Source organism: Cupressus sempervirens, chromosome 3 (assembly GCF_028749045.1).
Source record: "Cupressus sempervirens isolate cs-2001-9-10 chromosome 3, ASM2874904v1, whole genome shotgun sequence".
NCBI lineage: Eukaryota > Viridiplantae > Streptophyta > Pinopsida > Cupressales > Cupressaceae > Cupressus > Cupressus sempervirens.
Genome location: NC_143120.1, coordinates 446817178 through 446961356, shown reverse-complemented (window position 1 = coordinate 446961356; position 144179 = coordinate 446817178). Strand labels below are relative to the sequence as shown.

Genomic DNA, 144179 nt, shown 5'->3' with positions numbered 1-144179 from the left:
TCACTGTACAAAAAGTTGTGTGATTTTTCGAACTTCACACAAGAGACAGGTTAGAGGATAATGAGCTTGGAGAGAAATTTGAAGATTTCTAGCATGCAATTATCAAGCGATCCAGCTCAAAGTGAGAAGCATTTTTACCAATCGCTTCACACTCAAAGAGAATTACCTACACTACAAGTGAAGAGGCCAATATAAAGGCCAAATTAATGTAGATTTAATCCTCCATAACCCCACATTTGGAGGTCCTCCACAAAGAGCAAGTCTATGTTGAAACTATCTTAAAGAAAGATCCCAATCTTTCTACATTAGATGGACTTGTACATCTTGCTCCAGAGACTTCCATCCAACACAAGTCACTAGACATTGCTTTAGAGAATTGGGATGCAGCTCTGAAAATGATAATGGAGGTAAACAACACATTTTTGGCTAAATATGGTATTACTCCTTAGAACCCTTTGACATAAGTGTCAAAAAGGGGGAGAAATAATAATATGGAAGATATGACTAAGGGGGAGAATACTAAGTATTCTAGTACTTATATTCTTTTATTAATTCTTTTGGAGAATAAAAGGGAAAGAATTGTAGATAGCCAAAAGGGGGGAGATAAGTCATGATGTGTAAATAGTATGGGGGAGAAATAATGTTTTGGGGAAGATATGAATAAAAGAGAAGACAAAAATCAGCACACAGGTACAGATTACAGATACAGGGCAAAGGCAAAGAATATCAAGAACATCAGCACAAGAATTTTGGTTGCAAGAATGAAAATGGCACAATAAGCTCAGAGGGAGTTATAAGAATTTTAAGGTATTTTGAACAAATTTTGGAATTTTGTACATATGTAGAGTAGATTGAATAGGGTACTCATAAGGACAAATGAATAATGTCTAGTTAAGTGTTTTGACACTCATGTCAAAGGGGGAGATTGTTGGTCTTAGAATGGTTTTGACATTTGAGTGTCAACACACTTGACCACTTCTTACATAGAAGTTGAGTACACTATGTATGCCGAGCTATAGTATGTGCCTAGCCAGAATTCCAACAGGTATCGAGTGACTTCAGGTTTCAAGCATTATATAGGTGTTGAGTGATATATTGGTGCTGAGTCACAGTTGATTCCAAGCAAGTTAGAACACTTCATACGCCAAGTGAGCCAGAGTCCTACATGTGCCGAGCAAGACAAAATGTAATAGGTGTCGAGCAAACCAGGATCAAACATGTGCCGAGCACTAGTAGTCCAATATGTGTCGAGTAACACAAAATCAACATATGAGTTTGTACCTTCACAAATTTAGATGTAAACCATTTTTTGAGCTGACATAGAAGGATTTTGAAGGATAATAAGGATAAGAATGAATCTTTTATATTTCCTATGCAATCAACATGCAGCCAATAAGAAAAATGAAGAAGGCATGCAACCAATGAGAAAAGTGCAAGGAATGAGCGAGAATTCAAGATTCAATATGGATCATAGATCCATACCTAACCCTAAGTATACAAAGTCTTTATAAGAAGGCTTAGACCCCACGATTTTAAGTTGTTGAATAGAAATTAAGGAAGTTGCTAAGCAGATAGCAAAATTGTAGAACAGGGCAAAGAACAGGGGCATCAAAGACTTAGTGAATTGAGCAACAATTACATATCCAGTTGTTTAGAACAGTACAAGGGATACAAATAGATATCATATCAAGCTAGGATCACATTAGAATGAGCAGATCAAGTGCCTGAAATCAACAATTGAAGATTGTAAGCAATCAGGTCAAAGATTTCTAATACTCTCTAGCAATTGTATTAGATAGTGAAAATCCTATGTTGATAGGTTAGCTTAATAGCTATTTTGTAGATCCTTTGAAGAGGTGATTGAATCCTTTAACCAAGTCACTATTGACACAGTGTAAAGCCTTTAATAGGGCAGACCACTAGAAGTGGTCAAACAATTATTGCTGCAGTGATTTTGTGGGTATCATCCCCACCCTAGTTTTACCTTCTTATTCCTGGAGGGTTTCTAGGTTACCAAATTTTGGTGTTATGTGTTTACTTTATGTTCATTTAATATGTTTACATGCATGCAGTTTACTTTCAGTTATTTTTTTTAAAAGGATTTGAAAAGGTTAAAAGTGTGGTACTTCTGATTCACCCCCGCTCTCAGAAGTAGTCTTCCCATTTGAATATTCCAACAAATTCAACATGTACAACATACAAGCATTGCAAAACCCTTATCGACAATGGTTTTCACCAGCAATGTGAATACTTACATTTTGTTTTTCTTTCCTTTACACATATTTATATTTCAATTTCAAGGTTGATTCATAAATCTAGGGTTTGACCAAGGAAAACCCTCATCCACTCAAAATAAAAAACAAGTTTTACAATGGGCAAGTGCAAGATAGTTGAATTGCAACCACAAATCTATAAATTACTTGCCAAAACATTTTTAAAAAAATCTAGTCAAATTTTCTACTGTATCCCAGAACATGACAACTTCATAATAAAGTGTCTAGCCACAATAACACTAGTTTGACATCTTCTTGGAGCCCTAGGAAAAATAACATTTTTTAGGTTTTCTATTATGACCATGAATCCATAGTTGGAAGTTCTTTTATAGGTTCAAATATGTGATTTCAAAGAAAAATGACATATTCCTCTACACATTTGAAGGTGAGTACTTTATCATTCATTTCACTTTTTTGTCTAGACCTGTTTTCATATCTTTAATTCACCTTGCATAGAAAAGAATTCCACTAGTTTGTGCTGACTTGGAAAGGAAACTTATCTTATGACAACTCAAATTGAAAATTTTGAAGCTCAAGCATAAAATAAATTTGCGAAGAATGTTGATCATTATCCTAGAGGAGGAGTTGTTTCCTAACACCAACACATGACATATGTTGGGCTCAACTAAAGCAATAAAACTTGGGCACAATATCATCCCCAATATAAGAAGCTAAATCTTCATGACAAAGTAAAGCCTCATATTCAATTCCATTCACCTCAAGGTAAGAAAGAAAATAACATATCTTGGAAACATCTATTTTAATATAGACTTCACTAGCACAACCACTAAGATCACAATAAACATCATGTGAAGAGATAGATTTTCCAAATTGTCTCACTATTTCAATTTCTCTTGGAAAAGTATTGGAACATGTGTTGCAAAAACTAGACTTTTAGTACACCTCTTCTTCCACACTTAAGTTTGATCAATTTCAAATGATCTTGTTGGAGCTTATTGTGCATGAGGAACACAATACCGTTCACACCAAAAAATATTTTTTATGCATGTCCATATGATCATAAATATCACATTCTTCAAGTGTCAAAACTTCCTAATGAATATAATTAGTTTTACATACACTTATTATTTAAAGTACAAACCCTTCCTAATGAATATCATCAGTTGTACATACACTTTTTTTTCATTTTTCACTTTGTGTGCAGTTGTGCTTATGTTATCCTCAGGTAAACCATAAGTACTAATCCAAATCATAGGCAAGCACAAAATAAGGTAAAAGATCAAACAAGAAAATATCATCTTGTTCTCCATTTATATCATTACCATGTACATGCTCTGCACAATTAGGTACTTGGGTTAATTCATATAAAAATTCATTAGCATACACATCTTCTTTGTTGTTTAATTAATGAAACAAACAACATCATATCTCATTCACAATTGGATTCCATCATTGATTTCTTTATTACACTCACCAAAAACATGGCTTGTCCAACTAAAGGTAGATACAAACAATATCATATTCATATGTATTGTTGTCACACATTTTGCTAACACCTTCTTCTACTCACTTTCCAACAAAATCATTACTTTACATTGCACTTCCACTTGATTTTATCACCAAACAAGTGATGTATTCAATATAAAGCTTACAATCACCAAATTTTATTCTTGAGGATAAAGATCTTTCTATTGTTTCCCTTAGGCCATCAATGACATCAAGGAACTTTTATGTTGGTTGCATGTTTACTAAATTTAACTCTTTCCTTATTGTACCAAAAATGAGAGAAACATCACAAGCTCCAAGAGACATGTTAATATACAAATGTAAGTTAGGTGTGCAATTTTTTGGGATCTTAAGAAGAGCATTTGGAAACATATGACTAAAGTACATGTTGGATTCTCCCTCTTACCATTTGATGTTTTCTAATTCTTCAACAAGAGCAGAAGGGTCCAAGTGTAAAACATGCTCCTTTTATAATGTAGTCACAAGTTGATTCCAAAAAACAAAAGAATGCCTTAAAAAAATTTGATACCAACTCCTCACCTTTTCATTCAATAAATTAAAAATATCTCAGCCACATGTATGAATTATGTAAATACATCAACATGTTCACCCCTTTTCCGCTAGTCATATCCATAAAAAATGGGCATCAATAGATAGATTAAACATCTCATCATTTGTCTCTCATAATCAACACAAGAAAGGTCAACGTATTCATAAGTCGGATCAAGAGGTGAAAAAGGTGGTGAATTAACCCATTTTTGTAACAAAAGGTTGCCTCTATGATAGAAAAATCTTGAGTCTTTCTCTATATTGGCTCTCAAGCTCCTCAAGTTGCTATCCTTGACTTATTTTCGAGTACAAATTCCTTTATGTCTAAATATGAAGATGTCTCTTGAGTTGAAAAATATGAACAATAAATTGATTCATCCTCATATTATTCCAATATATGCATCATATCATACTCCCAAGGGTCTGAATTCTATGATACTTTTGAAAGAGTCTCTTTATGATAAATGCAACCATTTCAGCTCATCATGCATGGTTACAACATTTATGTAGAGTAGAATACAAAAGAAAAATAAAATTGTTTCTTTACCAAGAGAGAAACCATGCTTCAGATCTAAAGAAAATAGACTACTTATGATTTGTCATGGACTCTTGATAAGTGCTCATGAAACATGAACAATTCAAAAATTGTACATTCTTTGACAACAAAGTTGCCACTTAAGAACATCGAGGAAACCCTTGAAGTGCATGGTCCTTCAAGGCACAAATTTGATTATAGGTTGCAACCACCCTCAAAGTCTTCAAAATATTTTTAACTTAATACTTTTTGTCAGTTGTTTAGTGCATTATGTTAGTGTAAGTTGACAAGATTCCAACTTCAACACACAAAAAAATGAAAACTATTTAACACCCACAACAAAAAAAATACACTTAAGTTCTCTCTAACAATAAAGGAATTTTGATGGATCTCAAAATGATTGCTCCAAGTTCTAGAACTAAAACTCACTTTTAGGCCAAGGTTGTTATCATCCAAGTGAAATCCACTAATGAAAAAACTATGGATGTTTAAAGGCCAACTCTATGAGTGTGGGTTACCTCTCATACACTTTGGGCTCAATTTGAATTCAGCAAGGTGTTCCTTGAAGTACCTCGACAAGTATTAACATTGCACAAAATATATAATCAACCAACACATGTAACCCAACCTAAATAAATGTATTAGTCCCAAAGACTATCACTAGACCAAAAACAACTTATTGCATGTAACTAATATGGTTGTATAAGCATGACCCACATAATATATAGCTAAATTGATTTTTCACTTGATACATCCCTAGTTATAAAGATAAACATGGATGCTCAGGAAGCACTTACTAGAATAATCATTGATGAGCACATCTTATTTTAAACTATTTGAGATTGATGATAATAGACTTCCACAATCAATGATATTATATCCATGTTTCTAGGTAAGATTGTGTGTGGTAAGATGCTACTAACTCACATACAATCTTACCTAGAAACATGAATATGGTATTTGAGATTGGCCAAGGGAACAAAGAGATTGGTGCCTATCTAATTGGCTATAGAATTGTAAACAAAAATAAAGAAAACCTTGGAGGAAGCATAAACAAAGATATCTTGATGCATATGCCATCAAAGCATAAACACTAGAGAAAGAGTATACTTGGTAATCCAAATTAAATTGCATACATCCATTTGAAATATGTGAAAGGCCATTACAAGCTTGCAATTTTTGGAATGATGTTACATTCATCAATTTTTCATTTTGCATTCATACCAACAAATGTGGCAATGGAGAATCTTTACAACTAAAAAAAAAAATTCTAGAGCAATACAAAAAGTGACAAAGATGATTTCTACACAATATCTATAAATGCATTTTATTTCTTTACATGCTCTAGGAATCCATAGCCATATTACAATTGAAAATAACATGATTTGAAACCCTATATAATATTGTGCACCTACAAAACTTCCAATGACCACCAAGAAGAACCAACCCCATTTTCAAATGAGAAAAACTTATAACATATACAACTAAATGCCCAACTCTATTCAACAACTCTACAACATTTTGAAATCAATGACCAAGGAATATATCACCCCAAAAATGAGTGCTCTAGATTTATAGACATTCACATTTAATTTTGGTAGATGGAAACATAGTGCCAATAGTGAGTGGATGAAGTAAATGGAAGAGAACCAAAATGTTGATGCCAAAAAAATCACACACAATCGAATCTAAAAGTCAAAGAAAGAAATTTTAAGTTTACATTTTATCATTTCTTCAATTTTCTTTATGTTGAGGTTTGCTAAAAAATGGATGAATGGGATTTAATGCAATTAAAAAAATATTTGGACATATAGTTGTGTTTTGATCCTATATTGTGAAAGTAATTATGTTGAGAGGCATTCTATACAATGACAACACAAATGCCCAACACAGAAATATGTCAAAATAGATTCCTTGTCAATAAAAAAGAAAAAGGGAGCAGTTACTAATATTAATTAAATATAAAAAATAACAAAAAAACAAAAAAGTATTCCCAAAAAAATCGTTGGTCGAAATAATAGGATGTCAAATGGAAAAGTATGAAATAATAGGGTCGAAAATAGGGTCCGAAAAATTAAAAAATTAAAAATGAAAATAACTTTACAAAAACTAAAATCAATAAAAAAAATAGTAAAAAATAGTTAAATAATTTTTTTTAAAATAAATTTTAAAAATAAACAATCTACGGAATAAGAAAGATCGCCTACTGTCAATGGCAGTAGTTGTTGTTGATGTCAGTGGTAGTTATTGTCATATGTAATGGGGTGGTGATAGGTGGTCGTTCCAGCACCTTTTATTATATGTTTTTTCTAATAAAAAAATTATTATTAATGTTCACCACATAGTGGTGGCCATTTGAATTATTTTTCAAAAATAATATTTTTAAATTAACTTTTACATATTGAATTTTTAGAAGAGAGTGGAGGGAGTGGAAAATGAAAAGCCTTTTCATGGAAAATGAAGAGTTTTTTCATGGACAATGAAGAGTCTTTTCGTGCGAGATGAAGAGTTGTTTTGTGATTATAAAACACTCTTCTCCCCTTTCATTTTTTCTTTGCATTTGCACAAGAGTAGATATGGAAAGAGAGACTATATTTTGAGAGTAAAAGGATTGATTTTGAGAGGTAGAATAGCAATTTTTAAAGGAAGAAGAGGAAGAATTTTTTGGAGAAGAAGCATTGAAAATTTGAAGATTAAGAAGGGAGATCAAAGAGCAAAGTAAGTTTATTCTAATATTTTTTTTTAAATTTTGGATTTAGTTTTATTTTGCATTTACATTATTATTTGCATTTACATTACTATTTGCATTTAGAATAGTATGTGCATTTAGAATAGTAAATACACTATTTACATTTAGTTGGATGTTATATTTTTTAATTAGATTTATAATATTTTAATAGTTGTGTATTCAAAATTACATTTGCATGTTGCCTGTACATTATTTAGATTTAGTTGCATGTTATATATTTAGATTTCGTTTGTGTATATTATTTTCGTTTAGATTTTGCAATGTATTTTTAAAGATTAATATTAATTTAGTTTTCATAATAGTTCATATGGATGATTTATTTTCTAGTTCTTTTCTTTGAGAGTCATTTTTGAACCAGTTATTATTAATATAAATATCAAGTTTCACCCAAAAAAATTCATATGGATGGCAATGTCGTCATATAAATATTCTTAATAACTTTTTTGAATAAAATGATCTATGGATTTAATGATTTCTATTTTGATTTACAATAGTAGTTTCATTTATAGTAGTATCTTGATTTAGATTAGTATTATTTATTTATATTACTATTTTGATTTGGATTACTATTTTGATATAGATTAGCTTTTAATTTACATTTAGATTAATATTAATATTTAGTTATTAATGTTTGAAAAGTGGATGGCAATACCACCATATTTCAAACATTAGAATGCAAATATTTTGTAGAATATTATATTTTAGATTTAAAAGACTTGAATAATAAATATTACTTTGTTTACATCTATGTAACCATATGCATTTTACTATGATCATTTTAGAAATATTTAACTTTGTATTAAGGATTGAATTATATGTTTATAATAAAATAATCCAATTTTTTTTATTGTCTTAATGGTAAAGGTATAAAACATGAACTTCAACTATGGGACGAAAGTTGAAGTCTGCTCTAATGAGGAAGGTTTCCAAGGAGCATGGTTCCTTAGCACTACTATTGGACATGTGGCCAATGCTCACATGCCTAAGTTTTTCTTTCAATATGATAATTTCATAACTAATGAGTTCACACGAGAACCTCTTGTACTAGAGGATTTTTTTTTGGACGATATTAGACCTAGACCTCTAATTGTTTCTCTTTAACAATACATTCCATTGGATTTGGCGGTAGATGTCTTCAACAATGATTGTTGGTGGTTAGGCATTGTTGTTGACAAATTTAAGTCTCCACTTAGTCGACGATAATTTATGAAGTCTACTTTCCACATATTTAAACTCTTTAACCCTATTCTTGAGCATAGTTGTGTCGATCTCATGAGTGGGTTAACAGAAGGTGGATAGTGATACTGAATATGTTATTGGTTTTTTTCTTTAGTAGAGCTCCACATTTTTGGGGGTATTAGTCTATTGTATTGGAAAATGGGAGTTATCTGATAAAGTGGATTGCCTATTATTTTTGGTATTAGCATTTTGTATTCGAAAACTAGACATCATCTATACATATGTTTTGCAATAAAAGGTCTTTTAGACCATTCTTTTTTAAAATGATGTATCCAATGTTTTCATAAAAGACATAATTTATTTACATAATATAATAATATTTTGTCATTATATATCTTCATGTTTGTATGTTTCTTTAAAAAAATGTGCATTTTCATAATCTTGACATTTGTGGCTGTATCCTATATTAAGTTAGTAAAAGATTTCAAGATAATGCCACCCTTCACCTATGGCCATTATGAGAAAATGAATAGTGGAAAACAACTTTCAAAGAGAAAAGTAGAAGAATGTAGACTAAGACATCTTCAAAATCATTGATGTTTTGCAACTTATTATTAAATAATCTAGATTTATTTGTTCTCCTACATTATGTGATCATCATCACCAACTATTATATTGTTATTCTTATTATGCACATTGATAGTTTATATTCCATAATTAATGACAAATAAAATTGGATATGCTCAATGTAACATGATAACCTTATTATTTGAAATTATATGATTGCTAGTTCCATTTGGTTGAGATTTCATTATAATAATCCTCTAATTTCTAAATTTAATTACGATCATCAATTGGGTCCTCAAATTAAGGTCACTATAACATTAATTCAAATTAGAAGACCACTTGAATTAAAATAAATCATAATAATTGTGCTTTATTACTTTCAACCAATACATTGTGTAGTGCCTACCCCTAGTTTGCAAATTTTTTTAAATTGTCGAATCATTTTAGGCCAGTTTTCATGGTTATGTGATTTGATTTAGTGGTACTTGGTTACATGATTTGGTTGATGTTATTTACATGTTTGGATTATATATTTGATGAGCTACTTTATACTTAGGTATTTGATGTGTTCATGGTTATTCTTTTGATGGTGATGTTTTGCATAGTGATTTTAGTTGTTTTCATGATGACAATTATATGGATGATTTATTTATGGTTACTTACCCCATACTTTCATGTGTATGGTGTACATGCATGTTTTACTTTATATTTGACGTATCTGATGTGGTTGAAGGAGGGAGTCATAGTCATCTGCTAGTCAAGATTTGCATGATGTACCACTCCCCATCATTGCATGTTTAGTTTACACACACACACACACACACACATATAAATGTGTGTGTGTACATGTTCGACTTTTATGCAGGTTGTAGATATTGAGCATTGACTTTCCTAAATTGGCAGGATGAGTGTGTCCTATCATAGTATCTCAATGGTAAAAGAGGGGAGATAGTTCTCAAGTCCAAATCCTAAACCTAAGCCTAATTGTCTTAGAATAAAGGATAAGTACTAGAGTTCTTTACCTTTGTGAATTCATCAAAGTGACATGAATTCGAGATTTTAACCTTTGAGTTTGATTCATACTTTGTCTTTTTAGTCGAGTTTTATCTTATTGAGTTTGTGGGTATGTTGTGATTTTCAAGTATAATTAAATCAACCAAAGAGATTATTAAATGATTTAATTAAATTTAAAAAATTATAAAGAAAAATCAATTTTATTATATTTAATTAATTGAGAAATTAATTAAATGGAAGAAATAAATTTAAAGATTTAATTAAAAGGTCTCAATTTAGTTCAATTATATTAATTTAATTTAATAATAAGTTTAGAAGTTACATTTAAATAATGGAATTTAAATATTATTATTAGTTAAATTAATAAATATATTTTCTAAATATATTTAAATATATTTAAATAAAGTTTATTCTAATTAGAGGCAAAAAACATGCACAAGGAAATTAAATAAATCAAAATAATAAAAGTTTATTTTAAGGAGAGACTGATGCAGGAGCATCTTGCATGGAAAAATTATTGGTGAAAAAAAAAATTGTGGAGGAGAGAGAAAGTGACGAAAATTAGAGGAGAAATAATAAAAAAATAAAAAAGGAGAAAAAAGGAGAAAAGAAAGGAAAAGGGGATTTCTATTTTCGAGGTGCATAGGTGGCATAATAGAAAAAATAAAAAAATAAATGGTTGCCATTCCATTTATCGAGGTGTGTGGGAAGAATTTTAGAAAGTTATGAATATTGTAGAAAGTTGTGGATATTGTAGAAGGTTATGGAAGTTGTAGAAGGTTGTGGAGGAATTCTAGAAGGTTGTGGATAAGTCATGTATTGGGTGGTAAGTGCCTATTTAAGCAAGGCTTATGAGCATTTCTAATTAAGCTCAAGGAGAAGCTTGAGGAGTAGAAGGTCAAGGAGTAGCTTGAGAAGTGGAAGCTCAAGGGGAAGCTTGAGGAGTAGAAGCTCAAGGAGAAGCTCGAGGAGTAGAAGCTCAAGAAGGAGAAGCATTGGAAGGAAAGTTGGAAGGTGTGAAAGAGAAGGAGGGATTGAAGAGTGAGTTTTCCTGAGTCTGTGGACAGAACGCTGAATGTGAGGCATTTTACAGCAGGATTGTGATGGACTTTTGAGTGTGTAGACAAAGTGTTGAATGTGAGGCAGTTTACACTTGGATCTTGGATTAGGTTTGGAGAAGAGCTAGTGACTGCGGTTTAGAAACAAGGAGGAGGTTGCTTGGTGGCTTGCGAGCACAAGTTGAGATCTCAGAGGTTTCTACCAGAGTGTGGATCTGGGCTAGCTTGGGTTTGGATTGGATCTTGAGAGATCTTGTTGCATTCTTTGTCATGAGTTGGTAACAGTGGTGTGGCCCTTTGTCAGTGGTATCAGAGCGTACCTTCATCAGTGGTATCAGAGCATATCTACATTAGTGGTATTAGAGTTGTACTTCATCAGAGACCTTTGCATGTTCGAAAATTGGATACCCTAGGTAGAGTTAAACTATTTATTAATGTTAGGATTAAACCACAGACAGAAATAACAATTACATGCAAATATAATCAATAAAAGAAAATAATAGATCACACAGAAAAGAACACAAGACACCAAGATTTAAGGTGGTTCACCCAATCCCTGGGCTATGTCCACCAAATAGCAAGTCTGATATTATTATGATCCAGTGATTACAACCTGATTACAATCCATAATCCCTTATGGCTCAATACTACCGCAAGAACCAATTTCACATCACCACAATTAAAAAATCCCTAACCCTAAGCCCTAATCAGTCACCACAAACTAACAATCTCCCAGTTGGGGACTGATCAGACTCCACACTAGAAAATAATCTCCCACTTGGAGACTAATCCTGTAGCAATACTGCTGCCACATGAGGCTCTCACTGGATCAAACCACCCTGGACTCTATTGTTCTTGTATTCATGTTTAGTCTAGAAGACCAATTGAAGCTGAAGAGGAGTTCAGCTTCTCCCTTGTTACTGCTTTTGTAAACATATTTGTTGGATTGTCATTTGTATGTATCTTGTCCAACTTTAACTATCCATCCTCCAAAACTGACCGAATGAAATGGTATCGCAACTATATGTGTTTGGTCTTTGAATGCAGAGCTGAATTCTTTGCAAGATGAATGGCACTCTGACTATCTGTAAAAAAATAATTATCCCTCTGAGGTGTCTCAATTCTTCCAAGAAGAATTGAAGCAATATCATCTCCTTGGCTACCTTTATAGCAGCAACATACTCTGCCTCTGTAGTGGATAAATCATTAACCTTCTGTAACTGAGAAACCCAGCTCACGGCTACCCCACCAACAATAAAGACATAACCTGTAGTACGCCGCCTGGTATCAATATCCTCTGCCAAATCTAAGTCAACATAGCCCTGTAAATTAGTAGTAGAGCCCCCAAATTATAAACACTTATTGGATGTTCCTCTCAAATATGTGAGAATCCATTTGACTGCATTCCAATGCTCAATTCCTAGATGACTCATATACCTCCTAACGACTCCCACTGCATGTGCAATATTTGGCCTTGTATATACCATAGCATACATCAAGCTTCCTATAGCTGAAGCATAGGGTACCTTTAACTTCTTCTTCTCCTCATCTTCTTGTGTCTTGGGACACATCTCCTTAGTCGGCTTCAAATGACCAGGTAAAGGTGTGCTAATAGCTTTAGCATTCTCCATAGAGAAACGTTGCAACACCTTCTCAACATAATCAGCCCGAGATAGCATCAATTTCTTATTCTTCCTATCTCTGCAAATCTTCATACCAAGGATTTGTTTTGTTGCCCCCAAATCCTTCATAGCAAATGCATGTGCTAATTGGTGTTTCAACCCCTTAACTTGATCCATGTTAGACCCATTTACAAGCATATCATCAACATATAAACATAAAATAATGTAGCTATCATCATTCAACCTTTTAAAATAAACACAATGATCTGAAAGACATCTACTATATCCATGCTCATGCATAAAACTGTCAAATTTTAGATACCATTGCCAAGGTGCTTGCTTCAAACCATATAAACTTTTCTTCAATCTACACACTAAGTTCTCCTTACCTTTGACCTCAAAACCTTGTGGCTGAGCCATATATATCTCTTCATCCAAATCACCATGAATGAAGGTTGTTTTAAAATCAAGCTACTCTAAATGCAAATCTTCAGTAGCCGCAATACTTAAAACAATACAGATAGAACTCATTTTAACAACAGGAGAGAATATCTCATCAAAATCAATGCCATGTTTCTATGCAAAGCCTTTGACAACAAACTTGGCTTTAAATCTTTTCTTACCTTCATCCTCTTCTTTTAACTTGTAAACCCATTTATTCTATAAAGACCTTTTACCTGCAGGCAACTTGCATAAATCCCAAATTTTATTTTTCAGCAAATAGTCCATTTCATCTTTCATTGCAAACTCCTGCTAAATCTTAGTATCCACTTGCACAGCTTCATCATAACATTCAAGTTCACCAGCATTAGTAAGTAAAATAGAATACAAAGAGAGAGAGAAAATATTTGTGGAGATCTAGTTTGCCTTGTTGATCATCTAACATTCACTGGTGTGTGGCATTTGTTGTTGCGGTTGTTGCACATCACAAGAAATTGTTGGAACATCATCTTTTGGAGCATCATCCAGCACTACACAATCATCTTCTAGACTAAACATGAATACAAGAACAAACAATTAAGAGATTTGAGCTCATTCCTACACACAAATTTTGGGGAGAAATTTTTGAAATTGGAGCAAAAGAATTGTTGAAAGTTTTGGAGGGTTTTGATTTACATGCATTCACTAATTGTCTCAGATTTTAGTTGTTGTTTTGAGGTAGGGTTTGAAAAACCATTGTAGAATTTTATTGAAAGATCAGTCTACTTCGTGTTTTCCTGAGTGCTTGCATAATGCTTATTAATTTATTGTATTAATTTTTGGATTAAAAATTATGTTTTAGATTTTGAAAAGGAAAAGTCATTAATCAATAAAACGTGAATAACAAAAACTGTAGAAAAATTTATAAAATTATTATGAGCGTATTCTTTTGAAACCCTTTCTAATATAGGAAAAAATTGATTATAGAAAATTGGAAGAAAACAACAAATTGAATAGCTAGTGTTTAAACTTTAAATTTGTCATTTGATTATCATGAATTTTCTAAATAAAGATAAATATACTTCTTATATCTAAATTTTTTTTTTTGTAAAATGTATTAGAAAAGAAAAGGATTAATTGAGAGGAAAGCATGTTGTACCTAAACTTATACATGCATGCGAAAAAAAATACTAAATATAGAAAACTAAGTATATTATGGTTGCATGATTTGAGATATCAAAGGCATGCAAAAATACTAATTGCATGTTTATTTTCATTTTATAAAAATATAATTTAAATTTATGAATTATTTATTACTTATAAAAAAAAAAATTTAAAAATAAACAAACAAACTTTTTTTAAGATTAATTTTTAATTTTAGAATTTTTAAAAAAATATTATTAAAATAAATGTTATTTATTTATTTTTAAAATTAAATAAATAAATACTACTTATTTTCTTATAAGAGGGTTTTTAATATTAATTCTCTTTAAAAACTCTTGGGGTATAACTTGTTATATTTATTAATGCAAGTGGAGTTATAAGTTAATAAATATATATTTGTGACATATTTTAAGAAGTGTTATAGCTGAGTTAATTGTATAATCATCTAGTTATAAATATTTAAATACTATGAGAGAAATTATAAATAGTTTAATTATAATTACAATTTCAAGTTTGAGTTATCTCAAGTTGCATTATGAATTAAAGGAAAAATAAATATTAATATTATACTTAAGTAGAAGTCAAACTAATATTTTAGAAATGAAATTGATATTAAGATTTAATCTAATAATATATATTTATGTTATTAATTAAATTATTCGCAATTTAAGATTATTTAAATTAATAAGATGATAATATTGCATGATTGATTACCTTTATCTAATTGTGAAATAATTATGAAATGAAAACTTGAATTTGACACAAATTGATTTTTATGGAATTATATTTTAAAAATTAAAAAAAGACTAAATAACTACACTTGTTTTAAATGTATGCCGAAATGTCATGTTTTATCTTGTGATTGTTTTGGGGGGGGGCAGGGGGGCGAAAGTTAGTAGTTCAGCCAAATAGGATTGTTTACCAGAGGTTTGGGAAGTGACGGTTTTTCAATGTTGCTATGTGATGTTGTTTTGTCATGATTATTTCAATCCCAACCAATGTGCTATACTCATGTGTTTCTGTGATGAGATCGAGTTCTTTTTTATAAGATCATGTATTGTGATTTTCTTGGTGTAACATATGATATTTTTTTATCAGTTATCTATTGGTGCATTCCAATTGCTTGTATAGGACTAAGGTGAATATTGTGATTTTCTTGATGTAACCTAGGAGGTTTCAACCAATTATCTATTGGTGCTTTCCAGTTGCGTGTATAGGACTGAGGTGAATATTTTAATTTTATGAGATATATTTTTTATGAGCTTAGGGTAGGTTATCTATGTGTATGCTAAGAAGTGGCTTGCAATGGAGGTCGAAGCTCTAAAGAGGCTGCCTGGATAACCCATTGTAAGTTGTATTAATAAGTGGTGACATTTTATTAATGGGGTTAAAATGAATTAACAAGAGTTAATGTATTACCTTGCTCATGCCTCGAATGCTAGTGCAAGCTAGGATGAGAGTAAAGAGGATGCTTGGTTGCGACCTTGCCTCGTTAGTATGCCTTGTCTATAAGAAAGGATACTGATACCGTATAGATTCACTAGGGGGCTAGAGTCCAAAGAGATTGCCGGGGTAACCTTAGAGTTGACTGATGTGATGACACTTGCCCACATGCATATTAGGTTTCCTACGTGTCTTTATTGCCTTTAGGATTAGATGTTACTTGTGTACTTGGTACCTTTGAGATAGATTACTATTATGATTCCTTGACCTAGATTCTTGTTATGACTTTTGGATTGTTATTTGTTTGGGACTTGGGATTATCTCCTTATTATGGTGGGAGTGGGTCATTTAGGTTCCATGAGGTCATGTGGTAGTGTTTCTTATATCATTGAGATTCAACAACTGGATGTCAATGTTGGATGTACCTTGTGCAATAGTTCTATTCTTCTTGTCTTGTTATTATGTTCTATGGTCATATTCTGGTATATTGTACTTTGATTATTTGAGATCATATGGGATGTTGTATCTTATCAATGAAATATATTCTTTTAGCATTTCATACCTTGTGACGTGTGCAGAGGATGACTATGCATTGTGGTTATGTCATATGTCATCCTATGTACTTGTATATTCTTTCATGTGATTTTGTACCTATGGTTATTATATGACATGGACTTTATTTACAAGTATCAGATTTAATCTTAATAAAACTTATGTGTGTGATTCAACTTTATGGAACCCTTGAGATATGTTACTATTATTGTATTGCTTATGTATGTATGTGAGTTATTGTTTTCGCTTTATATCTCTTGATTGTTTTATTTTTATTTTTAAAAATGTTCTCAAAAGTATATTTGCATATTCTTCATTGTTTATGAATGATCATTATATTGTCATGTTTCCATACCCAAAATTTTATTGCATGTTTTAATGTAATATGGTTTTTACATTGATTTTATCCACACTTGATTATACTAAGTGACCTATTATGTTTTTCAAAACCATTATTGATTTCAAAGTTATATCCCTCTAATTAAGTATACATTTGTTCTTGTATTTTGTTGGTGTTGATGCTTTCTAAATTGTTTTCCATGAATTGTTTTAGGCATGGAAGCCTTTGATACATAGTCAAGCATCACTGACATAAGCCCACCTACTTTTGTAGGCTCAAATCATTATTCTTAGACAGAGTTTGACAAGTGTGCACAAATAATTAAAGAGTGATGTACAACTATGGTAAAGTTTCTTGAGAATGTTGCTTTATCAATTGATCATGTACAAGAGGTGAAGATAATTGAGATTGAAGATGTTGTCATATTTGTACATAACATATCTACAAAAGTAGACGTGTTTCCATCCAAGATGAAAGAATTCTATGAGGATCATTGTACAAACAAAGGTTGCAATACAATTTTGATCTCTGAAGAATATGTGATGTACTTAAATCATTATGGAGAAGTGTGGTCCATATACAGAATTCACATCTTTCAATTTTCACTTATTACTTGATCTGAATAATTGTACTAGGAGATATAGTCCTCCTTTCATCTATGTGTGAGAATAATAAAATCTGATTTCACTATTCAGTTGAATTTTTTCTCAAGTATACTTGCAAACATTTAAAATGTGTTACCTTGATCTTTGTGTTTGTAATATTAAAGCCTTTATTGACATATATCACCAATATGTTGATCATTAAATTATGTATAAAATTGATGTGCTATTTCTAACTATTAACCTACTCTAAAGCATAATATTCATTTTATACTCATTTTAAGTGTAATTATTACCTCAATAGCATTAAGTAGCCCTTCATTGTACATTATTCCTGCTAAGCATAATTATCATTAACCAATGGTCTATTTATAAATGTAACTAATAAAATCATAATACTACTTAAGGAACATTGTAATCCTTATATTGCTCTATTATGTTAAGAGGCATGTGTAATGAGAACAAGATGTCCTACTAGCTGTAACTCTAAACATAATAATAAGTATAAACCTAACCCTAATATTAACTCTATACCTAACACTAACTCTAACTCTAACCATGGTCCTACTTCTATCCCTAACCTTTCCCATGATCATGAGAATATACTTATTATTATATAGGGCACCTTATATAATAATAAATATAATCTAGAATCTCAACCCTTACTCACTTGCTAACTATAACCCTGATGTTAACCTTAAATACAACCCTAACTCTAATTCTAACCCTTTCTCTACCCCTATATCTAACCCTAACCTTAACCCTGACCCTAACCCTAAACCTACCCTTAACTCTAAGCCTAAATCTAACTCTTTCATAATTATATTGTAACCCTAACCCTAACCCTAACCCTATCTCTAATGCTAACGCTAATCATAACTCTAACCCTAACTCAAACCCTAACACTAACTCCCACCCTAACCCTAAATAAAAATATGCTCCATATAGTGAATTCACATTTTTCAATTTTCACTTATGACTTAATGTGAATAATTGTACCCTAACCCTAACCTTAATCATGACTCTAACTATAACCCTGATGTTAACCCTAAATATAACCCTAACTCTAGTTATAAACCTAAGTCTAACCCTAACCCTAATTCTAATCCTTTCTCTAACTCTAATCCTAACCCTAACCTTAACACTAACCCTAACCTTAACCCTAACTCTAACCCCAACCTTAACCCTAACTCTAACCCCAACCCTAACTGTACCCCTAACTCTAACTCTACCATAATTGTACTCTAACCTTAACCCTAACCCTAACTCTTACCTTAACCTTGCTTCAAACTAACCTTAACCCTAAACTTAACCCTAGCCCTAACTCTAACCTTAACCTTGCTTCAAACCCTAAACCTAACTCTAACCTTAACTTTGACTCAAACCCTAATCCTAACCTTAACCCTATCCCTAACTCTAACCCTAACTCTAACCCTAACCCTAGTACAACTCTAACCATAATCATAACCATAACTCTATCCCTAAAACTCTAACCCTAACTTTAACCATAACCATAACTGTATTCCTAACTTTAACCATAACTCTAACCCTAACCCTAACCCTAAATCTAATCCTAACCCTAATTCTAACCCTAAGGTTAACATTAACTCTAATGATATCTCTATCCCTAACCATGTCTATGTCTGACTATAACATTTTACGTAACAATATCCTTAAAATTAAATAAAATTAAACTTATACAAATTAAACTCCATATATTCAAATTAAAAAAATAAAATGTTGAAGCAACATTTATAGTAACTTTATACAACTATAATTATAAATTTGTTAAGAATTTTATACTAACCTCATCAAAATAAATAAATATTTTTCCTGTTGTGTCATGAATGCACTAGCTCTTGTGGGTGTGGGTGTGTCTGATATAATGTATGTATATATGTATGTACACACACACACACACACACACACACACACACACACACACACACACATACATATACCTATACATATGTGTGTGTGTGTGTGTGTGTGTGTGTGTGTGTGTGTGTGTGTGTGTGTACGCTAAGAGTAATTCTTCTCGAAGCACCTATTTTCATTCAATCCCAAGTTTATTTTTTCTCAACTGGAATTTATGAAAATAGGCGCCTCGAGAACGAATAAATATTTTTCCTATTGTGTCGTGAATGCACTAACTTTTACACACACACACGTGTGTGTGTGTGTGTGTGTGTGTGTGTGTGTGTACATACATACATACATACATACATATATATGCTGAGAGTAATCGTTCTCGAGGCACCTATTTTCATTCAATCCCAAGTTTATTTTTTCTCAACTAGAATTTATGAAAATAGGCACCTCGAGAACGATTACTCTGTGTGTGTGTGCGCGTGCGGACACACATATGCTTAGAGTAATCGTTCTCAAGACGCCTATTTTTGTAAATCCCAACTGAGAAAAAATAACCTTGGGATTAATTCGAGAACAATTACTCTTGGCAATACATACATACATACATACATACATACATACATACATACATACATACATACATACATACATACATACATACATACATACATACATACATACATACATACATACATACATACATACATACATACATACATATATATATATATATATATATATATATATATATATAAGCTAGTTTAACTATGTGATTTAGGGTAAGTTGAAAAGTGAAGCTGACAAAACTTATAGAGATTTTAATTTACTTATTGCATCTTTTTGTCATGTGTTTTTGTAGGGTAAATGTTTTATCTTTCCTAAGGGAAGTGAAAAACATTTGAAAGACAAATACCCTAAAGGGTATAATCTTTTAGGCTTTTGATTGTAACTTCCAAATTCATCAAAGGAGTCTAATGTGATGACAAGATAAAAATACTAATATAGAATTTCAAAAATTTAATGGATTTGAATACCTTTACCATTATAACGAACATCGTAAATAAAAACTTATGCCTAATATCCATGTGTGTATGCCATGGATCCGCCTCTTTATCTCTTTTGATGTTCTTATTTACAATCCTTCAAATTTTCTTTCTCCTATATTTGATTTTCCATTCCCAATAAACTATGTATATCCTTTGACAAAATTTGGCTATCCTCCTTGGCCCATCCTCTAAATTTTTGTTGTTCTTTCTTACATAATCCCATTCTTGATATTATATTCCATTGTTCCTTTTTGTTTTCATCATACAAGATCTCTGAATATTTATGGGGCTAGGAACCCTAACAATAAGAATTAATCTATTCTCTACAAGCTTAAAACAAAATTCTCCCCAAACTATTGCTAACTCTTCTCCCTTCGTCCATTAACTCTGGTTGTCTTGAAATCTATTCCCATTGAGTCTAAATTCCTTCAAAAAAAATAAATTTAAATTTACAAATACATAATTATGTGGATACATTAAATCATAAGATACACTAATGGATAGAGTCACTTGATTTTCAATAATGAATTGGTCACATCGATGACAATGGATTTGATCATAGAAATAGTGTTATAAATATATTAGATGAAGATTTACACACAAAACTACACTTTGACAATGCCACACAGATATTGATATAGATTTAGAATCGTACCAAAATGTAGAACAATGGGAACATATATTATTGAATAGTCTTGTTCATAAATATCGCATGATGTGTGGTCTTCTACTATATGATGGAACTCCTTAGAAAGGCTTCACAGTCCACTAGGTGCAGTCCAACTATATAGAAGTTGGGACTTTTAGAAGAATGAGTATAATGATTGGAGAACAATACATTTGCAAGGACAACATATCATAATAAATAATTCTAGAAATCCTGCCTATATCATAACGACTCTTCTCCATCATACTCTATTAATTCACTTAATACAATTTTATTTTAATAAAAATCTATCTCTAGCAACCTGTAGCTAAATTGTATGAATATCAATTGTTGGAAATGTTAACTTTTGAGGTGGATGATTATGTACATGGATCAAGCTCAACATTTCTCTTAACAAGAAGGCATGTAGAGATTAAACCCACAAAATTGGATATAAATTAACACATATTGGATTTTAAAATTTTGGAACAATTAATATGTTAATTGGTTGAATGGTCAAACAAATTCTTGCAAGCCATTACTCAAAGAACTTGTAATATGTTGAGGAAAATTTGGTCTCCTCATTAAGTAGGTCGGTCATTTGAACCTAGAGATTATAGATCCCTTCCTTTACGATTGACATGTTAGAGATAGTCATATTTGATGATTTTATGTGTTGGGACACTATTAGGGTGGCCATAAAAGAGACTTAACCATCCTAACTTTTATAAACATCAAATACTTATATGTAAGCCTCAATCCTTTAATTGTTGTCCAAATTGGAAGAAGTAAATAATTCCATCAAACTCAAGGAGAACATTCTGAAATTCCTTTGCATAACAAGGGGGGAAATTTTTTTACTTCCCTCCAAAATCCAAGAAACAATTAATTGGAAATACACATACTAAAGGCTCATATGAGGATAGAAGGTGAGGGAAATACTATATTATGTTTTTCATTTATGATAGCTGAACCCTAAGAGGTTGCAAGCTATCTAAACATTAAATACAATCAACATTTCTAACATTATATATCATATCAAATACATTTTAGGAGCAAAGAAGGTGAGAAATCAATACTTCGTTCTAGGAGACAATTAGAAGCTAAAGTGACAACATCATATCCATAGAAGTTCAAGTTTGAGTCGTTCACTAATATGACCACTAGAACTCTTTAATATTTTCTTTTATTCTAATAGTACTTAAGTGCTCAAAATGGATTGCAGCATTGCAGTCTATTTTTTTTCCTCCCCTTTCTAACTAATAGGTTCTTAATATGACCTACTACAAGATTGCATGATCATAAAATTTTGATTTAGTTCTGCTAATAAACATGAATAGGGCAAATACCTAGTAAATTGATAAAGAAAAGTAACCGAGATGTAAGATGATAACTTTTCATGCCAACATTGCAGAAATCGTCCTAACTGTAATTTGAAAAAAAAAATCAAGTCATCCTAAGTTACCCCTAGTGAGCAATGTTGCAGTCCAAGAAAAAGATTTGTATGACATCAAAAAATATATAAAAACTTGTAACTGGGTACCAGTTTTGTGTTTTTGCTCGGATCACTTCAATAGCTCAAAATATATGAGCAGCAGTCTAATGTAAGATAATTAATTAGATTTATTAGTATTATTGAACTCGTGATGAACTGCAACTTTTTTCAAGAGTTTATAGTTACTGATTTGTGTTTGAATTTGTTTTTCCTCATAATTTCATTAATGTACAATCGTGTCAGACAAGATAAAGTCACGGTAGAAGTAATTACAGTGCAACCATATTGGATTTGACGAGGGTTGGATCTAGCGGTTCCTCTCCTACATGCTAATTTTGTGTTCTTTATGTTTTTCATTCCTTGTTTATCTCAGTCCATAGGTTTTGGACTATTTTGTTTTGCAACTCCAAATACCAATCAGATATTTTTTTCATGTACATTTTGTCTATACACTTCAATATTTAGTCCATAAATTAGCTCACATTAATTATAGTTGGACGTTAAAGGTAATTTTTTGCAATAAACTTCCTCTGTTTTATGTGTTTTCATACTTTTTTCTTTCACTCAGTTTTAACTGACTTGGCATATTGGTCTTACACAGTTCCAGATGACTATAGTCGAGGCAGATTCAATTCCTGTATTTAGTCCTAAAATATTAATTGATTAAAGTCTTCCTATTTCAAAAACTAGATAGGCATTTTCCTTGCGCATATGTTCTCATAAAAGAATCCTAAGGCATATACAAAGATCGATTGAGACCATTTCCACAATAACTAGAAGATTGTACCTTACCTTTTCAAGTAGATACTTATTCCCACACTTTGAGTTTAATTTTTTTATGGATTACTAGTATGAAATGAAAAAAATCAACTATTTCAAAAAAACTGATCTTTATTATTCAAACTCTTGTTTGAATTGATATTTTAAAAACATATGACATAAAGTTCTTATCTTTTCAAAAAGCACAGGTAAATATTGTTAGCTGAGATGTTCCGTCTTTCTAAGTAAGCTGTAGGCATACAAGTTACTGAACTGGTATTTTATGCTGGTTAAAACTATAAATAGTTGAACAAGGTGTACAAGCAATAAAATTGCAGTCAAGTTAATCAAAGAGGCAACTTAAAGTGGGGTTTCAAATGCTAATCATCTGTTTCCTTCATTACACTGACAACTGCACATCATTGAACTTACACTGTATTTTGGGATAACATTTACCGTTTTCAACTTATAGCAATTGAATTTGTCAATTGTAGACACACTATCACTTCATATACCATCTCTGGAAGCACAATTTCATTGCATAATAATCTATATTCCTCCAATAGATAGATAGATTTCATTGTTTGAATTCCATTACAGAAAAATCTTTACTTCTCCAGATTTTATCCAGAATTTGAGTTGAGGTAAGTTTGTTCAGAGAGTATTAACTTATGACGTTATGGGGGAATCACATGGGTTATTTAGTCTTCTTCTAATTCTTGTTTTCTCTGCTTTGCAGTTTGGGTAAGAAAGTTTCCTAGTAATCTCTGATCAAAAACCATATCTGGCACCTGTGAAGCAGATTAAATGGTCTTATGTGAGAAAAAATCTTTTAATTTACATTTGTTGACTATAATTAAAAATAAAAAGTGTAGAAATAAAAATAGTAATATGATTCTAAAATTTTCAAATTACCTTGTTTCCAAAAAACATTTTTGAATTATTTGCAATGGCCTCAATAAACTTCAGTTCCAAAAATTCAGGAGTAAGTTTTAGCTTGTTTGCTTCGGCTTCCTTCATGACCCTGAAAGATATTCCATTGCAACTCCACGATTCAAAGATAAATATAATACCTGATGATGAACTCCAGTTTCAATCTATGCAAACAGGGTAAGCCTTTTACATTCAAATGTAAGGTTTAAGCAGCATACCTGTAATAGTTGGAATCTGCAAGAGTTTTTTCACGAGCCAAGTACATTTCATTGTCTATCTCTTGTTGCCTCTTTATGCTCTCTTTCTCCGTTAGCATTTGCTCCATAATAATCATGCTGACCTCTGAATTTTTCTTAGCTTCTGTTACAGCGATTTTCTTTTGTGTCTCAGCCTCCATTTCCGACACCTTTTGCTTCTCCATCACTACCATAACCTTACAATTGTGGCAGACACAGCTGAATTAACAAATTTTTATTGCAATTTTCAACTTGTGACAATAAAGGTAGATTCAATATACTTGACCTACTCGCATAAAATAATCGATATGAGCTCTGAAATCTTACGAAATCAAAAGTGAAGAAAAAAATACTTGCAGTCAAAGATTTCATAGTAAGTTCCAGTGAATTTGTAACCAAGAACTGATGAGACAGGTACGGTGATCATAAATTCATAAACACGGGGATTCAGCGTAACCATTAACAAGGTTAAAATAACATTCGAGTCAGGTCTGGACTCTGAGCAAGCGATAGAAAGCTATGACTAAGAAATGGTGGTGAACAGCTGTTAAACAAATACTATATGTTCATGTCCAGAGACCATTAATTGGTGGTTACACAAAAATGGAAATGTGAGACCTTCAAACCTTACACACAGGTGATATACATGCTATGGAAATTTAATCTACTACTGATTCACACCCCCTGTCAGGAGTAGAGTTGTATTCTTCAAATGGTATGAGACAGAAGCATTTGGAAAAGACAAAAACAATCTAAGTAGGAATTTTCTTTTAATAAAGCATTATTGAAAACTACTTCAGTGTTTTATATTTGGATGTCTGTTACAAGACAATCAAATGAAATGCTAAAAGATAGGCGGAACGTCAAGATTTGTACTAGAGAAGATTTTCAAGCATGTTCAGGTGTTTTATTGAAGTCAGAGATTTGACAGAAGAGTTGGGCTGAGACCTGGTTGTTGTGCAAGTCATACATTCATGACGTAATCTACATCTGCACTTAATTTGTGTAGTCTTCCTATGACCAAATTTTCATACGTGAAAATCATTAAAAAGTAGTAAATTTTAAATGTTTTGGGATGCAACTATTGTTGTTGGACGGCTTCATTTGCTGGATTATGCATTTTGATTTTTAGAATAATACTAGCATTTGCACCTAAAGGAGGTTCAATGGATATGCCGAAAGCAAGATATAGAACTGGCATTCTATTGCTCCTATTTTTGCTTCTTATTTCGAGTCCTTCGCTGTATTTTCTCCTCTTTTCTTTCTCTCTCTTCTTCATCTTCTCCTTTTCCTCCTCGCTTTGCTTCTTGTTTAGTATCTCGCTCTTCATCTTCTCCTCTCTTCCCTCCTCCTCCTCCTTTCACTTCAACTCCCCCTTTTCCTCCTCCATCTTGGTCTTCTCCTCCTCCTTCACAACATTCTCCATCCCTTTCCTATCTTTTTATTTCATTCTCGTCCTCCTCCCTTTTCTTCTTCTTCTCCTCATTTTTCCTTTTTATCTTTCTCATCCTCGCTTTTGTTCTTTTTCTTGTCCTTCTCCTTCTTCTCACCCTTCTAAGTGTTCTTCTTAAGTTGAACAAAAGATATATTATTTCTTTTTGGGTTGTGAAAAGATATATTCGTATCTAATGATAAACAATGTCACTTGAAAAAATCAAAGTCATTCAATCAAAAGATAAGGAGACCAATTGAAATAACTATATTTTATTTTTTACAAATTTTTAATTATTATTTTCATTTTAATTCAATTTTTAATTTATTTTCATATTAACTAAATATAAACAAGAAAATAAAATAAGAAATTTAATTAAAATGTAAAGAACCTTTTAATAAAAAACCAAAGTAAAACATAAAATCAAATGAATATTTTTTCACATTTTATATATTCAAAAATATATAAGAAAATAATAATATAATAAAAAATAAGAATACTAAAAATACATTCTAGTCATTTTCTAGTTATAATGAAATTCTCAGTCCTACAAACACTCTTTAATAAAACCCACACATAGTGCCAATACTTATTTCTTCCCTATATGAATTTGAATGATATCACCTCTTTTACCATATTAAACTAAATTGTAGCCTACATAACGAACCATAAGGCATGGGGATTATTCTTTACGTGCATTATTTTAACACATTATAAACACCCTCAAGAAGATAGAAACGTGTTTCCGTAAGAAAAGCTTTACATGTCATGCCGAAACTTTAAAGCTTTACATGTCAGTAACTGGGTTCTCATTAATTTTTATGCTCCTAATGCTGGGGGGGAGGCGGGGGGACTGCAGGTTTGGGAGGATGTCTCTCTATGTATTGACAACTGTAAGGGGTCTAAAGTCATATGTGCAGGGGATTTTAATACTCCTCTATACCCCTCAAAAAAGCTTGGTGGACTTGAGGACTTCTCAGAGAGTATGCATGATCTGGATGGGTTCCTGAGGAGGAACGATCCTTTTGACATTGATTTACAGGAAGTCCCATTCACCTAGTCCAATAATTGTTTGGGACACAATCTTATCCAAATCAGACTTGATAGAGTGCTCCTATCGGCTGACTGGGATATTCTGCCTTAAACATCTCTTCATGGGTTTCCTAGTACTGTTTCAGACCACTCTATGTTGTTTAACTAGATGAGTAGGCGTCCCAAGCGGATGAAACCCTTCAGATATTAGATCATGTAGCATTCCCATCCTCAATTTAGGGACTATATTGCTCGATGGTGGAATATTAGGGTCCAAGGTACAACTTTGTTTCACATAGCCAAGAAGCTAGAGAATATTAGAAGGGAGGTTGTGGCTTGGAACAAGTCCTCCTTTGGAGACATTTTCAAGAAGACAAAGGAGATAGAAAGTAAATTAGAGGAGATCGAGGAGGGCGTGGCGAAGGGAGACCTATGCCTTGCTACTCATGAGGAGGAACAAATATGGCGAAGGTGTTGGCTCTTGATTTAACAGTGTTTGAATAACCAGATAATTGAGACAGAATGCATCTAAGGGTAGCTAATTCCTATGATGAATGCACTTGAATAGAACTTGGGCCAACTATAAGGCAACCATCCTTCTTCTCTTCAGGCTCTGCAAAACCTAGGCGGGTAGACCTTGGATTCCTACAATATGACCAATGTTAACACGTTCTTGAATCCATACAAAGAAGATGAAACCCTTTGATCTTCTACACTTATGCAATACAATAGGTATGCAGTAGCTAATTACATAACCTAGAGATTCACAAGCTAAGTGGGGGTAGTCTTTTCAGCTCTACAAACATCAAAGGGAAATGGATTTTTTATTATAAATGATTTCAGCATATCCCAGATATGAAACAACAAAAGTATGCGATCTCCCAACTGAGATCAGTGCCCTATCCATTGGGTGTTACTCAAATCAATACATACATCATGATCTTAAAAATCTATCCATTTACTTTGTAAATTAGACATCAGCCTTCATTATGAATCCTCTACTCATCAGAATCTTTCCATGAATTCAACAATTCTGTCAAAATATGCTAAGCATTTACTTGATTCTTTGAATCAACAGCAAAACACACAATGATATACAACTCAAAACAAGTTGCAACTGAGATCTGGGATCTTTGTCCACATACCACAAAAAGTTGCACAACTCAAGGACAAGAGACAAGATTCAGAATGATATATGGTAAATGCTGCTTTGTATTCATTTCTTTGAAACTAAATACATCAAGATGCATAAAATAATTCATGAGTAACATACAATAAACTAGGACTATAACTGCAACTTCATTATTTGGTCAAGGAAATAAATTTGTTGTTTAGGAAAGAGAAAATGTTGAATAATGGTGGAATAACAACTTGAGAACTTTCTCAATGCACTGGAACCAACCCTTTACAGTGAAAAAGAATGAGAAGATATAGAAAGAGAAAGAGGGTCGGATTTGATTTGATCATGCCACTTGTTGTCTTCATTCTTCATCTTCCTTGAAGCCAAAACCTCTCTCCTCTCATTGAAGAATCAGATCTCATCATTTTGTTGCAACAAACTGAGAAAATATCTTCAGAATGATGAAAAACCCTTTGCTGAAAAGAATATCTGATCTGCCTCTAAAATCACTACTAAAAGTCCCACCAAATGTATGCAATGACAAAATGATGGTGGAACTTTCATTTCCACATTTGGCCCATACCCAGATGATGGTTTTTTCAAATGATGCCTCTATCTGCCATGAGAGAGCCACAAACAACCAAGAAGATTTAACAAGGAAAATACCCTGCTATGACAAAACTTGGAATATCTCTTTACCATTTCTACCTGCACTTGATCTAACTGCACAAATGGAAAGTTCATTTCTTCCTCTTTCCAACAGTATATAATAGTGCGAACGTCCATCTGAAGTTGCAAACCATGGATGTATAATACTCTTCAACAAATTAAAATATTTTAATTTATTATAAAGTTAAAACTTTATAATAATATAGACCCATTTTGATGATGCACATTCAACCCTAGTTTGGAATCATTTAATATTTGATTTTCAATTTTCAATTTGCCTTTCCCTCCAACTTTCATGCTTGGTCAATCTTGTTAATTTGGAAGTGACATGTGGTGACCTGTGATTTGCTCCTCAATCTGTGTCATCAGCCACATCATCACTGAGTGGGACCCACATTGCCATGTGTCAAAAGAGCAGGACCTCGAAACCTTGAGGCCTAGCCGCACATTAACCATTGCAAGGTTGCGACCACTAACCGAAAACTACTGGATACCATGGAGAAGTTGTGCACTAACCTTGGTCGTAGCATCGCAACATTTTCTTCTAACTGCATTGTCTGACCAGGGAAGGTGCGCTTGACCGCCTAATGCAACATCACGACCTATATTAGAAACTGCATGTTTAATCTTGCAAAGTCCCAACCATGGAGAAGTAGTGCTCACCAAATTGCATAACATCATGACCCTATTTTCTTAACTGTGGATTTGCCTTGTGATGTCACGTTTTTTCCTGTTACTTGATATGTGTCACTTTTGGATTTGCCCATTTGGTTGCCATGTCACCAATTCATCAACCTCATCAACATCGTCGTTAGTCAAAACTTACTTAACTTGTCAAGCCAGCCCCACCACATGAGGACACCTTGTCATAAAGCACGAGTGCTTTAGACACTTGTTGTGTTTGTGATTCTACATAAAAACAACTAAGGAGTGCACCACACCATCAATGTGGGATAACAAAATTTGTATAGTTATTCAAACCAAGCTGAGCATATCCATTTCAGATTAAAACCTCCACAAATCACAAAGAAAAGGATCCGCTAGGCTCCCAAATTTGATACTAGCGGGTATAACAATTTCCGATGGAATGGATCAAAACCATTTCAACGCTGGTCTTTTGTCAATACGCAAGCTTTTCTTACACATGAACACACCCGACTAATATAATCCATTTCAGAGTGGTGATGGCATCCATTTATAGTCATCTATGAATTGTACATCCCTGCATGCATTCCATACCATTTTGTGTATGAGGGAGACTTCCCACATTCTTTTTGATGAAAGACACTCATTATCTGTAGTTGTACAATCCTCCTAAACAACATCCTCTGGAAAGGAGTTCAATGCATGTTAATTCATTAAAAGCGTTTTAGACAACAGTTTCATAGAAATGGGCCTCGTATTCATTTCAGACCAGCTACAAGATTTATCCATATTCATTCCTGATCAGCAGCTCCTTTATATTTCATCGCCCCTCTGATTTCATTGGCTGGTTGAGTGTGATCACATCTGCATTGTTGACTCCACTCTACAGAAGAAGTCAATACACACGGTGTCACTGAAGGAAAAGATTCTGGCCTCTGAGGGTATAAGAATCCGATGCAATCAAGCCTTCCACAATCCTAGGCTTTGGGTTTGGATTGCACCTCTCCACACACTTTCACGCATCGGACCATTGAAAATAGGGAAAACTAACATCTGGCATTCTACCTTAACAAGATGCATAATGGAAGACATTGAAGCGAATTCATTCGTTTCATTGGTTCTTATGATAAGTATATTGGATAGCGGATAAGAAAAAGAAGACTTATAACTTTGCCACAATCATGATAAGGATGAAATACAAAAATTTCAGTTTGTTGTAGACAACATAGAAATAGCACATGAGGATTATTGATTGGGCTCTTTGTGCTTATTTTAAATCTGGCAAATAGCCTCCATTAATGCCACCTTAGAGATCAACACGAACTTTGAAAAGATGATAGAATGTTGTTGGTTGGAAAGTAATATGTAGAACTTCCTAAGCAGAAAGTGACTAAGTTTTGTAGGACAAGATGTCTACATGTTGCAAAATACCTTTTCCAAGGCTTAAAATAACAATGTTTATTAGTTAAAACAACCAATGATTAAATTTCATATTTTTATCAGAAAACTATATTAAATACTACTTATATATTTTTAACCATAGATGATGTAAAATGGTAAAGATAAAGATGATTTTATTAATGTCTAACAAGTGACCACAAACGGGTTAAAGGGACTGAGAGAGCAACAAAAAGAACCAATGGTAGGAACACCAAACAGTGAACATAAACCAACAAGAAGAAGAAAGGGAAGGAACAAGCAAAACCCTTGACAACTGAAGGGGTGGAAGGAGCAAGACGGTAACCCCACCATGCCAAACACCGTTACGATGCCAAAGAGACCAAGAAAAACCTCCGAACAAAGGAGTGACCCGTAGATGTGGTAGTGGTAGTGGTAGTGGGACGATGGCGACGGTGCCGCTACCTCTAGAGGTGTCCCAAACCGGAAGAGGGAGTGGATCTGAACCTCTATTTGTGTAAATAGGATCTCCAGGGTCTTACAAATCTAGGCCAAAAAGAAAAGTTCAAGTGTCTTTTGGTGTCGTGAACCATCTCTAGGAAGAAAGAAGCAATGAGTTGATTCGATAAAGGGCACAAGGGGCGCGAAAAAGAGTGGTCCTACAAACAAATAGCATCCTAAAGATAAAGAGCCACACATCACTAATTCGTGCACCTGAAGGACATAAGGGAGCAAGAATCTCTGAAGAGACAATAGAACCTATCTTTGATCTGATAATAGATAGGACAATGGAAGATAAAGTGCTCCGTTGACTCCACCTCACTAAGAGTGCAAAGCTGACAAACCCTGTCACCTATCTCCAACAAGTGGTCAGTCTCGACACAGAGTTGATGGGAACAAACTCTAAAAGATCCAACAGGAATCCTGAGGGAGTGTTTCTAGTGACAGGAAGTATACAAAGGGCGGACAATGATACCATCCTAAACCTTAAAAAGTGCTTAGCATAAAAAGTCATCTTCTGTCGAAGCCTCCATGAGGGTTGACCCAAGTGGTGTGAATGTACTATCTATAGATATCATCTCTGACACATTTGTTCAAACCTTGCCTAGTGGGGAGAAAGTGAGAAGGGCATCTAGAGAAGGAAGGTGTTCAATTGAGATCCTGATAGTACTGAAAAGGGAAGCAGCCCCAACAAACCACCCAAGAGATCGATTGGAAGGAGCAGCAAAGAAAGCAAGGGACTCAGATGAATAGTAGGCAAGCTATGCATATGTTAGGCAACCCTTTTCGGAGTCAACAAAGCCACGAAGACAATGGAGGAACCAGACAAGGTCAAAGATGACCTCAAGCATTAGGGGTACGCCCTGAACTTAGCAAGAACAATACTATGAGGTGTGGACCGTCTACATATGATAAACTGCCAAAGGAGGAGTATCTAGACCCACTTGGTAGAGGTCCAATCAAACTCTAGAAGAGAAGTCCCCCAAACCATAGAACCATAAAGAATTGTGGGATGCACAAGCAAGAAGTGTCATCTTAGACAAGATGTTTTGGAAGTGATGTTTGAAGCATTGTCTCTCAAGAAGAGCAAATGGAACCAAACCCTTTGTGGATAGGCGGCTAGATAGTAGGCCTCTAGCTAAAACGTGGACCAGAGAAACTAACTTCTAAGTAAGTATAAGCTAGAACAATCTCAACCTCAGAACCCTGAAAAGTGAAGTCATAAGGTAATTAAAGACCATTACCTAGTCTTATCCGAATTCACAGATAACTGTCTCATGTCACAAAAGGAGGCCAAGCAATCCAATTGTCTCTAAAGGCCCTTAAGGGAGGAGTCCAAACAAACCACATCATCCATGAAGAGCAAGATATGAATCAGTACATGGTGTAGAAGGCAACCATCACTCACAAGAAGGTGACCAAAGAGAAAGTCCTTATGCTCATTACTATATATCCCAAATAGAGTAAGGGATACAGGACACCCCTACTTCACCCAAATAGAGCTACTAGTGAAGCAAGAGAAGCTAGTAGGAGTCCTAAGATGACCAAGCACCAACTCGTAAAGTCTCATGATAGCATTGATAATTATGTTGGAGATGTCGACATCCCGAAGTCTCCAAAAAAGTGCCAATGGGGGACTGTATTAAAGGCTTTGCAGAAGTCAACAAAGCAACAATAGATCTTTAAGGAGCAAGAGCGAGCATCCTCAATGATAGTGCAAAGATTCAAGATGTGGTCCATAGTCTGGTAATCCTATCTAAAACCCACTTGCCCTTTGCTCTAGCCTATCATTGATTGAACTCTCTATGAAGTAGGGTATTAAGGGTCATAGCATACAACATTGGGAAAGTGTGGCCGGTCATAATAGTTTCGTAGTTACTAGGACTTGCGGCAAGGCCCGCCTTATAGATTAGATGGATGATATGATGTGACCAAGAGGAAGTGAACTGCGAACAAACCACGAGATGAGAACCAAGAACTGAAGTACCAAGCTTGAAGAGCTCACCCTGAAAGCCCTCCTCATCAGCATCCCTGCTAGTACTCATGTACACGATGGCCTCCAAAATATCGAACAATTGAAAAGATAGCACATGGAAGAGGGGGTGTGTTGGATGAGAGGTTGGTCGGGAATATTGTACAAAGAGGAGAAATCAGAGAAAAAGGTGCACTACACAAGCTCAGGGGAGTGGAGTAACGGGGAAATAGGGTGTGACAGAAAGACTTGGGGGGCTAAAGGAGGGAAGAGCAGAAGGGAATCTACAATGGGCAACGAAATGGAGCTTCTTCCAGCAAGGAGGAGGCAATAAGAAAACTACAAGGAGGGGAAGAAGGGTGATGGTGGATGAAGGTGAGAGTGAAAAGTATTACACTTTGCATCATACCAATTGTTTATAGGACAATAACGTCTAGGCTTACAGTCGAGTGGGGGGGACCAAGTGAGGGAAGGGTAGCAAGGAAACCTTCCAAATAAAAAAAGACATGCCAGAGAGCAAGGTGGGGCTATACACAAGGAGTGGGAGAAGGTGGGGGATGTCTACCAGAAGGATTTTTGTGAGATGTGAGGAAAAGAGCTCGGGGTCGCCACCCTCAAATTGGAGAAGGGTGTGGGAAGGGGGACAAGAAGAAGGGGCTAGGGGGCGAAGAAACGAGGGAAGGAGGTGAGGGAGGGGGGGATCTGATGCGAGAGGAGAGGCAAAGGAGAGAGTAGTCAGCCAAGAGGAGAGGGGTGATGGAGAACCAAGAGATGAAGGGAATGAAAGGCTGGAAGGATAAGACATAATCAACTACGCTAGCCCCACCACAATGAGGTTTATAGGTTAAAGCATGAGATCTTGAAAAGCTATGGAGCCCATTGCAAATCACAAGAGCAGAGGACTCACAAAGTTGAAGGTGTTTGTCATACTTGGTGAGTGGGCCCGAGGAATCTACAAACGATCTATGAAGGTCGAACACACCAAACTCAATGTCCTCTATGCAAAAATAGTCAATGGCTCTGTCATGACGTGGAATCTGTCCAATTTGTGTATGGGCACTGAAATCCCCGAGAATAAGAATGTTCACATTGATTGAAAATAGAGAGATGTTGTCAAAAACATCAGTGTATGGGTCTCCATCAATGTCATTATGAATGACATAGGAGGAAGCATGGGGGAAGTAACAAACTACAATAAATAGATCCCTAAGATGACACGTAATGTGGCGAACACGAATCCACATGAATCTAGCCCAAGTATCAAAGTGAAGCATCGAAACCTATCTCTAGATGTTATCATGGACTAAGCACCCCAAAATCTAGTCTTAATCAGACACACAAACCACTAAAAACATGGAATGCATGGAAAGGGACGAACTGCGCTCTCGTTGATCTCAGTAAGACAGAATAATTTTGAGGTACCTAATGCATCAAATAGAAGCCCAAGTGAAGGCCAGAAAGAGTCATTTCCATTCAAGCAATTAACAATAAGGTTAGAATTTGTAGAAACTCCACACATCCTTAGGTTATGTAACCATCATTTGGTAGCCTTAGGCTGACTCTTTGACCAGCTGAGTGGGAAAGAGTCCTTGATGACAACCTTTAAGTTATTGATTATAGCCCATTTACCATTTTTCCTAGCATCAGCCACCAAGATCCTAGATTGTTTAAGATTAGCAACTTGCAAGTTGGTCAAATCTTCATCAAGATATAACTTAGAAGGCAATGGGAAAAGCTTACATCTTTCTTTGAGAGCAAAAAGGCCGTCAACAATAGATTTAAATCAAATAATCAAAGCATAACCAACCCCAAACCAAGGTCTAAGACGATCCCTGAAAGAACCATGTATTCACCAAGGAAGGTACCAATAACCGCCATAGGATCATGTGACAATTATGGAAGCTCGCAGACTCTAAGATTGAGTTCTTTCAGTCTCTGTGACCTTTCTTTAGTGATTTTGGACTGTACTAGCACCTCGATACTATTAGGAAGAGGGAAACTATTGTTACTATTGATGCAAACCGATGCTCACGACTGAAGTTTCTTATTAATTTCTACAATGAGGTTATCATGGGTAGATAATGTATGCTTGGCCCTAAGTTAAGAAATATTAGATTCCTTGGCATTGGTTTGTGTAATATTGGTATTGATCAGGTGACATAGTTCAGTGTTTTCAATGACCAGACTAGAAACCGTAGCAGATAGATTAGAAACAAATATTTTCATGGCAGCACTGTCATTTTCAAGCCTCACCAGGCTTTGTGTTGTAAGTTACAAGAGGAGTAGAGCTGGCCTAATCCATTGGAGCGGTACCTAGGTTGCCATCGGTAAGAGAAGACAATGTGAGACTAGCAGCATAGAGCAAAGCAATAACCACAACCACCCGGAGCATAGAACAATAGAAACTAGGAAAACAACCACAAAGAGCAAAAACAACACAGTGATAGTAGGACTAGGAACAACATGATTGTCCAATAGAACCAACACGAACGGGGGCACACAATCCTACAGGATTAGGAAAACCTCATAGTGTGAAAACAAAGGACGTGGGAAGGAGAAGTTGAAGGTCGTTGGCAGGAACACTAGATGGTCACGACAAGCAATGAACACAGACAAGTTCAACGATAGGGAAAGACGAGATGAGGAGCAATGGAATGAGAGAAAACAAGCCAACAAGCAGATGAAAGAGTGACTGACAAAGAGAAGAGCATGACAAGAATAGACAAACAAACGGACAATCATGAGAACAAGAAAAGGAAAAGGCACTAGTAAAGGGAGCTGAACACAAACGAAGATGAGCAAAGAGCACAAGGGGAGAGAGACATGAGGGTAATAGACAACCAAGCTGACAGCTTCATGCTAGCAAGATCGCCATGGACGATGACGGGGAGGTAGCAAACAGCAAAGGAGTTATCGATCGTAGGGTTACAAGTGAGAGTCATTGTGGGAAAATAATCATGAGGCTAAGAAGCATGCAGATTCATTATTAAGGCTAAGCAACATGGAGGCTAAGAAGCATGGTAGAATGGGGAGCTGGTGTAAATTGATTTGGAATAATATGAAAATGGAACAGAAATAGAATGTGGAATGGACACGAGGGTGTACGAGGCATGCTATAAAATGGCATAAAATAGGGTGTAAATGGCTGTCATCAGCTATATTTACAAAAAAGTCAAAGTACCATTTGTCAAACCTATAGACAAGTTTATGTTACAAATAACAAAGGTCAGTAATACTTGCAGAATTATTATTGTAAATTTAATTCAGATTGTGGGGTGTTAATCTTCATTCATGTTGTGAAAAAGATATCATAGATCTATAATCAGTTGGAACCATTGTACTTTGTTGAAATTTTCTTAGAGTGGGTGCTCTAAAAATCTCTATGTTGATGAGTTGGTGCTCATACAAGGGGGTTTGGCGATTCCTTGTGTTGATTCCCTAAACATTGTGACTTTTCAATTGTGAGGCTGGATTAGGAAGGTAGATCCTAGATGCATTTATCACCAAGGTTTTTTCCCATCCTAAGTTTCCATATCAAATTTTGTGCATTCTATCTTCTTGTAGTCACTTTGCTTTCTTGTTGAAGCTATAGTTATTTCAAGGTTTTAGTTAAAATCATAAAAATTCTAATTGCATTCAAGTATTTAAAAGAATTGGAAATTTAGTCTACTACCGATTCACCTCCTCCCTACCCTGCAGTAGTAGAGTTATGTTCTTCACTCTATCTACTACAACAAAGAAACAATTCTTACCTTGAACTAATGGAATATCAATGATAAAATCTATAGAAATACTCTTTCATTTCTTATGCAGTATTGGTAAGGGTTAGCATAGGATTGTTAAAAATTAAATTCTCTATCTTGTTTTGTTTACAAACTAGGCACACTCTTAAATTCTTAAGAATATCATCTTTAAATCACTTCCATGGAAATATTTCCCAAGTTTCTCTATATGGATTGAAATATCTAGAGCGATCCAATAAAGGTGTATCATTGACTACCCGCAAAAAAAGTTCTTACATTTTTTACTTTGGGACAAGATAAACTCTACCCTTATAAAGGATGAGCTTTTTATCTATCATCTTGCAACCTTCCTTCCATGATGTTTTCAGAATGGAATCATTTGCGTATTCTACAAAAATATTAGTTTCCTTATCAACTAAAATATTAGACACCGCCTTAGTGCACTTATCACTTTAACACTCTCTACCTTTGTTGCACATAATTTATTACACATTGGAGGGTGATCCATCTCTAGTGGACATGTGATACTACACCATATGGGTGATAAGTTGACTCCTGATTATCATGTAATGAGACAATCACATTTTTCATTATCTTATTCACTCCTTTGTACTCACACATTTTGGGCTTCCTTAACAAAGAATCTACTACAATGTTCTTAATGTCTTCAAGGTCAACGTTATAGACCTAGAGTTTACTTATCCATGTTTGTTGTCTTTCATTTAAGTCCTTTGAACTAAGAAAGTACTTAAAGCCATTGTGATCGTTTTCACCATGAATTTGCAATGCGTTAGATACTATTTGAAATTTTCCAATGTGTGCATGATGACCAACATCTCTCGTCATAGATTTCTTCGCTAAATATTTTGTAAGCAACTATAACCACAACTTACAAAATGGTAACTTTAGGCAACGGTATAGTGAGATAAATCTCTCCTCTTAGCAGTAGGGGAGGCTCCCTTCTCACTGCAGGTGGCTACAACAAAGATCTAATGGGAATTAACACATGGGTGGTTCATAGGAACAATTCCTCTTCTTTCAGGAATGTTCTTATACTAACAACTATTTGCAATTTAATAAAAGGAATCTACTGCTACGGTAATACCACTGGCTTAAGAGTCTACGTAAGAACAACCTTAAGATAGTAGTTATAACTTAACTTGTGTGATTGATTGCAAGAACCCAAAGTCTTCTACAATAAATCTTCTTGAAACAAAAGGACAAACAACTAACAAAGCTCAAAGCCTTTGCTCAACTTATTCAGATATGAAATAATATACGAAGAAGTAAAGCTCAAAGTCTTTAGATCTTAGTACTTGCAGCCACTATCAAACTATATTAATCTTGTTTATGAAAGCTCAAAGTCTTTCAAGAACAATACCAAATACTGAAATTCGTCACAAAGAAAGAAGTAACAAAGACGAATTAATCAATGCAAAGTAAGAGACAAAGATTAATTCCAAGTATCACAACACAAAGTTTTGGATAAAACTTGTTTCCTTATTTACTTCCACGATTTGCAACAAGAAATACAAAACCTTCAATTCACAAGCTCAACCTTCTCCTATAAAGCAAAAAATGATTATTTACAATGAGCTCTCCTTTATATAGGAATAACAAAGAGAGAAAAGTGGAGGAAAAAGTGGAACAACTTCAACCACCTTGACTTATCTCTAACAAACTACTTTGACTTTATTCAAAGCTACATGCCTAAAGCAATTGCAACTTAACTCCATGAGTTGGTTGTACAAGTGCATGTTATCCTATACTTACAACATAGATGCTCTTTACATGTAGCTTTCCTACTGCTATTCTACTTAAAGCATATGAAAAGTTGGAATATTCACAGAGCCTCAACCATCTTAGCAGATTTCTCCAGTGAGTTATGCACAACTTCAATATCGGGCTCACCGGTGTACTCAGCAACTATTATGATCTTTCGATATGTACTGGCTACCTCTGAATTTTCTTGATAGAAAATTCATTTTTTCTCTATAGTTCATGTAGTGAACACTTCTACCTTGAAAATGTATTCATTATACTAAGATTGAAATCATTCGCTTCAACCTGTAAGCGAATTGCTTTAGTGAACCTTGTAATAATATTCTCTTCTTTCTTGAGTTCTCTATTCTCAATAATAACTCCACATGACAGCTTCTTGTAGAATTCGTTGATCATTTATTCGTGCTCACAAATCTTCATTACTGCTGCCTTCGCGTCTTCGATGATTTGTTGCACAACTTGTTCCTTGTTAATCATCAAATCCTTGTAATCATGATACATCTCAACACATGAGCTGACTTTATAATTACATAAACCATCCAAATCAAACTGCATCATACTCTTCCAAGCACCAATGTCCCCATCGAGCAACTCTAATTGTTGGTTAAGTGACCTTTGAATATCAGTTAATCAAGCAACAACTTCCTTTCCTTTCCTCAACATGTTGTAGATGTCTTGTATGAACTGAAAACCCTATGATTCAATTCTGGTAGCCCAATCATCTGCAACTTGTTTCTTTCTTTAGATCATTTTAGTACAAGTATCTAGAATAGATTCAGTATATGAGGAAGACTTCTTCATTTCTTCAATGATTCCTAGGAGACGTGCATTCTCCTCCTTGAGTTTGCTCTTCTTATCCCAGAGTTCATCATTCTTCCAAGCTAAGAAGTTAACGGCCTTATGTGCATCTTGTTGATAAATCAGCCTGGTTTGTTTACCAAGTTCAACTCTTGTAATTCTATAATCAGTAGGCTGCATGTCTTTAGTAGATTTATTCACAAGTGGTTCAACTACTTCAACATACTTATGTGATTTTCATCAACCACAACTTGAGAAACTCTCTTGACTTTCTTATTCTTTGAAACCCTTCGCCTGATCACTTGCTCGTTAGACTCCTCAATTGGGATTTCTTCTTTCTTTCTCTTCTGAGTGACAGTGCTCAACCGTGGGGGAAGGTTGAAAAAAGATGTATTGGCTGGAGTAAAAGGCACCATAGTTAACTCTGGATTGCCTTGCATGATAGTAGTACTATAGTGGGTGCCTCAGTTTGAATGGCTATAGGAGTAGGAATGTTATGTGTAACTTAGCCATAAATTGCTCAAACTGAGCTGAAGCCGGCTCAAGTAACGTTGTAAACTGACTAGTGGCTGAAGGAATTGACAAGGAATATGTATCAAAAACCCTCTCGTAGTCATATTGATCACCTCCTGTTTCTAATGTAGGTGCAGCTGAGGACACAGGCAATGTTGGAGTTATGGTCACAGGATCCTCAAGAGATGGATGCTTAGTGGAAAATGCATCCATAGCCATACCCAAGGGTGAATTGTGAGATTCATTTGATACTAGTGTAGAATCTAGAAGAGAAGTTGCAGCAAGAACCTCAAGAGGACAAGGAACCAATGGTGATGGCTCATTTGACTTCCTAGTGTCATCATCATTTGAGTCAATTTGGATTGATTGAGTTTCAATCCTTTAAACCTCAAGTACTCTCGAGTCCTTCCCTCCTTTGATAAATACCTTGGGCAAACTCTGAATAGGAGGTTCAAATGTTGATGATGATGTCCCATCTTTACCTTTACCTATAATCTCGGATCTCAACCCAATCGGATCAGCGGGATCAAAAAAGCCTTTCCCAAGCTTTCTCTTGATGCACTTGAGACCCCTTCTTTTCATCCAAGTGTTGGTATTAGCAAGGGGTCCATGATAATCCCATAATCTGAGAACGTCTTCATGCAAGGGATCCATGATAAGTTTTTTGATGCAAAAACAAAAGTTTTGGACAAGGTATGGATAGAGAAAATGAATGAAATGATTAAGAATGGAAATGAACAAATGGGTCAAGCTCAGAATGGCTCAAATATGAGTAAAATAGCCAAAAATAGGTTTTTTGGAGTGAATTGCATGTGCAACCAGCAAGCTTGGAATTAAGTGAACAAAGGAAAAAATGAGTAACACATTGAGCTTAGCACGTTTTAATAAGTGCAAAATGTGACACTCTATCCGGTAAACATTTGGGAGAAACTTCAACCATAGGGCAGCCATATGGAGGTACATAGAATGCATGATGGTGGTGTTTAAACTTGTATTTGCATGTGAGGGAAAAAAATAAATTTGCCTTTCTTTTAAGAATGGGATTTAGCACCCGACTGCATATGCAAGTAAAATGAAACCTTGCACATGCAACTTGAAGAAGAAGACGGAAGATAGAAGGAACAACTTCATGTACATAAAAGAGATGCAAATCTGAAAATGGAAATGATTAAGATTTGCAAGAACAAACAAAGCAAATATATACTAATGCCTCAAGGAAAGTAACAAAGGAATTTTACCTCAACTCCACCAAAAATGAGAAAAAAAGTCTTTATCCAAAGCTTGATCAAATCTGAAATGAATGATTTTGCACCCGACTGCATATGCAAGTAAAATGAAACCTTGCACATGCAACTTGGAGAAGAAGACGGAAGATAGAAGGAACAACTTCATGTACATAAAAGAGATGCAAATCTGAAAATGGAAATGATTAAGATTTGCAAGAACAAACAAAGCAAATATATACTAATGCCTCAAGGAAAGTAACAAAGGAATTTTACCTCAACTCCACCAAGAATGAGAAAGAAAGTCTTTATCCAAAGCTTGATCAAATCTGAAATAAATTAAAGACATTCAAGATTTTAGATTTGTCCAAAGCCAAAGACTTAAATAGATTTTGACATCCAAACGACATGGTTCGAATTTGGACATGTGGAGATGGTTAGAGAAATACAATGCCCAAAAAGTGGATCAAACTTTGACCTAGCAACTCCATATGCAAGAGCATGTAAAAATGGTACCTAGGGCAAGAGATTAACTTGTTAAAATGATGAAAAACACGTTTGAAATGATAATACTTACCCTAGAAAGCTTCTATAAGGGATTCAATGCAAAAACGCCTTTAATGCAAGGTATTTTGGTGAAAATCATGCCCAAAACGAGCTATTTTTTGCAAAATGCATATGTGCAAAGCATATGCAAAAACCTTCAAAAATTGCCACTTTTTCTCTTAGAGGGAAATTGCAGACTTTAAATGCCTTTTAGGGAGGCACTAACATATCACAAACATATGCATTTCTTCTAAAACCGTCGTCTGGAAAGGATGAGGCATTTTAAAGCCAAAACGCATTTCATAGAAGTCATAAGATATTTGAAAATGCATGCATTTCTTTAGAAAATTGCCACTTCTCTCTTGATAAAGAAAAACATTTTTTAGAAGGGCAAAAAATGTAATAATATGCCCAAAAACTTCTCCAAAAGGCGCTGAAGGTTTTAACGCAATTCTTGAGTGCAAATACATGCACCAAAATGCATGTATTAACAAAATAAATTGCCACTTACAGCCTTCAAGGGAAAAACACACTTTTTAATGGACAAACGCATATACAACTAAACATGTTATATCACCCAAAATCAGCACCACAAACTTTCTTAAGTTCATAACGCATTTTTGAAAAGTTTTTGCATGTTTTGATATATGTGTAATCTCTTGGAAAATCACCACCAAGAATGAATAGAGAAGCTAAGTTATTAAAGACAGGGAATTTGGGGCCCTTTTCATGTATTCAAAATCATTGCAAAAGCTACAAAAATCGTCACTTACAATGAACTAACATTTGGACTTTTAAGAACAAGCTTATTTAAAACATGCAATAAGGCCCAAAATTGCCACTTTGCATTAAGTTAGTGGGAACAATGTATTCTTTAATCAACAACATATGCATTTGGGTCCAAAATCGCAATTTTTACTTGATGTGGATGAAGAACTCATTTTACATTTACATTTACAAGTTATTATGACATGCAAACGTATTTCAAAAGCCCAATTAAATGGTGATTTAAAAGTACATATGTATTTGATTATTAAAAATGAACTTCTAAGACATAACATGTGTAATTGTATTTAAAAAGCACACTTTTAATGATGCTGGAACTTTAAAATTTATTGGGAGTAGATTTTCATGAAGTATTTTGCATATGGATGTATGCAATATGAGATAAAAATCCCACTTATATGCACTCAAGTTGTCTCATGTATTTATATTTAATATCTTGTTATAGTATTTATTATTTTAATAAAGTAACATGAAAAATAGTCTAGAAATAGGCTATTTTCATAAAACATAAAAAACTATGGTAAAATCAACTCAAAATGAGTTGAAATTTTAAAATGGACCACGAATTCCACTTTAAATATTAACTATAATTTTATATAGTGCAATTGCCAACAAAAAGCCCACTTTTATGAGGTTTTTAATAAAACTATGCATTTGACTTGAAAAACTCCACTTTTTCCCATATAACTTGAGCTAGACAACTCCAATTTGGCCCTAACTTAGCTCGAATCAAGCGGAATTCCAACAGCTATTCACCTAAAGAAGAAAAAAAGACCAAAAACTATTCACAACATAAAGAAAAATATAGAAAAGACGTAATAGTTCACCAAAAAATGAGTGTTTGCGGTGCGAGAAGGAAAACTCTTATCAAAAAACAATTGGGGATAATCTCGACGGAAAACCTTCAAAAGAACACATAGAAGCCTACATAACGAACAATTTGGAGATAACGAATTTTTTTCATGATGCTTCATCAATGCGTTAAAACAAAGAGGATGTGCCTACAAATCCATGAGAAAATTGCATACGGTTGCTGTCATGTCCCCAATTATTGCCCTTCCTTAGTGACAACATTTCTAGCAAGGTTGGTCTATTATCTGGTTCCCATAGGCTAGCAAAGCATAGAGGGAACCAACCCAGGGGCTTTGAGAGTCATGCATGAGCTTCCCAAGTAGTTTGGAGCAGTAGACAACAGTTTCCTACAATTTAGGAGGGATTCCTAATTTGTAGGGATTGACTAGGAGTGGTCTAGGAGACATTTGGAGACCTCGGCGAACGTTTTGGAGACTTAGAGTGCATCTCCTATTTTTTAGGAGGAACTCCCAGTTCAGTGACAGTTCTCTCAGAGGTGCACACAGTAGGGGAGAGTCATTGGGACTCAATTTTGGTTGATTGGGGCAATCTCCTACTTTTTAGGAGCATCCCTAGATTTTAGGGATGGACTGTCAGTTGACCCATCTTGTTCGGCATCAGTCGCAGACAGGTGACAAGGTCAGATTCATGTTTGATTGGTCATTTTGGGCCTTTTGGGACCATTTGAGAAATATTTTAATATATTTAAATATTTCCTAAGTTGGTGATTAAATAAATTAAAATAAGGTTAATAATATAACCATTTTGGAGTAATAAGGGGATTTTGGCTTCAGTTGATCAGGTACACGTATGTGTTATAGCTCGTTGGAAAGGTCTCGAATTATTATACATTATTTTTACTATTTGTAGACTTTTTGGTGCCTTCAACTATGAAATTTTAATAAAGTAATGTTTTTCCTATAGCATGGACGACTTTAATTGGGAAAATGTTATTTTATTATATTTTATTTAAAGGGCAAAGTGTAATTTCCCTTTAGGGTTCAATTTACAATTGGAAGGGGATATAAGGAGATGGAGACCTAATTTCTTATTATCTTTTGCATATTGAAAAACTTGTTTTTGTGAATTGGCTCTGAGAGAGCAATTCTTCATCTGGGATGCAAACCCCAGGTTCTGGATTGGCTGGGACGTAGCCCTCAGCAGTTATTGGCATTGGATTCTTCAGACAGTGTGCGTTGCTATCAGGGATAGAGTACACCATTCTTTATTGTGGATTCAAGTTGTAGATTTATGGTTTTAGCATTACAGATTGATTCTTTTAGCTGGGACGTGAGTCCTTGTAGTCCTACGACTGCCATTTGCAGCAGTTTGGCATCATTGTTGGATGTAAGCTCCTTGGAACTACATTGATTTATTATTTGGCTTTATAAATCAGAAATCTGCCTGGTACAATTTATAGCAATTCTGATTTGGCTCTATGTTCTTATTTATTTTCAGTCTCCTCTCATGTTTATTGTTCATTATTTATTACTATTGTGAAAACTATCAAAAAACACAAAACAAAACAAAACCTTCTGCAACTTCTGTCTATTCTCAAAGACCATCAAAGAAATCACAGGAAAATATAGTATATTAATTTAAAAACTACAGCAGATCAGCAAGGGCATCTATGAGGGATCTTTCAGTTGCCTCAATTTTATGATGTCAAAATTGAGGATAACAAGATTGAGAAAAAAAATCTACTTCGAGTTTGTAGCTCTCAAATGATAACAAGCCATGGATTGGCAAATCTAGAACCTAGAATTGTTTTAACTATAAAAAATTAAGAGTAATTTTCACTATGGCCAAGATGCTTGGATAACCCGTTTTCAAATCCATGCATGAGCTATCCACTTATTTAATCCATCAAAAGTAGAATGGATCAACTTCCCTAGGGTATGCTGCAAATATTTCTTGTGATCATTTGTTTGGGGTCTTTGTTTGGTTCTAGGTCCATTCCTCATCTTTTTCAATTTAATGAAATTTACGAAAGAAATTCTTGTATGAATCTCGACAAAAAAAGCCCTATACTAAGCATAATAGGCAATTATATCATTTGTCATCAGATTTTGCATTTCCACTCCAAGTGTTTTTCTTCTCTAAATAAGAAAGTAGGTTGGAAAGGTTTAGCAATGGAACCACAAATGTTCCTCTCTTTGTTGTTATTGTTATTATTTGTTGAAGAGATCCCTTACCATTCTGATTTTGAGTAGGCCTAGCGATATTCACATTCTAAATTGTTTGTATCAACTGAACCATCATATTTATTTTATCTGATGCTGCCATTGTATGAGGGAATTAAACTGTGCGTATTTGTCACAGCTCTTTTATCTCTGCCCCCCATCACATACTCTTATGACATTAGAACATGATTGTTTTTTTTCGGACTCTGAGGTTCTGTAGACTGGTCTTCTCTTCTCTCTTATAACATAGATATTCTGTATCACTTATAAGGTGTTCTCTGCATCAAACTATTAGCTTTCCTACGGCCTAGCAATCCTGAATTAGATTTCTTGCAATTTCATAGTGACTAAAAGCATGAAAACCTTAGCACCTTTTGATTACCAAGATACTAACGTGGGCAAAGTGAGAACATACATTATAAAAGATTAGAATAACCATGCAGTAATATGCTTCTTGGCACCCAGCCACACAACTTAATATTGCAAACTATTACAACATCTAGAACTTAACATATATTTCTTCTAGTGGCAAGCCTGCCAAATTAATTACAAGCTATAGCTAAAATGATTGAACTGGTTTTAGCGGCAACAAAGTCCAAGTCTAGTAGAGAACTGCATGGATTAACATTAATAATACTGAAAATTTAATTGATTCACTAGTGTCGTGGTTGCATAGCCTTCCTAAGTTATAAAACTAAAATCCACTACTAATCTTGTATATAATATTTTTTCTATAAGTAAACTACACAAAAATATGAGGCAGTCATTAACCAACTAAAGTTAAACTCCTGTAATTACCAACAGAAACAATATACATAAAACCTCCAATATTCAACTGTTCAACAGATCTAAGTTATAAAATTACAAACACCCAAGATGTAAGACAGCCTTGGAGTGGAAGGAATCAATAAATTGAGTGCAATAGACTTCAGACATGAATAACACCTTACATATGATACAGGAGAATAAAATGCCAATTTGTATAGCCAAAAGATAATAATAGCAGCTAAGTTAGTAGTATTTGGAAGCTGTCATTAGGAATAATATGGTATGACAGCTTCAAGAAATGTAATCAAAATTCAAAATACAAATTTCTTCATTCCCTTTGAATAAGTGTGGCCTCCTTTACAAATAATATATCAAGATCAAACATTAAATTTATATAGCAATTGTTAATTTTTATTTTTAAGAACAATCAATGCTTATGAAAAGGTAATGCCTTCCATATGTTAAAATACAAATAACTAGTGTAATCAATATTTTATGAAGATATGAAAATATAACTTAGACTAGTATGGAATATTGTAAGAGCCCCCCCTCCCCATGTCAAATTTTTCGATTTTTTTTCCAAATAAGCTTTAATAATAAGAGCATAGACTGCTATTATCCTGCTGTTCTTAAAATGATAGATATTGTTCAAAACAATTGACTTTAAATAAAAGTTTCCTAGTTTATGCATCTTAAGACAAACATGTCCATTAGACAACTTGCATAACCTCATGATCATATTCTTTAAATAGCTCAGTACAAGATGAATCGTCAATCTCTGATCCAACAGAAATATAAGTGGACAAGTCTGTAATTAAACAGCGATTGTCTGCTACAAGCATGAAATGCATAAAACCAACCTCATAACCTCATCCTAATCACGCCTAAAAAGACACCAAACAGAAAAAATATCTCCAACTCGATATATCACTTCTAAAATGGGTGGAAGTTGATTCCAACACAGGACTGGAAACTACCAGTAGGACACTGTAACCTTTAGATTTATTGATTCAAAACTAGAACACTTCGGTAGCTATTTCTCTCAAAGACAATCATTCACAACTAACCTTTAACATATAAAATAGTTAATATTAGCAATCCCAACTTGATATACCTTCAGAGTGAAGGATAATATGACTGCTGCAGGACTGAACTGAAACAAAGGGGTTTCTGTTGTGTACAGGACAGTAATTATTCATGAGCAATAAGCCCCAAAACCCAAGACAGCATTTCCCAAACTACCTCAATGGGGGGAACACTCAAATCTTGATCATAATATCATTCTATTGCCTTCAAAATGGTGAAACAAGTCTCAAATATGATCGTCTGTCAATCCCAACCAATGGTGGCAGATGAAAACAGAGGCAATCAGCCCATGGAAATTAACCAACACCTTGAACCCTCAATGGAACAGCTTGAAAAAGGTTGACAGACCCTCCTAAATATTGGACGTTCAGCAATGACCAACTGAATTCTTCAGAAACAAGGTATTTGAGCTATGAATTATCATGTCAATCTTGAAGGGAGCTCTAGAAAGGTGCAACAGCACTCACAAAATTGTTTAAGCTGCAATAATCCTGAAAACCCAACCTTAATTTAGTCAACTAGCTGTCGAGAGGATAACCCAATTTACCTTTTTGTTTTTGACCACTCTAATACTGGTTTCTATAGCAAACATGAAGTTACAACCTCCCTTCGGAAAGGGTACAAACAACTCCAATCCCTGAAAGAAACAACATAAAACATATCAAAAAAAACTTCCAAAATCAGCCAACGAAAACCATTAACTGCAACCCAAACATGAAAATCTTCATAAACCTTAGAATACTAAATTCCAATAGAATCAGTGTGCCTCCAAAGTGAAACACTGAAAACACCTAACCAGCAAAGATAGATTTTTCACCATTGAAACCAAAGGATGTTAAGGATTTTCGTCCTCAATCAATGTTGGAAAAACTTCTCTGTTTATTCCATCAACATCTTGTCATGTGTGCAAAGTGCAAACTTCCATAGCGAAAAAACCGAGACAAAAATCCTTTATATAGAGTTAGAGGGAATTAGGGCAATTTAGATTTCAAATAATTTATTTTCCCTTCATAAAGGCCCTTTAACATTTTCAAAATAACATAAGTCCCATTTTCTTCCTTTTCCCTAAGCGTCCAACTTGGGACATTACTGAATATTAAACTGTTATTTAAAAACTTCAGTGCAAAAACTATTGCAAACCACTTTGCGGAAAGCATTGCCAGGGCATTGAAATTGAAACAAGACATACCAAGAAGCAACAAATGCTGTAGAATGATGTTCGGTCCCAAAATGGGAACTTACTAAAAATAAAATTGTTCTCTAATAAGTGTGGAGAACAACCTAGAAGACCCAAAATGTTACAAAGAGCATCACCGCAAACTTGAAAGCCAATATAATTGCAAACCACCACTGTATGCAGAGAAAAACCTAAACTAAACTCTCCAAGAATGCTAGAACTTTCTCAAAAACCTTGAAAATTGGCCAAGACTCATAATATTATGGGATAAAAATGGGGATTACAGATGAAATTTAATTAAGTGACACAGTCAACAAAAATAGAGTATTAAAAGGTGCATTGGCCAATACAAAATGAGGTCAAAACCAAATATATCTTATTTTGAAATCACCCAACTTGAATTCACACTATAATTTCATAGCAAACAAAAATTTGGAAACCACTAAAATTTGAAACATCACAAATCAACCAAACCAATTGAAATGGGAAATCTTTTGTGACTGCAAAATCTTTTGCAACCTTATAGCTCACTCACGAACCCTAGAAGGAAATACTCACATGAATGGTAGGGTATTTATCCTCAAATCTATTTTCCAAAATTGGATGTTCTCCCTCCTAATTTGCCCTAGAATCACAATTGCAACAAATTAGGGTTAGGGTTACATCTTACCAAAAAAATCTCAATAGTACAATCTCATATTTGGATTCTGTAATGACAACATGAAAGAAACATATGCAATATACATGTACATTATTGTACTTGGGGACATCATTCCCAAGTCCCTAGTTGTACTGCCCGTTAGCCACTAGTCAACCACAAATCGCCGCATGAGGCTCAACCTCCCGAGGGATGATTAGAGGCCTAGCTCCACTATATTTTGATATTTGTACTTGTTTTATATCATGCTACTCTATTTAGTATGTTACTTCTTAATAGTCTTATACATCTTTTCATAACTAGCATTTAAGTACCATATGTATTGTATATTATATATACATCACCTCCTACTACCCCTTGTCATCGTCCCCCCACCATCCTCAAATTTTGGCTCCTTTGTCCCCTCCTCCCGAAAACTTGTACCTCCATTCTAGCTTCCACTCATCCCTGATGATAGTGTAACTATGATGTACATCTAGATATCTAATCATTAGGGTTACGTAAACCATATTAGAAACTTAGCTTAGGAACATTTTGGCATAGAGACATGTTGTGTCCTCACGAAGCCATTTCTACACCAAGCCTAAGACAGACATCTATCGTGTCTCTCTTTCACAGTGTCTTGCACCTATTGTCCCCAACCGTATTGTGCCTCCCTATAGACAATTGCCACCTTGTGGAATCAAACGAAGGTTATAAGGAATGACTTGACTTGGTAAGTGTCCTCTTGTCCTAGGCTGCAATGGTCCTACTAGGATGACCTTCCTCACAAGCCCCTCACAACTCTTTTTGTACACCTTAGGCCCTTTCCCTTTCAAAGTGGTTTTAAGCAATATGCATAACTAGTCTCTATTGTCATCTTGTGAATTCGAGTGGAGGTTGTAAGGGGTTACTTGACTTTGTAAGTGCCTTCTTTGTCCTAGGCCACAAAGGTCCTATACTAGGATGGCCTTCTTATGAACCCCTTATCACCTGTCTCTTGCACCTTAGGTCCTTACGAGATGGATTGCAAACAATCAAGAACATCTTATATTCAACTATGAGCATTCATTTAAGCATCATCTATCATTCATATGCACATTCATAAACCACGATTACTTGTAATAAGGAAGGATGTTGAAGATGGTTGATCTAAGGATAATTTCTTAAATATAAATGTTGATCAATCCCTGTGAATCTACCCTAATCCTTTTGTGGCTCTTCATGCTGATTCCTTAGACAATCCACAATGATTATATTTGCTAATGCAAGACACTATTGAATGTATTGATTGTTGGATGATTTGTTCGTGCCTTATACTTTGATCTACCATTTAATGAGTACCTATTGTTGATTGATTACTAATTATTTATACCTTGATTCACAGAACAAGTACCCTTTCAGTTCTTGGAATGAATTCTCCTTTTTACCTTATTGGTGGAAGGGTTGCCACCTTTCACAAGGATTGAGTCATCACTTTTCATTGTTGCCTTTGAGGATAATATATTATTCCCCAAATTGGTCGCCCTTGGATGTCCTCATCAAATGAAACCTTCTCGCTTTATATCTTCCAATGTGGGGGAGTCACACCTCTTCATCATGTTTTCCTCTCTCCAAGAGACATAACACTTCATAATTACAACCTGTTGAAAGAGTCGCGACTATTCAACGTTTCTAACCTTCGAAAAAATCATACCACGGCATAATTATCCCATTTTAAAAGAGTCACAACCCTTTCAAGAGTCACAACCCTTCATAATTACAACCCTTTGAAAGAGTCACTTCCTTATTTTCTTCACATCCCTTTCTTCTTCAATTAATCATTCTTTAATTCCTACAATCTCATGTTTCTTCCTTCCTCCATATCCCCTTTCAAATGAGCTCTCCTCACTTTTATATCTTTTGTTGAGGGAGTCATACTTCTTCATTATGTATCTCTTGACCTTCCATTAGCTTGATTAAGTTGTAATTCTATTAAATTCTATTTATTACTATTTTATTTATTTATTATTTATTATTAAATCTTAGTTCACAAAGGCAATATTACACAAAAGTGTATTCTTTCTCAAGCAAAAAGGTGAACACGTGTTCAATCTCAAGAAAAACGGGGGTTGGCTTCATTAATTGGTAAACTTCTCCAATTCTCAACTCCTTAAATATGATCTTAAGGGAATATATTATTACTTTTCCGTTTTTCCTCCCAAGCTTCAATTTTCAAAATTTTCTAGAAAGTATTTTAATTAACTTTAGTTCTAGACTATAGTAATACATAAGTTGTCTTTTTATGAATACGACAAAGTTAATTTTGGGACAATTTAAGTTAAAGCTTCTCAATATCCTATGGGAAATTAAATAATAAGCAAAAGTTCTCTCAACGACTTGTGCTTGGAAAGTGTACATGTCAATTTGTCTTATGTTAATGTCATTCATGATTATGCAAGTCTTGTGCACATTCCATACAAATGCTATAACCCTTAACATTCTATAAAGCACTAAAAATTTCAATAAATTCAAGTAGTTGCAGCATACATGAAACCCAATTGTCTTTAATTTGTACAAACATGGTTGTAGAAAAATTATATATCAGTTTGTGTTTTCATTATTTATCTTTATATTATCTCTTATGGAGTTGAAATAAATGAGGATGACAAATCATATAAATAAGTTATCCCTTGCTTTTAGTTGTTAGAACTCTTGATGGCTTTAGAACAAGAACACTAATATCATCTATTTCTTCTGGTATTAGTCAAATATCATTTTACAATTATACCATCTTTTTGTGCATCTAGCTTCCCTGTAGAAAACATAGGAATTGAAGACAATTGAACTATAGTGGATAGTTGGAATAAAAAATATTCTCATCTATGTGATGAACAAAATTCATGTTGTGAAGAAAAAGAAAATGTTTAATTCAAATGAAACTTTAGTAAATATTAAATATATAAAGAAAAGAAAAATGATGCGCTAAAGTGTACCCATCCATTTATTCTATTTAAAATTCGTACTTGTGTACGTTCCTCTTCCATTTTCTCATAATTCCGAGCAATGCTTTCTGGAATTGTGGGTTTTGTGACCCTCACACTAATGATCTCAATGCCAGGGGCATAACGTAGACAATCATCCTGAATTGCTTCTTTCATTTTCTCATCAATCTGCATAGATTGTAATACAAGTGTCACAAATGTTCTACTCCAACATTGAATTCTGATTGAAATGCATGGTATTCATATAAAAGGAGTTTTATGTGGAAGGAATTGTATTCAAAGTTAGAACTTGCCTGGTCAAACAAGTCTGTATAGACTTCCTGTAAAGAATGTGCACTGCAAAATTGATTAATTTCATGATGAATTTTGTCATATATCCAAGTCTTGTCATATTTCAAACCATAATTTCTTACTGTGTCATATACATATTCCTTTCGAAGACGGTTCACTACCTGCATAAATTGGAGTGATTTTTTTAAATGGAGAAATAAAGAAATGGGACTAGTTAATAATGATATGAAATTATTACAAAGGGAGAAAATAAGCCAATCGATGCTAATTGAACACCATTTCCTATGTGTTAAGTAAATAGCTGAAAATTTAATTATAAGAACCCAGATTGGGTACTTGTCTATGATACAAAGTTCTGCGTTGATTTCTGCTATGTTATTGGAATAACTGATCTCGGTCACATGGTAGATGCAAAAACCAAATACAATACATTAAAAATTAGATAATTTTGCACACCTCAATCTTCTCAAAGTATATCATTACTCCACCTTTTGTACCACACGGTATGTTTGTTACCTATCCACCAAAACAAAAGAGACTAATATAAGAAATAAAATTCTCAAATTTGAACTTTCAATATCAAACTAGGCTTCAAAGATAATACTTGAAAGTCCTTCAAGAATCTTAAACAATTCATAAACTCTTTTTATTTCATGCCAACCAAACATTTGTACCAAGTCTTTAAGTTTACCACCCTTTTGGATGACAAGTTGAAGATGTTGGGGATTAGGAGAAATTTTCAAAAAGAAAACAATACAAAATGATAATATTGATGTAAATAATAATATTTGTACAAGCATGTTTAGGTATTCTGCTGTCCAACTTATAATCAGTTAACTCCATTCTAAACACATGTACTGGATTACACTTTCAATGTGTATAAATAACATTTTTGCACCTATCAACTGCCTTAAATGTCTGAATTTCTACAATAGTCTATTATGGACTACAATTCCAATATGAGCCTAACAATTATTAGGATACTATACCAATCGTGAGGATACTAGGGCAACACATGCTTCAACAATAAGATGCCATTTGAGGGGCTGAATTCTTTATTAATATGAATTCATCCTTATTTATTTAGTTTCTGCAAAAACAAATCATGAGATTGGATTCTTCGTCAATTTAATTTGATTTCATTTGTTTGGATTAATTAGTGAGGATCTGATTTCCTACAATATTCTATTAAGGACTATAATTCCATAATGAGCCTAATGATTACAAGGATATTGTACCAATCGTGGGGATACTAACACACCACATGCTTCAAGACTAAGATGCCATTTGAGGGGATATAGACTTGAATCTCCATCATGAAAATGCTATTAATTTTCCATTTGAACGCAACCCCTTTGATCAATTTGATTTTATCTTTATGATCATATTTCATTGCAACTATATGTATTGTATAAAAAATGAGACTATAAGAACAATATAGATTGCTTCTTGCTAATCTAAGAGATCAGCCTAGATCATAAGATGAAAGATGTCCTTTAATTAGATATATTTTCATTTCTTGAACTTGCCCGAAGCTTAAGTGTATAATTATTCAAATTTAAGTCATTTAGGTTCTCAAATAGGAGCCTACTGGAGGCTTAGAGGGTACTTGGGAGCATTTATTGTATGGTTTGCACCTATGCTCCACGGAGTTTCTGAGACGGGGATGTTTTAGGGGACGGGGACGAGTTCCCAGTACGGGACAAGTCAAAGCCAAAATTTGGGGGACGGGACCTTAGGGGACGCGACTAAAAACATAGGGGATTTTTTTATATAGAGGGACAAAATTCAAGTATGCATATCATAACATTGATAAACCATTCACCATAGACATTTTAGAAGATCAATACATGGAAAATTATCAAATGACAAATATTAAGTACCTCCATTATAACATATCACATACATACGTAGTAAAATCAAAATGCCTAAAGTCTCCAAGTATTATGCATGAAATCAGAATAGAATAAAGAGAAGTGCAACTAAAATAGTAAGTAGTAAATAGAAATACTAAATGCAATCTTTCCTCACTGCTGTTGCTGCTAGTGCTCTATGCTTTTTTCCCTCTTAGCAAGTACATCATATCTTAAAATGAGTAAAGAGTTAGTGTTTTAGTGTTTTAATGGACAAATATGGTTTGCGCGTTTTTATTATGTCTTTAAGACAACTACGGACCCGCACAAAAGGTGAAATTTACTATTTTGCCTTTACCCGACTAGCTGGAAAAAAGGGGACGGCTAGAAGTTTCGGGGACTGCTAGGGGACGGCTTTACTGCTGGTCGTCCCCAAGTTTCCTGCCCAAATTTTTTTGTCGTTTCAGGGACGTTTCCGAATTTGGCAAAACGGGGACAGCTTTGGGGATGGCAAAAATCCATCCTTGCGTCCCCGTTTTGTCCCTGGGACAAGTACAAGCCAAAAAGCATAGGGGATGCGTCCCCGTGGAACACTAGTTTGCACCATAGATGCAAAACTTTCCAAGTACTAGCCAAACTCATGAGTACTTGCAAGCCAGTTCACCAAGCGAACCACTCACCTAAAAACTTGCGGCAATTTTCTCAAAAAACTCGTGAGTAAATGAAAAATATAGCACTTTTTCCTTGAAACACTCTAGCAAATTCATATAATTTAGTTTTTCTTTCTTGTAGTTGAAGAAACATGATTTTCTTTGGTGATGATCTTCACTCACTTTTCTCATTTTTTGACCCTCTTTTATCATTGGGTTCTTCTCAAATCTAACACCTTGTGCAGGTTATCATTGCTGCCCCTCAAACCCATTAGGATCTCCACTCCCAAACTGCCACTACTTATTGGGATGGTCAACTGATCTACGACTGACCAAATGCTAAGTTCAAAGTATTAAAAAATAAATGGAAGAAAGAATTATATCAATAAAAACACTCACATGACATAGGTTGCAGAAATGGATACAAGGAAATTGTATTTTAACTCAGACACATTTTGAACTCAGCCTGCATTATCCTTCTTTAGATATACATTTTTTTGAATTTTCTAATAGAAAAGCCCACATTCACACTATAAAGCTATCAGTTTTCGTTTTACATACTCAAACCCCAGCTGTCACTTTTTATTTGATAATTAAGCTTTTGAAAGTGCTAACAAATGAAGCCCTTATCAATGGTGACAAAAAAAAAAAAACATCCTCCTGCTACAGGCTTTCCTAACTAAGTTTAGGAACCTCTGACATTGCCAAAGATGCTGATGGAATAACATGTTTTATATTTAGCAATGCCTCCATTCATTATCATAAGGCATTTATCCTCTTCAAGATCTCAACATTGATCCAATGCTTTTGAAACCCTTTTGGATTTGAAAAATAATACAATGGGTTTCACTTAATAGTGATCTTATTTATTTCTCTCTAGTCTATACGTTACTAGAACTACATGTTAAAAACCTTCTTTGATTAAGTGTTGTATTCAATAAATATTGGACTTTCTTATTCAATTCTCCACTCATTGATGGACTTATTCTATGTGGTTAATTATATGTTAAAGTTAAAACTCCCAATATCAAAAATATAACATGATAATTATTCCTCATAGTCATCAATCCATTTGGCTTTAGTTACTTGCAAAAATTTCCTTATATTATTTAAAGAAATCTTTCTTTTGAGCTATGGGATATTCTTTTGTTGGCAATTTGGCAAGGAGGACACATATGTTAGAAAGTAAAGTCCACCAAGATAACTAAGAGGGGGGGGTGAATCAATTATCCAATCATTAAAACGTTTATTTGCCTTATTAATCCTTAACCATGTGAACAATATAACCAGCAACCATAAGAAGATACACATATACAATAACACCAGATATGTTAACTAGGGAAACCCTTGATTAGAGGGAAAACCCCAGTGAAGTTGGTAGCCACAAAATGATGTACCAATATAAAAGTTCCTTGTAAGAGGATGGCCTCTATTAGGAGCCAATGAAATACATTTAGTACATATTAGTCCCTTTAGGAGACTTTGAATCCTTGTTAGGAGATTTCAACCCTATTAGGAGTTGTGGAAAGCAGATGGACCCAAAGTCCAAACAACTTCAGGAGCAAGACCACCGAACTCATTGTACAACTGATTTGTGTATTATTCCTTGCAAAATAATAGAAATGAATAATCTCAAACTCTTCTATCCACCAATCCTCTTTCAGATCTCAATACCAGATCTTCCAACTCGCATCCAATAATCCCTTGGATCACTCACATGCATTTATCAATTTCCCATATCACTTTTACAATTCGTAATCATACTTCATCCATAAGGAAAATAGCCTTCCTTTATACCACATCCTCAAAATAATTCCTTGAGTCGGCATTGAAGCTTTCTCAATTAATTATAATAGGACCTCATCAAGATAATACAATTCATTACGTCTTTTCGCAAATAGAAAATACTGTCCGCTCAGTCTTTACAACTTCTCACAAGTGTGACCTCTGACCTTGTACACTCACTGACATCATCATCAGGCTGTCTATTGTCACTATCTAACTTCGTTCATCACAATTCTGTCCATGTTAAGAGATACAATTCAAACATCAGAAACCACTCATCGGGTACTTTATCTACACACTATCCTCTGTAATTCTTTAATAACTTTCGCACATCTTTGACTCTCTGTACGCACACTTGCTCACTTCATCGGGACACAATGTAGAACATATCCTGAACTGCGCTCAACCTCATCATCAATACACAGTTTGTACGACCTTGTTCTCTGTTTGCTACTCTGTCAGTATGCACAAAAACAACACTATGTTGACATCAATGACAAACATAGTCATGAATACAACATGTCAATCATGCTAACCATCTCTGCAATGCTTAGAATACTCCCCCAAAGGAATACCATCAGCATTCATGCTAACAATCTCCCCATTTGGCATTGATGGCAACATAGATGAAAACATCTAAGGTCCAAGACTACCAAAGCGAACTTTGTTGTTGTTGTTGTTGCTCTCTTCTTTTCAAATTCTCTTCATCAATCAAATTTGAAACTCACAAGAACATGTTTATGTCTGTGCTTCCTCATTCTTAGGATCGGCATCAGTTGTTCACACTCTAACTCACAGGAACAACTCTCCATTCTTATCTATTTTACATGGATGGAAATCAATTGTTCACACTTCTTTCCCATCAATCACTCTCAATAGTACATCTCCCCCATTGTTACACATCTCCCTCATACTATCAAAAGATATCTTTCATGTACACTTTGTCCCCATTAGAGGATGTTTTTCATATACACTACTCCCCCATTGACATCAACGACAAAGGCTTCATTATGTCAATCGACTGCTCCAAGTTTTCAACCAGCTCAAGTGTCCAAAGACATTGTTCTATACCAACTACCAAGAGTCCTTGATGACTCCATTCATCACAGATACTCCCCCATACAAGAAGCATCAACATTCAGTCCAGATAAATAATAGTGCTCCGTACCACTAGACTGATGCACTCTTTGCATCATCTACTCAAAAGTAGGTAGGGGCATAACCTCAAGCATACCTCGTAGGTAATCAAATGTATCCTTAGGCAAAGGCTTCATATAGATATCTACAATCTGCTCTTTTGTACTAATATTCCAATAGGATTTCTTTCTCTACAAATTTCTGTCTCAAAACATGATACTAAATGGATATATGCATAGTCTTAGAATGCAACATAGGATTCTTAGACATACTTACTGTACTTGTCTTATAACAATGTATGATAACAGGTTATGAAATCTCTATTTGAATGTCCTTCAACATTTGCTTCATCCACATAAGCTGATTACAATTTTTGTTGCTGCTACATACTCTGCTTCTATTGTACTTTGTGAGATACAATCTTGTTTCTTGCTCAGTCAAGAAACCAATCTTCCTCCAAAAAAAAATGTTCCACTACTGGTGCTCTTTCTGTCATCCGTATTGCCTGCCCAATCCGCATCAGTATAGGGACACAAAGTAAAATCATTTGATCTGTCATACCACAAGCCCAAATCAGGTGTACCCTTCAAATATCTGAATATTCTCTTTACTGTTGCATAATGTTCTTCTCTAGGATCTGCTTGAAATCTTGCTACTATACCAACTGCATTTGCCTCTAGTGTGAGTCAGATATTGCAAACCTCCAATCATGGATTTGTACTTCTTTTGCTCAACTATAGGTGTCTCATCTTTGCTAGATAACTTGTGACCAATTATCATAGGTGTACCCACATGCTTACAACTTTCCAAGCCAAATTTTTACAACAAGTCTTTTGAATACTTAGTCTGTGGTAGAAAAATACCATCATCATTCTGCACAATCTGTAGACCTAAGAAATATTTCATCTGACCAATCATACCCATCTCAAATTCATTCTTCATCTCATCAACAAATTTGTCACTTGCTTCATCATTACCTCCAAAGTTTATGTCATCCACAAATATCACGATAACAACAATCCATTCTCAATTTCTTTCAAATACAAATTGTTATCTGTCATACCTTTAGCAAATCCCAACTTTGCCAAATACTTGTCCAATCTCGCATACCAAGTTCTAGGTGCTTTCTTTAGACCATAAAATGCTTTCTTCAATCTACATACTATGTCCTTTTCTTCTATCAAAGGAAATCCTTCAGGCTTCTCTATGTAGACTTCTTCAAGTTCTCCATTCAGAAATGTTGACTTTACATCCATCTGATACACTTTGAACTTCTTACTTGCTGCATAAGCCAAGAACATTCTTAAAGCTTCAATTCTGGCAACAGGGGCAAATGTCTCTTCATAATCTATACCTTTTTGCTATGAATATCCTTTGCATACAAATCTTTCTTTATTTCTCACAACCTCACCTTGTTCATTCATCTTGTTTCTGAAAACCCATTTAGTTCCTATAAAATTCTTGTCTTTAGGTTTAGGAACCAATTCCCATGTCTCATTCTTCACAATCTAATCTAGTTCTTCCTTCATTGCTTGAATCCAATGGTTATCCTTGCATGCCTCATTTGCACTTTTTGGTTCAACTTTAGAAATCAAACACAGGTCTTCATGTATTCTGTTTCTTGTCATAACTCCTTTTTCTTTGCTTCCAATAATCTGATTAGTAGGGTGATTCTTTGTCAAATTCCTGTTAGGTGTAGGCATTACTATTTCAACTCTTACTTCTTCTCAGGTTCAGAACTTGGTTCTTCTTTTGGTTCAACAACTTAAACATTATCCTACAAATCATTGTTAATCTCAAAGAAAACTTCAAAATTTTCTGTAAAAGGTTTAGGATTCTCTTCTTCATTCGAATTATAATCCAACATTCTTTCTTTAACTCCAAACTTTTCATCCACTTTTACATTTACGCACTCAATCTATAACAAGTTTAGGATTATCTTCTTCTTCATTAGAACTATAATCCAACATTCTTTCTTTAACTCCAAACTTTTCATCCACTTTTACATTTACGCACTCAATAATAGTCTTAGTTCTTTGATTAAAACATTCGTAAGCTTTTTTTTTCAATGAATAACCAAGGAACATACCTTCATTGGTTCTTGAATCAAACTTACCAATATCATCATCTCTCTTTATGTAACACTTCCAACAATTCTAAAATACTTTACTGTGGGTGCATGTCCAAACCATAATTCGTAAGGAGTCTTGTTTGTACCTTATCTAATCTACACTCTGTTCATTGTGTATACTATTGTGTTTAGTGCTTCTCTCCAAAATGTCTTGGATACATCATTCTCAAACATCATGGCTCTTGTTGCTTCTGTTACAAACCTATTTCTTCTTTCAGAAATCCCATTTTTCTCAAGGGTCTTAGGTGTTGATAGTTGTCTCTTGAGGCCATTTACTTCACAAACAATGTTAAATTCATTCGAGGTAAACTCTCCACCTTTATCTTATCCTAAACATTTTATCTTTACTCCAGATTCATTCTCAACTCTATTCTTGAACAACTTAAACTTTTCAAATGCCTCAAGCTTTTCTTTAAGAAATGCTATCCACATCATCCTAGTAAAATCATCAACAAAAATCATGAAGTACTTTTCACCGTAGAATCCTCTTGTTCTGGTAGGACCACTCAAATCTCTATGAACAATCTCCAATTTTGTTGTGGTAGTGAACTTCTTCCTAGGAAAGGAAACTTTCTTCTACTTAGCCATAACACCACCTTTGCACACAACATTAGTAGGTTTTACAATTTTAGGTAAATCTCTGACAGCAAATGTACTACTAGCCTTCACAATACTATCAAAATTTATATCACAAATCTTCTATGCCATAACCAATTGTTATCCACCTTTACAACCAAACATGTCATCTCTGTAAGGTTCAATTCAAAAACATTATCTTTGGATCTTGTACCAGTGCTAGTCAACTTACCATCCTTATCCTTGATAATGCATGTCTTCTCTGTGAATTGCAACTGATAACCTTTATCAACCAATTGTCCAACACTCAATAGGTTATGCTTTAATCCGTCAACAAAATAGACATCATCAATGTTAGTCTTTCCATCAAGAGTAATAGATCCTATTCCCTTGATATCACAAGCTACATTGTTACCAACTCTGACAATCCCTCCATCATGACTAGTCATATGATGCAAACAACCACTATCTATAATCCAACCAGATTTCTTTTCAACTTGCGAAACTAGGGCTTTCTCTTCTCTGACTTCTTTTCCAGGATTTTCTTCTTTTATAGCTACAAATCCTAATTCATCATCACTTTCGCTATGAACTGGTATGAACCATTGCACCAAAACCTTGAGGTGCTAGTGAAGGCCGCCCACCAAGATCATAATATCCCACCACGCTCCGCAATCTAGACTCTGGGCTGGATGTGCGCCCATATGGTGGGCCCTCCCTTGGCCGTATGAGCCTCACACGAACACTGCAATGCTGACGTTGCCACCCGCTCTGAGACTCGAACCTAGGTGGAGGCTCTAATACCACAAGGTACGAATCATTGCACCAAAACCCCGAGGTGCTAGTGAAGGCCACCCACCAGGATCATAACATGAACTCTTTCTTTGGAATCATCATCTTCATTTGCATACAAACAATCTCTAGGCCTTTTAAACTTCAAATTCTTCTTATACTTTTTCTCTCTTCTAGGACACTTAGAAGCATAATGACCAAATTCATTACAAGTCCAACATTTAAAGATTCTCTTACCGTTTGGTTCTCTCCTTACGAGTAAGGCAATTCCTTCTTCAATTCTTCTATCCTCTTCAGATCTAGATCTACTGCTGCTAGCATAGTCTCCCCTAGTGCTTGCACTTCTTGATAAAGAAGGGTTAACACGTAATGCACTAAAAGTTGTTTCCACTCTAGGAAAATCTCTAGATTGCTTTAAGCTCACTTCTGTTGCTTCAAATCTTCCAAGTAGAGTCTCTCCAATACACTTCTCAATGCAGGGTATCACTAACTGAATCATCTGTATTGTTTGCTTGAATGTTGGAGTCAAAGTTTTCAAGATCTTCCAAATAATTTAATCTTCAGTTTTAGATCCATTGCAAGACTTAATTCCTGCAAAAATTTCTAATATTCTACCATTATAGCTTCTTACAGATTCATCTTCCATCATTTTAGCATCTTGAAACAAACATATCCAATTCTATAATCTGATTCTTTTAGCATGAACATCAACTTCAAATGTAGCTTCTAAGACTTTCCAAATTCCATGAGATGTCTCTAAGGATTTGACCTGACTGTATTCGTTCTCAGAATGAGCTAACAATAATGTTTCTTTGGCAAGCATATTGCACATAAACAGATCTCTTTTGTCTTCACTGCAATCCTCAAGTTTTCTTTCTTCCACAATCTTCTTTCCATTCTTTGTCATCAGCCAATACCTTGGACCCATACATAGAAAATGTGTCTACATCTTTTCCTTCCAACTGTCATAGTTAACTCCATTGAATTTAGGACTTTCTTTCCTAAAGTGACTTGTCATCGATCTGCTTAAGCTATTAAGATTTTCCTTCAAGGACCTGATGCTCTGATACCAATTGTTAGAAAGTAAAGTCCACCAAGATAACTGAAGGGTTTTCCCTCTTACAATATAACCAGCAACCATAAGAAGATACACATACACAATAACAACAGATATGTTAACTGGGGAAACCCTTGATCAGAGGGAAAACCCTAGTGGGGATGGTACCCACAAAAAGATGTACTAATATAAAAGTTCCTTGTAAGAGGATGGACTCTGTTAGGAGCCAAAGAAATACATTCACTATATATCAGTCCCTGTTAGGAGACTTTGAGTCCCTGTTAGGAAATTCCAACCCTGTTGGGAGTTGTGGAAGGTAGATGGACCCATCGTCCAAACAACTTCAAGGGCAAGACCACCGAACTCACTATCCAACTAATCTCAATATTATTTCTTGCACAATAATAGAAATGAATCATCTCAAACTCCTTTGTCTTCTTGACTGGACCAATCCTCTCTCAAATCTCAATACCAAATCTTCCAACTCGCATCCAATAATCCATTGGATCGCTCACACGCATTTATCAATTTTGCATATCACTCGTAGAATTCGCACTACATACTTCATCCATAAGGAAAATAACCTTCCTTTATACCACATCCTCAATATAATTCCTTGAATCAGCCTTGAGACTCTCTCAATTAATTATAATAGCACCTCATTGAGATAATACAATTCATTACATCTTTTCGCAAATACAAAATATTGTCAGCTCACAGTCTTTACAACTTCTCACACGTGCGACCTCTAACCTTGCACACTCACTGACGTCATCATCAAGTTGTCTACTATCACTATCTAACTTTGCTCATCACAATTCTATCCCTATTAAGAGATACAATTCAAACGTCAAAAATCACTCATCAAGTACTCTTTCTGCACACTACCCTTTGTAATTCTTTAATAACTTTCACATGTCTTCAACTCTGTACGCGCACTTGTCCACTTCATTAGGAAACAATGTAGAACATATCCTCAAGTACACTTAGCCTCATCATCAATACACACTCCGTATGACCTCGTTCTCTGTCTGCTACTCTGTCAGTCTTCACAGAAACAATACTATGTTGACATCAATGACAAATACAGTGATGAAGGCAACATGTCAATCATGCTAACCATCTCTCCAATGCTTAGGATACTCCCCCAAAGGAATACCATCAGCATTCATGCTAACAATATAAGGATGATATAGAGTTGTCATTTATGGAAACATACACCTACTATGAAGAGGGAAAAACTTATTATGGAGTTTTGGATACTTGGACTTGGAAAATTGTCTAAATGAGATTCAACAAAATAGTGATTTTCTTTAGTGCGGTTTATTGGAAGCACTTGAGGCTATGCATGGTTAAGTGAAGCTAGTACAAGATGCATTGAGCACGTGGTTAAATGCACTCAAGAAGATTCTCTTTACGGACAAAGTTATGGACATCTTTCCAAGTACAAGTCATGACAGGCAAAACAGAGCAGATGAGATTAAAGGCATTTTGGTTAAGGGATTGTTTTCGTTTACCAAAACAATGACTTAACAAGGTAGGGATGGCATTTAACCCTCACTTAGCAAAAAATTATTTCAAGTTTTGGGAAACGTGGAAAGTATTGAAGGTCGACTGATTAAGCAGTCTGGTATAAAAGAAGACACTTTTTGTTTGTAATAAGTGTGGCATTGTAATATAATGTTATAATGTTTTGATGCGCACTTTGTATGACCAGTATTGATGCGAAATTGATGATAGTATAGTATAGTATTAATGTATGATCAATTTTGGAGACAAAGCTACAAGGATAGATCAAATATTGAAGATATCAGCACTATGTAAAAGATTTTTGTATCTACACCTTTTGTATACAGATTGTTCTATTGTATATGCATGTTTGCATAGTGGGCTCAGCTTGCATCTTTTGTATTGTAATACCAACTCTCAACAAGGTTGAGGTTTCTAACAAAGCCTAGTCCTCTAACAAGGACAAATACGCTATACGGATGTTATAGACTCCTAACAAGGTCAATATCTTTTACAAGATACTTTTGATTAGTGGATCATTTTGTGGGTACCATCCCCACCAGGGTTTTGCCTTGGCCAGGGTTTCACTAGTTAACAAATAATGTTGTTATGAGTTGTATTGTGTTATGGTTATATTTACTTTTTAGTTTGATCATATATCAAGTTTAGAGATTGTTAATGATATCCATAGTTGGGCAAAAGTTTGTGGAACACTAATTCACCCTCCCCACCCCTCAGAATTCACTATTTCTAACAATTGGTATCAGAGTATAGTTACTCAAAGGAGGCCTAACAACTTGAGTAAGATCTCTATGGATATGGATCAGTTACACGAGAATCTTGAAGAAGCTCTTGACGAACTTGATACAATTACAAAGGAAATAAACAAAACAAAGATCAAACTTAGAGATGCACAAGATTTCATTCAAAAGTTGAAAGAACAGATTGAATCAACTAAATCCAAGAAGAAAGTATCACATGACCAAATCAAGGATAGTGATGCAGTTTCCAATCTTAAGGAGAATGAGATTCTAAAGCATGAACTTGAGATCACCAATCTTAAGATGAGTATGATGGAAGATGAAAAGGAAAGTCAATCAGTTTTCAGATCCGAGAATGCATATCTGAAATCTCAACTTGTTGGGTGGATATTTTGCAACCAACAGTTTTGTGGAAATCCAGTCACAAAATAGGTAGACCAATCACAGCGTGTGAGACAAAGCCTCTCCTACATTAAAGGGAAGGCTCCCCCTTCTCACCGTTCCTTGGATCAATTAAAGATAAGCAAGAAGTTGAGAGATTTGTGATGTTACCAATATTCTTTCCTCTTAACTTTAGGAAAGAATCCACTTACCCACAGAGTGACTAATGGGCAAGATGAAATCTCTAACTAACGTTTTATCTAGTAGCTGGAAATGATGATACCGATAAACCAACACCAACTCAAAGGTTGATTGAAAGCGTATCAGTTTGGCTCTAAGTCTTGTTTGTCTAATTTATAAGAAAAATCACTACCATTGGGCCGCAAAGACTTCTAGAAGTAGATGATATCTATTCTTTAAAAAAAACCTCTACCATTGGGGCGTAAAGACTTCCAAAAATAGGGAAATTCTAACTACTTTTTGTGAATTTGAGATGGTAACACAAGCTATAGTCAAAGCTTCTAGTCTATGTATTAGCACAACCGCTCCCAATCAAAACTTCGACTGCAAATGCTTCTTAACTCACTATGCTCTATTATTGAACACACAATAATAACATAAATCAAAGACAATAGGCACAAATTACAATCAAAGCTTCTAATTTGCTCTATCACAATTGCTTCCAGTCAAAGCTTTGAATCCAATTGCTTATTTTATTGACTTTTCTCCCAAATTCATACTGCACAATCAAAGTTATGCTTGCACAATTTTGGCAAAGCTTTCTTGAATACAACAAAAGATGATTTTACAATGAGAGGAGCACTCCTTATATAGGCAAAGGAGTTGAGAAAAAGACGGAGGAAAAAGTGGGAGCAACTCAACCAACTTTAACCCGATCTAACTAACAAGAGAAATTATTGAATTACATGTCATTACACATGTAAGTCGTATTACATGTAATTACGCATTTTCATGTAATACATCCTCTTCAATTGCAGAAGAAAGACAGAGAGAATTGAAATAATCCTAAGGATTGTTTTGAAGGGCCTTGTACTTGGCAACGTAATCCCGGATGATAACAGGACTAGGAGTTCTTATATTTCATGCCACTGCATTCACCTTGATAATCATGGTGCTACGTCTTTTGATAGCCTCTGACTCTCTTTAATGAATTGTCTGTTGTCATTTGATATCTTGATGTGATCAAGCTTTTGCTCGTTCAAGCTGTCATAAATTCTCCTTTGTAGAGTGGCACATTCTGGAGTCTCCAACACTTTGAAAACCTTCTCGATGGTGTCTAGATGCAAACTCGGAACAACTTTTCGACAAACATCCGCAACTTCATTTTTTTTTTGAAACAAAGTGCTTGGCGCATTCTCACACGAACTCAAGTTCTCGGACAACTATTGGGAAAATGGGGATCAAATGAATTACTACTTCTTGAGAATCAAAAACATGCCTTTTTGACGAGATATCTCTGTTTTTTTGAAGAATTTTTTACATATCTTGAAGAGTGTGTCACAACATGAAGATGATAACATCTTCCAATGCGATTGAGTCCTTCAAAACTTTGGAATTTGAGTTATAATGACGAATCCATGATGGGTGGGTATTCAAAGTATAGATTACATACTTATGGAACATATATGATAGCTGGAAATGAACCGGAAAGCATATGTATTTGGATGGAAAGGGGCCAAAGTCAGACTTGGAAAGATGGATTGCATGTGGGCAATGATGGGCTTTCATGTGTATGGCCAAGAATGCAAGTTAGGATGCATATGAATGTGTGCCAAAGACAACTTTGATATTTAAAGAGTGACCTACTACTAAAGTTGGATACTTCAGATGTAATCGCATGTAAAGTGATTTCCATGCAATCATGACTTGATGCAAACATGTAATTAGGTTCATAGGATGAGATTATATGTAAGTGGGTTTGGAAAATAGGTTTCTATGTAAATGCATATGAAGGATGGAATTACATGTAAATGCAGATGGAAGATGAGATTAGATGTAATTGTGGATGGAGAAAGAGATTACATGCAATCGCATGTGGGGAATGAGATGCAATGTGCCTTGGCATGTAATGGTGAATATGGAATATGTGAAGTGAAACGTGCTCAAGTTCTTGGGAAAGGACTTGCAATTTTTTCCAAATGAAGAAAAATGAAAAAGAAAACAAACACAAAAGAAACATGTACCTTTGGTATTAGACTCAAACATCTCAACAAGTTACTTCAAAATGCAAACTCAAATTTGGAATTTGGGAGAAAACCAAAAGTATGAAAATGAGACTTTTCATCATTTTCGAATAGAAAATGCACTTTTCATGGCATCTATATCAACAAGTGTGCAACATCAAGCTAAAACATGCATCAAAAGAGAAAGATAAGCATGAATGAATTAGCAAAATGGAAAATGTCCACTTACTTGAAGATTAATGTGCGAAGAATGAAGGGGAAGAAGTTCCTACTTCGAAAAATTCTCAAAACAAACTTGGACCTCTTGAACCTTGCAATGGTGAATTCGAAAAGAGCATTCAATATGAAGCATTTTTGGATAGGAATGCCAAAACATGCACTACAATCCCTCAAAACACCCAACGTTTTAAATAAATGCAAGTTCTTGGGACGTTTTTGGTCAAAAACATTTTTCTAATCTGCCCCAAATGAATCATTTTTTGTAAATGAAGGTCAAAACGTGATTCCAATAACAATAATATGGATCAAAGACCCCAAATCAATTCCTCCATGAGCCAAAATGTGATCAGCAACACCATGAAAATGGACATTTTTGGTCAAAAACATGACTACAAATCACCATAAAATGAAGCGACTTTGGTATGAATTCAAACGTCTAGGGCATGATAATGCCAAGAAATGCAAAAACGCCTTTCCTTTTAGGATTTTCAAGCCATATTATGACCAAAACATGTTCTTGGAGGGCATGCACATGGAGTTTTGCCTTCAATCTTCAAAATTGGGTTTCATGAAGACATATGCATGCATTAGAAGACAAATCGCACCTTTTGGGTAAGATTGCATGTTTTAAAAATATGGATAAGAATCTCCCAATTCAAATCGCACCTTTTGGATGCATATGCATATATTAAAATTTGGTCTCACCTTTTGGGGGTCATTGCATGTTTTAATAACACTCAAGTATGCATGTCTCACCCTGTGGTAGTCATTGCATATTTTAAAACACATGTAATGACATGTTTTGTGTTTTAAAATTGTCTTTTCATTCAAAATCCCACCTTTTGGATGCAAATACATATTTTGATGCAAATGTGCTTGTAGACATGTTAGCACAACTTATGTAATGAATTAAACACATGTCAATTTTAATTTTTGAACAAATATTATTCAAATGGGTCATAAATAATATTTACACTATATAAATAAATATATAATATGCAAATATTATTTTAAAAGTAATATGTACTAAGATTTTTTGAATTAAAACTCAAAAATTAAATCAAACTATATAGTTAATATAGTCACTTAAGTGAAAAATTAAAAAGCAACTCAACTTAAAAATATAACATAAAGTGTTCTATAGTTACTTTAAGTGAAAAATTAAAATGATAAAGTAAATCAAAAAGTTAACATAAAGTGAATTTATGTTATATTTTTCAAAAAGTGAATGTCAACTTCAAAATATAACATGATATTTTAATTTGTGCAGTTGCACCTGGAAGCCCACTTTTTGGGCACTAAAATGGTTATATCTTTTGATTGCCAACTCTGATTAAGCCCTAAAATAGATCAAATCAAAGGGAAAACTGAAAGCAATAACTTGAGCAAAACCAAAGGACCAAAAGCCAACAAACACACACTCAAAAACGAGAAAATGGATGTTTAAGGCTTCAAAAATCAATCATAGGCTCAAAAAAAAAAAAATTTGACGAAAGCCTTCAGTAAAAGGATTCATTATATCAATTATAAATGATTGATTGATCAATACTAATAAATTAAATAATGAATTAAACTCAAAGAAATGTGAAACTAAGTTGAAAAGTTTTGTAGTGTTACCTACATTTTGTGGTGACAAAATGCTAGACAACACAACTTACCAAGGTGACATCTGAGCTTGAGACGACAAAGTTACACTATATAGAACTTAAGAAGTACAACACTATTGTTAAAGGAGAACTTACAAAAATAAAGCAACATCTTGAGAAGTTATATTCAAGCATTTAAAAGCTTGATGGGCATATTATGGCACAAACACCTGTTATGACAAGACAGGGATTGGATATGTCGAAGGTGAAACATCTAAAGGATCTGAAGTTACTGAGGAACCAAATCTAGTGAACCAACAACCTGAACAACAAGAAGATCTAAACAAAGAAGTACCTAATCAACCTGAACAACCTGGAGAAATAAGGAAACAATTTAATAGAAGATGCTTTGCATATAATCATTTTGAACACATGAAGAAGGGTTGTACAAGTATACTAAACCTTTTTTTGGTTATTGTTATAATTGCTTTGCTTATTGACAAAAGTCTAATGAATGTAGGCAATCTAAATACAATAATATTAATGAAATGTATGAAAATACCAACCCTACAGCTAGTAGACCATTGGAAGCAACAAATGTCATAAGAAATGGAGTTGTGTTTTAAGTGCAACAATTTTGGACATATTGCTAGGGATTGCAAATTACAAACTAATCAATTTGGACCTAGTTATGGAAACAATGTGATAACTATCAAATTTGCAACAATTTGGGACATACAGCTAGATTTTGTAAAATAAACAACATGAGATCACATAATATGAACTTTAGAAGTAATACAAACAACAATGTAAGAAGGAATCCAAACAAGATGAAAGGAAGAAAGAAAAAGTGAAAGAACAAGTAGAAAACTTCAATGAAACATTTGTTTAAGAAAAGACACCTACAAGGTATGGGTAGAGAAGATGAATGATACACTTGATAAAAGGTTGAAATCAGTAGTAGTAGTTGAGAAACCCTTATCAACTTAAGCAATCAATTCATTGGAGAAATAGGGGATAGTACAACTAGAAATTCATCAAACCTTGCAATGGTAACAAAAAGTTTTGTGCAATTGGGAGAGCCTTGGAAATGATTTTTAGAAGCCTAAATTTTTTGACATATGTTGGAAGGAAAATCACAAAGCCAGAAAAGAAAGTGACACCACCTAAGAAGATGAGAGGGCAGATCATGCCACCATCAGTTGAACCATCAACCAAACCACAGATTCAGCCACAACAACCAGAAAGTGGTGAAGGGCAAAGAAAAAGTTGGAAACCAAAGATTGGTAGAATGAATCAGATGATAATTAAGGATGAAAACCTTACACAGCTGAACAAGTATTATGACTTGTATGATCCCTTGCAGAATAGACAGCTAGAAAATGCAGTCATAAGATATATGATATATTTTAAACAACTCTTTGTAAATATTCATGGAAACATACCAGAGGAGCTATACAATAGATTGAAAAGAAAATAAGAGAGCAAGCAATTAGAAAGCTTTGTGATATTCAAAGTGATGATGAAATAGAAGTAATCTTGAAGAAGATTGAACCACTATTGAGAAATAAGAAGAGATCTATATTGATAATGGGAGGAGAGTATGAGCTAGTAATTAAGGAAACTGAATTGGCAGTTATTCAGGCTATGAAACAGACACCCACTACACCAGCAGCAACAGAAGAAGAAGAAGAAAAAGAGCCTCAAGACAATACGGTAATGGATATTGAGGATGCACCTAATGTGCAAGATGACAACATGATGATAGGGGGAGCTACAATTACCATTGAAACTAGTGAAGATCCCTTTTCTAGCAATATAGAAGACCCCTTGGCAAGTCAGCAAGAGTATGAAGTTGGCAATTGGTCACGGGTAATATAGTGGATTACCCTAGTTTTGATGAAGAAGACAATAAAGCAAGTCAACAAGACTACTGTTTTGTGCGGACAAGAAGCATCTATAGAGCTATCTTTGAGACCTAGTATTGTGAGTGCAGAGTTTGATTATACAGCAAATTGACCAAACATAGTGGATAAAGCCACATCCAGCACTATTCGATTGAAGAAGGTAGAAAGAGAAGAAGAGAAGAAAGAAGAGAAAAAGATGGAGAAAGAGAAAGAAAAGAATGATCTGATGGATACCCAGCCATCACAGCCACTAGAACTAAAAAGGCCAACAATTAAGGAGAGGCAGATAGCAATAGTGCAAACACCAACTAAAGCATCAGATCCATCAGCAAGTACTTCAAGGTCACCTCTTGAAGCACTTATCACAGGATTGCCACAAGATGTTACAAAGATGTCTGAGGGACGAGTGGATATTAATAAACATCTTCAAGTAACAAAATTTTCAATTGGAAAGATAGCAGAAGAATCTGGTAAATGAGTAAGAGTGCATTGAGCACACTAGAGAAAATGACTGAGAAAATGCTGAATACCATTAAGATTCAAATCAATGAGCTTGACATAAAAAGAGAGCAGAAAAGATAATGGAAGATTTTGATAAGAAGTTCTTTACATTAGTTGAGATTACAGCCATAAAGGCCCAAACTACACATGAAGCAAATCTATTCAGCACAGTCTGCAACAATATCACCAATGATCTATCAGTTCTTGATACTTGTATCAAGGAGCTAAGGAGATGCCTGCAAGAAGGAAAGGATTTATATGGAAAATGTGCACTATCATTTGCATACACTCAAGGCATTTAGAAGGAGATAAAGGACAAGGAGGTAGAATTGAGAAGCATTATGGATAAACTAAAAGATCCAAATGCACAGATCACTTACTTGGAATCAAGGATCAGCAATGCTCATGATGAGCTAAAGCTACTTAAATTACAGAAGGAAAGAGCAATGAAGAATTTTTCACTGTTAAGGGAACATCTTACTCTGAAGATTGATCATGTACAGAGGCGGCTCAACAAATGCATGAATATAAGAGTCTTATGGAAGACTAATAGATTTTGATCTCAATGTAGTTGAGTTAGTATCATATGGCTTATGTTCATTGATTAGTATATCTGGGGCAGTAAAGGATATATGGGAGGAGTTCACCAGCTTAAAACAGAATTTTGGAGAGTGCATGGCACTCATTAATAATCAGCAAGCTTGAAGAAGAGGAGGTAACAATTTTTTTGACATGTATATAAGTTTTGACTCACCTTTTTCATTGATGTCAAAGGGGGAGAGTATTGAGGGAAATTGTTGTAAGGAGTTATAAGTAGGATAAAGTATAGTTAAGGAAGAATACAGAATGAATATAAGATGGTATACATTTTGAAAAGGATCCACAGTTTTGCAATTTTCACAAGGCCACAATTTTTAAGTTTTTGTAACTTAGCCAATTTTCCCATATGTTGCCATCAATGCCAAAGGGGGAGATTTTTGGCAATTTGGCTAGGAGGGCATATAAAGATGATATAGAGTTGTCATTTATGGAAAAATACACCTACTATGAAGAGGGAAAAAATTATTATGGAGTTTTGGATACTTGGACTTAGAAAATTATCTAAGTGATATTCAGCAAAACAGTGAACAGTCGAGGTATTTTCTTTAGCATGGTTTACTAGAAGTTCCTAAGGCTATGCACGGTTAAGTGAAGCTAGCACAAGATGCATTAAGCACATGTTAAATGCGCTCAAGAAGATTTGTTGTACGGACAGAGTTGTGGACAGCTTTCCAGGTACAAGTCGTGACAGGCAAAACATAGCAGATGACACAGTAAAGGCATTTTTGGTTGAGGGATTGTTTTGGTTCACCAAAACAATGACTTAACAAGGTAGGGACGGCATCCTAGATGTTAACCCCTTCACTTAGCAAAAAGTTATTTCAAGTTTTGGGAAAAGTGCAAGGTATTGAAGGCTGACTGGTTAAGCTGTTTGGTATAAAAGAAAACACTTTTTATTTGTAATAAGTGTGGCATTGTAATGTAATGTTGTAATGTTTTGATGTGCACTTTGTATGATCACTATTGATGCAAAATTGATGATTATACAATACAATACAAATGTATGATCAGTTTTGGAGACAGAGCTACAACGACAGATCAAATATTGAAGATATCAGCACTGTGTAAAAGGTCTTTGTATCTACACCTTTTGTATACAAAGTGTACTATTGTATATGTATGTTTGGAAGGTCGGCTTAGCTTGCAACTTTGTATTGTAACACCAATTGCTAACAGGTTTGAGGCTTCTAATGTAGCCTAGTCCTCTAACAAGGACAGATGCACTATACGAATGTAATAGACTCCTAACAAGACCAATATCTTTCACAAGATACTTTTGATTAGTGGATCATTTTGTGGGTACCATGCCCACCAGGTTTTCCCTTGGCCAAGGTTTCCCTAGTTAACAAATAACAGTGTTATGAGCTACATTGTGTGATGGTTTTATTTACTTTTCAGTTTGATCATATATGCAAGTTTAAATATTGTTAATGATATCCATAGTTAGGCAAAAGTTTGTGGAACGCTGATTCATCTGACCCGCCCCCTCTTTGTATTCCTTATCTCTAACATCTTCCTCGTGCCTCAACCATTACAGGGAAGTTTTAAATATTAAAGAAGCACATAATATGTTCTCATTTGAATCAGAATGATAAGGTTTTATTTTGTGTTCAGTTATCTAAATCTTTTCCTGAAACCCGGGTCTTCAATTTAAAAGATTAAAAAATTTAATGTCAATTTGTTGGATTGAGAAGACCAAAATCTTGTTTATTTTGAAAAAAAATATGGCCATTTCCCAGAAATTTCTCTGAGTGTGTTATAAGATTCAATCCTTCTACTTAGAAGTTCTTTCTTAGTAGTAGGTGTAAAAAATTATGACTTCGTACATTTAATATGCTAGTTTTATTCCTATGCATTTTGAAGACTATTGTTCTTGTTGGATTTGATAAGGTTTATTTCTATCCTTCTATAAATACGTATTTTTCTTACCGTTTCGACAAAAAAGTCAATTCAGCTAAATATTTGCTAAATTCTGTGCCATATGGAACCTCTATCTCCATCCCCTATCATCTCTTCTGTAGATTCTGGATTTGAAGAGGTGGTTGCCACCTCAACTGTTAAAAATCTGACTTGGATGGTGAAACCATTTTAGAAATGGTTCTCATGCCTCCACTCTAGAACCAACATTTTATAATTTATAATTGAGTTTACCAGTATCTTCAGCCTATTAGATAATCAAGACAATGATGAGGAACCAGAATAATCACAACTGCTCAAGTGTTTAAATGAATTAATTTCCACGACAAAAGCGTTGAGAGGATTATAAGTGCCTATGTAACTATAGTATTATTACACAAAATGACAAAAATGATGTAGACTTCTGCTGAGAAAAATGTCATCATTTATCCATAGCTGTATTGTTTTAGTAATAAATCATTACTAAGGTTCATTATAAAAAAATTAGAATCGATTCTTCTTCATTGAATTTAAAAAAGAAAATCCGAGAAATTAGACAACTAATATTTTTATTGAAGTCTTTTGACAATCTCAGAATGGGATTTTCTTTTTTCAATTCATCCTGAATATTTTTATTGCCCTTAATAATGATAGTTGAGAAAATTATTTTACCTTATCTGTTTGAATGGTCACTTGAATTGGTTCATACCGAGTCAAAGAAGGCATCTTAAGATGGAAACCTGAACCGATATAGAAACAAATTAGATAGTGAAATAAAATCTCTTTCTAGAAATTCATAGCTATAATATATACCCGGAGAACTGATTGTTTTCAGCAGAGCACCACCCCGCCAATAGGTGCCAACATGTCCTTCAGGTACTTCATGCACAATATCAAGATTGATACCAACTACTGATAAAGGAATAGATAGCTGCAAATATCAAACCATGTATACCAAATTAGATTATTGATGAGGGGTCAACTTGGAAAGTATTAGAACATAAAGTAGATTATGAACTGAAACTTATACCATGTATAAGGAGAACAATATCATTTTTGAATTTTGATTCGTCTAACGTTTACACTTACCATTCCTCCCTCTTACTTAAAAAGTTTAAGGATGCTTATGTATTAAGCGAATCACCTAGCATTGTAATTATTACCAAAAATATATGATGAGTAAATCACGCAATGACTATTAATCTATGTCATCTTGGGGCAAATTGGACAATGCATGAGTCACAACACAGAAATTTCATGTCTCTTGTTAAGCATTAAAATAAACAGGAGTCCCTGGAGCCTATTTCTTCATTTTCCATGGGCTAAGGTATAGACTTATGAAATGATCAATCATAATCTTATAGTTGTATCCAGAAACTTTACTTTAAAAGGGAAAATTACAATATTATTATCTTAAAGTGGCAATCTAACTGGGACATCATAAGGCCTTAATGCAATATTTTATCAAGAGGTGCTTTTGAACACATTTGGAGGAATTTCGGAAGGAAAAAAGAAAACTCCAATTAAAGGGACCCAAAAGGAATTTACAAAAGGATATGAACTGCTCAAAAAGAGCATCCATTGCTTATGGAAATCATTTTTTTTTTCAAAGCTTGAGTGCTTGTATTCATCTCTCACCCAAGAACAAAAACCCTTATAGTGTAGGATTTGGAACATGAAAGCTCTCTTAGTTTTAATTTTGGATTAGAGGGAAAAAAAAACTTGTAGTATTGGAATTTGGAAGAAGCAAGCCCTCTTCATTTTCATTTTGGATTAGACGACAAACCCCTTATCCTTTTAAGGCAGTTTCATTCAAGATCCATTTGTACTTAAAGTCCACAATTTATTTCTAGTTTCAGGTTTTTCTATAGTGACACTATGCCCTGTCACTGTAAGAAGAATTATAACAGTAGTTTGTATGAAAAATTATCATATTTATTTTAGTAATTTCTATCAATGATTATTGCTTGTGTTTATATGTCTATTCTACCCTGAGCATTGCTACTACAGTTCTCTGAGTGTAATGTTGAATTAAAAATGAAAAAAGGTTTAATGCAACTATTTACATTAGTATTTAGCTAACAACTTAATATCAATCTGTTATTTTGTGAGTGAGTTGCCCATTGCACTATTAAAATTTAACATTAGCTTTTATGCAAGAAGTTTGATCATTTGATATTAGTATTTACATGATGGATAGTATTACGATATTGCCTTGGTGTTAGAAAGAAAATACAAAAAACTTTAGAGTTTATATAAATATTAAAAAGGGACACTTCAATGGTATCAAAGCTTTAATATCTCTATCTTGTAGGGTTAGATCTAACACTTTTTTTTTGCAGCCATTTGAAAAAGAAATTGGATTTTATTAGAGGGAATGGATGAGGTTGTAGGATCCAGAAGAAGAAATAGAAATGGGGGAAAGAAAAATGAACGTTCAAATAGATTTAATGTCATTGTATGTATGAGCCAAAGCTAGTAGCAAATGAAAAATCTAAATATTCCAAGGCCAACTCAAACCCCAATCAGTGAAGGAAGTACTAGTGCAGACAATAGAACTATTGTGGGTTCCACATCTAGGTCCTTCTAGATTAAACTCTTCCAAAGAGAAGATCGACTGGAAAAAGAGAAAAATCAAAATGAAATAATTTTGCAGCCAATTTTGACAAATATAGACCATAGAGCTCTTAGACCTAAATTTAAAATAAGAAAATCTTTCTCACCAAATTCTACAACTTGAAGATGAATAGTGGACAAAAAAAATGAAAGAAGGTCCGATGTAAACCAGCCTCAGAAAGATCTATAGCACAAATTGGGTAAGTTAATCATCCCTACTTCTGGTGGTCTAAATAAATTTGCAACTAGTGCTTGGATTTAGAAGTTAGATACATATTTTCCACTAGACCTTATGTATAAGAAACAAGTTATAAATTTGGAAGGAATAGCACACAAGTGGTGGAACCATGGATTAGTTGCCATAGGGCACAAGTTAATGGCATTTATGATGGTTCCAACCATAGGTTAATTCACACTTTTGACAGAAACGCTTCGAAAAATCATTTTGGGGAGTTGGCTCAATCGAGCTAGTATAACATTGTGGACAATCATGTGGCAATGTTTGAGGTTAGTAGTGATAGTTCTAGATATCTCTTACATAAATCTTACTTTTTATGGAGGGTTTGAACAAACCATCTTTGCAAAATACATCAAGAGATCTCTTACCTTAGAAAAGTTAGTACCCAATAGTAGATTGAACCAAAAGACACCACCTTTGGGGAATCAAGCGAAATCATTCCAAAAGGGATTCTTTCATTAGAAGGTTGTTCCACAAAGAACAAGAAGAAGAAACCAATAATGAGCTCAACAAGGAGAAATTATTGATCTTGCAATTTGCAAAGAGCCATGGGAACCTCGTTACAAATATCTTGGCTAAGGATAGATATTTTACATATAGATGATATGAGATGCATTATATATAGAGGATCCTATGATAGAAATTGTAGAGGAAAAACCAAAACCTAAGATAAAAGAAGAAGAAAATACAAGAGGCATCCTCCCATACTTTTTGGTGCTCTCGAATTTCACCCTTCCAAACTTTTTCAACTTTTGCAAGAGTAGAAAATTATGATGTTTATTGATAATGGGTCAATCCACAAATTTTTTAAATGATGATCACCCAAATGATGTTGTCTATTATTGCAAGGCAAATCATGTTGAGTTCTTCCCTAGATCATGCTTCATCCTAAGATCACAAATTACAACATTTCAAAAAGGCTAAAGCATTACAATTTCCTTGACTTAGTCCTTTGTATTCCGCGTAGTATGTAACTATCTCATCACATAGTTGATGTTGAAATGGCTCTTCATCAAATAGTTATTTCTCTTCTCTTTGTAGGAGTTTTCTCTAGAAGTATTGGAAGGAGATTGATTCACACCATAATATTGGCTAAAGAATTTCCCACCTCATTACTTGTCCAAATTTTGCAATGTTCATGCTATATTTGCCAAATATCTTCCCATATTTTTCTGATCTTGAATGGTAATTCCAATCGCTAAGTATATTTCATCTCTCATGTCATTGTCTCCGATGGCTCTGCCTCTATTTCTAGTGTGTTGGTCTTTCTTCTTTGATAATACTTGAATTTCCTTTCATTGGCTCGCGTGCACTAAAATTTTAGTTTTGCATACAATATGGCAAGATCTAAGCTCTTATACAACTATAATATGCACCGGGGACACAAGGACAGATTTTTGGTGTCCTCTTTTCGTTCCCTTTTTGTGCAAAATCCAAAACGACATTTTTGCTGAGAAAAGGGACTTGGGGACAAATTTGGGTATTGGGGCAGCCCGGTTGTCCTCGGTACCCAATTTTGTCCCCTATTTGCCAGCTTGAAAAAAACGTCTACCAATCTTTAAAAGTGCAATATTTTAATTTTTTTACTATGGGCAGGCCTATTACGAGGTAATTGGTAAATACTTGCTTGTTAATAACAAAGACCGAAAGGTCAATTTATACAAAAGAATGAGACGATGTTTCCTTAGGAAACGATCGTAAAGAATAGAAACATTCTATTCCAGAGAAAGCAAAAAACGAAAGCAAACTAAAGCTAAAGATATTTACAAGATAACCATTAACTAATAATAGATGTCTTATCTATTATTGTAATACCCTCCCTTAATGGTTAATCTATCTAACACACCAAGCTGTCCTTGGAATTTGACAAACTTATCAGGACCAAGAGGCTTGGTGAGAATGTCTGCAGTCTGATCTGTGGTAGGAACATACTGCAGATCTATAGTCCCGTCTTCAACCAGCTGTCGTATGTAATGACAATGAACATCCACATGCTTGGTTCGTTCATGGAAGACTAGATTCCGTGCTAACTTGATAATGCCTTCGTTATCAACAAACAGAGTAGTCGGTCCTGCTGGTGACATTTGCATATCCCCAAGCATCCGACGAAGCCAGACAGCTTCACATCCTGCCTTAACAGTCCCTCTGTATTCAGCCTCTGTAGAAGAGAGAGAAACTGCCTGCTGCTTCTTGCTGGTCCATGTGACTACACCGGATCCCAAACTGAACACATATCCAGATGTTGACTTTTTATCATCAACAGAGCCTGCCCAATCTGAATCTGTGAACCCACTAAGTTTAGGATTAGAACTCCGAGAATACAAAAGTCCCTAATCAGAAGTGCCCTTCACATAACGAAGCACACGCTTTGCTGCCATCCAATGATCAGCCTTAGGAGCTGTCATAAAGCGTGAAATATAGCTGACTGCGAAGCTGATATCAGGCCTAGTAGCAGATAGGTAGATGAGGCTGCCTACTAGTTGCCTATACGTAGTATCATCAACGGAAGGAGAATCAGACTTGGCTGATAACTTGAGACCTTTCTCCATAGGTGTAGATGCAGGTTTGCAATCCTGCATTCGGAATTTGTCTAACAAGGCCCTGGCATATTTGGACTGAGAGATGAATATACCAGAAGACTGTTGCCAAACTTCAACACCTAAGCAATAATGCATGAGCCCAAGGTCAGTCATATCAAAAGACTGGCATAAGTGTTGTTTGATTCCCTGAATCAAAGATGTCGAACTGCCAGTGATGATCAGATCATCCACATAGATAATCAGAAGGATGATGTCACTGTCAGTAGTCTTGATGTACAGATTTGAGTCTGAAAAACTCCTCTTGAAGCCTTGATCACTGAGGTACGTATCAATCTTGATGTACCATGCCCGAGGGGCCTGCTTCAAACCATAGAGAGCTTTTACCAATCTGAGAACCTGATGGTCTTTACCAGCAACCTTGAAACTAGGAGGCTGCGTCATGTAGACCTCTTCATGGAGATCACCATTCAGGAAAGCACTCTATACGTCCATCTGATGGACCTTCCAGCCAAACTGTGCTGCCATGGCTAGGACTAATCTGATGGTGCTCATCTTTGCAGTAGGAGCAAAGGCCTCCTCATAATCAATGCCTTGACGCTGAGAAAAGCCCTTTGCCACTAAACGAGCTTTGTACTTATCCAAAGTACCATCTGATTTGTATTTGATTTTGTAGACCCATTTGCAGCTAATGGGTTTCTTCCCTGGGGGAAGATCAGAAAGGACCCAAGTGTTGTTCTTCAACAGGCTCTAGTGTTCAGATTGCATGGCCTGTTCCCACTCTGGAATTCCTTTAGCCTCGGAATATGTTTGAGGTTCAAACACACTGTGAATGTTGGCCATAAGAGCAAAGTTAACAGAATCTATAGTTTTACTCTTTTTTCGAGCAGTTCTCCCATCAATGAGCTCATCATCATGAAGATCAGAAAGTGTCTTAGCCCACCACTTAGGCCGGAGAGGAGAATGACCAACAGTAGTACTAGGAGATGCTTGATCAGCAGGATCCTCATCAGAAGAATCTAGATCAAACTCAGGTGAAGCATCTTCAAAACGAGGTGATCCTGCAGGAGAAGTCGGAGGTGTCTGTACAGGTATCACTAGCATGACTGGAGTTGTAGGAGCTACTGGAGCCCTCCCATCAGGTGGACCTAATGGAAGCCGAACTCCCAAATCATGAACCTGCATAGGCTGGTTTGCTGGATCAGGAACAAGAGAAACAGGCATGAATGGTCCTCGCTGCTCATCAAAGACTACATCGTGGCTGTATATGAGACAAGATGTCTCAACATCAATAAGGCGGTAGGCTTTGTGAAGACTGCTATATCCAGCAAGCATCAGTTTCTGACTCTTGGCATCAAACTTGGTGCGTGAAGCATCAGGGATCCAAACAAAAGCAACAGAGCCAAAAACCTTCAGGTGACTGATTCTGGGCTTGCGACCTGACCAAGCCTCTTTCGGAGTTTTACCTTTGACTGCCACTGTGGGTGACCGGTTCAACAGATAAACTGCAGTGTTAACTGCTTCTGCCCAAAAACGCTTCGGAACATGTTTGTGTTCGAGCATGGCACGAGCCATCTCGGTGATTGTCCTGTTCCGATGTTCAACTACACTCTTCTGTTGTGGCGTGTGGGGTGTGGTGAACTGGCGTTGGATGCCATGTGTATCCAAGAAGCTGGAGAAAACATTAGAACAAAATTCCCCTCCATTGTCTGATCTAAGAGTAATAATAGATTTCCCAGACTCTTTTTCAACTAAGGGTTTAAACTTCTGAAATACAGTAAATGCATCGGATTTCTTTTTAAGGAAATACACCCACATTGTTCTACTGAAATCATCTACAAACAACAGAAAATACCTGTACCCAAGAACAAAAGGAGTGGCCATAGGGCCGCAGATATCCGCATGAACAAGCTGAAGTACTTGAGAAGCTCGCCAAGAATCGCCACTGGGGAAAGGTGTGCGATGTTGCTTCCCAGCCTGACATGCGTCACATACTCCAAGGTGTTGGGTTTGAATCTCTGGCAAACCAAGTACAAGCTCATCCTGAGCAAGTTGTGAGAGATAATGCACATTTAAGTGCCCATATCTCTGATGCCAAAGTGTGCTGATGGAAGATCGCCGAGCAGCCATAGCTAAGTCCTGAGAATCACCAGGATCAGTAAGTCTGAAAAGACCATGATCCTCAAGACCAACTGTAACAGTAGACTTAGTCGCCCGATCAGTGATGGTGCACTAATGTGAACTGAAGGTGACTGCCAAGTGTGGAGAATGTCGCAGCAACTGACTGACCGAGAGGAGATTTAGTTCCATCCTTGGAACGTAGTACACATCAAGGAATATGAGCTTCCTCCCAACAGACTGAATTTGAATGTTGCCTTTACCAACAACCGTGTACTCTTCTCCACCACCAAAGATAACAGAATCTGAATAAGGCTGGTAGTCAGTAAACCAGTCTCTGCGGTGAGTGAAATGTCGAGAGGCACCTGAATCAATGTACCAGACAGATGACTGCACATGATCTGCGGGTCTTTTAGCCATGAAGGCGTAAAAGGCAGATTCCGCTTGCTCAGTGTGCTCTGCACTGTTCGCTTTGGGTTGCGAACCTGATTGCTTAGACTGGGCAGCTAAGCGTTTCTGACATGCAACCTTCATGTGACCATACTTGTGGCAATAGTTGCATTGAATGTTCTTCTTTTTGGTACCATCGGATGCTGGAGCAGAAGACTTCTGCTGAGATGGTTTCTGAAACTTGCCCTTATCCTTCTGAAAGGATTTCGCAGCAAAGGCTTGCTCAGTGGAGGTGGAACTGGAGCTGCTACCGAACTGTTGTTTCCACCGATCTTGCTGAAGTAGCAGGGTGCAGAGATCAGTGAACTTTAGATCAACACCTATAGATGTGATGTTGAGAGTCTCGATAAAATGCTCATAGGAATTTGGTAAACTCCGAAGAGTGATTACCACAATATCCTCTTCCTCCATCTTGCAACCGATGGCAAGTAACTGATCACGGATTTCCTGAATCCTATTCAGGTGTGCCTGGAGCGAGGTGCGCTCATCCATGACAATAGAAAACAGAGTGTTTTTCAGAAAGAAGGCTCTGCTCTTGTCGGAAGTCTCATGAAGACCTTTTAGATGTGTCCAGATTTTGGCAGCTGTCTTGCCGGATGGAATCTGAGAAAGCTGGTCATCAGCTACGGAGAGTTTGAGAAGCATTACTGCCTCTCAATTGTTCAGATCCCATGTATCTTGATCAGGACCCGGAGAAGTCGGACGCTGCTTAACACCCAGAACAAGTTGATCGGTGTTTCGATATTCGAAGATTGCGATGATGCACTGCTTCCAAGTTCCATAATTGCGACCATTGAATTTGGAATTATGCTCGAGCAGAATATTTGTCAGAGATGCCATGGCACGTTTTTCAATGAAAAACTATGAAAATCTGTGAAGGCACGTTCTTCGAGGCAAAAATACGGAAGACCCAAAAGAATCAGAGAATGACCCAGAAGAGAGCTCAAAAAACCTAGAAGGAATCTGCTTTCGTTTTCTGGATCTGCTGGCTCGAAAATCGAGGCACAAAAAACGAGGCACCCAAAAAAAACGGACGACAACCCAGTTGAGCTCTCGAAAAACCCACCAAGAATTTGCAAACAAAATATTTTTTCGACCCTAAAAATTAGGATTCCGAGCAAAATAGCAGTCGGCGGCCAAAAAGGTCAAAAACAGCAAAAATGGTGTTTTGCAGGGCAAAAAATGGCCGATTTGGATAAATGAACACCCGAAAAAGGAAGATATGCTGGCAAAGAGGGTCGTGAATGCTTTAGCAGTGATCTTCAGCATTCGAAATAGTCGTTTTCTGCAGGCGTTTTGCGGGTCCAAAAAATTGCGTCATTTTCTGCATATATTTGTTCAGATTTGCGCTGCCATGTGACGCGATTGCATGAGGAGACAAGGTCGCCAATGGAGGAAGGATGCTTGCAGGCCGCAAATCTAAAAAAAAAAAACACCAGGAAAAGAAATCCGCGATTTCAAAAAAACGCCCAGAAAAATATCCGTAGGTTTGCTAGAAAAAATCCTTTAAAAAAATCTCAGACAAAAAACTATTCTGAAAATCTCAGGGTTTTTAGATTAGGAAGCAAGGTTCACATAATAGTTTCGAAAATTGGCTCTGATAATTTCAGAAAAGAAATTATAATTTTCGAAAAAATTAAGAAAGATACTCTAATACCATATTACGAGGTAATTGGTAAATACTTGCTTGTTAATAACAAAGACCGAAAGGTCAATTTATACAAAAGAATGAGACGATGTTTCCTTAGGAAACGATCGTAAAGAATAGAAACATTCTATTCCAGAGAAAGCAAACTAAAGCTAAAGATATTTACAAGATAACCATTAACTAATAATAGACGTCTTATCTATTATTGTAATAAGGCCTACATAGGCTCTGATATCAAATAAAAAATACTAAATCCTATTTTGGATGCTAAAAAGCCTAACTCTCTTTTATTTCTTCATTTCATTTATTCTTGGCAAGAAGAAGAAGAAATAGGAAGAGCAACAAAGCTTTCTTTTTTGAGCTGCAAGAGGAGGGTTTGGCATAAAATCTTCTTCATTCTAGGCATCTCTTTCTTGTTTTTCATTTCATTTAAGTTTTACATTTGTTTTGTATTGTGCAACATACAAAGAGGGCATTCTGAGTGTGTTGTCCTTTATTTTGTAACCACAAAAATGTAGACAACACTACGAAACTTTGACATTATATTTTCCAAATTCTATAAGTTAACTCACTATGATTTGCAAAGATTGGTCAATTAATCTTTTCCAATTCATATTGTGGGTTCTTTTAGTGAAGGTTCTCATCAATTTAGCTTTGTTTTTAAAGCTTGATTAGAATTATCAAATCTAGTAGTGGATGCTTAAATTTTTGAGGCCTTCAAAGTCCCTTTTTGTGTTTTAGTGTGTTTGTTTGGATTGTTTTGGTCCTTTTGTTTCCATCAATCTCTTGCTTTCAATCACATGCTCATTCGAGCTATCTTAGGACTTAATCATGGTTGTTAGTCAAAAGATATTAAGGTTTAAGTGTAGGTGTAATCGGACTTTAGAATCCCGATTGCATATTTGAAACTTTAAATCTTTTATTTTGTTGTTATGTTGTACTTTTTGAGTTGCCCTTTTTGATCTTTTAAGTTATAACTTAAGTCACTTAAGTTATAAAGTGCACTTTTCAACTTATTTACACATTACACATGCACTTTAAGTTATAACTCGAATCACTTAAGTGAAAAGTGCACTTTTTCAACCCATTTACATATTACACATGAACTTTCATATGCAATGTGTAGTAGACCCTAAAAGTGTGATTTCACTTAAGTTAATCAATTAAACACGTGCAAAATAGAAATCAAGTGAAAAGAATGAGTTATACAAGTCATTTACATATACAATTAAGTGAATATGCATATGCACTTGAGAAGTGCAATTTGCTACCCATTTAAAATATGCAAATGCACTTGAAAAGTGTGATTTGGCTTGTTTTGCTCCCATTTCAAGTGCAAATCGCGCTTATTGAGGCCAAATGCATATTACATCAAACATTCCTTCCATATGCAATATGCATTTCACTTTGAAAATCACATTTGGCCAAAAAAACTTGTTTTCTTCAAAATTACTTGGTTGGGCATTGTTTCTCATTATAAATACATATGGAATCAAACTTTTAAAGTGCAATTGCATATGTACTTTAAACTCAAAGGCAATGTTCCTTATTTTGCAATATGCATTGCACTTTGAAAACCATGATTTGCCTCTTTACTTGCATATTTCATGCAAGATGCAATTTGTAGCCTTCAAAAGAGTGATCTGCACTTGGGTGTTCTTTTCTAATGTAGAAATGGCTCCTAAAACCGCGATTGCGCATGATTATCAAATCGAATATGCAATGGATGCCAAAAAGTGTAATTGACTTCCTTTTTGCATAAGTTTGCCAAGATGCAATGTATAAGCTTCCTCAAAAAGTGTGATTTACCAAACACCAACATGTAAAGAGCCCCAAAAACTGTGATTTGCATTTGAGCCTACTTGCATTATTTTTAAATATGCAAATGCTTTCATAAAGTGCAATCCGCACTTGGCATAAAGAATGAAATGTGTAAATCACTCCCAAAACCATGGTTTACATAAAGGTCAATATGCAAAGTGCAATGACCTTCCAAAAGTGCAATCTGCACTTGAACTTTGCATATACAAATCATTTAAATATGCAAAATATTCCAAAAAGTGAGATCTGCACTTAGGCATTCCATTCTGATGTGCAAAGGCTCTTGAAAAGTGCAATTTAGGGCTGAATGTGAGACATTTAAAAATTTTGCTCACCATATGCAAATGCATTTGAAAAACTCGATTTGGAGAAGAATGTTTCATTCCAACTTCTTCTTTGCTCCAAGTTTTGCTCTTTTCTCTCCAAGTAAGTGTAAAACTTTTCTTTTTGTTTGCATTACTTGATCTTGTTGCATATTTGATGCATTCTTTTGCTCTTTTCTTTTCATTTGTTCATTTGCAGCCCTAGATTTTTGTTCTTAACACAAATAAATTCAAATTCTTGTTCTTTGTAATGCAAAAAGGTTCTTCCTCTCAAAAACGAAATTGCTTGCAAGATTGAAGTATTTGAAAGTCTCTATTTTGTGTCAAATCAAGAGGTACGTTCTTATTTTCTTTTCTTTGTTTTGTAAATATGTTTGTTTGCTTTTGCTTGTTTTTGGTGTTTTTAGAGAGCAAGTTTGTGAAGAAAATGATGAAAGTTGTCTCAGAGAATGCAAGTTTCCATTCACTTTCCAGCCTTCATCCTCATTCCGTTTCCAAATTTGCCCAACTTCATATTTCCCAAATATATAATCAGACTTTTAAAACCTGATTACACATTTACATAAGTTAAAAACAGTGAGTTTTCACCACAGATAAATGCATTTCTAAATCCCGACTTTGGGAAGACTCATAAACACAAAGCCTTCTATCCATATGCTCCCAAGCTACATTTACTTGCATTATTAGCCACTCAAGACAAAAACCCACATTTTGTCCATATGCAGTCCACTTCGGAAACCCCGATTTTGATCATTTTAGCTCAAAAAAGGAGTTGTCTATGTCATTTCTAGTCTATCTAAGTGTTCAAAAAGTATATAAATCATAGTTAGAACACTTATCCTCCATAGATCTATCATTGTTGTTCAAATTTTGAAGCCCTAATGGATTCAATTCCATTGGAAGATGTTTTCACCCTTTGGAATTATCATGTTATATAGAAAACTCTTTGAGTCACGATATGTCCGAAGAATCTTCACTTTCAAAGGGTAAAGGTAAGATGAAGTATTGATATAACAAAGAATTGGCTCGTGCTACTCCATCTCAAGTTTCATCCTCATATGATGGAATTAGAGATACAGAGATTGGTCATGTTGATATGGTGGATTTTCTACAAAGAATCGAGACATCTTGTCAAGAGGATATGCTTTGAATCAAGAGAAGCAATATTCATTTGGTCTCCACTTTTCCAATGGCTGCTCTAGAACCTAAGTTCTTGTGGGAATGTGCCAAGCATTTTGATAAAAAAACCAAATCAGTCAAGGATACTGATGGGAAAGTCATTCTAAGTTTACACCCAGATATCATTAAGAAAGTATTCAAAATGCTAGAAAGTACGGAATGTGTGAACTTGTCAAAGGAAAATTCGCAGCAAATGTGGAATGAGAGTAAACTTGATTACATCAAGTTTCCAATGAAAATCGGTTGATCAACAAGAGAATCGATGTCTCCAGATGGTCAAAGGTGATGCACGGAACTATTTTTTGTCAAGATGTCAATGATCAGAGTACTCTACTCAGATCCATGGCCTAAAGTAGTCCAATCATTTTGAACTATGGATGTACAAATTCATCTACCAGATTCTAGAAAGAAAAGAACACATCTATTGGGGAGACATCATTAGCATAGCAATATGCAAGCAACTGATTCATGTGAAGAGTTTTCTCTCTTTCAACATGAATTCCTACCGTGCCTCATTGCTACAACTATGGGGATTTTTCCCGAACTCTCTACCAAGGGAGATAGGGCCTTAGTTTCGATTTGGAACTACTAGAAACAACTAACCCATACTAAAAGCATATATCATTATAGAAGAGTGCAAGATGCCTTCTATGGACATTTTAAATGTCGCTTTGATAAGGAATTGGCAAAGAAAAGAGTATCGGATGAGGAATGGAAGAAAGTCAATCAGTATGGGTGCTTGTTCCTACGATTCCCAACTTCCACATACATGAGGTTTGGATGCTTTGAAGGTGAACCTTAAACTCTACCAAGGTATCCTACTGATAGGGTCATCCTCATGGAATAGGCCAAACAACTCATGATCGTGCAAGCATACCAAACTACTCAATATAGCCCAGGATTTGGGATCTCCTATCAAAATCCTTTGCAAATTGGTAAGTATGCAATAACCACGGTTCCCAAGGCCAAGTGCATAGAGAATGAACTTCAGCTGATCACACTAGAGAAGCTCAAATCTCAAGCTGATTTTGACCATAGGGTGTTACATCCCAATTTTTGACCTAGCTTGAAATATAGCCGTTGACATTCGCATGAAATCAGTTGGTAGTTTAATTTGATATAATCTGGCGAAATGGTAAGATAGTTGGTCGTTATGATTTCAAGTAAAGATGACATGTTAGTTGATCGTTAATTGCAAATTCATGGAATTAAGATGAAAGGTTAATTGTTATGATTATTTAAGATTAAATAATTTATAATTTAATCAAGTAGGAATTCCTTGTAGGGAGCATGTTGAAGGGGTGGAAGCATTGTCAGAAAAGAATTTGGCAGGGCATCACCATCACTGGGCAGACAGATAAAAGACCCAGCGATCTGAAAGAGAATTACATCTGCGGGATTCGCATGAGTTATTTAGTAATTTAATTAAAATAATCGAGTTTAAATATAAAACGTATCTTAAAGGATTTTAATTTATCTTTTGTTATATTATTTTTAATAAATATTTAAGTGTGTGCTTTTAAATATGAAATGATTTGGCATTATTATAATTTAATAATTAATAAAGTAATGTTGCCTATAAGACTTTAATAATGTTCGAATTATAATAACATTTCAATTATTATAATTCCCGAATTATAACTTTCCAACTCTTTGCTTTTCGATTTAATATTCCTTTTTAATGATAATACTTGGCGGGGAGATTGATTTAATTGTTTGATAATTTGAATTGTATAATTATCTTTTTTTTCAAACTTTATTTCCCTTTTAAAAGTTTTGATTTGAGAGGAATTTGTATAGTTTCTTGTAACGGTGAGAAGCATTAGAGTCGGGCACTGTATTATTAATTTACTAGACTCCCATAATGGTAGGGAGGAAAATGGGATCCTTTTTCCTTCAGCCTTTCAAACACGTTACCGCCAGACCAAGATAATGTAACTCAGAGATTAAATTCATGTTCATCGAATTTCCTTATTATGCTGCGGGTAACAGTTCAGGAATGGAATGTGTATTCAGGCGCAGGATTTTCAAATCATTTGAAGAAGACACTTCGCAGAGCCAGGCCTACACTTATAGAATCCCTGGGTGGGAGAATGACATGCCGTCACTTGCCTATTTGCCTTCAATTCGTGGACGTCCATGTTGAGACCAAAGCAAAGGTATATTTTACTTTTTCATTTACCAGATTAGTATAATTGACTCGGGTTTGGATTTTTGTTCAATTGAGCTTTACTGTGAATGAGCGAGGTCAGCAATCGCCATGTTCAATTCGTTACACGATGCATGGATTGTGGGGTTTCCACCATTATTTATGTTATCAGGAATTTCTCTTTCTTTTCTCAAAAACTAAGTTAGCAGTTCAATTAGAATGTTGTGGGGTTTTATGATAATATTTGAGATTCCTTTGTTTGAATGAGGTCATAAATCTTACAGTGCTTGGGATTGGGCTTCACCATTGTCAAATTGGTCTCACGTTGTTTGGATTGGGTTTCACCAGTTTATACTTATGTTTTTTCTGATGATCAATATGATTAGGAACTATTTTTTTTATCTCAATCAAATAATTTCTATACCTTGTTGATCTATCTTTTATACTGAAGGTCAAGCCAGGTCTGAGCTCTGTATTTATATTATTTATTTTCAATTATCTTTGATAGAGTTAATACTGTCGTGGGATCAGAATTTTGGACGAAATATAATAAGACAAGATCCTTAGCCATAGCTTTACAAGAATTCGTTATCATACTACTTGTATATTACCAAAAATCATGAGAAGGTCTTTGTTATACAGAGGATGTAAAACTGTATTAAATTCCGGGAACCACAGATCCTGTTCATCATATTATATTGCTTCCCATATTCTGAATTAAGAGTGTTGTAGTTATCTTTATATGGAAAAGTTAAATATCTTTGATTTTCTTTTTAAAGATTCAAGACAATTAAAAAATGCATTAGCTCAAGTATGAAGAAGGTTGTCAAGAATGCTGACATTTTGAGATCTCTTAAAAACTTAATCATAGAATATGAAATGATGGATAAATAAATGAAGGAGCCATCTGCTCTGAGAATCCCTAATACCTAGGACTTACTCGGCTATGAAGTCAAGTAGATGGGTGATGAATCCTCAATATTATGAACCAGTATAAGTTATGACATTCCAATAATTACCATGAATACTGAATTTATTTAATAGCACATGCATATTCCTGTTATGATGATCTCCTACTGCCAAGTTGTATGGTGTGTTATATATATATCATGATGCCCAGTGAATGGTAAGATGTTCCCTAAAAATTCCGGGTAGGGAGGGCCTTTCTCGTTAGAGATCGTGTGGGGATACATATTGTGGTCCGAGGTTGGGTGGAAAAGCCCCTGGCAATGTTTCACCTCTTTAAAGATGTCAGATATGCGTCAAACAGAGATAAGCCATGTATTGCCATTTTTGTTTATGAGAAGGTAAGATTAAATTGAGGTATTTCATTGTTATCATCATTTTACTTCATATAACTAAATATTGAATATAAGTAATTATCTAATCTTGAAAAATTGTCACAGAAAACAATCGGAAGGAAAAGAAAATCCGAAGGCCTAATTGATTGCGTGACAGTTGGAACCTCAATTGATATGGTGGTATTGGAAGCCCTAACTGAATCCGTGGTATTGAAAACCCTACTTGAATTCATGGTTACGAAAGCCCTAAATTGAATCCGTTGTCGCGAAAACCCTAGATAAAATCCATTGTTGCGGAAGCCCTAAATTGAATCCGTAGTCGCGGAAGCCCTAAGTGGTAAAGCAGTACCAGAAGCCCTAAATAAACCGATGGTAATTGATGCCCTAATTGGTAAGATGATATGTGATGTCCTAATTTAAGTTATATTGGTATTTAGTGGTATTCATCAAATGATTTTTGAGATAGCAGTCGATTTGAGAAATTGTTATAGTATATTTGTGGACTAACCCGGGTGGTTGCAGAAGCATACTTAGATGAATTTCAGTCTCAGTTTCCCCGAGGTATGTGATTTCAATTTCTGAAGTAATTTCATTAAAAGGTATTTCAAGTATTTAGTTAAGAAATTTTGTTTAACTGACTTTAATGGTAATCTTCTTCACATGAACATGAATAATGTAACTGCCTTCCTATGAAATCCAAGTTATAACTATATTCATAGCGAATGTTAGATGTTAAATTAGACCAAAAAAATCTGGATGTTACATAGGGGTACGAATTCAAAGATGAAAAGAACATTCACCCATGTTCATCGAATGGAAGGTGTTTGAATTGATCTCTGGAACGAGAAAGAAGTGACCAAGATGGACTACTATCGGCTCACCTTGTAGAAAATCATAGATCTATGCTTAGTCCCTATTCCCAAAGGAGTTGAGGATGATGATCTAATTTTCGATCCGGAATACCATAACAGTTAGGTTGAAAAGCTCCCTCCTACTCCTATCCAATGGCAACAAAAGGAGTCTACTGCTATTTTTGCTAGATTTCAGGACATTCTAATGAATAAAAACACATGGCTGGAAGGTAAGGGTCTGACAAGGATAAAGATGAAATTCAGCATTGATTGCAACCATTTTTGTCCAATGGGCAGAAAATCACAGGTTAAAGGGAAAAAGAAAGACGATTCCTCTACCTTAGAACCAGACAAAAGACTAAAACTAAAGATCAAAGGAGGAATGGGTATTTTTCAGACATCTCATTCTTCTCCAACTTCACCAAAGGCACAAGATTCAGATGAAGAAGAGGTGGTTATTCTTTAAACTTCACAGTGGTTGAATGTCAAAGAGCCATCTATTTCAAATGACTTGTCTGCACTGGACACTAATGTGAACTCATTTTCTACAATTTTTACACCTACCCCCATTTCAGAGGTAAACATTGCAACAGTGCCTATCTCTTCTGTGGCTCCTCCTTCCCTCATAGTAGAGCAATATGAGAACTTGGAAAATGTTTTTGAGATTCTCTCTTCTTTTCCTTCTCTCATAGAGTGACAAGTTTCCAAATTGATACCTCAACTATTGGGTTTCAAATTTTCATAACAAAGTCATCTCAGAAAGTACTGATGACACCAGCTATGTAGACAGATGCATGCATAACAATGAAATAAATTGCAATAACCCCAGCTGGCTATATCCTTAACAATCATCAATTTTCCTTTGCTAATCAATAGTCTAACATTTTGTCAATAATTTGGCAATCTTTACTATTATTGTTGCAAATTTGATAATTTGATTTTTGAAATTACATTAGAGAATGCAATTGGGCACTTACAATTTCAAATCAATTTAATCCTAAGAAGTTTGTATGAATGCCAACATTAATTCATAATTCTACCCTACAAAATGTTTAATTATATAATTATGAAAGACAAAGAATTTTCTCTAGCTTTAATTCATACCAACAATGTTTCAAACAAACAATAGCAGCAATAATATATTAAAATGCCAAGAACCTAGAAATATAGATTGGCTTTGACTTTTAGTTTGCAGTCCAATGTGAATCCACAGCAGCCCCAATAATATATATCGCAGGCCATATAAATTGAACACAACTCTTGTAAATTGTAACACAGCCCCTCATAAATGTCACACAAACCCTCCTTAGGTGAACATGACCTTGCAATTGCTAAATTGCTGCCCTATAGTGAAACAACGGTCTTCTAACACTCAGATTGAACTCCCAGCTAGGACATAGAAGCATAAAATTGATGATTCAGCCTTCAATTCGTTCTCCAGAATCCAGTGTTCAGCACTTGTTCAATCAAATTCTAAATAACAATAGATATGGTAGAAAAGCAATTACAATTTGCTTTACCTCAGCATCAAATTGCATGATAAACTCAGAATCTAACCCTTATACTTCAGCAAGGGCACAAAACCACGGACTCAAAATTGTCACAAAGACAACAAGCAAAGAGATAAACAAATAATCGCATGCTTTTCTCATCAAATGTCCTCATATTTATAATCTCCAAATGGCACCAGTTTCCCAAAAGAACTCCACTTACACAACATTAAAATATAATAAAGTGCCATTAATATAATTTATTAATTGCTTTTGGCTCCAAAAATGACCTTTTCCACGATAACTTAATATTTTTACACGCAAGGCCACTGTTTTTGTTCCCACAATTTAAAAAATTTTACCGCGGTTCCAACAAGCTATGACACTAAGGTGACCAAACAACAACACCAACAAAAATAGCAACCTCAGCGTATTAGATGAATGATAATAATAATTCACCCGTCTTGTGAAAACAACTAAAGAAGCGTCAGAATCGAAATTTGACAACACTAAAGTGATCCTAATGATGAAAGACGACGAATGAATCTGACGGGGTGACTTAATATAAATAGACACTCCATCCAAGATATTTGGAGGCCAAATTGGAAGCCTGAAATAAAAATTGAGAGCATGACACAACTCCTCTAACTCAACTGAGCTCATCAGAACCAACAGTTTGACTTACTATAAATATTAAGTCCCTCAAATGGAGCCAAAGCACACCATAGGCTGCTGAAAAGCCTATAACCCCACAACTGAGACCCTCAAATCCCACTGTTAGCTCACGAGGATCGCAATGGTGAACTAACCAAGTCAACTGCAAGAGCCTGCTAAAAATGGGGACATTACAATCCTCCCTCCCTAAGAACACTTGTCCCCAAGCAATCCCAAGCAAAATTAACATCATATTCCACCTGGATCCCACGGGTAGAACTATGTGCTATACATGCTATGTACAAGCAACTCCTATAGCACCAACACCCAAATACGGACATCACCATCAGAATCATCTAAAAACTAACCCCAGGGGTTGATGAAGGCAATAACTCATCGGAACTCAACCCAACTGAAATACCAACTCTGTCCACACTTGAGTCCCCATCAAACTAACACTCACACCCAACTAGACTGTGGAGATGGTAACAACCATAGGTATTTGAATCAATATCATCAGCTCCAACCATTGATAAAGTGTTCTGGGTGTGTGGATCCTGCAAGTGGTCTAACTTGCAGTTGTTGATCCCTTCCGTAGAAGATGGTGCTAACCCATCCCATAATAGATGGTATGAAACTGGAGCAAACCCACAACAATGTGAAAACAAAACCTCTACCTGTGGGTCAAAAGAATAGTGATGAGCGCTCCTCACAGTGTAATGCGGATAAAAACTCTGAACCTCTGTCAATGGCTCATCAGTATCAATCTGGGAATCAAAAGATGGCTCCAATTTCTGACTCCGAACTACTCGTCGGGCAGGATCCTGAGTAATCCTCTCAACAAACCCAACCTCAAAATCCCTGTGGGGAAGCATAGTAAAAAAAGTCTCTACAATCTTTCCCACCAACCTCTGAATAGCACGAGAGCCTCGGATGAGAGTACCCTCGGACACTCTGTATGAATCCTCCCCCACATCCGAACTCTCCAAAAGATACTCCATGAAAGACTCTGTGCAGTAGAAATTATATGTGGAAGCATCAACCCACTCCCCCGCGATCCACAGTTGATCCCTCTGAAAATGTGGCACTACCAACTGTCCAATGCTATCAACTGTATGAGATAAAGAAATAAATTCGTTTCCAACAAAAGGAAGCAAATCATCATGAGAATTCGACTCCACTGATACTGTTACCTCATCCGTACCTACTACACCCATATCCTGGACAAATGTGTCGACCACATCGTTACGTCCCTCATCCCCAAACGTGGAAGCAAGCTAGCTCACAACCAACCACAATATGTAACTAAACAGGGTCTGGGGCTGGTGTCGATTGCACTCTAACTCCACGGTAACCTCATCCAATTGTGATTGTGAATCTTGAAGAGTCAAATGAGTATACTGAAAGGAGTTCACAGTCACCTTAATCTCCTCGGTGAGCTCAGCCACCTCCTCCTCTTTCCCTAACGTCTCATAACAGGTGCTACCCTACTCTAGAAGGTAACCTTTGTCAACAACTAACTGAGAGTAACTACACTTCAAGATCCTGACAGCCTCTCAAAGCGCATGAATCTCTACTAGGGAAAGACTACTATCACTGTGCTCATCTAACATAGGAGCACCCCAATCGGATGTAGCTAGCATCTGATGGATAGCATCATAATGCTCAAGAGCTGAAGAAATGTCATTATCACTCACCTTCAGCTGACTAGTCACATGATGCCTCTGTAACCCCTGACTCTTATGCAAGTTCTCTATTTTACTAACTACACTGTAATAGGAAATTGAATCAAAACTGCCCACCACAAGATCGCTCATACGTGTGCTATCGTCCTCGCACAACTCCACATTTGAGATACAACTACTATGTACGTCAACCAACACCTCATCCGAAGAAATGGAAGCTCTCATAGTATCAATCTCCTCGCATGCCTCAGCTTCCACCTCAATAGTAAGATCCTATAAACATCAATCCTGGGACCCATCCAAAACCTCCTTGGCGTCATCACCCAATATTTGGCAAGGGGTGTTGTACCCAGCATAGCTCATAGCATCAACAAATGGATCATCAAGTGTGGCCATACTATCTACATCCACATCTCCCACTAAAGCCTCAACTGCTGACACCTGACTCTACACACATGACTCAACATCAGGCTGTGAATCAATAATACTAGAGCATGAACCAACATCTAGTGAGTCCGAATAGTCAGTGATAACTACAACATTAACTACCTCTGAACTAACTGTAACGACTACTCTAGGAGCCTCAACCTACTGAAGCTCAGTGCTACTATCCACCAAGGGTACTAACACATCCACATGTCCCTATGAAATAAGTTCATCATCAACACTACAGATAGGACTAGTAGGTGTCATTCTAAATATAGGTACATCTACATCATGGACACTTGTCGGGGAAAACTCAAGCTTCCTTCTTGCCAACCTTCTAAAAATGGAAACCATATACCTCGCTGCCCTCTCAATTATCTCTGGATCCGACAGGCTCTCTACCAACCTCTATTGATGAATCTTAAGTTTCTCCATACTCTCCTACAAAGCATTCATTTTTGCACTAACTTCCTCATTACTCCACTGACTTCTAGAACTATTAGTCCTCCTATGTCTATCCATGGCTAGAAAATGCTAGAGTGTTGGTCACTCCAAATGCAACAACAAATTTGAAAATAAAATAACTTTCCTACTCCACAAGATGGCAGGAAACCACTCTGATACCACTGTAATAGCCCCAGCTGGCTATATCCTTAACAATCATCAATTTTCTTTTGCTAATCAATAGCCTAACATTTCGTCAAACATTTGGCAATCTTTATTGTTGTTGTTGCAAATTTGATAATTTGATTTTCAAAATTAAACTAGAGAATGCAATTGGGCACTTGTAATTTCAAATCAATTTAATACAAGAAGTTTGTATGAATGCCAACATTAATTCATAATTTTGCCCTATGAACTAGGCAATTATATAATGATGAAAGACAAAGGATTTGCTCCAGCTTTAATTCATTACCAACAATGTTTCAAACAAACAGTAGCAGCAATAATATATTAAAATGCCAATAACCTGGAATTATAGATTGGCTTTGACTTTTAATTTGCAGTCCAATGTGAATCTACAACAGCCCCAATAATATATATCACAAGCCATATAAATTGAATGCAGCTCTTGAAAATTGTAACACAGCCCCTCAGAAATGTCACACAAACCCTCCTTAGATGAACATGACCCTATAATTGATAAATTGCTGCCCTATAGTGAAACGACAGTCTTCTAACACTCAAATTGAACTCCCAACCAAGACATAGAAGTATAAAATTAATAATTCAACCTTCAATTTTTTCTCCAAAATCCAATCTTCAACACTTGTTCAATCAACTTCTCAATAACAATAGATATGGTAGAGAAGCAATTACAATTTTCTTTACCTCAGCATCAAATTGCAAGATAAACTCAGAATCTAACCCTTATACTTCAGCAAGGGCACAAAACCACAGACTCAAAATTGTCACAAAGACAACAAGCAAAGAGATAAACAAATTGATCGGATGCTTTTCTCATCAAATGTCCTCATATTTATAATCTCCAAATGGCACCAGTTTCCCAAAAGAACTCCACTTACACAACACTAAAATATAATAGTGTCATTAATATAATTTATTAATTGTTTTTGGCTCCAAAAATGACCCTTTCCACCATAACTTAATATTTTGACGTGCAAGGCCATTATTTCTTGTTCCCACGATTTAAAACTTTTTGTCTTGGTTCCAACAAGTTATGATACTGAGGTGACCAACCAACAACACCAAAAAAAAAAAGCAACATCAACGTATTTAGACAAATAATAATAATTCACCTATCGAACGAAAACAACTGAAGAAGCATCAGAATAGAAATCTGACAACACCAAAGTGATCCGGATGATGAAAGACAATGAATGAACCTGACGGAGTGACTTACTATAAATAGACGCTCCCTCCAAGATTCTTGGAGCCCAAACTAGAAGCCCGAAATAAAAAATGAGAGCATCACACAACTCCTCTAACTCAACTGAGCTCATCGGAACCAATAGTTAGACTCACTCTATATAGTAAGTCCCTCAAATGGAGCCAAAGCACACCATAGGCTGTTGAAAAAAGCCTATAACCTCACAACTGAGTCCCTCAAATCCTATTGTTAGCTCATGAGGGTCGAGATGGTGAATTGACCAAGCCAACTACATAACCCTACTAAAAATGGGAACTATTAACCATTTTAGCCCCACCCCCCCAATTTATGCTAGTGTTGCCATCTCATCAATATCCAAGGTGATGCCATGTCTACATCCATTGACTATTCATTTATTGCCATGCAAGCCTAATAGGGATACATAAAACTTTGACTTTTCTCCTTATATCCCTAAGTCTTATAAAAAATTCATATCATATAGAGCATTTCAAGTTGCAACGATGAGAAACTTCATTTTGCTCGGTCGCTCCAGTTTAAGGCTTAACCGTCAACAAGGTTGCGAACATGCGATATGGTCAATTTCACAATTAGCGCAACTTCACAGCTATTTGGGCTAGCATTCAAATGCAGGCTACGAAGAAGCAACGAGCAAGCGCGTGTCTTGGTGGGCCGGATTCTTATTAGATCCTCATCGCATCGTCGCAAGAGTCAGTTGGCAGCTAAGGCAATTAGTTTTCGAAGGAGTATCTCTTCGATAGATGCAGACTGGTTTTCATCGATATATTTCATCAAAATGAGCTTCAGAGTTTTAAGATGCAATGGTAGGAAGGCTAACTACAGCAATTCAAATCTACGTATTTTCGCATCATCGCGAGTGGTCAAGGCCAACCCAAAGTCAAGGTGGCGAAGTTGCGAAAAGGTCTTGAACGCACCATCGCAGGAGGTTGGGAGCAAACCATGGTTAAGGTTGCGAAGCCGCGCAAGCTATTGAGCGCACCATCGTAGGGTAAACATTGAGGTTATAAACTTAAGTTATGATGGTGCGATGGCAGTTAGTTTGATGGCTTCGCAATGTCGCACGATTAAGAAAGATATCTATTTGACAGTTCCGATGGAGCGACAGAGGTAAAAATGGATGGCCTCGCATCATTGCATGGTTAAGAAGTGTTAGGTCCTAACCATTGCAAAGGTGCAAAGTGGTCAATTCTATGATGTCTGCAAGGTCGCAACAGTCAGAGGGCTAAAGTGTTTTCAAGCTGCGAAGCAGCAATAAGGCTTAAGATGGAGCGGTTGCGGTTTCGCGTGGCCAAACAATTAATGAGGGAAATAAGTTGCGAAGCCGCGAACATAGGCAGTCAGCAGATCAACATAAGGATAGAAAGTTGGGCAAGGTGGCAGAATGCTTAAGGGTTATAGGGCCATGTGGCGAGTTGACTGATGTTTTCTGTTGAATGATGACATAGCTGATTTGGCATGGTCACAAACACAGAATTAAGCAGCTCTTTAATGGCAAACAGGTCCTTGATCACTTGCAACTACTATTTTGAGTGTTCTCCATGCCTGATGAATGCAAATTTCCTCCTACCACCACCATGGTTATCCATCTACCCACTTAGAGCAGTTGTGGTCGCTGTTCCTGTCTCTTTAGGGCTAGATTTGCATGCAAAGATCAGATTCTTTGCACGAGGACATGCATCTGATCAGATTTCTTCTCTAATTCTCAATTATTGCTTTCCTCTGCAGCTCAACTCCACCTAGTTGGGATTTGAACTCAATATAACATCAGAGTTATGCCTGAACTCCATAAAAGGCAATTGTAAATATTAGTTAAGGGTTCTCCTCTGTTCTATTATGTCTACTTGCAATAGCATTATGCTCAACAACTATATTCCTTGCCTTCCATTAATGAAATAGCTCTCCTCTTTATCTCTTCTTGTCATTCATCATTTGTAAATGTATCTTGCCTTGTTTTGAATGTTTCTTCCTAGTTTCTAAGGTTTGTATGTTGTGTTCAATCTATTGATGATTGTTGTATTGAGAAGATGTCTTTCTGTTCAACATTTGATCAGTTCTAAACCTGCATATGATTCTTTAGGAGTAGAATACAGTTAGAATCTATGTATTTGAGCTTTTCATTGATGTATGGTGCATATAAGGGTAAAGTTGTAACCGTTTCAATTAGGTGCATCACCCCCTCTAGATTAAATTAGGTAGTTTGATTTCATGCATCTCCTTCTCCCTTTTCCTCTCAAGTAGTAGTTAGGTGCATCCTAATTGTAAGGAAGCCGGCCTTCTTCGAAGACTCAATCTCATAGTTCAAATCCCACGGCTTAGAGATTGTTTCCATGTTACACAAGGTCGCTTAAGGATCATACCTTAAGCAAGGGTACAGAGTTTTGTGTCAACGAGATCATTACATAAATACAACCAAGATCATTGTTTGCAATTGCAACCATTTCAATCTCCATTGAGGAAGAATCAGCTTGCCAACTTGGCTAAGCAATGTTACTGTGAAGAGGAGAAAGATAGAACTACCACCAGATAATTATTTTCCTAAGAAGAGTAAATCAAATCTTCTAGTACAGAAAGCCAAGACTATCTCACAAATCCTTGTTGATTCTGAGAAAGTTACGTATGTCGAAAATTGCAGAACCCTTGGTAGACAAACCGCCAGAAGAACACGCTTCTTATTACAAGTTCAAAAAAATTGAACTTGGTAAATAGTTGCGATTGGGATGTCAGAGAGATGCTCAAGATGCAATTTCTATGTTATCTTGACGCAACAATGAACTATGGGAAAGGAAGAATCAGCTCAAGCTTGAGAATACTCACCTTCACAACATTATTTGTCAGCACTCTTCACAATCCATTGTAACCACATCTCATTCTAAACAAGTGAACAAGAGAGTTGAAGCAGCAAAGGGGGGGTTTGAGCAAATCAGCATTGAAGGAACTAAGGCCATAAGGGATGCACACAAAGTCCTTGGACGTCTTAGATGTATTGTCTTCAAGCTCAAAGATACACACTCTTCCTTCAACCAAGGACGAAGACTTGAGCATCTAGAATAAAATGCCAGAAACGCACATGGATGTTTTGACCACATAAGAAATCATCTCATCCCCAGAAATGTTTCATGAATATCAAGGGCTTATGGTCAACAAGGGACTAGTAATAAAGGGGCTAGTGAAGATGTGCAAGAAGCCCTCAAAAGCTGCAACATTGTTGAGACTGACATGATAGATGACCTTGATCAAATAGGATGCAAATTTTTACCGAGAATAGTAATTTGATTGCAAAGGAAACTATAACCTTAAAATTCACCAATAGAACCAACATACAATTTGAAGTAGATGATTTTGGGGTTCATGTTATGAATAAATTTTCAACCTATAAATTTTCAACAAAGCACCGGTGGCAATTTATCAGAGAGAATTAGAAGGCCATCACAAAATGCAATGCCGCAGTTGAATGCAATGGCATAGAACATAGGAATTCCGATCCTGCAATCATCCACGATTGCATCACCAAGTACAAAGCCTTTGTTGATAATCTACAAGATTGATTTAGTAGTTTCAATAGTTTCTTCATTTTGCTTAAGTTTGTTTTCAGCCTTCTGCTTGTAGTTTCAGAAGATATGTTGTGTGTAATTGACTTGCATGCATTCAAATTACACATGCCTTCAGCAATGCAATTAAATAAGTCTTCTTTCTTGTTTGACTTAGTCAAGGTGGTTGAGTTTCTCCCACCTTTTTCTCCTCTCTTCTCTCATTCCTCTGCCTATACAAGGGAGTTCCTTCCATTGTAAATATCATCTTTTTATATGCAAGAAAACTCTACAGCAATTGTGCAAGTATAACTATGATTCTGTAATAACCCCAACAGGTTATAACTTCTTCAAACACAAAATCTTCTCTAGTTCAGTTGTTCGCAAAGTTGCACGGATACAGATACAAATACGGAAATGGTATTGGGTACGGATACAGCCATTAATTTAGACACCCAATATGGATACGGCTGGACACAACATTAATAAATAATACATATACATATATTTAACATAGTTTTCTAAGTTATTGTAGGAGATTTTCATTACTTCAAAAGTAAAATTGACACATAAATGCTACATAAATATTTCTAAGTTAATTTAATGCTTTACAATTTGTAAACACGGTAGAGTTGCATTATAAGATAACCCAAAAACGGGTTGCTGAAATAGAAAAAACAGTTTATTTGTCTTTCTCATCCAGTGGAGGCTTTTTTTAATACTTTTATTTTTTAAATTGCTTTAATATATATTTTTTTAACATTAAAGGGAAGATCTACATCAAATCTTTAAAAAAAAGCAAATCCCATAGTATTTGGTTCGGTTGGAAAATCAAGTTTATTAGGCAGACATGGGTACAATATTCGACGTGTATCCGAGCAGTATTGGATATGGGGATACGCGCACCCAAAGAGGGACCGAGGAGTTTCCGGCAACTCTGGTTGTTCGACATTTTGTCAAACACTTTTCAAGCAAGCTCTGATAGCAATATAATATCCTCTTACAAGGAACTAATATGCAAGTGCAATTCTTTTGGTATTTTCAATGCAAATAGATGGAAACTAGATATGAAATGCAAAACAATTGACATACAATAATGACTACAGTAATGCCAAACTTTGATTCTGAATTATCACAGCAAAATCATATACTTATGAAGTACAATGATAACTACTAATAGTTACAAGAGGAACCTGATAATAGTGATGCCCAAGAATGGAAATGAATCAAACATAGATACTGCAACACGGCACCGTGCATGCATACTGTAGCAGCCAAAATCTATTCTCCAATTTAAGCACAAATAGAACTCCTGAATTGAAACTCTCCTGAATACCAAATTCAATGGATATTTCACCACCTCAAATAGTTGCAACACTGAAGAGTTGACATTCTCCAATGACTGACTAAAATCGGAAACCTTAGTTTCTTCTCCAACTTAATATCAAATGCAATTCACAATAATCGCATAATAAACAATGAAGCTCTCACCTCTATTTATACTTTTCCTTCACCCTTCTAGAAGGAAATAAAATATTTAATAATTGCATTCTCTAGAAGTTTCTCCCTTACCAATAATTAATGTGCTTTTAGGAAATTAAATTAATAGAAGTTTCCCCCTTCCAATAATTAATGCACCCTCAATTAACTAAATATAAAGTCACGTCTTTATTTTAATTTATTTAATGACTTTATAAAAAATTAAGTTAATCAATTTCTCCTTATTTCTCCACTTAGCCTTTGGAGAATGTCAAGGCTAAGAACTCCACTGAGATGCTAAAAAGATGGGAACATTACAATCCACCCTCCCTGAAATTGCTTGTGCTCAAGCAACTTCAAGTCTGGATGCTGCAAAATCTCCTCATTCTCCCATGTCGCATCCTCTACTGGCAAGTCCTTCCATTTCACCAAATACTCCCTTATAGTGCGCCACCTCAAGTTCCTTTCCCTGAAATCGATGATAGCCTCTGGCACCAATATCAATTTTCCCTCATCATCCAAGGGTGGGAACACTATAGAAGGAACAATATGATGTCCTAGCGCCTTCTTGAGGTGTGACACATGAAAAAAGTTGTGCATCTTGCTCTTTGCTGGCAAATCTAACTCATAAGCCACCTCTCGCACTTTCCTAATAATCTTGAATAGACCATAGTATCGTGGCTTAAGTTTCTTGGCACCACTCTTCTTGAGAGTGAATTGACGGTAAGGCTGCAACATAAGATACACCATATCTCCAACCTCAAAAGTCCGCTCTGTCCTCTTCTGGTCTACATACTGCTTCTGCTGATTCTGTGCCTAGGTTATATTATCCTTGAGAGTCTTAACAATGTCTTGACTCTCCTATAACAAATCACATGCACTGGGCACTCTACTGTCACTCAAAAGAAGATCCATAAAATTGGGTGCCTCATACCCATACAAGGCCATAAAGGATGACATCTAAATAGACATGTGATAAGTGGTATTGTAGCAATACTCACAGAGATAAATCCACTTTACACATGCCTTATGTTGCCTTGCTATATAATTTCTGAGATATCCCTCCACCCATTTATTCACTATCTCTATTTGACCATCTGTCTGAGGGTGGTAGCTAGTACTCGGAGTGAGCTCTGTCGCACACAACCTGAATAGCTCCTACCACAAATGACTCATAAACCTACTGTCTCTGTCACTCACAATGCTCCGAGGTAAGCCATGTAGTCTAAATATCTCCTTGAAGAACAACTTTGTCATACCCAAATCACATTTCGACTCCTTTGCATACAAGGACTCTCTGCCCAATATATCCAACACCGTGTCAAGGTGAACCAAGTGCTCCTTAGATCTACTGTACACCAAGATATCATCGAAGAAGACAAGTACAAATTTGCTCAACTGAGGATGGAAAACTCTATTCATTATTGCCTGAAAAGTAGCAGGTGTGTTAGTTAGCCCAAATGGCATAACTACAAACTCAAAATGGCCATAATGACATCTAAAGGTTGTCTTCTCGATGTCCTTCTCTTTAACTCTGATCTAGTGATAACCTAATCTGAAATCTATTTTTGAGAAGAAGCAAGCTCCATGAAGCTCATCTATCAACTCATCAATCCTAGGAATGGGGTTCCTGTTTTTAATTGTCTTCCCATTAAGCACCCTGTAATCAATGCACATCCTTTATGTCCCATCCTTCTTTTTCATCAACACCGCTGAAAAAGCAAAAGGAGACTTACTTGGTCTAATGTGGCCCATAGCAAGTAACTCCTTTATGATTTTTTCAATTTCATCCTTCAACCTCTTCGGATGCCTGTAAGGTGTAATCATGATGGGCTTAACCCCCTCCTCTAACTCAATGATGTGCTCAATACCCCTATCTGGTGGTCTACCTAGTGGAATGTCACTAAACACCTTAGAGTGTTTAATTCTAAGCTTCTGAATATCAGGAGGATGTTCAGTCTTCTGCTGCCCCTCCTGTGATGGCATTAACATGCACTCTACCGCCCACTCTACCTGATCATGTCGAATCAATCTAGCCATTCTCTAGAAAGAGACCATTCTAAAATCACTGTTCCTGTTTGCCTTAAGAATCTGTATCTTCTCATTTATTTTAAACCTTATCTACATCTCCTTGAGATTAAGAGTGAACTCACCAATATCGTGCAACCAACTCATCCCAAGGACTATATCTATATCTCCCATAGGCACAACATAGAAATCTGCCTTAAAAGCATGATTTTTAACTTCCAATGGGAGTCCAGTGATTTTACGATCACAATTGAGGACATAGCCATCAGCTACCCTCACTCTAATTCCCCAAACTCCTCTATTTGTATGCCACGCCTTTCCACCAACCTAGCATCAATGAAATTATGAGTAGCACCAGTATCAACCAAAGTTATAACTCGTTGTCCAGCAAGTATTCCTCTCATTAGAAATGATCCTTCTTGCTTAATACTAGTGAGATGAGCTTCCCTAAGTTGCTCATCTCCTTCCCCATCCTTGAACTCCATTTTAGACAACTTTTCAGCCTTGTTTTTATTTTTTTCACCATCTATTTCCTCTATATCAGATTGCTGGTCTGAATTATCTGATTTTGATTCCTCATAGTATGCCCACATAACTCTGTTAGCTTTGCCCTTTGGTCTAAGAGGACAGTCATGATTTGCATCATAGGGTCCCTTACAATAGAAACATAATTTTTTCTTTCTCAAATCATTTAGTGTTTCCTTGTCTAAAAGTGCTGAAGTTTTGTCTTTAGAATCATTTTTGAAATCAGTCCTTTATGATTTGTTATCCTTGCTAGAAGATGCTCCTTTGGACTGAAATTTGTTTGTTAGGACTGCATGTTCCATGCTTCTTCCCTTTTTCATAGCTTCCTATAAAGAAATGAGATCAAATGCTTTTATCCAACCTCTCAGTGGTTCAGAAAGGCCTTCAATGAAAAACACTATCAATCTACGCTCTGAAATGTTTGGCACCATGACTACCAACCACTGAAATTCACCAATGAAATACTCCAAGTTGCCTGTTTGTTTCAGTTGTGCTAATTTCCGAAAATAAACCTCTGGATCTTTCTTGTCAAATCTTTCAACAAACCTATGCAAAAAGTCCTAGTACTCTGTCACCTGATTATGCTGAAGTGTTACCATACCATGGTACCACCAATCATGTGCTACTCTCTTCAAATGCAAAGTGGCATATTTGATAGCTTCAATCTCTGTCACTGGCCTTAGTGCCAAAAATGTGTCAAGCTTATGAATCCAAGCTTGAGCTGTCATCTTATCACTCCTATCAAATGTAGGCATAGTAAGCTTGCCTGTAGCCCTCTTCAACTCACTATTTTGACCCCTAGGCCTCCTATCCTATCTGAGTGACCTATAATGTTCTCTTCTCTAATTTACAAAGCATTCAAAGGTCATCCTCTCCTGACCCTGTGGTGCCAATAATTCTCATTCATCATTTGCAGCCATAAGGATATCTGCAAATGTCTCATCCTCAACTTCCTCCATTGGTTCCTGTACTGATTCTTCTCTAACAAAGGTAGGACGTGTGGGCCTGTCTTCTGTTCTGGAAAGAGTTCTATGAGCTCTAGGTGATCCCACTGCACTCTTGTTATCCTCTTGTTCCTAATTCCGTTTATCATTTGGATTCATGCGCTCAACTATGGTGGTGAGTGTCTACAAAGCCTGTGCCATTCGATCTTGTCCTATAACCATTGCTCTGAAAAATTCTCTTGTTTCCTGATCCTCATTCCTGTTGTCTCTTGGTGGCCTACGCTCTTGCCTGTCACCCATGGTGTCTGGCTACCTGTAAAAATCTTGTTCCCTGTCAAATAAAGTTTGCCTGCAAGTGGAAAATCTGTGAGAGCCAACCCCAAGTGGTTGCATGTGATTGCTAACCCTCAAGATGGCAGGATTTAGCTCTGATACTAATGTAATAACCCCAACAGGTTATAACTTCTTCAAACACCAAAATCTTCTCTAGTTCAGTTGTTCGACATTTTGTCAAACACTTTTCAAGCAAGCTCTGATACCAATGTAATATTCTCTTACAAGGAACTAATATGCAAGTGCAATTCTTTTGGTATTTTCAATGCAAATACATAGAAACTAGATATGAAATGCAAAACAATTGACATACAATAATGACTACAATAATGCCAAAATTTGATTTTGAATTATCATAGCAAAATCATATATTTATGAAGTACAATGATAACTACTAATAGTTACAAGAGGAACCTGATAATAGTGATGCCCAAGAATGGAAATGAAACAAACATAATGCATACTATAGCAACCAAAATCTATTCTCCAATTTAAGCACAAATAGAACTCCTGAATTGAAGCTCTCTTAAATACCAAATTCAATGGATATTTCACCACCTCAAATGGTTGCAACACTAAAAAGATGACGTTCTCCAATGGCTGACTGAAATCGGAAACCTTAGTTTCTTCTCCCAACTTAATATCAAATGCAATTCACAATAATCGGATGATAAACAATGAAGCTCTCACCTCTATTTATACTTTTCCTTCACCCTTCTAGAAGGAAATAAAATATTTAATAATTGCATTCTCTAGAAGTTTCTCCCTTTCCAATAATTAGTGTGCTTTTAGGAAATTAAATTACTAGAAGTTTCCCCCTTCCAATAATTAATGCACTCTTATTTAATTAACTTAATTAAATATAAAGTCACCTCTTTAATTTAATTTATTTAATGACTTTATAAAAAATTGATTTAATCAATTTCTCCTTATTTCTCCACTTAGCCTTCGGAGAATGTCAAGGCTAAGAACTCCACTGAGATGCTAAAAAGATGGGGACATCATAGATTCATTTGTGCAAGTTTAAAAGAGAAGTGAATAAAAGAAGCAAATTGTTTTGAAGTTGTTTGGGAACAATTATGGAAGTGTAAATTGTAAGTTGTGTCTATAATTTGTATTTCTTTCTTGAATTCGTGCAAACTTGTTTATATTTTAAAGAATTCATATAATAGTTACTTAGAATTTGTGTGTTGGGATAACTTAGACTGGTAGATTTGGAAATCATTGTTTCTGGAAGTCTGTGTGTTCCATTGAGGGTGGTTGAATTAGAATTAGAAATTATCTACTTGTGCAAGTCTATGTGCCCCATCAATAGAATCTCATTTTTGAAGGATTTTGTACGAGTCTATGAGCTCCCTATTCGTCCTTACAGTTTAGGAAGCTAGACATAGATCTAAGCTAGTACACTTACAATCAATCTGTGAGTTGGTTTTATTTTATTGGTATCACTGTTCCGGTTCAAGATAGAAGTGTAGTTAGAGTTTCATAGTTCCCATTGCTTGTTTATGAGTATTTGGATTCTTTCCTGAAAAAAAAGGAAAAGAATATCGGTAATGTCCCTTTTCGATTCTCTCAATTTCTTGCTTAACTTGAGTTGATATAGGTAATAGCGAAAAGGGGGGACCTTCCCTTTAAGGTAGGAGAGACTGTCTCACACGTTGTGACTAGAACCCATGTTTTGTAACAGAAGTTCTAAAGATTATATGTTGCAAAATATCCACCCAGCGATGTCCAAGAGTTAAGCCTAAGGTTGTGAAAGGTGACAACATAGAGAATAAGGAACAACAATTAACACAAAAGAAATAAATAGTTGGACCCATTCTACTAGCATTAGGACTAGAGCTTGAAATTTGGGGAATTGGATAGTGCTGCACACTACTCCTAGTTCCCAACCATCTTTGAAAATCATTAGATGATACAAAAACAATCAAAATGCAGAAAGGAATGCAACTGTAAAAAAATTATGTTTTGAACAACACTCTATTCAGTGCAAAGATGTGACATTTTAATTTTATCTCATTTTCATTATATCCTTTTATTACTACTTTGTGTTTTTGAATTTGTTTTTAAATTCTGGTTTATTTGGGTGTTTTAGGCCACCTTATTCTCAAGCAAGTAATTGATGTGATTTCCATAATTGGTCTAGACTCTAAAGTGTTTACTATTGATGATCTTGGAAGCCTTATTTTAATAGAGAAGGTGGCTGATGTGCAGTCAATCATTGAGGAGAAGCAGGATATCTGGGTGAATAAGGAATGCACAATCATGTCTGATGGATGGACTAATAGAAAGACAGGAGTTTGCTGAATTTTCTGTTTTCTTATTTTGGTGGTACAATCTTCTTTAAGTCAATTATTGGTTCAAGAAAAATAATAAGTGAACTCATGAAGATCTTCAAATCCAATTTTGATAGAGAAGATGTCAGATGTGCACTCAATCATTGAGGAGAAGCAGCTTATGTGGATGAAGAAGGGATGCACAATCATGCCTGGTTGATGGACAGATAGCAATATATGATTTTGCTGAATTTTCTAGTTTCTTTGGGTGGCACAATCTCCCTTAAGTTATTGAAGCTTCATGAAAGGTAAAAAAATGAAGCAACTTAGATTTGTTGGAAATATTCAAGACTAGATAAGTTACTAAGAGGGGAGGGGTGAATGAGTAACTTCAAAACTTTTCTTTAAATTTACCACAAATCCATCTAAACTACTGCATACATTAGTACTAAAAGATAAAACATTCATCATACAAAAGAACACAATGTTTTGGTGACCCAGAAACCTTCCAAATAGAAAGTAAAACTGAGGTGGGAATGTTACCCACAAAACTTCACTACTACAGCACAAAGTTGGCCTGTTAAGGCTTACATTGACCACTTCTGGTGATCTTCCCTATTAGGAGCACAAAGGACTGCTAGGTCCACCTTGTTAGAGGATTTACAAACATACAATGAAGTATGCACTCGGTTAAGAGATTTATACAAAGACTGTTACGTCTACCTTGTTAAAGGATTTAGAAATTGATTCACTTGTAAGGATGAAGCAGTGGATCTACTTACAACTGATTGCTGATAAGATCATTTATGCACTGATCACCTTATGTGATAGATATGACTTTTCTGCTCTTGTACTGACCTTGTTGCATTCCTTAAACTGTTGCTAATAATCCTTTGCATCCTTTTCTCAAAGATACTTCATAGTACTTCAATATAATGATATCTTACAATGCATCTTACATATATACCTTTCCAATTTACAAAACTGCAAGGTTGGCCAAAATACAAATGAACAACACATTACAAAGTCAGCCCAATAGTAAATAACTTAGGTTCACTGAACTGACTCGGTGACCTTCTGATACTCGGCGTCCATTGCATTACACGGCATTGTCATCCACTCAGTAGAAGCGACGGCTCGGTCCATACTGATCACTCAATGTAGTTCTGAACTTGGTGACCACTGGTGACTCGGTAGATGTAGTGTCACTCAGTAGTTACTACACACTGAGTTTACCTTGCTTCACTTGGTAAACACTACTTCTTCCAACGCTTAGTTTACACTGAATTTCCATGACACAAACTTGCTGCTCAGTAGACATTGCGAAGCTCGGTAGACATTGCTAGTCTTTACATTGCCTGTATTCACTCGGTAGCCACTGTTTTGCTCGGTGTAAATTGCTGAACACTTCGAAGCTTGGTTAACACTAGAATGCTCGGTGAGCGTAGGAAACTAAGTGCTGAACTTGGTAGCTACACTGATATAGACAAGTGTTGTCACTAATGGCAATAATAACTTAATGCCAACAGATTAAGTTTAACATAGGAGAAGAGGTGGATCACTGTTTGGGACATTGATAAAATCTTTGGTTAGTAGGTGAGTCTATGCCTCTAGCCTAAGTATAGTTGTATTGTACTGATATTTGTAATCTACTTTCTGTAGGAGAGTATACCTACACAATAGTTAGTTTATGCTTTATAGTTTTACTGTAAGACCCTAACTATAAGGAGATGTAGATATAGTTGTATTGTGTCTAGTATCTCAACCTTGACAAAGGTTTGAAGGTACTTTTATGATGAACGTGTCTTATTGGACATTCAAACATATACATAGCCACTTTGGATGCACTTACTCTCTTCCTATGCGGTACTCCTCTATGACCTCACCTATGAAGGGAAGGGTCTTGCCAATTTGGTGGAGTACAGGGAGCTTATATAGCTCTATGATTGGAGAATAAGTATTTACATGATGCTTATTTTCGCATCCTCAACTAACATCAGCCGACAATGGGTATTTTCTTGGATACCAATGTGCAGGTCTAAAGCCTAGAGACGAAGGCTAGTGGGTGTTGATTCCGGCCCAGATGTGTCCAGTTGTTGGCCGAAAGCCACAAGTACTAACTTCCACACATATCTGGGTGGCCGAGAGTGGCTTCCAGCCAGCATCCAGACGCATCCAGGTGCCTACATCAGCTTCCATAGGCCCAAATGCTTATAAAAGTGTTTCTTAATTTTTTTGCCACTTTAAACACCTTTAAGCACATGGCAAGATGCAAATTTTAACCTGATTTTTGTTTCTAAACCCTAAAATGGCCCTAAAAGACGTCATTCAACCACTCTATCACATTTATTTGCAGCTGCACTATTTTCTCATTTGCTCTCCATTTTGACATTTTGAAGGCAAAGTGATTTTTTTTTAAGAGGATCGTTCGTATGGCAAGAGATAGCTTCCACAAATGAGTTTTGAGCATCTAAGGTAAGCACCTGGTCCTATTCTTGAGTTCTTTAAAGAATGTTTTTGAGATTTGCATGAATTTTTCCAAGTTTGTGAAGAAACTTTTTAGGTTTTTTTCCATTTTTTTGGAAAATAAAGAAATAAAGAAACAAGCTTAGCTATCTATTTAATAGTTTTCTATCATTTTTATACACTTGTATGATTGGTGTTCATAATTTTTTTCTAATTAAAATTTATTTAATTTCTTATTATAGGCATACCAAGAAATTAGATTATATTGTGGAAGAATGGCTGCCACTAGTAGTCAAAGTTCAATGGGAGGGCAAGAAGCCAATAGTTTTAAAAGTGATGTAGGATCTCATTTATGGAGACATCCCACAAGAATGTCATAGGTTTCCGAAGGTGGCTCGTATATTTGGAAGTGTAATTATTGTCAAAGCAAGAAAGGAAAACCGTTTAATAGCTCATATTCTTGGGTCAAACTTCATTTTATGGACCCTCCTAATAAAGGATTTTCAATGTGCAAAGGCACAGATGGAGGGGGTTGTCTAATGCACAAATAGCTCCATTTGTAAAAGAACAAGAAGCTTCTGATAAATTGATTAAAAATTCAAAACAAAGTTTTCATAAACCTCCATCCTTAAAGAAAACAATGCAATTACCCATAGAACAAATTGTATCCTCCAAACACCCATTCTGGCAAGTACCTATACCAAGAGTGGAAGAGGAAAAAGTAGAAACTATTGCCCATAAAAGAGGTCCATTACACACCGCATTTAAAATGGGGGCAAGAGACCTTGTTGATCAAGTCATTGCACATTGTCTCTATGCCAACTATCTTCCTTTCAATTTGGTGCAGTCACCATATTGGAAGGAAATGGTGGCAGCCATAAATAAAGCACCGACTGATTACACAAGTCACAGGTATGAAAAGGTGTGTACCAGTTTATTGCAAAAGTAGAGGGTTTGTGTAGAGAGAGAGCTATTCAACAAATTAGAAATTAATGGAAAACTTTGGATGTTTGTATTGCTTTAGATGGATGGAAAGATACGAGAAACCGATCATTGATAAATGTGATTGCAGTGTCACCTGTTGGGTGGATATTTTGCAACCGACAGTTTGGAGTAAAAATTCAGTCGCAAAATAGGATGACTTGCCACAGCGTGTGAGACAGAGTCTCTCTCCTCTCTTAAAGGGAGGGCTCCCCCTTCTCACCGTTCCTTGGATCAATTCAAGGTAAGCAAGAAGTCGAGAGATTTTATAAAATGGGTGTTACTAATATCCTTTCTTCTTATCTTTCAAGAAAGAATCCACTTACTCGTGGAGCGAGTAATGGGCAAGGTGAACCTCTAACTACACTTCTATCAAGAGCTGGAAAGAGTGATACCAATAAACCTTCACTAACTCAAAGGCTAGCTGAAAATATACTGATTTGGCTCTAAGTATGATCGTACTTCTATATGGAAAAGCTTTTACAATTAGGGCACAAAGACTCCTAAAAGTAAGAATAACTTAACTATTTTACGAATTAAGAAAGAAGTATAAGCTACAGACAAAGCTTCTAGCTATATAATTCCACAATTGCTCCTACTCAAAGCTACGACTCAATTGCTTCTTAACTCTTTTTCTATTCAATTCACAAGATACAAATACCAAGAACATAAGATAACACGAATCAAAGATAACTTAGATGAGTTATACACAAAGCTTATAACTCACACAAGTGACAATCTCACTTAATCAAAGTTAAGTCTCAAATGCTCCTTTGTATTCACTTTCTCTCAAAATAGTGCTTACACAAACAAAGTTCTGTTGGCACAATTTCTCCAGAGCTCTCTTGCATAAAGATAATGATCATTTTACAATGAGAGGGCACTCCTTTATATAGGCACAAGAGTTGAGAAAAAGGTGGAGGAAAAAGTGGACGCAACTCAACCAACTTTGACCTAGTCTAACTACAAAAGAAATTATAGGGTTACATGCAATTCGCATTAAATCCTTTTACATACATGTAACTCGCATTACATCCTTTACACTTTTTTCTGTAATGCATCCTCTTAAACCTACAAACATGAAATAAAAACTAAAACAACAATCTTAAAAATTGTTTCTCAATGCCTTGAATTTGACAATGATATCACGCACTGTGGGAAGATCAGCAATTGCCATGGTCTTTGATATGGCTTCGATCCTCACTACAGCTGCATATGTTGATTGCACAACTTTGGAATTTTCTGTCATAGTATCTAAGAAGTATTTTGTTGAGAATTTACACAAGACGAACTTGTTTATTGTGTGAGAACCAAAATCTTCAGAATCTACATCAGCATTGATCATGATTGTATATTCCAAACTTACTCTTTCAACCACAATGAGATTACCCAATTCATCAATAACATGGCATCCCATCTATTCCAAATCACAACTAACACCTGTTTCAACTACCTGACAATCTCCAAGTGTCGCCTACAACTTTGTGATCAGCTTCCTTAATGTTTCTTCTTTGTAACCAATAAGTCCTTGAAATCTAAAGAACATTTCACATGACGGATAATGTCACATAAGAGCAAGGCATCTACATCAAAACTTTCCATTTCTTCCCAATCATTGAGGATTTCCTTCAAATTATTCACTTCTTGAGTCAAAGAAGAGATCAAGTTTCGCTCCAGTTCATTCATTTCTTTGACGCGCCTAAGAACTACAAATGTCTCCGTGATGGCTCGGACTCCTTCAGAGATGATCTCTCCTATCCAAAACTTGGCAGTTTCAATCAGCTTTCTCTCCTTGGATGTTTGAGATGTAACAACTGCATTCTGCGAAGCTTGTTACTAGATGACTTCGTTCAAACAAGAAAGCTCTTGTTTGAGTTGATTCTTTTTCTCCCACAACTCATGATTGCTTTTTGATACATTTGCTAATGCATCATAAGCATCTTGCAAACAACTCAAACATGATTGTTTTCCGATTTCAACCTTGGTGAACTTGTAATCAAAATGAGTGAGTTCTTCAGCAGGCCTATCCACCAGTGGCTCAACAACCTCTATAAATTTGGTTTTATCAAAATCAACCAAAATCCGTGAAACAATCTTATCTTTCAAAGATTTAGATTTGGTTTTCTTGACAGGGAGATTTTTCGGAGGTAAAACCATTTTTCTTCTCTTTGTGGTAATCTTGCTCAACCACTTTCTTCTGTGGAAACAGGTAAAGTGGAGACCATTGACATTGATCCTGATTGTATCTCCATCATGATTGAACACGATTCGATCTGCACAGCTAAAGGCATAGGAACATGCTAAGAAGATTTTGTCATGAAAAATCAAAACCTATCAAAGATGTATCAAGTTAGGAAACTTGACCATTTGTGAGAGTTGGAAAATCCTCAAACACATTTACCAAATGCTCATATTGTTCATTTGCAGGAATGAGAGGAGCACTAGAAGAAATAGGAAGGGCCATCGCATTAATTTTTGAGACTGGAATAGGAGTGAAAACCGTGGAGAATGAACCCACATCGCCATCTACCTCATCTAGAAAAGGTGCTTCATGAATAGATGGTGCATGAGTTTGTGCTGACTTTGGGGGAGATATGATCATGACTTCCCCTTCTTCATCTGTATCTTCCTTAGCCGATTCTGTCTCCAGTTCCTCTTCTAATTCTTCCTCTAACTCTTGAACTGGTTCAGAGATCTAAGAAGACTTAGAACTTTTTCCACCCTTCAATTTGAATTTGAGGGAATCCTTAGCATCAGAAGATGAGGCACCATCTTTCCCTATAATCTCTAGCTATGACTTCCTGCCAGGAGGGCCAAAGCTTCCACAATCCAATCCCATCTTACGATTAACTCTTTTAAGGCCTTTATTTTTCAGCCATCTATTAGTGTTTACCAAGATGGATTGAAATCTATCCATCATAGATGTTCCTTCTATTGCCACTGAATAGGAAAACGGAAATTCTTATCAAAGCCGGCTTGATGAAACTCCAGATCAAGAATGTTGCCATCATCTTCAACTTAGAAATTTGAAGGGATCTCCAACATGTTGAGATTGATTATCTACTGCAGGGTTAATCTACAATAGTCCATCTTCATGATGTCAAGCTCTATTCTCATATCAATTCAAATATCCTCGATGTGATGAACATGTATGAAAGCTCTTTTCATATGAGAATTCATCTCTTGGTAATCAAAGTCAAATCTGGCCTTGAACTTCTTCAAGGTGATCAACTGCAACTCGGCTTCCATGTTATTCACTTTGGGGACAGAAAATATTGAATAGTTACCAATAGCAAGGGTTCAGCTGAGGTAATACCAAAACCAGGCCTTGCATAGCATGCCGATCACTCTGCACGTCCATGAGTTGTCTAGCTAGCTCCATCAAGATGATTCAATTTGTAGCATACCTAGGTAACATATATGGCTCGCCTTTGAAATATCCAACTCTTAAGTATGTAAAAGTTGAAAATTGAAGAAAAAATACAGCCGTATTGATTCACCTTTTCCCATGCCGTATCAGACACTCTTTTAATAAATAATTGTCTATCAAATAAGCACCGAAAATGCCCAAAGAAGGCATCTTGGACTCTTCTATAATGAAATTTACCATTTGCCAAAGTGATTTGATCATAATAATCCCAAATACAAACCTAAAGACAATCTCCCTTGATTGAGAAACCAGAGAAAGATCCCATGGCAGCAGCAATGTAAACAAGGTAAGAGTTCATGTAGAAGGGCGTTGAAGTTCCCACATCGTCTATCTGTTGGCAAAGCGCAGTGCTGATAAGCTCTCCCCAAAAGATGTGTTCTTTGTTTTCCATGATTTAAAAGATGAATTTATACATCCATGGCTCGAAATCAGTAAAATCTTTGAGACTGCAAATTCTGCTGAGAAGGATAATGAGATCCTTATAATCTTATTTGAAGTTAGACCGATCAACAGTATTTGGCCATCTGGAGAAGTTGTTCATTTTATTTTCTAACCAATATAGGTTGACAAACTTCTGATAATCACCCTTTTTCCCATTCCAGCATGCCAAAGATGATTCCTTGGTTAAATCTGCACATTCTGCTTTATGTGGCACTTTAAAGATCTGCTCAATAACTTCTGGATCAAGTGTAATGATAACCTTGTCGTCAATGTCCTTGATAGTCTTTGTTTTTGGAGTAAAATGTCGTGCACATCCAAGAACAAAATCAGGTTCCATGGCTGCCATAGGAAATACAGACACCAAGTGAATGTTATTTCTTTTGATGCGCTTCATCTCATGACCAACAGGATTTTCAACTCTTCGTAGAAAATAAGCCATGTCCACATGACCGATCATTGTGTCCATTACATTGTCAAGAACGGATGGCCAACTCTTTATCGTATTGATATTTAATCTTTCCTTTGGATTTTGATGACAAGAGCACCTCTTGCATTTGCACTGCAACACAAAATTCCCAAAACATAAACACATTGTCAAAAGGAATCGCCATACAAGTTGATTTGCGATCAGCAACGAGGGTTCAGAAACAGATTGGAGACTTTGTAGATCCGATGAAATGACCTCAAAAAGAAATCATCATGCATATGTAGTGAATGAAAATGAAACGAACGAAATGTGGAATGAAGATGGAAAATGGGTGAAGATGGAATGAAATGAAATGAAATGAAAATGTGTGAAGATGGAAAGCATGGGAGTGCGTGCAAATGAAGATTGTTGATTCAAACATGACTTGGGATTTTCAAAGCATTATTGCATGAAAAATGAGTACATGTAAGTGAAACATGTAATGGGAGATGAAAGGTGAAATGAGATGGGAATACGGATGGTGGATGCACTTTACATACAAGTGTTGATTGAGGATGAGGTGCGAAGCATGGAAAGATAAAGAAACATGTATTTGCTCATGAAGGCGCAAATGCATATGGAGAGATGGAAATGGAAAATGGAAGAGGGATAATAAGCTTTATAGTCATCTTTGGTGAAAAAGGGGAAGTCAAGGTACATGAAAGATGAAAATGACATCTTTTTGACTTTTCAAAAAGTGACTTTTAATCAAAATTGGACCTGTTGGATGCAATTACACGTAAGGCATTTCGTGTAATCGTGTCGTGTGGGTGAATGCGAAAAGTGAGATGAGTGAAAATGGAAGCAGAAAATGGGATTACATACATGTCCGGGTAAATGAGATGGAAAACATGTAATCGCATTTGTCGGATGAGATGGAAAGTGTTGTGACATGGAAGATGGAAGTGAAACATGAAGATGCTTTCGCATGAAGTGAAACAACAAGAAGTTCTTGAGAAAGAACTTGTGACCTCTCCAAAGTGGAGAAAACCAGCAAGCAATCACAAAGCAGAAAAACTCAAAAGCCAAACGTACCTTTGGAGAGTAACTCAAACATGTCAAGATGCAATGCACTTCAACACATAAATTCGAAATTGAAAATTGGGGAAAAACCAAAAACAAGAAAATGGACAATTTCTTCATTTTTTAAGAAAAAATGCACTTTCCATGGCATTGATTTCAACAAGTGGCAATCATCAAGCAATAATGTGCATAAAATCAGCAAGATAAGCACAAATTAAATAGCAAAAAAGAAAAAGTCCACTTACATGAAGATTAAGTGCCAAAAATGAAGGAAAAAGATGCTCCAATGTTGAAAATGTCTTCAAACACGTTTGAATCTTTCAAATTCTTGCAAATTCGAATGGGAGAAGGCAGCAATCAAGGAGTATTTGTTAAAAGATGCAAAAACGTGCCCTAATAATACTCCAAGATCCAACATTTTGCATATGCAAGCTCATGGGATGTTTTTGGTGAAAAATGTGTTTCACCAAGGAGCATGATCAAATCAATTTGAAGTTTAAAGGTCAAAATGTGTATCATAATGCAATGCAATCACCATAAAACACCAAATCGATTCATCCTTGTGCAAAAACATTGATCAAAAATGAATTTATTTGAAGTTATCTTCAAAAACATGCCCTATGATAGAGCTTTAAAAAACGATTTTCAAAATGGTAAATCCATTCTTGATGCAAGAAAACTCATTGCCAAGTAAAAACGCCTTCAAACGGATTCTTGGAGAGAAAATGCATGCATTCTTTCAAAATCGGACCTTTTGGGATCATATGCATGTTTTAAAATATGCTTTTGGTCAAAATCGGACCTTTTGGAGTGAAAAACATATTTTTAAAACTTGCAACAAGGCAAATCGGACCTTTTGGAGTGAATGACATGTTTTAAAATATGCAAGTGATCAAAATCGCACCTTTTGGACGAACATGCATGTTTTAAGTTATATCTCACATTTTGGATACAATGACACAAAAACTTACCTTTTGATGTAATGACATCAAAAAAATTCACTTATAATTGTCTTATGTTTTCAAGTTGAACTTTATATGCAGTGACATGTAAAATGTCCACTTTTAATAGATTTTACATGTAATTGCATATAAAATGTCTACTTTAATAACTTAAAGTCCTTTAACAATTTAATTTCATTATAATGTTACTTTAATGGGTCATAAACAATATTTATATATCATATTAAACATATAGTACATAAATATCATTTAAAAAGTAACATTTAAATGAGCATTTGATTTAAATGTCAAAAATTAAGCGGGAACTATATAGTAATATAGTCATTTTAAGTTAAAAATCAAAAAGTAACTCAACTTAAAATTATAACATAAAGTGCACTATAGTCACTTTAAGTGAAAATTTAAAAGATAAAGTAACTTAAAAACATAACTGTTGATGTGAGTTTTTGTACCACTTACATAACATATTAGTAATTGAATATCCGATACGGAGTATCAAACATACAATTCCTCTCTTAAAAAGTTATTGCTCATGGGATATGAGAATAACTCCAATGTTCCTTACACTTGTAGATACTCGCTCAGTTTTATCGATCTGATTTGTTGATAATCACGTAGGCAGCCTTACGCTAGTCATTCAAGGATGACTTGGGTTTTGGTGGGATGATGGAGATGGTGGTTCGGTGTGTATACTAGACGATGTTGATGGGAAAGATGATAGTGGTGGAGGGTGAATGGTTCTTATGACGGGTGTCTATCTAACTCTTTTTCTAAATTCTAAGTCCTAAATTACTTGCTATCCTACTCCTATGGATGGAAGACTAGCAAATGGACTGGGATCGAACCTAATGAAAGTTAACCAGCAGCCTCACTTCCACAGGTGCAATAATTCAAAGGAAAAGTAAACTAGTTTGCCACACAAGGCTTCCCAACAAGCAGCTAGGATGCTAGTGGTCTAGCATTGATCCCTATCAAACATCTACTACTGCTACCATACAATTATCCATCTACTTCACTCCTACTTAGCAACTTGGAATGAAATTTGCTTCAACAACTTGAAAAGAAATCTACTCTAACTTTTTGGAAGTAGAAACCATACAATAATACCAAAGGCCCTTAATCACCATGCAAGTCACAACAATGAGAAAGAAATAGCGAATTTTGGTATTATCTTATTCAACAATTTTCTCCGATCCTTACAAATGAGAGCAAATGGCCTTTTATAGATGCCAAAATTACAACCGACGGTAGAGATCAATGGCAAAATCGACGATCCAAATTGAATCCTAGAAACCCTAACTAGGGTTGCCATCTCATTAGCCAATGAGAAGACGCCACCTCGTCAATGGACCAATGAAAAAAGTGGAAAAGTGGCAACCAATGAGAAGGCACCGAAATGGCGGCCAATCAGAAATAGACACTTGTCCTACCCTAGAAGAAAGAGAAATTGCCATTTGGGCTTACATCAAATGATCTTCTAATATAACTCTCCCTTTTTCTTTCATTCTTTTAGCTAAGGCAATGAACCTAGCTAGTCTTTCGTTGATTTCTTCCATGGGAGGACAAGGTGTATGCTTTATCTTGAGCTCAGCCGATTTCATCATGTTGTTTGCTGCTTGTAATGTCTTCTCATGATCCTTCTCATATTCTTTTGCAAATCCGATAAAGGCATTGAGGGAGGAAAGGATGTTCAAATGTTTCTTCTTGATAGCAACCTTTCCTAACTCATCCAATCTTGATCCAAGTCTTGCCTCATTAATATCCTCCTCTCTGATGTCTTCAAAATCAAGTGCCATCCCAACGTCGCTCATCATGGTTGAAATGGAAGTGTCGACATTTGGGTTGTGATGTGCAACTGCCTTCTGTATCTCCCCTTTGCCAAGGGGATTGTCCTTCCTTTAGTCTTTCCTTTACCCGTATCATGTCTACTGTACCGATATTTTGTTGGTTATTCACTTCATTTTCGAGAAGAAAGGTGTTTTGGGCATCATATCCTCTTTGTCTTTCTTAGTGTTTGTCCCCTTAGGATTCTTGCTTGTACTAACATCCTCCATCTTGTCGCCCTATTACGCGATGGTAAAGTGGTGGACAATTAGACTAGCATAACCAAGGGAGGCAATCCTTAGACTAGAATGAAAGAAGGAAGTCAGCTTAAGGACCCCTTTCAATTCTAAATGATTAAAAGTCACCTTTACCAATAGCCGGATCTTGACTCTTTTGGAATTTAGGATCAGACCTTGAGAATTTCAAACCCTCTTGCAAATCAAAAATTTAAACACTTGAAACTGTCCACCATTTGTCCACAAAAATTCAGACCTTTGATCTCAATAATTTCCTAAATAAAATCGCCTGTCTGATGTGAAAAATGCAGTCCCCAAATGGAGAAAATCAGACCTCCATCATAGATCTCCTAAAAGAAAGAGCCAATTTTCCCTAGGAAAATCGCTTATGAAGGAGAAATCTGCACTTGCAAGAAAAATCGCCCAACAATGGAGCGCTGCTCCAAGAAGAAATTTGCCCAAAACAAGAGAAGACTGCCCTTGCCAAAAATCGCCAAACACCAAAGAGGAGAAGATGAGAAGTGAGGAGAGAAGAGGAAAAATGTTTCCTCTTATACCGAACTCCACAAGCCTTCCCCAGCTAGCTGACTCGGACCTGGAGGGAAAAAAAAAATCATAAATCTGGCCCAACAATAAATGCTTAACCAAAATTAACTTTGCCAAGATGAAATTTCATTTTAAAAATTGCCAATTAGACCAAAATTGCAAAAAGAAAGTAAATAATGCCTTGGAAATGCTAAATGTTTCCATTTAATGACAATTTAGTAATTAATATGTCATTAAAACCAGATTTGGCTACCCAAAAGCCATTTATCAATATTAAATTACCAATTTCATTAAAGGCTTAAATTTTTTCAAGGCAATTTTAATCCGTTAAAGCAAATTTTTGCAATTTTTATCCAAATCGATTTTGCTATGCCATTTGAAATTTTTTGACAAAAATAAAATCATTTCTAGGGTCTAAAATCAATTTTGCAATTTGACTTCATCTCTACAAAATTAACTTTTTCACCAAAGAAAATTTTAAGATTTTCCAAAACTCAAGTCTAACAAAATTTCCCTTTTTGAAAATTATCCAAAGTTCACACAGTTATATCCAAATTTTCAAAAGAAATCGATTAAGTACAAATTTACAATTTTATCCTACCAAGCGTTGCCTCTTGAAATTTTGTCCTGCCTAAGAATGAAATTGGTTGTTCTAGAAAATCAAGTTGGAACCAGGTGAAAATAGATTTGACCTTCTCCCCATCTGGCTTGAAGGTGTCTAAGACTCAAAACTCTCAAAAAATCAAAATTGTTGGACAATCCAAAAAAATTGCCAAGGTGATTAAAAAAAGGGGGTCCCCAAGATTTGGGGCGATGGAGTGAAAACCTCACAACATCTAGCATCAACCCAAAGAAATGTTCCTGAACATTTCAAGAAATGAGTAACTTAGAACAAAAAAATCTCAGGATGGCCTATCTGAAAATCTACTTAAGGGCAAGCACTCAACAAAGGAAAGAACTCTCAAGTTGATCCTAAGCACCCTAACCATAAGTTACCCATGTGTGTATAAATGATTTATTCCCAGCTCGACAAGAACTTGATAATCTCTCAGATCCATTAAACTTAGCTTGTTATAATATCCTTGCATCAAAAGCAACCTGGATAGAGCCCCGCTGCCAGTCAATATACTAGAATAAATTCAATATGTGCTTATATATGTAGACAAAAAATTGGAGGCACAAATTCGTAAAACCAACACCATATAAGAAGAAAAAAAATTACAAAGAAGTGTTCAAAAGGTATGTTTAATCCAAATGTAATGGAAAGCAAACAAATGAAGCAAAATACAAACATCCACAACAAATTTCAAGAAAGCACAACCGAATCCCTATATCAGAGATTGAAGTGGAAATAGTTGACCTGAATGAGGCAACGGAATGACGTGGAAGATAGTCCTGTAATACTGATTCCTCTAGTAAAGCACAGGCAATCCTAATTGCCATGAATAATAAATTGATTGTCTATAAAAGCAAAAAAAATGACTATTTCAGGCTGTTGATAGTTGTCGACAGTAATGAATATATATAGGAGACCTTATAGGAGACAAAAGATGGAACCAATGTATTCTTTGGCATACAAACGAGGTCCAGTGGTCAGAAGAACGAAGATCCTACAATGCATTGTTTGAAGTGGGAATATTAGAAGAAAGATAGTGATAAGATGGATCAAAAATTAAGAAAGTTAATTCTCTCCCATAAAATACCCTCAGTAATCTCCATTTTGTTATGTTTAACCTATCATCTATTATGCCACAATACTTAAATCCTCAATCAGAAAACTAGTTAGATGATTACTGTGCTTTAAGAGGGGCACAACTGCTTGCATTAGCTGTTTTGTCTCTAACCATCTCTAACTTCTAATCTTAGAGATTCACGCACCACTGAGACTGGATATACTGTTTGAAATACTGCATACATAACATTCTTTTCCTACATAAGTTTATTTTGATCTATATTTATCCAATGTTATTTTCCAATCAATGCTGTCTTCCCATAAGTTTTCTCTTATAGACAAGTTGCAAGTTCACAAGACGGAAGGCTGTTAGACTTTGGAGAAAGTTTATTTCCAAATTGATCTGGAAATGCTCTTAACCCAATTAAAGCATTCACATGCTGTGACTTGTGTAAGATAGACCTCTTATGTTCTCTTTTGAACCAAAGAAAATCATAGCTGCCATAAAGAATGAGCTGATTCCTATACTAAAGAAAGCAAGATGACTGTCCATGGTACTTGCAGGAAGGAAAAAGCATATAATTCTTTTGGCCTATGCTGGAATGAAAAAGTCTCTTTGAAATCCAAACTGACAAGGTATGGCAGTGAAAAGACCGAAGATCCCATATGACACATTTGATTCAATAGGAAATACTAGTAGAAGGGTAAGGTACTAAGGATATTAAGGATGACAAAGTATTTAGTTATAAGATTCACTTCTTCAAAACCGAAACGAAGATGAATTATTTTGAGGCACATCACAAGGATATGCCATCAGATGGTATCATAAGTCAATACTGGAAAGAAAAAGACATGGAAAGCAATAAAATTAGAATTTAACAAGAAATTCACGAATGGGAAACTAATGCTCAAATCTATCATAGCTTGGTTTACTCAAAGCCAGTAAAGGATCAATCAATCACTGATTGTTATAGAAGCATGTTGAGCCTGATGAAAATCTTGAAAACCTGTGTTCCCCAAGTTTCAAGGGCATGCAAGGATGGGTTTTGAAGATGGAGGGAGCATGACTACTAAAATAATACATAAATTAATATTTGAATTTTTAAAATAACATAAACAAACCAAGAGACACTGAAATTTTTAAAATTATATTGAATATATCTTATCAATTCTACAATCCATCAACTAGACAAATAATTATATACACAACATTAGCAAGATTATATTAAGAGATGCTAAAAAAATGTTGCATTGTGCATAGTTCATAGGTATAGTGAGCAGCAATCTCAGAAATTGGAGCCACCATCCAATTGATATCTCAAGAATTGCTCCTCTCCCCCTTCCTCTCTTTTTCTGCTCCTCTCTTTTACCCATTTCCTATTCTCTTTTGGATTGGGGATTCAGCCAAAAAAAAAAAATGGGCCAGATTCTGGGATTGTGGGTGTGTGTGTGTGTGTGTGTGTGTATAATATATATAGATTCATACCTGTAACATGTCAATGTTCATTCATCATTGGTTCAAAACTTTAATGTTAAAACATATAATAATAGTAAGTTAGAAGCATGATTCTCGTAAAAGATAAATCCATAATTGTCAATATATAATTATAATATTATATCATATTCATTCTCTGCAAAATTCTAAAAGTGTCATTACATTCTGAAAATTTAAATCACAGACCATATTTCATATTTAAAACTTAATATCCAATTCCGTATCTTCTTCAACATTTTTATAGGAATCAAGGTCAACATTTGGTTCCTCTTCAACTTCATTTGAACCAACAACTATGGCACTTGCCATGTCCATGTTATTTGAAACAGTTGCCTCTTATTCATTTATAGAGACTTGGGAAAGTCGTGCAACCATAGCCTCTAAATCAAAATGCTCAGGGACTAGATCCCAATTCTTTGTCACACAAAAAATCAGAATTGTGACCTATAAAATAGAACAGCCAAGCAACCTTTTGTTGGTCATATTAGGGTCTAGAAGGGTCAAATTACGGTTTAGTTTCATTTTAACTTTAAAAATATCAAAAATGCAAAGTGAGGCCCGCTTTTAGATGCCCATACCCCTGGATTCCTGTGGATCCCACTGGATTCCACCCAGATTTTGAAATGGAATTCAGATTCTGTTAATGCATGTAGCTTCAGTCTGGCATTACTGTGATCAGCATATACATATGTATATATGTACAACAGTATGATGTACATACTGTTATACATATATGCATACGTATGTGCTATATGTGATCATTCGCAATTTAAAACCGATGACATATATATTTTCAGAGATCATTAAGGCCTAATCGAAACTACTTTTGATTCCTTTGGTATTTAGATCATGAGCAATCTATCCTTTATATCGGGTCGCAAATTTAATGATTGGTAATTACATTGATTACTTTTTTTTTAAGTCCATAACAAATCATGAAGATTAATGACCTCCGAATGGGTGTGAGAATGAATGTCCATTTCACCATTTGGAGACATGACCATTCATCCCCACACCCTTTCCACTTGATATATATCCAATCTGCCCAAAGTAAACAAGGCATCGAAATCTATTAATGCAAGCACGTCAAAGGATCGAAAGAAATTTTGAGTTCAATAATATTGCTTTATCTCTGTTATTACTGCACTAACTTCTACAGATTTTGGAAGTGAATCAGTCCATTGGCATTAGTGATCATACCTGCAGCACAACTATGCATCAATCTGCAATCAAATTAAAATCTGGTAAGAAACTTTACATGGTATTAGAGCCCTGTTAAGGAGAGATCTCATTATGTTTAGGAGATCAGATTTCGCATTAAATTGCAGTCTATCTTTACTCTACAAGATGACAAACATGTTAAGATTTGAACATCACCTTGCAAGTGTTGATAACTTCGAATACTGAAAACTTCCTATAATGATGTCTTCAAGAGAAAACAAATTGGAATCTTGTGTAAGAGAAGATATAGAAGAACTTAAAGATGATCCAAACAAAACATTATGGATCGAGAATAATGAGAAGGCCATGAAGATAATTGTGGGTGGTGTTCGAGATCACATTGTGCCTATTGTGGCAAAACATGCAACAGCATATCACATGTTTTGAGCTCTTGAAAATGCATTCATAATAAAACATTGGCAAAAAACTTGCTCTTATAAGACAAATGAATAATATCAGCATGAACAAAGGAGAAACTATAAATGCATTCTTCATGAGGATCACAGATTTGAGAGATCAATTATCTGCAATCAGTTATGAGATTGACAACTAATAATTATCCCTAATAGCGTTAGGATGACTTCCAAATCCTTGGGAATCTTTTTTACAAGGTATAAGTGCTAGATCTAAAATTCCAAAACTAGATCGATTAAGATCTAATTGTCTTCGAGAAGAATCGAGATTAATGATTAAGGGAAAACATAAAACTTTAGATGAAGACATTCAAGTTCTTAACACTAACTCTCATAAGAAGGGAAAGAAGAAAAACAACAAAAGGAAAAGAAACTTTCATGGAAAATGACAGTCTAAACAAAAAAAAGACTTGTCAAAAATTCAATGTTTCAGATGTGATCTAAATGGACATTATGCAATAAATTGTCTCGATCAATCTAAACCTCAAGCGTCATTTGCAAAATCTAATAAATCAAATGAAGGACATGAATCTAAGAAATTTTCCTTCTATTCAGCATTGTCCAGTCAAATTTCAACCAAATCTAACACTTGGATAGTTGACAACGGATCTTCAAGACACATCACTAGATATCTAGATAACCTAGAAAGCATGCAAATAGAAACAGATGAAGTTGTTACAATTGGTGATGATTTTGCACATTCCATAAAAGGAATTGGGACCTGCACAATCAAATTGAAATCTGGAAATTCTATTCAGCTTTCTGGAATTCTTTATGTACCAGATATTAAAAGGAATTTAATATCTATATCTGCACTTGAAAATGATGATTATAGAATTGCATTCATGGAAGGTAAGGTACTAGCTTAGCGTAAGAATTCAACCATAAAGAAGGCTCTAACAATAGGAGTACGACAAGGACTATTATATGAGCTGTGAAATAAGACAAACTTTGCTCTTGTGCATGAAACTTCAGATTCAAATGAAATATGGCATAGAAGATTAGGTCACATCAACTTTCGTGCCCTAACATCAATGGAGAAGTTAGTAACCGGAATGCCCAAATTAAGCCATATTCACAATGAATCTTGCAAAGGTTGTGCTTCAGGGAAAAACACTAAAAAGTCATTCCCTCATAGTTTGAGCAAAACTAAAGTTGTGTTGGAACTTGTACACTCTAATCTATGTGGACCCATGTCTTTACCATCTATCGGAGGGTTCCTGTACTATGTGATATTTGTTGATGACTTTTCAAGGAAGACATGGATATACTTCCTTAAATGCAAAGAATCTGAAGAGATTCTTTCTAAGTTTAAAGAATTCAAAACAATCATTGAAAACTCCTCAAGAAAGAAAATTAAAGTTTTTAAGAACAAATAATGGGAAAGAGCACACTTTTGAAATATTTAAAGAGTTTTGCAAACTTACTGAGATTAAGAGGGAGTTCACAGTCCCCTACAATCCTCAACAAAATGGAGTTGCTGAAAGGAAAAACAAAACTATTGTAGAAGCTGCTTGGGCTATGATTTTTGATCAAAACTTGAGCATGTCATTTTGGGTTAAAGCATCTAATACAACAATCTATATTCAAAATAGGTGTTCTCACTCATATTTGGACAATAAGACCCTAAAGAAGCATTTTCAAGAAAGAAACCTGACATCAGTCACTTAAGGATATTTGGATGTATTGTATATGTTCATGTACCTAAGCAGAAAAGGACAAAGTTAGAACCTTCTAGAAGAAAAGGAATTCTTAATGGTTTTAGTGAAACATTAAAAGGATACAGAGTCTACATAACTAGACAGAACAAATAGAACTAAGTAGAGATGTCATTTTTGAAGAAGGCATTGCCTTCAGAAGAGCCAAAACTTCTGATGAACTAGATACAGTTGACATAGCCTAAGAAGAGGCTCTTGCTCCTGAGATTCAGAGGGAGTACCCTGAAGAGACTTCGAATGAAATTGAGATCCTTCCTGAGACTCAAGAAGAGAGTTTTGATCAGTCGGTAATAAAAAATGATGTTTGGGATACAATTCCTAGACCTAAGGGAAAATCTATTGTGTCCTTAAAATGTGTTGCATCCCAATTTTTGACCTAGCTTGAAATATAGCCGTTGAGGTTCACATGAAGTCAATTGGCAGTTTAATTTGTTATATTCTAGCAAAATGGTAAGATAGTTAGTCGTTATGATTTCAAGTGAAGATAACATGTCAGTTGATCATTAATCACAAATTCATGAAATTAGGAAGATGGTTAAACCTAGTGATTATTTAAATAATTTATTATGATTAAATAAATTAACGATGGAGAATTTCCTTGTAGGGAAACTGCCAATGGGGTGGAAACATTGTCAGAAAAGAATTAGGTAGGAGCATCACTATCACTGGACAGATGGGTAGAAGACCTAACGACTTGGAACAAGATATACCTGTGGAACCGCATGAGTTATTTTAATAATAGTTTAATTTAAATAATTGAGTTATTTAGTAAATAATTTAATTAAAATAATTAAATTATTTATAAAACGCATTTAAAAGGATTTTAATTGTAAATATTTAAATTTGTGCATTTAAATATTAAAAATGAATTGGCATCATTCTACTTAAATAATTTATTAGAATGATGTTCGAATTATAAGAATTGAATTATTATAATTTTCCAATTTCTCTTTTCAACTTCTTATTTTTCCTTTATTCTTTTTCCTCTTGAAATTCAATTTGTTTTGGCATTCGAATGTTTTCTTGAAACCGATGGAAGCCAAAAGGTCTGGCTCATATCTTTATTATGAAAACATCAAGCATAACTCAGCACCATATTCTCCTAGCCTTTGGCGTCCATTACTGTTCTCAATCGTGCAAGCCATATCACATCCGAAAACCTTCAACCAGCTTACAAAACCCAGTGTAGAGGATACAGCAAGTAATTACAGAGTATACGGCTGAGTTTAAAGCTGCGGATTGAAGATCTATTTCCATAATCCGAGTCACATTATCACAAGGCCAAGTCATGTAAGACATCTTTTGTATTCTAAGAAAAACGTTTTCACTTTTTTTTTTCTCATTGATAATAAATATGCAATCATCCCTGTAAGCCGACCATATGGCAAATATTTTGTATCATTGAACTGTTCAAAGAGCCAAACGTAAATACATTTTGTCTTTATTTCTTGTTATGATATAAGTCCCAGAAGGAGCCGTCCATAGATGTTTTCTCAAATTTATTATATCCTACTGAAGATCAGTGGATTAACTTAGCCATGATTTTTATTCAAATCAGTTAAACTGCATGGTATCCAAATAGGCAACTTCTTGAATTCCTTTTTCTTAAAAGATTATCTTCTTGAATAGCACATATTATGCAATTGAAATTATGTGTTAAACCAGACATCCTCCTCATTATCCAAATGTGTAAAGTTATCTGATTTCCCTTTCAAGATTGTAACTTTCTCAAGTTTAATCAAATACATGCTGTTTAAAATTTAATAACTGAGATTGAGATATTGAACCCAAAACACCAAGGAATTCACCAAGCAAATGCCAAAATATGGTGAAGAAGATGTAAAAAATCTAAGTGAAGTTAATCTGAAAGCACCAAGGAATCACCGGCTTGATGGCCTGAATATGGTGAGGAGGTGAAGAGGTATAAGCAAAACAAGAATGATATCAGAATTAAATAATTAATAAAATAAATAATGCATTAACTCATATATGTTCCACTCATGAAGAATATTGTCAAGATTGTTCTCAATTTTGAGATCTTTTAAGGACATAATCAAAGAATGATGGTTGTATGTAATCTTCTTGAATAAATAATAGAGTTGTCTGCTCTGAATCCCGAATACCTAGGACTCACCCGGCTGTGTAGCCAAGAAGATGGGTGATGAGGTATGAGAAAGAAATCATCAATAATAAGAATCAGTATCAGTGATGACATATCAATATTTATCATTTAATATGAATTATTTAATAGCTCATGTACATTCCTATTATTGTGATCTCCTGCTGCCAAGTCGTATGGTGAGTTAATTATCCAGAAGTCCAGTAGATGGCAAGATGACCCCTACCAATTCCAGGTAGGGAAGGCCTTTCTCGTTAGAGATCGTGTAGGGATATGTTGTGGTCCGAGGTTGGGTGGTTAAGCCCCTGACAATGTTTCACCTCTCTCAAGATGTCGAACATGTGTCAAACCGAGATAAGCTATGCATTCAATTGTTTATCAAAAACAAGTATTATCACTTTTAGTTATGAGGAGGTAAGATTAAATTGAGTTATTTCATTGTTATTGTTATTTTACGTCCTAGATGTAAGGGATAGATTCATAAATTATTTTTCATTTATATGAATATCGAATATAAGCATATTTCTAATCTTGAGTTACTGTCACGGATAAGTAATCGGAAGGAAAAGAAATCTGAAGCCCTAATTGATTGTGTAACAATTGGAACCCTAAATGATACAGTGGTATCAAAAACCCTAATTGAATCTGTGGTATTGGGAGCCCTAATTGAATCCGTGGTATCGAAAGCCCTAGTTGAATCTGTGGTCGCGGAAGCCCTAAATTGAATCTGTGGTAACGGAAGCCCTAAGTGTTATAGCGATATTAGAAGCCCTAAATGAACCGATGGTAATTGATGCCCTAATTGATACAGTGGTTGTGATGCCCTAATTTTAAATATAGTGGTATTTTAATTGTAATTATCATATGATATTAAGATAGCGGTTTGTAGATGATAGTCATCATATGAAATTGTTATAGTGTATTTGTGGACTAACCCGGGTGGTTGCAGAAGCATCCCTAGTTTGATTCAAGCTCAGTTTTATGAGGTATGTAGTTTTTAGATTTTTTGTAGTGATTTCATTTGATGGTAATCCAAGTTTTTAGTTAAGAAATTTTGTCTAACCATTTTTAACGGTAAATCTTATTCACATGAACATGAATGATATAACTGTCTTCCTATGAAATGAAGTGATAACTGTATTCTTAAGTATGTTAGAAGTTAATTTAGACCTAGGAAAACTGTATGTTACAAAATGCCTCTTCAAAGTTAAGTATGTTGTGGATGGCAGCATTAAAAAACATAAAGCTCATTTTGTTGCTAGAGGTTTTTCTCAAAAGGAAGGAATCCACTTTGAAGAAACTTTTGCACTAGTTGCTAGGTATACCTCAATTAGAGTTGTAATAGCCATTGCAGTAGCCAAAGGTTGGAAAATCCATCAAATGGATGTAAAAATTGCTTTTCTAAATGGAAAAATTGAGAAAGAAGTATACGTAGAACAACCAGAAGTATTTGTGACTCATGATGCTGCCTCTTATGTATGTAAATTGAAGAGGGCTCTATATGGACTCAAACAGGCTCCTCGAGCCTGGTATGAAAGGATTTACAAATACCTTTTAAGTCTTGGATTCACCAAGAACATGGCTGATCCAAATCTATACTTTAAGGTAGCCAAAGGTGATATGCTAATTCTAATTCTTTATGTTGATGACCTTCTGATCACAGGGGAAGAACATCTCATTAATTAGTGTAAGAAAGATTCGGCTTTTGAATTCAAAATGGACTTAGGAATTCTTCATTACTTTCTTGGTTTGGAAGTACATCAAAAGTCTAGGAATATCTTTCTACATCAAAAGAAGTATATTGTTGATATTTTGAAAAGATTTGGAATGTGGCACTATCGACCTATGTCTATGTTGAACTTATTACATTAATTAGGTTAGTTTCTAATATGCGAGAATGTTAGATTGTTGAATTAATGTAATAAGGGAGGAATGTTAGATTTATTACATTAATTAGGTTAGTTTCTGTGTTTAGGTTAGATAAATGAAATTAGTTCAATACATAGTTGTGGGAAGCTATTCCCGTAAATAGTTGCTGTAAGGGGAAATAAGACTATATAAAGATGCTCAGACATCAATGTAAATATTCATATCATTCCAGTATAATATTCAGTATCATTTCAATATCATCGTTAGTTTCAATTTTTTATGTTTCCGAATGTATCTAGAAAATCTGAATCAATAGTTTCAGCATTTTATATTTTTGCTCTTTCATTTTATATTTTCAGTTTCACATTCTTTGGGCCTATTACAGTGGTATCAGAGCAGGTCAATCAATGGGGAGAAGAGTGCTTTTAATAGATTTTGGATGACCAGACTCTATTTGTTGTGAATAAAATTGGAGGCTGGAAGCAATGGAGGTTGGAGGATTTTTATCATCTCGAGCTAGCTTCTCACTCAGAGATGATTACTGCATGAGAAGCACTATTTGTGTTCCTGTAAAGTTGGGGCTTGGCCAATTCATCCCTGAAGATAAGAGGGGACTTGATAGATTTGTGTCCCTGAAGAAAAGAGGAGGCTTGGCTACATGATTGTCCTTCTATTGAGTGAGGGGGGGCAGGATTTCAAAAATGGCGTTAGAGACACTCGAAGGAGATGTCGACTTTCGGAGGAAAGACATCCATATGTTACTGGTGATTGTTTCTACGGCACTTGAGGAGGCGCTAGACACACTCGGAGGAGATGTGGACTTTCGAAGGAAAGGCGTCTCATGTGCAGCACAGAGGAGACATCAAGCACACTCCATGGAGATGTGAAATTGTGGAGGAACTATGTCTCGTTGTGTAAAGGAGGTGGAAACAATGTTATTGTGAGGTCAACTTAAGGATTTATATTCTGAAGTTGGGATATTGGAATAAGAGGGCAACTTCAGGATTAGGATTTGCAATCTGAAGTTGGAGAGAGGGAGACTACTTTCAAAGATTGGTGAAGGTGCTCAACTTCAGGATTAGGATTTGCAATCTTAAGTTGCAGACTACTTTCAAAGATTGGTAAAGGAGCTTCATCAAAGTTTCCAGAGGAATAATATTGGTGAAGGCTTTTCAATTTTATTGGACTAATGTAATAAGGGGAGAATGTTGAACTTATTACATTAATTAGGTTACTTTCTAATAAGCGAGAATGTTAGATTGTTGAATTAATGTAATAAGGGGGGAATGTTAGATTTATTACATTAATTAGGTTAGTTTCTGTGTATAGGTTAGATAAATAAAATTAGTTCAATACATAGTTGTGGGAAGTTATTCCCATAAGTAGTTGCTGTAAGGGGGAATAAGACTATATAAAGATGCTCAGACATCAATGTAAATATTCATATCATTCCAGTATAATATTCAGTATCATTTCAATATCATTTTTAGTTTCAATTTTGTACGTTTCCGAATGTATCTAGAAAATCTGAATCAATAGTTTCAACATTTTATATTTTTGCTCTTTCATTTTATATTTTGAGTTTCACATTCTTTGGGCCTGTTACAGTCTACACCTATGGGAACAAACTTACACAAGCTAAAGAAAGCAAGTGTTGAATCCAAACTAGTTGATCCCACTTTATACAAATAGATAATTGGGTCCCTGACGTATCTTGTAAATACTTGACTTGATACCTGCTATGGTGTGAATGCATTAAGTCAGTTCATGTGTGAACCTCGTGAGATTCATCTTGTTGCTTTGAAGCATATATTAAGGTATCTCCAAGGTACTATTGGGTATGAACTTAAATATGAGAACACAGCTTAGAGTTACATGGATATACTGATTCTGAATGGGCTGGAAGTGTAAAAGACCAAAAAAGCACATCAGGATGTTGTTTCAGCTTAGGATCAGCTATGATTTCTTGGATCTACAAAAAGCAATCTTCAGTTGCTCAAAGTTCTACTGAGGCAGAGTATATTGCAGCAACAATGGGAGCTAGAGAAGCAATGTAGCTTCGGAAGTTGCTTTCTAACTTGTTTTGTGAGACTATGAAACCTACCACTACTCACTGTGATAACCAAAGTTGTATCAAGTTATCTGTGAATCCGGTATTTCATGATAGAGCCAAGCATATAGAAATTCCTTACTACTACGTAAGAGACATGGTGGAAAGAAGAGCTATTTAGTTAGAATATATTAATACAGGTGATCAAACAGTTGACATTCTCACCAAGGCTCTTCCCAACATGAAGGTTGATCATTTCAGAAAGAAATTTGGCTTGGTAGAAATGTAAGTTTATGAGATTGAGTCTCAACTTTGTAAATTTGTATTATTTTAATAAAAGATGTTTAAAGTGTGAAACTCTTTTGCCATATGTGTGACTCTATGACTCATGGGCCTACCCTATGTTCATTATTTAAAAGGTGACAATCTTTTATAATGAAATGTTGATTCTAATAATATAAGGTGACGACTTTACAATTATTAGATTACTATCATGATGAATATCATGTGACTTGATATTCATGGAAAAATCATGATAGTTGAAGGAGCATGTTGATGGATATCATATGACTTGATAAATGTTGAAGATCAATATGTTCAAACTCATGGTGGATATTATGTGACTTAATATCTATGGATATACCGTGATCTTTTATGGTGGATATCATGTGACTTGATATCTGTGTACACACCATAACTAGAAAGAATATCATGAGACTTGATTTTCTTAAATATATCTAGAGGATATTACTTTTCAAATAAGGAGAACTTATATATATATGCACTTTGTCTTCCCTAGCTAAGAGGGAGCATTAATGCATGTAGCTTCAGTCTAACATTACTGTGATCAGCATATACACATGTATATATGTACAACAGTATGATGTACATACTGTTATACATATATGCATACGTACATGCTATATGTAATCATTCACAGTTTAAGGCATGATCGAAATTACTTTTGATTCCTTTGACATTTAGATCATGAGCGATCTATCTTTTATATCAGGCCGCAGATTTAATGATTGGTAATTACATTGATTACTTTTGTTTAAGTCCATAACAAATCATGAAGATTAGTTACTTCCGAATGGGTGTGAGAATGAATGTCCATGTCTCCATTCAGAGACATGACCATTCATCCCCGCACCCTTTCCACTTGATATATATCCAATTTGCCCGAAGTAAACAAGGCATTGAAATCTATTAATGCAAGCACTTCAAAGGATCGAAGGAAATTCTGAGTTCAATAATATTGTTTTATCTCTGTTATTACTGCACTAACTTCTACACATTTTGGAAGCGAATCAGTCCATTGGCATTAGTGATCATACCTGCAACACAACTGTGCATCAGTCTGTAATCAAATTAAAATCTGGTAAGAAACTTTACAGATTCCTTGTGGATTCCATAGTGAATCAGATTCCAATCCAAAACCCTGCCAGAATCCAAGCAGAATCTGCGAGGAATCTGGTTTTGGATTGTACCAAAACCAAGATCCAGGGATTGCTAACGGAATCTGGTAATGTAGCTTTTGGAGCATGAAAACCAACCATGGGAAAGGGTTTTAAAAGTTTTTTAGGTTGGGAGAAATCTGTGAAGGCTTTTATTTTTCTATTGTGTTTCAAGTGGGATACACCTTAGATTCCCTCAAACCAAGGAACATCAAAACTATTGGCAATTCTTACATTTCTAATTGTTTTATATAATTACTTATAACTCCAGGTTAGTTTTGCAGTTATACAACTGCTTCAATGGTTGTAATGACTATTTAAGGCACATCATTTGATTCGATAAAACATCAATTGCATTCTATTCTCTTCTATCATATGGTATCAGAGCATAGATATGACTCTAAGTTTGTGAGATGAAGACTGAGGAAAGATTGCAATTAAGTCTGAGGGACCATATACCACAGTCTAATATTCATGTCAATTCCCTGGTGACGCATTAGAAAAATTTAGTTTGGTCCTCGCCAACCAATTATTTTGTTCCTCACACAAGATGATATAATGCAAAGGAATTGTGCTTACAGACAAAGGTGGTGCAAACTTGGAAGAGCATGCCTGCATTGGAAGTTTTTTTAAAGAGTGCATATTATCATCCTCTCATAATAGCACAAGGTTTGGTCACCTATACTCTCACAGTGCATAGAATTAGCCAACGATGAAGGAATGAGAAAGACAGAGCGCTCAACAAGTGTTTAGGGTTGAATGGTAAATAATGTTGCCAGAGCTTGTAGATCAAGTTCGGTATCTGGTACAGTATGCTTTGTTAGGTTTTATTTAGTAAATAGTGTGTTTTGGTTTTATAAATGTAAACAGAGAGTGTTTTCTATATTTTCATATTGAGTCATGTAAGGATGAATTGCAAATTAGGTTGAGTTGTTAATGTGATGATCATTAGTTGTAGTCTGTTATTTATAATTCTTAAGGTGTCTACCATTGGGAATATATTGATAATTTGAAAAGAAAATGATCAATCAAGTACTTCTAAAAGCAATGAAATCTGTGGAAGAGGCATAATGAAGAAGCAATGTTTTCTACAATACAAAGCGTGAGTTTGTTTTTTGTAAGGAGGTAAAAGGCTTGTTTTATCTTTGGTAGTCATTCTTTTGGAGCGCTAGGGTTATTATAACGGAGAAATTTATAACTATTGTTAAATTTGAAGGGAATGAATTTCATACATAGAAAATTACAAATACATTTTTTTTAATTGAAAAGATTTGTGGGATACTGTGCGTGGGACTGTCAGAAAACCATAGGATACAGATGAAGCAATCAAGTCGATGGGTAGAGATCGTAGGGCCACAAGACTAATTGGTCTTGGTTTAGCAGATGCATAATTGTGTCACATTTATTTATCAAAGATGTCAAAAGAAATGTGGGATGAGCTCAATATTTTGTTTGGTTCACAAGCTTCCAGTGCTAAAAAGTCCATAAAGCAGAAATTGTTTGGGTTGAAGATGAATGAGGGAGATAATATTGTTCAACATATTAGCACATTTCGTTCTCTCAATCAACTGCAGGTGTAATCTTATTGAACAGTATGTTGTCAAGTTTTAATCATATTGTTTTTACATTGAACAAAACGAATCCCAGCTTGGAAATTGCAATTTCCTCTCTAGTTAATAAAGTAGAGCTGATAAGAGTCGTCAAAATGTTGAAGAATGTGCTTTGGTTGCTAGAAAAAAGTATAAAATATAACTATAAAAGAATTCAAATGTTATTATTGTCTGAAAAATCGACATATGCAGATGAATTGCATTCAGCAGGACGAAGATCTCCTTGGGAAAGTTGAAGAAAAATACAACTTTCGCTGTAACTGAAGGTGAGATACACTTTTGTGGTTTTGCAATACATATAAATGAGTCATTTGATGATAAATACCCACCTCGCAATGCAAGAGTTGATGAAAGATTTGTGCTTTAGAGAATTTGAGATATTACAGGAGACTGGAGGCAATGAAGGCAGGAGGTTTTCTGTCACCCCAAGCTAGCTTCTCACTCAGGGGTGATTCATTGCATGAGAAGCAACCTATTTGTGTCCCTAAAAAGTTGGGGCTTGGTGGAGTTATCCCTGAGGAAAATAGGGGCCTCAAAATATTTGCGTCCCTAAAGAAAAGAGGGGACTTCGCATCATGATTATCCTTGCAAGGAGCCGGGGGCAAGATTTGAAAATGATTTGTCGAGCACTTGAGGAGGCATTAGACATACTTGGAAGAGATGTGGACTTTCAGAGGAAAGACATCTCATGTGCAGGCATATGGTGGTGATTTGTACACTAGAGGAGATTTTCTTTCCACGGCACTTGAGGAAGCATTACACACAGTTGCAGAAGACATTGCCTTAAGAAGGAAAGACATCTCATGTGCAGGCATTTGGTGGTGATTTGTACATGAAAGGAAAGTTTGTTTCCAAAACACTTAGAGGAGGCATTAGACACACTTGGAAGAGATGTGCACTTTTGGAGAAAAGGTGCTTCATGTGCAGCAAAGGAGGAGGCATTTAGACACACTCGAAGGAGATGTAGAATTTCGATGGAAATGTGTCATTGTGCAGTGGAAGTGGGAACACTAATGTTGTCTAGTTAATTTTATATAATTACTTATAACTGCTGATTAGTTTTGCAGTTATACAACTACTTCAATGATTGCAATGCCTATTTAAGGCACATCATTTGACTCAATAAAATATCAATCACATTCTAGTCTCTTCTATCAAAAACACTAGGGGATTCTACGGAATTCCCAAAAAAGCCAGAAACGAACAGACAGATTATCTCTGGGACATTTCCAATTTTCTTTTAACAAAAGGATGTCCTCTCCAAGTCCTTAAGTCCCCAAGACATGGGATGTCATCCAGACCCACAGAAACATGTCCTTGTGGATTACTGAAAAATCTTATGGAGGATAACTCCAGCAGCAATACATTGTAATGGATTTCAAGGAAAGCTTACAGATAATGGCAACAATGATTTACAAAAGCACCTTTAATTAATAGTTACACCTTTTCTTCTGTACGAATTCTAGATTCATATGACAACACCAAGAATTGGAAGAAAGATAATGCATACAATTTGAAGAACAGTTACAGGAATGATATTTTCAACCATGACATGTTAGGGGGGCATGGATGACTGGAGGGACATCTATAATAAGAAGAGAAACTCTAAAATACATATACAACAAAGTCAAATGTGCATTAATATTGTATAATCAAATGATGTTTTTTAATTAGGTCTAGCAGATCAGATGGACACCAAATGCTGTCCTTGTCAGCAACAGATATGCCTAGGAGTCAAGAAATAGGTTAGAGGATAATGAAATAGGTTAGAGGATAATGATGAATAGGCATCAAAATTATAATGATTGACATTAATGTTTAATAGGGGCATTCTTTCAAAAGAAAGAAAAACCAGAAAACAAGGACTTTGGCAATTAAAATATAAGGCTGAAAGACGTCAAGAGGAAAAACATTCATGAACTCTATATCATTCGTGACTTGGAGACATGTTGGATAATGGAATCACTATTTAATCTGAAGGATAATAGAAATTAAGAAAACACGCGCTGCTTGTACAATCTGCTGCATCAAATGAGGGATATAAAAGTCAAATCAATCAACAGTTTAACAAAATACTAACGAAAAAAATCTTTGTTTGCTGTAATCTAGTGATTGAGATATAGCATCTTCCACACAAACGATGCAGTTCAGATCCTGTTGAACTTAAGAGTATACCAATCTTTCAAATTACAATTGTAAAGAGGCTTCTTCTGGTTGATCTTGGGGTAATAAATATGGAAAGTGTTCTAGCATAATAGGATGCCATAGAATGAATGTGTTGGCCGGAAAGAGTAAATTTAATTTGCATTTGAGGAACATTAAACAATTGATGCTATAATAGGTAGACCTAAAATGATGATGGTCAAGGAATACAATAATAGAGTTTGAGAAGTCCAATCTAACTCTACTGCTGATTTTGGAAACAGGAGGTTAAAATTAGCCTGCTGTTTGAAAGATGACCGTTACTAAAAAGGGGGTTACTTAAAAGTGGCAAGTGGGTGACATAATGTACATGTAGTGGAATCAAAATGACACAAGCGAGCAAACATTCCTTCAGATATAATAAAAGAAAAACCTCTATAATAAAAGAAAGAGTAGATCAGCATACCTTGTTGAAATAGAGCAAGACCGAAAATAGGTTTCTATACTCACAATACCAAAACAATAGCAAATATTCCCCATATTTCATAGAGCATGAAACCGGTGAGACCAGCTTAAGTAAGTTTTAGGATGTTAGAACAGGATAAGCAACAAACATATATTGTAATAACATATATAGCATTTGAATTTATTAAAAAACGAGTGGAAGCGTACCATGAAGCAAGCTGCAGTGACTGCTACCAAAAGAGGAATAATGTTGTCATGTAAAGATCTTCCAATAACACTGTCTGCATGAGCACTATTAAAGCCATGTATCCTTCCTGCTTCACCCTTCCTTCGACAGCCCATTGTTGGAACAAATAAACTAGGAGAGTCTAAACAGCTTTCAAACCTCTGCGTCGTCTTTGAAATTCTTTAAAATGGACCCTAAAGGAAGTTTGAATTGTGAAAGAAAACTTTTACAAAATGCAGTCGAATCCAAAAACCTTAAATATCTTTCCAGTTATCGAAAAGAGTGTCTGTATTGCACTGGAGGAATTCAGAGCAACACTAAACAATTGAGAAACTGAACTTACGTCCCACTTCAAATTCCAGATGACGAATTATTTCTATATTATCATCACCCAAAGTATAAACAGGGTGGTCGATCCAAATAGATTTCCACAAGTGAGTCCGATGATTAAATCAATGACCCCAATAATAACAATGATAATTTGAACAAGTCAAGTCGCATTGTTAATAATTGGGTACAAGTCGAGTCAATCATGGGGAAATTACTTGTAAATTTCTGAAGGTATGTTTATATTCGCACAACAAAAAGTTGCAGGTCATACCAAGATTAATATATATATGGATAACCCAACAAGATTTATTTATACATGTCAATTCATGGTTTAGGTGTGTTGTCATTTTCCAATGATTTTTTATTAAACTGAAACAAAGAAAATTGACAGGAATTCGCTTTGTCATTGTCAAATCATTCATGGGAAGCTTGCCATGAATCTGCGTAGGAACAAAAGCTTCTGGTCTACTGTGACTAGTCAAATATAAAATAAACAAATACTAAGACAGCTGTTGACAAAAACAGATTATCCCAAGATTTGGAGTATTTTATTTGCCAAGGAAATCAAACTATTTGTAAAAAGGACAAATTCTTTCAATTGATTCCAAATGCCTTCCCGCTAGCTGATAATCCTAGCTTGTAAACCGTACGTAGAGCGAAAACCTAGTTGTTTTCCAATGTCTGTAACTTATCTTGATTTTCTCTTTTATTATTATTTTCAATTCATTCATTGTAATTTTTTCTGTGATGGCATTTGAAAAAATTGTAAATGCCACATACCACCATGCTTGAGAGTGATAAGCGTAAAAATCCGTGGGCTTTCTGAAACAAATATTTCCTTTGCATGGTTTGTCATGACCAAAATCAAGGGTTATTCTCCTTCCTTCTGTACAAATATTCTCAGATTTTGATTTGGCTTACTTTCTATTGTGAGAATGGTGGATCGGCGATTGCAGAGAATGGAGTCAAATGGAGTCAAGGTCGGAGCGGAATGAAACAAGAGACGCAATGCATCATAGTTCCTGTCTAACGTACAACCGTATAATGGTTGTAGAAGTGTAGATGTGTGAGAATCTAAATTAACATTATGAATGCATTAATTTTTGCTTAAAAATGCACTTGTGATCTAATAGGATTGCTCCTATTTTGTTGTTAAATTCTCGTCTTAGAAATGCACTTGTGATCCGATAGGATGGCTCATATTTTGTTGTTAAGTTCTCATGCTATATTATTATATCTTTGGGCATTTAAGCCCAAAAATAAGAAACTAAAGTCCCCAATATGGCACTAAGTACTTAATATCATACTACGATCAATACATGTGCTTTAGACAAATTTGCACCTTCTATATTGACAACTTAAATTATGTGTAATGAGGAAAGATATTCATACCAATATTTGAATTATAGAACTTGAAGAAGTGATAAAGCATTTGGAATATCACATTATATGTTTAAGCATACCATGCATGCTACTAGAGAACCATAAGTAGTTGGAATAACTCCTCCAACTATGTATTATTCTCATCTTGATTATCAAATGGAACTCACACTATTTTTTATCATTAGTACTGGACAAAAACTATGATAGAGATAAATAACAACATACAACAATAACAACGTAAACATATATGCAGAGAAAAAAATGATAGATAATATAGAAGAAAAGGAAGAGAGATAAAATAATAAGATAGAGTGATACCAACATAAGTTGTGTGTGTGTGTGAAAGAATTAAATATAATTTTTTTTTTAATAAAAAAAAAGTCAAAATAAAATCATGGTTATAATAAAAAATTAAAATATATTATATTTTAATTAATGAAACTAAAAATTTAATTTTTATATTAAAACTCACATTTCTATAAGAAAAAATGAAATGTATTGAAATATAAAAATATTTTATAAGTAAAACTAATTGTTTAATTTTACAAAATTAAATAACATTTACTATTTAATGTTTTATATTTCCAAAATTTTCATTTTAATTATGAAATAATATCTATATAATTTAATATGTACATTTGTAAATAATAAATAGATGTACTACATATAAATTTGATGTTGATGAATAAATATGATGCAATAAATAAGAAATAAAATATAACTATTTAATTTTAATACATAGTTTATAAAAACCTGATAATAATTTATATATCTTTTAGAATTGAATTATTTCTATTTTGTGGTTATTTCTTTAATATGTTTTTTGATCTAAAATATAGTTATTAATTTAATATTAAAATATATATTTAAGTTTTAAATGCATTTAAACTAAATGATAAATTGTTTAAATAAAAAATAATAATAATAAATAATATAATTTAAAAATTGTAACACTTATCAATTATACATATTACAAACATTATTATAAAATATAATTAAAAATAATATTGTTTAATTTATTTTTATAAAAGTAAAATAATAGTAATAATTTAATTACTTTTATTAAAAAAGTAAACTTTAAAAAAATTAGAAATTCAAATACAAAGATATAACCTATTGAAATTATATTAAAAAGAAATATATATATATATATATAATTTGAACTTATGCATTACATGAAGTTTTAAGAACAAGTTATATCAAATAGTAAAAAATAAACATCAATGTAAAACTAATAATAAATATATTTAAAATAAGAAATTAAAAATATTTAATAGATTGTGATAATTAATATTGATTAGACATGTTGTGTGAGGTGGAAGATAAAATGATTGAAAAAATAAAATCTTATCAACTTGTCACAAATCTAGAAAAGATAAATTTATAATTAATACATTCATTAATGCATTGCAAGATGAAGTTGTTAGAAAATATTTGGATTTTGTCTTGAAGAAAATTAATTTTCTTCCCCACCAAAAATAGTATGGACCAATAAAATGGATGAAAAATGTGATTTATAAAATAATGAAAAATTAGAAAAAGATATAAACATTTGAAATCTCATATAATCTTTTAAATTTTTGAGTTTGATTGGTTAGTGTTAATGTCATATTTTGATTGACATGAATGCATAAGTATTCCTGCCTTGGCGGGAACTAATAATAGAACAGATTCTTGTCGAGCAGAAAAAGCGAGACATTTTGGTTTTTAAGCTGTCAAATTTCAAGTGTTTTTGTTTTGCCATTTTATTTTTTTAAACAAATTACATTGTAGAAATTTGTCTTTGACTTTTCCTCAATGCAAAAAGTGGCAAGGAGAAAGCTAAGAGAGTCTAATAAAGGTAGTCTATTGTAAATTGATATGTTTCTGGATTTGATTGTGTTAAGATTTTTACCATCGACTTTCGAATCGCACTGCATGATCCATCATTAGGATGAAGATCAAGAGATGAAGTGTGCGTGATCCATCATCAGGATGAAGATCAAGAGATGAAACAGTTCATCTCTTGATCTTCATCCTGATGATGGATCACGCAGTGTGATTCGAAACGTTGATGGTAAAAATCTTAACACAATTGAATCCAGAAACATATCAATTTACAATATAATGGATTGTGGAAATGTGATCTCTTTAAAGCTAGTCTAGTCTTGATATTGGAGTTTATAAGAAAGCTAAGAGAGTCCAATAAAGCTAGTCTAGTCTTGATATTGGAGTTTATAAGGAAGCTAGGAGAGTCCAATAAATCTAATCTAGTATTGATATTAGAGTTTATAAGAATGTTCTAAAGAAAAAATATTGAATTTACTATTACGATAAGAGAAGAGTTAATCTTTCTTATTAAAAATAATTCTAAACTTTTTTGGAGATAATTTCAACTAACAAAGAAGCAAACTAAAATACTATTAAGTCATTAATGGTTTGAGTATGCCAATCAACTTTATGAAAAGGATGGTGTGGACCCACCACCCTTAGTCAATAATAAAGAAGACCTTTTTACTATGCAAGAGGTTGAGAGAGGTATTAAAAAATTAGATATCGATAAGGCAAAAGATGTGGCGGATTATCTCGAGTGGGGCACAAAAACTCTTTCAACTCTCACTATGAAAATCTTCAATAATATCAGCCAACCTGGATTTTGAAATGTCTTTTTACTGGTTTTGTATGATATTTCATGCCTCTAATCAGATTTTCAAGATCAAACAACTAATATCACAAAGATCCACCAAATTTCTCAAGAAACCCCAAATCGGGTATGCTGAAAATAGTGCCAAAAGCTTCACAACTTCACAAATTATTAATAAATCTGAAAATGGACATTTTTACAAAAAATTTAGCAGCATAACAGCCTACAAAATGACATTTCCAGATCTGTATAGCCTTTACACAACAGTTCACACATGTAGGACAAAAACTATGCTCATCGGGCTACCAAAATTAACATAAAAATGCTCGAAAACACCAC

At 35.1% G+C, this 144179-nt stretch overlaps 1 protein-coding gene across 5 annotated transcripts; it reads right to left on the bottom strand.

Moving 5' to 3' along the window:
- Positions 1-23670: 23670 nt before the first annotated feature.
- Positions 23671-140821, bottom strand: LOC149566992 (uncharacterized). Of its 5 annotated transcripts, none has more exons than XM_089820200.1 (10): positions 140615-140821; positions 139486-139698; positions 75018-75135; positions 74877-74944; positions 53116-53175; positions 52662-52820; positions 52360-52536; positions 24504-24718; positions 24268-24376; positions 23671-24143 (listed from the first exon to the last, which is right to left on the bottom strand). In XM_089820200.1, exons 2-10 carry the CDS (start codon positions 139618-139620, stop codon positions 24054-24056), a joined length of 1131 nt encoding a protein of 376 aa, XP_089676326.1. In that variant the 5' UTR covers positions 139621-139698; positions 140615-140821; the 3' UTR covers positions 23671-24053. The 5 variants fall into 5 exon arrangements, with proteins under 5 accessions (XP_089676326.1, XP_089676325.1, XP_089676327.1 ...); XM_089820199.1 differs by having other exon boundaries at positions 52390-52536; positions 139486-139665; positions 140615-140820; XM_089820201.1 differs by lacking the exon at positions 140615-140821 and adding an exon at positions 139848-140601.
- Between the last annotated feature and the right edge of the window lie 3358 nt (positions 140822-144179).

What these genes read in the sequence shown, in the direction of transcription:
- LOC149566992 (XM_089820199.1), bottom strand. Translation starts at nt 140,680, where the DNA reads ATGCAAAGGAAATATTTGTTTCAGAAAGCCCACGGATTTTTACGCTTA. An exon ending in TATCACTCTCAAGCATGGTG is followed by an intron (nt 139,666 to 140,614) that starts GTATGTGGCATT and finishes AAGACGACGCAG; the next exon opens with AGGTTTGAAAGCTGTTTAGA. An exon ending in TGACCATTCAAACAGATAAG is followed by an intron (nt 53,176 to 74,876) that starts GTAAAATAATTT and finishes TTTGGTGGATAG; the next exon opens with GTAACAAACATACCGTGTGG.